This window comes from Eutrigla gurnardus (genome assembly GCF_963514095.1).
Source record: "Eutrigla gurnardus genome assembly, chromosome: 8".
NCBI lineage: Eukaryota > Metazoa > Chordata > Actinopteri > Perciformes > Triglidae > Eutrigla > Eutrigla gurnardus.
This window is the reverse complement of record NC_139922.1, coordinates 8017489-8161667: the sequence shown is the minus strand read 5'-3', so window position 1 is coordinate 8161667 and position 144179 is coordinate 8017489. Positions and strand designations below refer to the sequence as shown.

At 42.8% G+C, this 144179-nt stretch overlaps 3 protein-coding genes across 6 annotated transcripts in view; 1 reads left to right on the top strand and 2 right to left on the bottom strand.

Moving 5' to 3' along the window:
• sox18 (SRY-box transcription factor 18) overlaps positions 1-6060 on the bottom strand; it is a 7570-nt gene extending 1510 nt beyond the window's left edge. The window contains exons 1-2 of the mRNA XM_084016226.1: positions 5233-6060; positions 1-2839 (exon numbers count right to left, since the gene is read on the bottom strand). The exon at positions 1-2839 is cut by the window's left edge and continues 1510 nt beyond it. Coding sequence (XP_083872352.1) covers positions 1491-2839; positions 5233-5638 — 1755 coding nt within the window. The 5' untranslated portion in view covers positions 5639-6060 and the 3' untranslated portion in view covers positions 1-1490. The remainder of the gene's footprint in view (positions 2840-5232) is intronic.
• Positions 6061-50491: 44431 nt separating this feature from the next.
• tcea2 (transcription elongation factor A (SII), 2) lies at positions 50492-63298 on the top strand. 2 transcript variants are annotated; one of them, XM_084016232.1, is made up of 9 exons: positions 50492-50694; positions 56759-56821; positions 58707-58812; positions 58944-59043; positions 60052-60203; positions 60935-60992; positions 61259-61412; positions 62729-62875; positions 62955-63298. In XM_084016232.1, exons 1-9 carry the CDS (start codon positions 50626-50628, stop codon positions 63057-63059), a joined length of 954 nt encoding a protein of 317 aa, XP_083872358.1. In that variant the 5' UTR covers positions 50492-50625; the 3' UTR covers positions 63060-63298. The 2 variants fall into 2 exon arrangements, with proteins under 2 accessions (XP_083872358.1, XP_083872357.1); XM_084016231.1 differs by having other exon boundaries at positions 60049-60203.
• A 4969-nt stretch (positions 63299-68267) lies between these two features.
• rgs19 (regulator of G protein signaling 19) lies at positions 68268-109365 on the bottom strand. 3 transcript variants are annotated; one of them, XM_084016234.1, is made up of 6 exons: positions 109140-109365; positions 95765-95875; positions 75421-75593; positions 73797-73883; positions 73197-73431; positions 68268-71331 (listed from the first exon to the last, which is right to left on the bottom strand). In XM_084016234.1, the coding sequence occupies exons 2-6, from the start codon at positions 95777-95779 to the stop codon at positions 71143-71145; spliced, it is 699 nt and encodes a 232-aa protein (XP_083872360.1). In that variant the 5' UTR covers positions 95780-95875; positions 109140-109365; the 3' UTR covers positions 68268-71142. The 3 variants fall into 3 exon arrangements, with proteins under 3 accessions (XP_083872360.1, XP_083872359.1, XP_083872361.1); XM_084016233.1 differs by lacking the exon at positions 95765-95875; XM_084016235.1 differs by lacking the exons at positions 95765-95875; positions 109140-109365 and adding an exon at positions 92968-93168.
• Between the last annotated feature and the right edge of the window lie 34814 nt (positions 109366-144179).

Below are 144179 nucleotides of genomic sequence, written 5' to 3'. Positions count from 1 at the left end.
GAACAATTTGCAATAAGAGTGGTCAAACAGCTCTATACAGATCTTTTTTTGTATGAATCGACAAACATGCAGACCTTCGACATGATGGATTTCAAAGTAGAGACTTGTTCCAATGGCCCTCAGTTTGTAGAGCCCAATCTTCTGTCATTTGTAGAACTAAATTACACTTTTTAAACTTAAAAAAAAAAGTTTTTTCTTTAAACATGTGATATGCTTCTTCTACCACAGAGGCTTACTGGTTGAAAAGAATGACCTTTGAATCATTAACATATCTGTGTTTGCCAGAAAGCAAAGTAACTTAAAACTTGCAGATTTTGGCATGGAGTTTGACATGAGACCCTGTCATGGACTGCAACATAGAGGGAACGGCATGGATCACTGTCAGACAAAAACCCGACCCGGCTTGTAAAACATCTCGATAGTTTGTGGGAGACATCAGTGGTCTGCTTCAGGTCTGTGACCAAGGCTTTCCCGACAAAACTGAGATATGGGAAGGCCTAATCCCGTCTTTTCCTATCTAACAATCAAGTTTCTCCTTCATTGTCCTTCATGTTTCCATATAACGTACAAAATGCATTTACCTAAACTTAATGAAGTTCTGTGGAGATGAATATTTGTTCCTGAGATGAAATGTCAAAAAATGAGATGAGATGAACTTGAAGTTCCGATTTGTCGTAGTTGTGGATTTTTCAGGCAGTGCAAATAAAGAAGTGATTTTGTTTGCATAATCATCATGTACTATCTCTCGGGGTTCAAGTTCATGTACAAGGTACGAGCAGGAGGCACAGCTATTGGTTAAGACTCCTGGTGTATTTGCATTTCCTAGCATCCTTGATAAGTAACACAAACACACGCAGTTTGAGTGCATAAAGTAAAAATCTTCCAACCTCTGAGCAGGGCAAGGCACTATGTTAGCATACTTTTGGTCATTTCCATTGGATCAACAGGCAATATATTGATAAAGGGCATCAAGCTTGGAGAGATGCAACAGAAATTATAGTTTTTTGTCTCATGTCAGCTAAATGACTGCTGACTTGCTTAGCAAAATCCAAAACCTTCGGCTAGAGCTTCTGCCTAAATGGTGCCATGAGCTGGTAATCCATTATGCTACAAATCCTGCAAAAAAATCCGTGGATCTAGCAAGTCTAAAGTAGCCTGTAAAGATCAAGGAAAGCTGCTAATTTCCCAAAGTTTTTTTTTCTCCAGTTAGCTTCAAAACAGTGGTTTTTGGCTCTACTCAGCTCTGGCTCCAGTAAGAGTTTGTATCATGAAAACACAAATCTGCATCACTCCTTTTGGCGTTTAGAAAAACTATACAGAAGGTTCTGGGAGATAAGCAAGGCATGACTTAGAATATGAGCCAAAACTAATCTTCCTAACATACTTCCTCCTGGTCATGTAGAAATGGCTCAAATGAACCAGACCAAACTGTGCAGCATGCATGGAGGTACATATAAGATGGGATGGATGATGGCAGTGGATGATGGTATTTATCCAGTGATACAGGAACTGTAATAGACAGCACTGCTGGCATCAGAAAGAGCCGATATAAGAGGGCTGCTTCCTTCATCACACCCACCAGCACCACTCAAAATGCTACTGACATCCCTGTTGATAATACTGCTAACACTGCTATTCATGCTACTACCTACACTACTGCTACTTCGCCCACTCAGGACTTTGGACCCACAGCCACGTCCGTAGGCTTCCTCTCGATTCCTTCCGACATTTACATACTGGTCAAATTCATGCCTGTCCACCTCGGACCAAAACTCAGCAGAAGTAGACCCCAAATGGCAGGAGGACTCAGGATTTGAAGGGTCTACGTGCAAGTGAGGAGGGAAGGTTGATGTGGGGATGGAAGAGGATGAGCAGGAAGGAGATGTCTCAGGAGGAGGTGAGAGCTGCCCCAGGTGAGAGGGCATGTAGTATGCAGCATTTGGAGCGCTGTTCCCATACATTTGGCCAAAGTAGCTGATAGAAGTGGTGGGTTGATGTGGGGTTTGGTGGGATTTTATTGGCTCGGGGAGGCTGATGGAGGGCTGGGAGTATGGAACAGGGGAGGTGGAGTCGGATAGAGGTGGTGGGCACTTTACAGGACTCCTCAAAGTAATGTGGTGACTGGAGGTGTGATTTAACCTAGAACCAATGCTAGAGGTCAGGTGAGGTGACTCAACTGAACTCATTCTAGAATCAACTCTGGAACCTCTACTTGGACTCAAACAGGTGCTTAAACTAGAACTCACACTCATTCCTGAACCCTGACTGTGTGTTGCTGCACCATTTATGGAGTTGTGGTGACTATGGTTGTTATTATAATTTGGGCTGTAATGCTGGTTATGATGGTGAAGGTGCTGGTGGTAACCACTCCAACCTCCCATCACTGCCTCCTCTTGCATATGTTGGGGGAAAAACACAGATTCCCCAGCTCCATCTTCCAGAACATCCAGAGGGGACATCTCTGGAGTGGGCAGACCATAGCTCTCCAGCTCTGCGTGTGCTGGGCCCTGGAGGTCCCTGAAGTGCCCAAGAGGGTGCAGCAGGTGGTGGGAGTGATGGTGATGGTGGGCGCCTAGATGTCCATAAGCAGAACCTCCAGAAATACTTTCTGTACCCAAAGGGCCAATACCAGGTCCTAATCCAAGGCCTGATGCCCCACCCTGGGCTAAACTGTGCAGCAAAAGCCCCGGTTCAACTCGTTTGAGTTTTTTGGTGGTCTTTTTACGACGAGGCCGGTACTTGTAGTTTGGGTGATCCTGGAGGTGCTGGACACGGAGACGTTCTGCTTCCTCCACAAAAGGGCGCTTGTCTGGAGCACTGAGGGCCTTCCATGATTGACCTGGAAGGTAGGGAAATAAAAAAAAATTACAAAATGATAAACACTACTTTCATCATGTTAACGAACTTGATGGTGATTAATCTCACTCACAATAATGATCTAAATCAAATTCATCAAAACAACATCCTCATTAGCAGGCCCTTGAGAAAGTCTGTATCGGCGAACTCTCAGGGCACCATAAATCTGTAGAGTATTTTGAATGGGTTTTTGGTTAAATGTCTGAAAAAGGGTCTGTGGTTAACACATGCTTTAGATAGTTTGACCCTTTGTTCTACATTATAAAATCAACCATCTCACGAGTGTCTTAAAAAAAAATGCAAAACAAGCCTTTCTTACACCAATCTAGGGCATCCTAATAAGGGAAGAAGAAAAAAAACTTTTTTTACCAATACCAATAGTACTTATTGCTAAAATGTCCACATGGGCATCACTACGTTTGCCCCCACTTCAGACATAAGTAATATTTACTAATTTAATGAATGGCTAGATTTAACATAATTCATTCATTATGGAAAGTTTGAAAGTGAGCAGCAAAAAATATTCACAAGAATCTCAAAGACATGATGCTAAGATGTGTGTATCAACACAAAGCTTGGTGTGGGATTTGCTGTGATGCAAGTTACATCAGTTAAAATATTGTTATTAGAGTACCAAATCAGTCATTGTATGGCTCTGTTCATCAGACAGTAGATTCAGAGACTAAAAGTAAAGATTATGATATTAATTAATTTTTTTTAATTAAAAGAGTGAAACATGGCCATAAATATTTTCAAAAGAACGTGCTGACACATTCAAACTGCTTGTTATGTTCAACAAACCAAGGGGCATTCAGTTCACCATCATAGAAGCCAAAACCCCCAGCAAATATTCATATTTGAGGAGTTGGAAACCGTGAAATGCCAACATTTTTGTGTAGAACTAACTTAAGGAGGAATTGATTATGAAAATCAGTCATCAGTTGATGTTGTTGGCATTCACACATAAATGTAACCCAAAATGTAATCGTGATACATGTGGCTCCAGGATGCCAGAGCATGCTGGTGACCCCCCTGGAAGTGTGTGGTGTCTAATTTAATCTAACAGCAGTGAGGGAAACTTATACAAATCACTCACAATGACCGCAGAATTTGTAACATTGCAGCCTAAAAGACATTCCACACATCTTCATTTTGTGGTTGTTAGTCATGTCATCTGGTCTAAAATACTTTGCTTGCACTGAAAAGTGTCAATATTTACATTTACATTTAGGTCATTTAGCAAACGCTTTTGTCCAAAGCGACTTACAATAAGTACATTTGTCAATATGAGACATTGTTTGAATTTGAAGCTATTTGCAATCTTCTTACTTTGTTGTGCTTTTTACTGACACAGACAAAATGAAGAAGTTTAGTATTATGGTACACACATTGAGTTGGAAATCATCATCTTGAATGCATTCTCAATTATACTACCTGTTTAAAATGAAGAATTAAAAAATTATATATAATAATCCACCCAAAATATTTTCATTTAAATCCCCACTCCCCTGCACTGTTAACATGTTTTTTGTAAAAAAAAAGTGTGTAGTTTCCTCAGTGGAAGAGAATAGCAGTTGTGGTCACAGTGGATTCCAGATTTTGACAAAAGTACAGAGATTAAAGCATAATGAGCACATGATGGACAGCGGAGGATTTATGCCCGAGGAGTGGTTTGAGAAGTCACCACTGACTCTTTAATGTGGACATCTAAACACAAAATCTTATAATACTCTCAGTGCAAGTTATTTTAAATGAGAACATCTGTAAATTGTTTGATACTGTACATTTGTTCTTCAGCCAGTCATGATTTATAACATTCAGTTTACTGCTTCAGTGGTGAAGAGTGAAACTGTTTACACTGGAAACCTGTCAAGCCTGAATAAACCTACAGTATATTCGTTCACAGATTGTATTCACAGATTATACATATATTACTAGCACTGGGACAACAATTGCTATTAACACTGGGACAACAATGGGTGGGGTCTGTCACACTGAGCTGTAAATATTGGGAACAGAAAATATTAACTTGCATACATGAAAGTCACTTTATAATACTTAAGTTTGCAACATTGGTTCAGGCTTTCTAAACTTTTCAGACTGTAATCTTAGAATAGGGCAAAGATCAACTTAGCCTTGTGATGCTTTTGGGAAACGTGGTTGAATTCAACCATCAACAAAGTTCAAATAAATGCTGACAAATTAAGTTAGTATGGTCTGGTGATTCTCAGAATTCTCTCTATAAAACTTTAACATTGCCACCCTAAGTGGATTTTACCAGTGTGGTTTCACTGGACAGTTTTGATGCCCTACATACAGTTTCAGCTACAGTTTTAATTTCCTGTCCCTGATGCGGGTTTGTGTTCTCTGTCTTACCAAGCATCTTGCTGAGCACAGCGTTGTGCAGGTCAGGGTTTTGCACGGCCAGCCGCTTCCTCTCATCCTTGGCCCAGACCATGAAGGCGTTCATGGGCCTGCGGATCCTCTGCTCAGCCCCCACAGCCTTCCCATCTGCCATGCCCGCCGAAACACCTCCTGCCTGGGTGAGGTCCGGACTCTGTCCCCCTGAACTGGGTGTCAGAGAAAGCCTTTGTTCTGTTCTCCTCATGTCCCCGGTTCCAAGGCCATCGGGAGAACTGCAGTCGCCGGAGAGGTTCTGCTCAAAACCCATTTCAGAATCAGAAGCAGGGCTTGGGGTCCCGGACGCCCAGGGGCCCCCGAGAGACATCCGGCTGGCATGTAGAAGAGTCTCTCTAGACAAGCTGGACTCGGTTAAATTCATTCCAGAACCGGGCTTGGATTTCACGTTTAATCCAAGTGGATGTCTGCAAACGTCTGTCTCAATATGTTGGGTTGCAAAGTTCTGGAAAAAAATTGTTCAAAATCTTTCAGATGACACAGAAACAGATCAAGAGAGTAATTTGATGGATTTTGAGCACAAATCCCAAAGCAAAGCATCGAGATCTGAGAAAAAGGGGGGATACGAGGATGAAAGAGAAAACAAACAAGTTGTGGTGCAGGATATTCCCCCAGAAAATGATCCACAATGACTCTGCCTCTCTCTTTTTTTTGTCAAAAGTCAACAGTTCTTGTTTGGCGTGTGTGGTGCAGTGGTTTGTCCAAAGCTCGATTCCCCTCTGTCACACAGGCTGTCCGACTCACTGTCTCTCTGTCTGTCTGCCCTGTTTGAAAGTTTTTAAACTTGTGGCCAGATTTAACCGACCCATGCTGAGTATATATACCCCGCCCTGACCAATCACATAAATATATAGCCGGGGGATTTAACCAATGAGACGCCAGGCAGGCGCGAGAGGAAGGGAAGAGTGTGTGTGTGTGTGTGTGTGTTTTGGAGACAGTGCAAAGGAGGCAGGTCTAAGCGTGGCCTCCCCCTCTTTCCTCCTTCACGACCGCCACCCTTTCCTCCCCCCTGAAGCTTCACACACGCACAAATACTCAGACCTCCACACACACACACACACACACACACACACACACACACACACACACACACACCCAACCACACACACACACACACCCTGTCCGCCTGTACAGGGAGATGTAATCAAAGAGATTTCATTGTTTCTGTCCAACTGAGAATGGAGCTTCTCACACACACATTCAAGGCCTACATGCATGCGAATTGTAGCACACACACACACACACACACACACACACACAAGCGCACACTCACACACACAAGCGCACACATCTAAATGAAACCAAGACGACACATTTAGAATTACAATTACAAAACATGAATACACACACAGTTAGTGCGTGTTTCTATACGTGTAAGTGAGTGAGTGTGTGTGTGTGCGCGCACGCACGTGTGTGTGTGTGTGTGTGTGTGTGTGTGTATTTGAGGGCAGGGCAGCGGTAACACGGTTGACCACAGCTCCAACCAAAGCTATTAGTGGCTGAGCTTAACAACAACTCACTGAGAAAGAGAGAGAAGCGGGGACAGACAGGGGGGGGGGGGGGGGGGGGGGTTGATGGGGTTTGGTCATATTGTATCACAACAGTAGATTCCAGGTTCGATTGATGCAGCAGAATCAATTGCCAGCACAAGATACTGAACTGCACCGTGAATCAGAACATGACATGATTCACCAATTTGTTGATGAATGTAACAAGATTACGAGTTTCCATGACTGATGCAGAGCATTCTTTGGTTTCAGTTATTGCTTTTCTTTGATTCGTATCACTGTAAAAGAATACTTTTGAGTTTTGGATTGTGGGTCGGACAAAAAAAAAGCACAAAAAGGACATTTTTTGATGCATCAGCTAGAAAACTTGCCCACTGAACTGCTATTCTGCATCACTCGTTACACACCATAACTCCAGATTCTATGAGTATGTGTGTTGCGTTTACACCAAAGGAAAAGCAAAATTTTCACATGGCGTTACAAAGTGCATACATCAATGTAAGGATGCAAATTTGCACCGGGTGTGAAGAATGATGCCAAGTGAATGTGGCAAATACGCGTAACTCAATCAGAAAATGCAAAATGTGTGTCTGCCTACAAGCTGTACGATAATACCTCATACTTGTACAAAGACTGAACAAAAATATGTGTATAAATGTATGTGCATAAACCAGTGACTGTCTATGGTTCAAACTACGTAGCCACGTTTTTAGGTGTTGATGGAGCAGCTACAATTTTAGCATGGCCTCCCTCTGATTGATCCAAACTCCATCTAGAAAACCTTTTAAAAGTGAATGTGTGGTGAATAAACAAATGATCCTGTGGTCAAACTCTGTGAAAAATTTGCATCACGTTTGGTGTGATCAAAGCATTAGAGGGCGAAGCCTGTAAGAATTACAACTTAACATTTGCCATTGCATACAAAGTCAATGAACAAGACACACATTTCTATTTACATCATATGCATAATGTAGGCTACATAACTGAACATAACAAACATGCTTATTTTACCCCAAACCTTAACAAGGTAGTTTTGTTGCCTACCTAAGTGAAGCTAGCCAAGGGTCCTGACCAAGCGTTCGTATGTGAGAATGGGTTGCATGAACTGATACAAAGTCTCTAAAAAACAAACAAGTGACTTCGCCTGCCTGAGTTGATTTTTTTTTTTTTTATCATGAGGAAAAACCATCACAGTGTCAAATATTTGTCAAAGTTCCCTTTCTTTTGGTACAAAGTAAACACAATGATACGTGAAAGCTCTCTTGTTCTGGTTTAGAGACACTGAAATCCTGCCAGCCACACAGCCACAGAACAGTGTTGCAATGTGGGAAACATGAATCTTGTAAGATGATGAAACAAACATGGGCATATTGAAAAGTTGGTGAGAAAATGAAAATTAAACATGCTGTGCTATAGAATATACGTTTTCTATCTTGTGATAATCGCATGTACTGATACAACTGCTGTCTACTAAGAGGATATGAAATGAAAAGATGTTGCTTTTATGTCACATGTTATTTTCAACTTCATCGCTGAAATAAACAACCTCTTAAGAAGAATATTGTATGTGGTGTGTTTGTCTGTCTGCCAAGGACATCCCCTCCCTCCACCACAATATAATGACCCCCTGCACACACACACACACACACACACACACACACACACACACACACACACACACACACACACACACACACACACACACACTTACTTTCCCCCCCACGCCCAGCTCCAGGGGAGACTGCTGCGGCGTCTCAGAGCCTCCTGCTTGATCAACCAGGAACTACTCCCTCTTACCATGGCTGTCTAATGTGTTTGTGTGTGTGTGTGTGTGTGTGTGTGTGTGTGTGTGTGTGTGTGTGTGTGTGTGTGTGTGAGTGTGTGTGTATCTGCTGCATCTTTATGACATTGTTTGTAAGTATCAAGGTGTGTCTATTTATACGCCTAGATACAATAAGTTCCATGTGTATGTTCATAGTTGAGCTCCTGCCTTTAGCTTAGTTTTGGACCCTATGACCCTAATCAATTAGTATGTATTATAATTAATTTTTAGACACATATCAGACGGTACTATGAGGGTTTTTTTTACCCTCTTCTGTATAGGCACCCTTTGCAGCACATAAGACAATAAAAACATATGTTATTTTCTTTTAAAATTCAAAACAAAACTTAAAAGATAAGTTGGTGAATGGATGAAATAGACAAAATGCATCAAATAAATACAACAATATGGGGTCAGAGATTGGTTAATCTTGAGGTTCTACTGCTACTTAACTAAATTCTTACTGCTGTCCATCACTAAGATGAGAAGATTTGTGAATTAAGAAGGACTTGCATGATGAAAATATATGAAAAAAGACACATTGTGCCTGCACAGAGACTAAAATCTTTGTTCCCTTTCATCCTCTGGGAACCATGCATCTCTGTATAAAACGTCACCTTCTAGAAAGTAGCAGATTCCCTTTTTGAGAAATGTATTCATGTTTGCTTTCATACAATATGATAATCTGATAATGTAATCAGAGGTGTGCTATGAAATAATGATCTCGTCCAGAGTAGATGTTTGAAGAACAAAACAAGGAGGAAAGTGCGTGTGTGTGTGCGAGAGAGAGAGAGAGAGAGAGAGAGAGAGAGAGAGAGAGCGAGAGAGAGAGAGAGAGAGAGAGAGAGACAGTGTCATGGCACCACACCTTTTGCCACAAAGGAAATTTGGCAGCAGCTCCAGACTTTGTGGCGAGAAAGAAAAGAGAGACAGAGAGAGAGAGAAAGAAGGAGGGAGAACATGGCAAGAGGGACATATTTCCTTGCAACTCCTGATAATACACACACACACACACACACACACAAACAAAACATGCACCCACAAACTGGACAAGAAGCCAGGACACAATGGCATCGTAGGGGCGTTTTCTAGTGTGTATGTGTGTGTGTGTGTGTGTATGTGTGTGTGTGCGTTAGTGCGTGCATGTGTGTGTGTGTGTGTGTTTATGTGTGGGAGAGGTCATGTTCACACACCGTTCTATTTTCGAACACGCCGAAGGAGGGAAGTGTGTGTGATGATGGATCGGAGACACACACATACACATCGTTAACAGGTCGCTACGGGAATCCCCCACCTCTATCACCCACTGACACACACACACACACACGCACACACACACACACACACACACACACACACACACACACACACACACACACACACACACAATGCACAAACTACACAACAGAAACAACAGACAAGCACATAATTTGCATGACCTTTGACCTGCATGAAATGGGACTCAACAAACCTGCATGAGCCCCATGCAGCAGGGGAAAAACTGAACTTAAGTTATCCAAACAACAACGATCTGTGTCAGTGTTTTTCAGGCCACTAAAAATACTCCATTGTGATTGGCTGGGATGGCTGAACTTTTATTAGCCAGATCCAGTAACCTGGGGCCGAAACCAGAGACCTATGACGTAGTTGGTTTGTAGTTCTAACTTAATGTGGAATGAAACTGAACATAACGACACCAACAGTAATGCTTAGCTTACAGCTATCTGTGTTACCAATACATTTAAAAGTTACAAAAATGTCTGCTAATTTAGAACAAAATACTCTTCCCTTCTCTGTCCTTTCACTTAAATATACACACGATAGGTTAATGTCAAATTACGTTGGAGTGAGTGTTAGTGATCAATATTGTTTTCGGAAAAAAATGTAATTTTGACCTGATGGCGCAAAGTTAAAGTGCATCCTCAGCTGAAAATCAGGGAACATAAACGTTTGTTGCAATCAATCCAATAGGTGTGAGACATTTTACTATAATACACAAACGTGAACCTCATGGTGGTCCCAGATGAAAAATAAGGGGCTCATTGAAGTCAGTAGAATTCATCCTCTGGGAACCATGCACATGTGCACAAAATTTCATGACAATCCATCCTGTGGATATTCAATCTTCCAGTCTGAAAACAAAGTTTTGGACCAACAGCCAGACCCACATTGGCATTTCCATCCCGAGGGCCACAGCGCTAGAATGGCTAACAAAATGGTTATATAAAAATGATATCAATAAAATGCCTGTGTTGTAGCCTACAAAAGAGATGAAAAAAGGAAATAAAACAACTTAAAAACATAGACTCAGGTGTGTTTTGTGTGTGTGTGTTGATGACAGTGCATTACCTAAAGCATACACAAAGCTGCATTAAACTACATTTATTTCTTAGAACTCTGGGGATTTTTTGTGAGAGGGGCACCCTTCTGACACTGACTTGTATTCTTATTTTGGTAATTTGGTGTTCTCTCTTTAAGCCTTTGGCGTGATTAGTAGGCTCCAAGAGGAGTTTCACGATCCCATGAAACTCATTCAGAACCCACTGTACAATTCAAAAGATGCTGTCAAATGAGAAAATAAGTCGTTTTTTCCCTCAATTTTCCTTGTGTTAGATGTCTGCATGGTTATTTATGTGCTCATGTGTAACGTTTTATGATCCAAAAATACATGGGCGTGATTGAGAAGAAGCATTTTTTTCCCCTAAATTCCCCTTGAACTGGAGGTTTATAATCCTTTACGTGCTGAGTTGGTTTCAGGGTCCTGAAGTGTACAAAAGTCAATCCAAGTCTGATTGAATAATTTCGTAAATACGAGCAAAATTGTGGGAATATGACTTTTTCCCCCGAAAACTGCTGCAAAGCATGATAAACAACTTAATACATTTTCCCCTTATGGAGCGACAGTCACAGCTGGTTTAAAGTCTCAGACTTTCCAAGGCTGTAAAAAAAACTGAGATTGGGGAAAGATTTTACATTCTTGTTTATTGGGTTTATTGATGTATTTTCATCAATGTGACTTGACATCTGAATAGTTGCTTCTTTACTTCCCTCCTGGTTAATCACACACTGTGAGTAACCCAGAGACAGTCAGCATCCGGTTGCACTGTCAGCTCTCCGTCTGTCTCTCTGTCTGTCTATTCATAGCCCCGCAGCAGAGCTTATCATTTCTTATCCTGTAATTAATGCGCCACAGTACAATATACAACCTTTCCCTACAGATCACAACGCCTCTGTTCTAAAGCCGAACACTTGTTTTCGTCTCTCACTTCTTATGTCCTCTTTTCCTCCCCATCCCTGTCATTTTCTGTCTCTCTTTTATCGAGTCTCACACTAGCACTCCCAACATGGCATCCTCAACAGTATTCAGAGCTTTTGCTTTTATTTCTTTCGTTTGTGGTTCACAAATCTCTCCTTTAGCCTATACTTCATTCCTCATCTTCTCTTGACACTCACAAATCAGCATCATTTGCTCGACTATTTCATTTTCAAGTCTCAGGAAAATCCGGACACAACTTCCTTGCCTTTTTCTCGGAATAAGATGTGCTCACGCAGACATACAGGAAGCAAGCAGCATGGGTCAGAAGATAACGCGGAGATGCATCATGGGAAAGTGACCTGTGGGCCATGTGATGTCATGATCAGGAATATATGACTGATCTTTTATGACAGGTAGATGAGTGGCTCAGTGGTCAGGGTTGGGAACTTAAAGATCCAACATTATGGGTTTCAATGTTGGGCCTGGTTCTTGTTTGCGCTAACAGGTTTATCCAGATTCTTCACATTTTAAAGGAGACAAATCTGTAAAATACTACCATTAAAATGATCACTGTAAAGTCTAAAAAAAATAAAACCGATAAAGAATCACTTTGTCATGTATTAGTCAAACCAGAAAACACAAATGTCCTACAAGTACCGTTAAAATCCCTGTTACTTACTCTATCTATTTTAATCTTGCTCCTTAACATAAAATCCATCAAATTTAGGCTGTTACTTATATATCAAAAGTAATGCAGTGTTTTCTTTTTTATACCCTGACATCAGAGCAAAGGCACATAGTTCCCTCTAAATCTATTAATCTAGAGAAAAATGTTTTCCCCCTCTTGTCATAAAATATCTTACTTAGTAAGGACAGTTACCTTTTGAAGCCACCTTAAAACAAAGTCCTGCTATAGCTTCTATAGTGTCTTGTGTGATTGTCAGGATGTGTCTCAGATCAAATTTAATAGTTTTTAAAAGGTTCCACCAATAAAGTTATGAGGGAGGTTACCTGTTGGAAGTTTTAACAAAGTTTCCAGTATGACAAAGTTAAAGGACTGTTTCTGTTTCCTTGTAACCCATTACTCAGAGAACGTCAGGCATTTTTGCATATTTCGCTGCCAACAGTCGTTGCATACCATTCCTCCTGATTACATGTGTGTGCGGTGCCAAAAATGTGGTGGCAACAGGAAAAACATAAAGCGGTAGAATTTTGGGGTTATATATAGCATATGCTGCCGACATTTTCAACATAGTGTGTACGCTTGGGAAATATAATGAGATATTATGGATGTACACAGCAATAATAGTGCCTGCTGGTGCTCTTCAATCCACCAGACACTTACAGACAGGAAGTGTTAGCTCACCAACACCTTTAATTACAAACCTCTGCTGAGCTGTTTACTTATACATAAGAACAACTTCATGGAGAGTTGTGCTGCCTGAGCGACCGCATCAGCCACAGATGCTTCAGTTCAGCCAGCTCCTGTCAAACTCTGTCACTCGGCCTAATAATGGGTTAAAGGATAATGATTTAGATCCCTGCGCTGTCTGGGAAAATCTGACTGTGTGAAGAAATAATTAACACTCTTCTTTCCTTAATGACCACAGCGGAGGCCAAAGTTGTCACAGAGAAGCGTCCCAGTGGTTTAACTGTGGTTGGACTGGCAGTCCGTTCCCAGAAGGTGTTGTCTCACTGACCTGATCTGTGTTTGATCATCCACCCATTATCTCTACGGGCTCATGCATATAGACGGAGAACCATTAACACTCACGTTCACACCTTCGGTAAAATGTATTTATTGATTCTTTCCCAAGAGGAGCACCTGAGGATATGGGAAGGCAGCAGGTTAGCAGATGGATTCCCATTTGTGAATTGAATGAACAAAAATGGCTTAAGCAGTTTCTCTACCCATTTTGAATGTTATCACTTCAATGTGCACTATCAGCAGTAATCACTACCATTAGTGGTTTTGGATAAAAAAGGTCCTAAAAAAAACACATGTCATTGACTTATTGACAAACAGTGGTCTCTTGAATGAATGTCCTGTGTTTGTTCATTCCCAATTGACACAGTTGAAGGTGGTGCAAAATTCTGCCATTATAGAAAGCCACAACACACACACACACACACACACACACACACACACACACACACACACACACACACACACACACACACACGCACGCACACATTAAAGGCATCCATAGTGTAGCAATTCATTCTCAACACAAAAGGAAGTAGTTGAAGTAGTTGTCTCTCATGCAGTCCTCATTCCTTCTTGACACAAGTTGAGATCCCAGATACGTTAACTCCTCACACACCTGGCCAACTGGTCAACGATAAGGGCCAAGTTGTCAAATTCATAAAATTACAAAAATTGCAGCGCCCTGGTTCTAATATCGGATAGCTTTGGTGGGGAAGAATGTGAGACACTGAGCAGTGGGTGGCTGCTGGAATGCCGCGGGGAGAGAAGGATGTGCAGTCCAGTCGGTTTTGGTTTCCATGCGCTAATTGACACATTCGAGTGATGCCGCCTTATATTTGACATTTGAAGTGGATCCACGGATATGCCCCATTTCAGCTGAACAATATCAGCATAGGCATACAGTTTGACGCAAACTGTTGTCAAGCAAGTTCAATGAACCCAGCGAACCGGGCAACTGGTGTTGCTGCCAAAACTTTCCAGGTGAAACTCCAGGCCCTGGAATTTCTTTTCCACAAGTAGTAGATCAATAGTCACAAAGTCACAATTAACTGCCACATCTCGCTGACCGCACACCCACCATTCTGGGACTATTTTCAAACAGACTTTGTAAAATGATGACTTTGAAACCCCACTCGGCATTGTTGTGAGCCACATGTTTCTGGCTTCCCTCACATACATTCCTTCAGACTGGTACAGTATGTGCCACTGACCTGCCAGCAGAACGCCTCTCTGATTTTCAGATTCCCATGCTGAAACTTGAGAGTAATAACTGAACATTCCCCAAAAAGTGACAGTTAATGGAAAAAATCATGTAAAATGTATGTATGGATCAACCCATATACAATGCTAGCACCTCGTAAAACATTTGAATATTTTTCTGTGGCTTACTTCTATTTTCTTGTTTTGCTGAAATTTTTTTTGTTGATTCATATTGCCCCATGCAGTTAACATCATTTATCATTCAATTACTTTTGGTTTTGAAGTTTGCATGTGCCCCGGGATTCAATCTGGCAGCTCTCGTGTCACAGAATGAGTGTCCCTGATTGATGCATGTTGCGGCCTTTTCGGTATTATTTATTACTCCCTCCACGGCCACATCAGCTCTGTGTTTGCTGTTGTGTAGATTGTTGTTGTCCTTGGAACAGCTGCAGCTTTAAAGCATAAAGAGAAAAGTGAACGGCTGCCAGTTTGAATCTGAGTCAATTTTGTTTTATTTTGCATAGTGGGAGTTGCCACTTCATTAACTGCTGCTTTGGAATTGAGCAAAGCGCTTCATCACTTTGGGAACTCTGAGTTTGTTTAAGTGGAATGTTATAAAGTTTATGATTATTATTAAAAATCTCACGCATCACCTTAAACCATGAGTTAGGCCCTCATTTGGCCTGCAAGACACCCTTTTAAAAACAAAAACAAAGGAGAAGAAAATCAGTCAGTGAGCGATAATTCACCTTTTGTTTGCCAGAAACGTCTAGAAATGCATTTCTGGAAACAAGACAGAATAAAGCAGATGCACACACATGTGGCTGCTCTTACTTACTCTCACTACATTGGACAACATGTTAGTGTCTTAGCTGTAGAACAAACTGCGTTACAACGTTGTGAAAGGGAAGCTTAGTGCTTAATTCATGTCGTGAAGTAAAACAAACACAAAACTGCTTAATTCAGTTAGTAAAAGATCCTGTTCTGGGCTCATGTATAGACGTTGGTTATGTAATTTTGCAGGTACCAGAAATTAAGTATTTCAGTTACATAACAAGAGTAAGATAAAACAAAACGTTGACTTTTGGTTTCAGGTTCGATATGAATAGTTTGACCCAATGATCCACACCGAAATCCTCCCTACGCAGACATCCTTGCTCTTGATTATAGGTCATCAGATTTCCTCCAGGCTTATCTGGAGTGCGTACTACTTCAGGAAAGCTTAAGTTATCTGACTAAATTGTTTTTAAAAACTGGTGGAAATTGTGGCTTTTTTGTCAACAAACATTTTAGTTATGCCTACTCATTTAATCTCCCGCCCGACTTTTGTGACCATTTTGTCATGTTAATCATCTGTGTAGGAAAACAAATACTGTATGACATGATAATAATGCATTTTCAGAGGCAACAGTAATATGAAGTAACCAGAAATGCTTAACCATACTGTCTGTAAGTATCACTGTCCTGCTGAGAAACAAGAAGGTCGAGAACTTTCAGCGCTGTTTTCACACGTACAAAACAGCAGCAGTGAGTCTGTGCACAATTTCACGTATTCGCCCTTTGTTTCACAAACAGACTCTGGAACTGTTTAGTCTGTACATTTCCACTTATCTTATTTTCCCCATTTTTCTCCTTTTTCTTTTACCAGGGTAACAACAGCTTTCCGTAAACTCCCCACATTTTTCTGAGTCGTGTTGATTTCCGGCAGCAACCAAATATCTTCTGCCCATCAAACATGTATTTCTGAACAAGAGAAGGAGGGAGAGCAAGACTACAATGTACATGAGAACTAAACTAAAAGGAAGGAGGGGGTGAAACAAGTGGGTCTTTGGATTGTTTGGCATAGTGAGAGGAGTTTGGGGGAGGGGGGGCGATAAAGGTTTTTTTTTTATGTGGTGTGCAAGTGAAGTCTATTTTTTCTTTTGTGGTGTGTAAAGTGTGTTTTTTTTCTTTTGTGGTGAGCTTGTGGGAACTGCTGAATGAGATGGAGTGATTCCTGAAGTCAATGCTATCAGCCTCAGACACACTCAAACACTGGCCCTGGTTCAGAGGGGAGGAGAGGGCACGATAAGGAATGGGATGGGGCCGATGGTGGCCCGAGGGTGATAAGGGATGGGATGGGGCCCGTAAGCTGCGTGGAATTTGATCTTGATACCAAACTCAACCAACACAAAAGAAAAAACACAATCAGACAAATAAATGTAGAGTTCAGTAAAGATAAGAGCAAGATCTGACCCGGGTTCAAAGCTGGAGACTGTGTGTCTCATTTTTTCTCCAACTTAAAATGACTCTCACTTCACAACTTAACGCCTGATCAGTCAGCCAGAAAAAAACAGACGACGCGCATTCAATTATTTCTGAGGTTTTATTTTCCTCTCATTAAGTCTGAGAGAGTGTTCTCTGACATCATGTTGAGTTGAACACGATAATTAGTCTGGGTGCATTTATTTATTTTTTCTCCTTTTTGGCAGCAACTTGACAGAAGAATCCTGGATTAATCATTTAAATTCACCAAAAAATTCACAAATTCACTTCTCTTGTGGCCTTAAGACACGAGACATGCTTATTGTGACAAGAGCTCAAAAAGTTTTTTGTTTGTGAGATGACAAAACTTTCCATACACAATCTCCATATTGAAGACATTAGTATGTGGTTACTAAATCTTTTAAAAGTGTACTTTAAGAGGCTCTGACGCTTTTGAAAAACTGTTTTTGATTTTGGCAGCACGGTAGCTTGTTGTTTGGTCATTATTGCTCCTTATTGATTTTGAATACTCGATATTTCCTTGCACACCACTCTTTGGAACAAATGGTTAATGGACCTGCATTTATATAGGCAGGCTGCAATCAAATGTACAGACCACATTCATGCTCCCCAGAGGATTCATCATTTGAATATTACTTTATTATGGTTTATTGTATTAGTTCCATACAACCAGTTGATATACCTATAATTGAAACTGCCTACCTGTTAAGCTACACTTTTCTCCATCTCCAAACTTCTGTCCTCTGTGGAATGAGAGGTTGTTTTAGAGACTGTGTCCTTAGAGGAAAGGTTGGCAGTTGCTAAGCTAAATCAGCCTCCAGTAAACCGCACTGAGAACAACAGAGCCAGACGAGTAGAGGGCAACACAGTGTTTAGATTTAGATTAGTGGGTATAACATTCAAGGCTGAGTTATTATTGGAGTCTGTGAGATAGTGTGTTAGGAAGGGAGGAGAGACACATTTCCCCTTCTCCAAGATATGGAGATATAAAGAAGACTTAAAGGGATAGTTCGGAATTTTGGACATAAGACCTATTTTCCAAGTGAACCAGTATGTTCGAGACTTCTGGAGACGTTTTCAAGAAATTTCATTCAGTTCTTCTAGTTGCCGAGTTCGCTTGTGCTATGGCTAGCGCAAGTCAATGGTTCTACCTAGACAGGCATTAAAAACACTCCACAGTGCACCCGAGGCAAATCAATTAAAACACTAGACTGTCGATGTACATATCTGTGTTGATAGAATAATATTTGAAACAAAACTAACCTTGCATCGCATGAATCATGCATTTTTTGAGGAACTAGTTTTTCAGCAGCAGCGGAATTTTACTTTGCTCCGTTGGACTCAAAACTCTAAGACGTGCCGCCCGAAATACTGCCCGTAAATAGGCAATCGAACCGGGCCAAACTGTCGGCACTTATACCCCAAAGGCTGTCTGAAAAGCCCTCGGAGTTCACTCAAACACCGGGCAGCCCACGGCCCCGCAAAGCCACAATTACGCACCGCGAACCCGGACCACTGCTCCGTCCGGAGAACCGTAAACCCTCGGACACGTTGCAGGGATTCCCTCCGGTAAATAGACACATGAACACCGATGAATAGTCGGGCCTCGTGCCCTCAGAGCTGGGTGAAAAGCCTGCAGACCGCAGACCAACACCGGGCAGCGGACGGCTCCGTGAATCCACACATGCGGACTCTCCGTCGGACTCAAAACTCTAAGACGCGCCGCCCGAAATACTGCCCGTAAATAGGCAATCGAACCGGGACGAATTGTCGGGACTCATGCCCTCAGACCTGGGTGAAAAGCGATGGACCTCACGCAAACACCGGGCAGGCCACGGCCACGCAAACCCACAATTAGGCACCGCGAACCCGGACCTCTGCTCCGTCCGTAGACCCGTAAACCCTCGGAATAGAACCGGTAACTTATAAGTGCTAGGTGATATCACTCCACCGCTACCATAGCCTACTAGGAAGTATGACACGCTGCTGCTGCTGCTGAGACATAAATCCTTAAAAATGCAAGGTTGGTTTTATTTCAAACATTCTATCAACACATATGTACATCGATAGTCTGCCGTTACAATGGATTTGCCTCGGGTGCACTGTGGAGTGGGCAAGACTGTTTTTAATGCCTGTCTAGCTAGAACCATTGACTTGCGCTAGCCATAGCACAAGCGAACTCGGCAACTGGAAGAACGGAATGAAATTTCTTGAAAACGTCTCCAGACGTCTCGAACACACCGGCTCACTTGGAAAATAGGTCTTATGTCCAAAATTCCGAACTATCCCTTTAACACTGAGCTGGTAGAAGAAGTCACTTCAGGCTCACAGACAATACCGAGAGACACACTAGTCCTTCATGGCAACCAGTTCTAAACCCAAAGAGGACACTACGCTGGTTTCCACTAGGGTACCAGGACCTCAGACCTGGGCGTCGTGACTCTCTAGCTTTAGATTCCAAACACCTTAGACTGACATGAGGTCAGAGGTCATTGGCAAAACCAGAGATGTAGAAGGTCACCAAACTCAAGAACCTTTTATTTATATATTTATTACCTTTTAGTATTATTGAAACAATTCAACCCAGTTGCCAGGATTTTTTTGGCATTTCACATTTCTGCCAACTACGGATATGTCACCATTTCGGTCAGAGCAAGTACAACAAACAATCTGAATTTACGCTTGATATTTGATAATGTTGTTTATTTCATAATGTTATGTAATGAAGTCTACTAAAGATGGTTATGCTAGAAACGTTACTATGGTTGTTATGTTATGTTGTTAGATCATTTGAATACAAATCACAATTTCTTGCTGAAACCCAACCAGCTGTTTCACAACATTTACCATGTGGCATTATGAGCATGCATGTCACAAAGCTGACATGAATCATATTTTTGGTTCAGAAAGGTCTACATTCAACATATCCCGTGGTTTGCAGAAACAGTCGATGCCATCGTTTCTTTCTGGTATCTGGGTCAAACAATGCAACCAGAAAGGCTGCGACGTTGCTTTTCAAAGTCTTCTGTTTTTTGGGGAGGTTTTTTTGCCCCAACAACTGTGAAGCAACAACAGGTTCACAGAATCTGGTCCTGCGAAGTGCTCAAACACAAACCAAACCTCAGTCCTAGAGCAAAACCGCTCATTTAAAACTTAAGTACCGTCTCCACTACCACTATCCACTTAGAAAGCCAGAGCTCCGGGTTGCAATTGTTTTGAGTGTCGTTGGGAGAACAGAAAATGATTAAGGTGTGAAACGACATAATTATAATGTTTGTTTGAGTCATGTGTGGTTTACCATGATCATTAATTAAAGTAGAGCCAAGTATCTATGATGATAAAAAAACATGGTACTCTGCTGCGACTTTTGCTTGTTTAGTACAACACCATCTTCATCCCACGGAGGCACTGATTAAACATGCAGCTAACCACCGTGTGTTCAGTCAATGAGCGATTTGTTAACTGGAGCTCCAGCTGTTCGACAGAACAGAGAAAAAAGTTTTAAGCAGCAATCTCACCTACAGCTTGTTTTGCTTTTTTAAATCAGTGGAAAAGCTTATTAATTTATTTCACTGATGTTTAACAGCACCAGTTCCATGTAACCAAGGGTTTGACAAAAGTCACTTGACATGCCAGCGATGAGTTTGCGTCACGTCACAGACCTGCTAACCATAAAAATAGCCCAACCATAGTTTAATTGCGGTATTTCCCTAACCTTAACTATACCACATAAATCCCATGTTGAGATACTGTGGAAAACGAGAATTTTTAAACATTGGCATTTCATGTCACCCTGAGTTTAATTCCATGTGACCATAAAAAAAGAAAAAATCTTAAATTTTGTAAATTTACAAGAAGAAACTCACACATTGACGTAAAAAAAATGTATATTCTCAGAGATCATGAAGTAAAAAAAAACAAACATTGACAGAGTTTTGAACAATTTCTGACATTTATGGCTTTATAAAGTTGTTTCTCTGTAATTAATGGCTTTAATCATGTCAAGAAATATCTTTGAATATTACCCTCTTTCCCCTGCTCTGAAAATATGATTCTCTTTTTTTTTAATTACATCATCCTAATTTCATATGCTGTGTAAAGTAAATTGTGATAGCACAATATTAATCGCAATGACATCCAAAGTTTAACAGAAAGGTTTTTCTTTTTAAAGATGCGTAAATATACCGAATGCTGGAATCACAACAGGTTCTGTTTCCTCAATTGTTAGAATCTACATCCATCCATCAGTAGATCGTGCACGCTCCATTGCCAGACAACTGTAGATGTTTAAAATGTCTATGAGAATTTAGAGCTGTTTAAGCTTCAGGCTTGTCTTTGGACACAGCAGTCAAAAAATGATCTCCCCTCCATTTTGTCAGCATATATTTATATAGTTTATAGTTAACAATTTGTCATTGAGCTTTTCACTTCACAGCTTGTACCACAGTCTGTTTCTCCGCCAGTGCTTCAACTGTGTGTCTGAGTGGACAGACCATGATTTAGCTATAAAGTGGGATAATGAGAATGATCTTTCTTGTATGTTTAGTATGTATTTATCATATTGCTTTCACATCATAATTATTGAAAACAGGTCAGCATAAACAGCGACGTCGCCTTTGCCCAAAGACAAGTTTATGGAAGCCTGAGTGTTTGTGTGTGAAAACATCACAAACCACTAATTTCAAACATAAATGCTATCCATTTTCATGGCCAGTGTTCTCGGCTTCACTTGTTTTGAAAGAGAGAGTGATTTAGATGTGAAGTGGGATAACGAGGGTGTTCACTCTAGCTTTTTATTCCTACAACACTTGCACTACGCCCCAGTTTTATTCTATATCTAATTCTTAGCAGAGTTACAGAAATTAGGAAAATTCAAAGATCAATACGCAGACTAGAAACTACTTTGAGTTGTTCTCACAATGCAATGTATAACAGAAATGAAAGAAATGCTCACAGCTGGAAACATTTAAACAAATTGCTCACAGTCATGGAACACGACAGGGATTTTAAATCTGTGTATCTTTCTTTTTGTTCAGCTTTTATATCTGAAACTGGTGGTAGCTTCTAAATTAGCCAACGGCACTCGTCTTTTATAAGTCTGTTGATCCAAACCACTGAGGTACATTTGTTTCCTGTACACCAACTGCAAAACTAGCCCTGAACCCCTCCGTCCCACCCAAAACTGTCTGTTAAAAGAGCACAACCTCATTCCTTCAGTAAAGCCACTAATTTCAAGCCTAACTACGGTTTTACCACTTTCCAGAGGTTGCAGCTGTTTTGAATGCGGTTCAGGGTAGAGAAAGTGACTCAGAGGTCATCTGAGATAATGAGTCATTTCTGAGGCAAAATAAGCATCCTGTCTGTGATTAAAGAATGGAAGGCAGGGGGGCATTATGAATAAAGACTGACAAGAAAAATCGAATGTTAATGGAGCTACATATCAATTATTATACCATTTTTGTCATTTAAGCCAGTTTGTGCAAAAGGACAGCAACATAAAGGACAAAAATGATTCCATGTTACCGTAATAACATAATTGTAACATCAACTGTACGCAATGCTAACACTGAAGCTTACCCCTCATGCTGATGCTGACATGGCATTAACTTACATTAACATGCTAGTGTGTCCATTTTAGCATGTTACATTTTAGCTCCCCTGTGCTTTCTACATTATACACCAGCGATTGCATAAAAGTCCATCCTGATAATTACATCATCACATTTTCAGATGATTCTGCCATTCTGGGGTGGTTGCACAAAGATGGAAGTCCAGTAGCTTACCATTCTGAGATCTGTAAGTTTGTTCAGTGGTGTGACTCTAATCATCTGATGCTAATTGTAAAGAAAACCCATCGCTCAGGTCTCTTCATATAAGTACGTGGGAGTTTACATTGATGACACACTCAGCTCGAGGGCCCATGTGGAGAGTCTCTGCTCCAAACTGTAACAGAGATTGTATTTTCTGTGCAGATTGAGAGCTTTCGGTGTTGAGCAGAAGTTTATGTTGTTGTTTTATCATGCTGCACTGGAGAGTACTATAAAGTAGGGCATTACAGCCTGGTACGGCAACTTCTCTGTACAACTGAAGACACAAATTAATCGTTTGGTACAGCATGCCATGAAAATTATGGGCGTCAAAGATCATGTTTTTCTTCAAACCATTTACGAACAATCCACCTTGAGACACGCACGGAAAATTCTGTCTGATCAATCTCATATTCTCCATTCAGAGCACCAGCTGCTTCCTTCCGGGAGGAGATTTAGAGTTCCTCAGAGCAGGTTGAACCGTTACAAACATTCCTTTATCCCAACATCTGTTAATATCCTGAATGCATGTGTGTAGTTTAGTGTGTACAGTTGACAAAACACTGTGTATTGTAATGGTTTGGGCAACTGCGATTTATTGTTGCTTTGTGTGCTGTGATGGTATGGGTAACGGATCGATATGTGTTGTTTACTCTGTACTGTATCAGTACAGGTTATTAATTGACTGATTGATTGATGATTGAATGTTTGATTGATTGATTGACTGATTGATAGATTACTGATATTTTATGCTGCTGTGTACTGTAACAGTACGGGTAATTGATCGATTGACATTTATTGTTTGCTGTGTACCTTTAAAAATGCGGACCATTGGTGAGTCCACGACAAATTGCCCTAAGGGGACAATTAAAGTATATGGAATTAAATTAAATTAAATAACTGTAACCTACATTTGTTCCCCCCACTTTCAGGTGCCATGGTAGTAAAGCCATAACGATTATGATGTCAACATGTTGGACCCTTATCCAATCATAATGAACCATTGAATAGTCCATTCAAATGGAATCAAATCACAAAAATACGGTAAATTTGAAAAATTCAGCATGCCAATGTATATGTGGGCCTGTTGCAGTTTGGGGTGTGTGAAAGGTGGTTTGTGGTTCCGGTTGTGGGGTTCATTGCATAGCTTTGCCCAGACTTTGGCGCTACCTGGACATGTGAACTTCGTATTCACCCTCCCTGTACTAAGAAATTGCATCCACACCTATCTCCTATCTGGATCTGTTTTTGTTTTACTAGATCCCACCTTGTAGCTATGACGGTCCCATCTCAGTGTAATTGGAGACAATGACACCCGAAGTGTGTTCCTAATGTCCAGTCTGTTCTCATGTGACCAAGGTGGTAGAGCCACTGGCAAATAAGTCATTTTCAAGATAAAAAAGGCACCAATAGTCAACAAAGCCGAAATAAAGCAAGGTATTGATATTTTCTCTGTGTACCAACCCCCTCTCTTCACCAACTCAGAGGAGGAGGTCTCTTGTCCACCGCTTCAATATGATTTAGATGTGAAGGGGAATAATGTGATAGTATTTCGGAGGAAAGGGGAGTCACTGCTTGACTATATGTGTGCTTTTAAGAAGCTGTAATTCAGCAGAGCCTCCCATCCCTGCTAGAACGCAGCAGTGTGATGGTAGGAATGCAGAGAAGCACATTTTTCTTGGCAGATACTTTTGTTTTTTATTTAATTGTTCAAGTTATGTTTGGTGTATTAAGTGAGTCAGTGAAGTGTATCCCATAGTTTCCACAGTGTGGTAGGTTGTCTTACAGCTCCTTAAAGGATTATAGTGTCTTTCCATGTTTTACCTAATTTATTCAAAATTATGTGTTACTACTGCCCACCAATTTCCAAAGTATACAATACATTTCTATTTGGATTTCCTCCCTTCCAGGCAGCCTGTGGTTTCAGCTCATTTCTGTAAAAAATCAATTTGCAGAGGCTCAAAGGTTGCTGCGGACATCTAATCCATCACAGTCAGCATTCATTTCTATTTTTTTGTCAGTAACACTTTCTTCTGATTCTAAAAGGAATGTAAGAAATAACATGTAGACATAGACATGTTGTAAATGCAAATTATTTGTGACAGCCAACTTTCATAACCTCAGTTGTTAGTGTTTCCGAGGCTCCTTCATAACTGTATATAGTCACAGCCCAGCTTGGAGACTCATGGATCTTCCAAAGGATCAGCTGCTGTTCTGGCTTTTATGAGGCACACCAGGACCAGGTGTGACTCATACCATTGATTAACCTCCAACAGGTCTGCAGCCCTGAAGGCAGCAGACAGCAACAGCAGAGCAAACCAAGCATCACAATCCATCATTAATACAAAGATTCATTCATGTACTGATTAATTCATTTCAAACTGTTTTATCACTTTTGTGAAGATCAGGAAAATTATACAACAATTTCATACAAACTGAATAAAACGGTAAAGTAGTTGTAAAGATAAATAGACACGTAGTGAAGAGAAGACGAGAAGAAGAAGAGAATGTTGGAGAGAAAAAAACAACAAAACAGGGTTTTGAAGGCAAAAAGCAAGAAATTTAAAGCGAAACAAGAAAAGCGATGGAGGAAAGTAAGAAAGAGGAGTCGACTTGGGACAGAGGGAGAGAAAAAGGAAGGGATGAGATGGAGGAGTGATAGTGAGCGAACGCAGAGACTCCAGTTTAGTCGGCCGCAGAAGTTGGGAAAGTATTCTGTGGTCGCTGCAACTATTCAGAAAATGTTAAAGACTGAGGGAGGGGATCACTGACTGCAGAGGGAATGAAGTGTGTGTGTGTGTGTGTGTGTGTGTGTGTGTAGGCGTGTTTTACCAGTCATGTGGGGACATATGTCTGATAACACACTCACATTGTGACTCACCCTTTTTTTGGACAATTGCACATAACGTAAATCATTTTAGGATGAAGACTTGGTTTAAGGTTAGAGTAAGGGTCAGGAATATAGCTGGTAGTGGTTCTGTTTAAGTCTCCAGGAAATTAATCGATGTCCGAAAAAGTCATAAAAACATGACTATGTGTGTGTGTGTTTGCACATTTAGATGATGTGTACTCATGTGTGGCTCATAAAGAGATTGTAGTGGTCATGTGGCATTCTGTGTGTTTACTGAATGTGTGTCTGTGTGTAAAACACTCAAGAAACACCCGAGATCGGTGCTCACATGCAGCTCTGTGTGGCATTCAATGGAAAGTAGCTGAAGCCTGCCCAACATGTGCTACGTAAGTATCATAATTTGCTATTTTAAACATGTGTAATGAATGAACAAAAATTACATTTTCATTCTGCATTTACAATGGGTTCACAAGCAAGCAAAAGACAGCAAACGTCCTGCTGCGCAGCAGCATGGAACCAAATGGATCCATGCAGAACTCACAGATAAGACCAAGAGCTATATATCTACATATTTAGATTTATTGTAATATTCTCTAAACATAAGTATTGGTTGAAAAGCCTTTGATGTCATGGTGTTTACAGCTACTGAAACTCCCATCAGAGACAGAACCACCTGTCGCTTCGTTGATATTTGCACTACAGTAAGCAACAGGGGAAATCGCTGCAGCGGCGGAATTCAATGAAGATCTTTAATGGAGTTTCCTCAGGATCAAGGGTCTTCCTTTATTCAGTTTTGTATCAGTTTTACAAGCGATCACAAAAAGAGTCAGAGGTTAAAGATTCTTGGCTTTTTTGACTTGTTGGTAAAGCAACACATCTACAATAAGATATTTGGGATTGGTTTTCAAAAGGTGTTGATATGCTCAGTATTGTTGACATGGTCATGCACTAGGCCCTGTCACTCTCTCACACACACACACACACACACACACACACACACACACACACACACACACACACACTATATAAGGTCAAATGCTCATCAGCACAATGCTCAACAGCTGATGGTGCATTCTGGGTGCAGAGGAAAACAAACACAGAGACAAACAAAAGACACAGGTTTACAGAAAAAACAAACATACCTCCCCCCCTCTCTCTCTCTCTCTCTCTCTCTCTGTGTGTGTGTGTGTGTGTGTGTGTGTGTGTGTGCGTGTGTGTGGTCATCAACAAAGTCACACACAGAGCCGTGTCATATCCACTGCGTCCCACCATTGTCCTGTTGCACTTAGTTCGTGCACAATGTAAACACGTTGACACACGTGTAAAACGTGCTGCGCTCACTTATACGCACACACACACAACAGATAGGAATCTATAGTGTGTGTGTTTGTGTATGCGTGTGTGTGTGTTTGTGTATGCATGTGTGCGTGTGTGTTCTGGATGGAGGGCAGTTTCTGGGAATTGTGCTGCTGCCACAGTGGGGAGATGCTGAGAGCAGCAGGAGGGTGGAAAGTGTGTGTCTGTATGCGTTCATTGTTTTCGCTTGTTATATGGATAAAGATTAGAGTGCCTTTTCAACACTCCAAATCGCACACACACAGACACAAAGCCATGCATACACCCTGGTCTGACCTATATCCAACTTTGCATGCAAACACACACAAACTCCGAATAATGAGGGCAGGCATGCTGAAAGCAGAACAAAGCCTGTTACTTCATGACTGTGTTGATGGAAAGTGACAGACTCTCATTGACCTGCTAGACATCAACCTGTTGCATTGTATGTTGAATTTGACCATAGGAGAAGTGTATGCAGACTATGGAACTTGGGATTGAAAGTTCATTATTGACCTTGGACTATCTACCAAAAACTGTGCTGAGATTGATTTGATCATCAGTTCTCTATATATTTATATATCTTCAATATACTTTCCGAGGTAACAGTTGAGCTCTTTTTCTACAAGTTTGATGAATGAGCAATAAAGGATTATTACTGACTGCAGTAGCTAATATGGATGAACTGTTTTTCATGGCAGACATGGCAAACATCTTGTGGAATCTGGAAAAGGACAGATGGAATTAATAGTAATGATGACCGCAATACTGCTGTGACAATTTAAGGGCTCTGCTATTGTGTGTGCACTCCCTGACTGTGTTTACATGCGCAAAATATCATACATGTTTTACTACTAAAGTGTTTACATGGCTAATGAAAAGGATTATTACACTCACATTCCTGCTCGTTTAGCAATCTGTGTTCATGGTATTCTTTTTATGAATAGCACAGAAGCACCAAGTTGCTATTTGATTGGCAGCACAGTTACAGGGTGCATTCCAACATTTGTGGATGCTTTGAGAATTGTCTTTTTTGTCTTTATACAGCTATACATGACACAGACACCATAAACAGGCAAGAGGGAAACAATTGTGACCCGCCACGGCAAAACCACTTTTTTTTTTCAAAATGAGTGATTTTCGTTTTTTTTGCAGAATATGCTAGTTGAGATCGTGAAGAAGCTACTCCTGGTTTCATATAACAGTAGCCTATTGGTTGCCTTAAAAGTATACATTTTGTATTTGTAGTTTTGGAAAAAATCTCCCGTTGTCTCTGTCTTTGCTGGGGCGTGTACGGCGATGCAGGTCATTTCCATACTGATCACCATTGGCCATTCAATCTCTGTTGTTATTTTTTCAGCAAATCAGCTGCACGTTAGAAGCGAAACACATGGCTACTTATTCAGCGCCCATGTCCCTCGCAGCAGAGGAGTTGGAGCAGAAGATATCAGATGTTATATCTACGGTTACATTTCAACGGGATAAAGACAGCAAAATGGAGGAAATACGTAACTTTGACTGCAAATGCTACGGAAGAAGAAAGGAGAACTCTCTCCTTGGAAGACATTCATGGAGCAACAAACTTTCTCAAGAGCTTATGTACAGCATACGGATGGATTATTTAGCTGCCGAAAGAGAGCAAACGGACATACAGTAGTTATGTCGGAGATGACTGCATCCACCAAAAAGCCGCAGACGAAAAGAAAGTCCGCCCGGACCTCTTATTTCATCGGAGCCAACAAAGTCTGCAGGAATACTTTTCAGGAATACTTTTCAGTTTCTTATGGGGTGAGTTTCCGTTAGCATCCAAGTGTTGGGACCTCGCCATTAGGACTACACAATGTGGCCTACAAAAGCCTCCACATGCGGTCAGGACAAAGGAACAAAGGAGATAAAAACTACAACTGACATTTTAGTTTCACTTCTCACCTGGGTGTGAAGTGCAACGTCACACAACTGGTGCCCTATTGGCTGACAACCGCAGGTACCCCAGGGGGTCCCTGGGAGCAGCCATGAGCTATATAAACCGGCGCCAGCTTCCAGCTCTCTCCACCATAACACGCGTTACAACAGGAGGCGGCTCCTCCACCACAGCACACCGCTGCAACAGGAGGCCAGCGCTTCCAACGCGCTTCCATCGCAACACCACGTTGCAACAGGAGGCGACCCCTCCACCGCAGCACACCGCTGCAACAGGAGGCCAAGGCTCTTCCATCACAACACCACGTTGCAACAGGAGGTGGACTTGTCCACCGCAGCACACCGCTGCAACAGGAGACCAAACCGGTTCCTGGATTCCAGCTACCAGACCCTGTCTGAAGTCAGCTGACCAAATCACCAAGCCGCGATTGTCGCCCGCGGAAGGAAGAAACACAAACTGTTTTCTTTATTCGCTCTCCGCTCCACTCTCGTCTGGACTTAGCCGACTCATCACGACCCCCCGCTGCCGCCGGGACTCCCGAACTACCGCCGCCACGTTAATGAACGCCGTCATCGCCAGGACGGACTCGCAGCTGACGCAACGACACCAGTAAGAGGCTATCAGTCTGGGCAGAGACATAAGTTTGATAGTGTAGGATGTGCTTGTAATTCTTGTTAATGTGTTTTAAGTTTTGATCACGGACCGCTGAGTCCGTTGCTTTCTGTGTTGTTGTATTTGAATGCTGATGGTGTACCCACGCCGCTGGGTTGATTTCTGTAACGGTGTTTTGACTAACCTCAGCCATATTCACGAGCTCAGTAAGCGTCTACTATCAGTTAAAAGGCCGGGGTCCCGCTAAACGAACGCCAGTTCATTCACGAGCTCCCGTGTGATAGTAACGCGCCTCCTGAGCCTTAGAATATTGCACGCACATTCTCTCCCTCTCTCTCTACCCGGCCATCTCTCTCTCTCTCTCTCTCTCTCTCTCTCTCTCTCGCGATCCTATCGGACGTCAGTGGCTCCGCCCCTGAACGCTGTGAGGAATAGCTCCATCTGGTGGCTGCACCCGGCCATCTCTCCAGTTGGTTGTGAAGGCTAGTGCTTGAATTTCACGCCTTTTTAATTGTTCGATTGTTTTATACTTCTATGCCAATGATCACGATGGTTGGCATGTGAGTATAAAACCTTTGTATTGGGACTGAATACAGTTATATTTTCTCTGATCCCAGGGTGGTGCCCCGTTTATTCATGATTATATCATGATATCATATTAAATATAATTATTAATATCGATAATCATATTGACATTAATAATTAGCTGATGATAACCAAATCTGCTCCTGCTACTACCCCAACACAAGTTATCTACTTTGCTTAGCTGGCTAAGTTAGCTCAGTACTGTCGTTTTAAAATTGTATGCACATCAAAACTAAGCTGTAATGGGAGGTTTTTGTTTAGTAATGTGGGCATCTGATTTAACAGTAAGGTGCCAAGGGGCCTGTTGGCATTGCTTGAATTGACTGTGATGCTAATGGGATAGCAACTAGCATACCTGAGGACAATAGGCTAGTTGCTAAATCGTTAGCACTAGCTACTGAGACAGTGCCTGCAGGCTAACAGATACCAGATATCACTGAAAATGAAGGGGGGGCATTACATTTTTTAAGGGGGGCAAACTTTTCAACATACATTTTATTTGCTTCAGGCTGAACAAAGGCTCTGTGACCACTCCTACAGTGCGGAGAAATAATTTTCCTCTTACTAAAAAGGGGCAGTTCATCCCAAAATCTAAAAAACAAACAAACAAAATAGTGTAGTGCTGTGTCCATTTATTCAACTCAAGCATTTATTCAAGAAGACCAGTAACAAGGGTTGTGGCATGCAGATAGCACCATACAGCTTCACTTCTACTGGAAACAGAAGCACAGATGTCAACCTGAACACTGAACTCATACTAGGAGAGGTAGCTACAGCAGGGAGCTACCTCTCCGAGCAAGATTGTTTACTCCAGTGTTACTGTTGACTTCATTGCTGACGTTTCCAGTACAAGTGAATATCGCTGCTTCCTGCTCGCTCCTGTTCGCGTCGTCACTTCTTGTCCGCGTATTTTTTTGGGAAAAAAATACGGATATCCATACCGAACACCACAGCTAACTAGCGACTCTATGAGCAACTGCGACCATGGACGGCAAGTACTGACGGCGTCCCTCTCATGAGTTGACACACCTGTAATTGGTCAGCACGTTGCCTTTGTTCGTTGATTGGATTGGTTGAATTGTATGATCGACAAACCAAGATAGGATTAATATAGAGAGTTGGCCACTCCGATGTAAAAAACAAAACCCAAATAAAATAAACAGCTTCCAGCCCAGGGCGGGAACGGCTGACTCTGTGGGCGGGCACGGCCCGCCAATGCCGGCCCATGCCGCCGGGACTGTGTAGGGGGGAGGGCTAGGGAGGGGAGGGAATGAGATGCAGATGAGCACCATTGCGTTTTCTTTCTGGCCAAGTGAGGGGAGGTGAGGTGAGATTTGCAAATCTTTCAGGCCAGTTTTCTCAGTGAATGGTTTTCAGAGAAGCATACATTCAAATGGCCACAACTTCGTCTAATATTATCAGATTTCCATGCGTTAGACATTTTGCCGTGGCTGGTCACATATGAGAAGCATATCTGAATCTAATGTATGTCCAAATTTATGTCCAAAGAATTCTCTTAAAAAACAAATCATATCGACACATCCATCAAGTCATAATCGAAAAATGCTACATTTGGAATAAGGCCAAAATCAGATTGATGATGTATACACTTTCAGAATAATCAATAATCAATTCACAGCAGTTTTTGATACATTCACAAAACTGTATAAATTGTTTTGACACGAATTGTCAATTTTTTTCATTTCACTTGGCACTGGATTGATTTTTCTGTCAGCTGGGACGTAATTACGCTACAAAGTTAGGGACCTCTCACAATGAACTTGACCACACGGCTGACCCACAGCCACCATTTGTTAACCCCCCCCCCCTTAGACTTAGTGTCTGTTTATTTGTTTATTGTTAATAAACCCCATTTAAACATACTGCTGTTTTTTAATGTCGTATAAGAATGAATGATATCAACCTCTTCCCTGCAAAGAATTCACAATTCCTTCAACTGTTTGTACTCATATGCTAATAGTTATTCATTATTGGCATTTGAGTACAAATCCCTTTATATTGAGACTGAATCAAGGTTCGGTTATCTTTTCCCTGATTTCAGGGTGGTGCCCCATTTTAACCAATTCTATTAATAATCCTATTAATGCCGATAATTCTATTGATATTAATAATTATCTATTAATCACAGAATCTGCTCCTGCTAGTGCCCCAACATAATTGGTGCCCCGTGTGAGGCAGAGTTCTGTTGATATGCAGTTACAATTTATAACCCCCCTCCTTCCTCTCACAATGGAGATCTCCTGAAAAAAAATAATCTCATCCATGGCACAGAGCCTTCAGACAGGCTACTCTGAGTTTTTTCAGAAACTAAACTTCAGTGAATGCCATGAGGAGATTAATGTGTTACTGAACAGCAGATCTGATGTAGTAACATCATCCAATGGTCCATTGTAAAAATGCTTGCTACTGACATTCTACAGACAAACCTGTCTCTTGGTTCAGAGTAAAGCTGCACTAGAGGGAAGCGGAAGCACTAAAAGCTCAAAATGCCTGTCTCCTTCACGCGATGTTCAACACGAAAGCCTTGCATTATTTAGATGACCTGCACACTGCGGAGTCTAAGCTTTTTTCCTACATGAATGAGTGCTTGAAGTTTATGTGTTTATGTAACATGTATGTCTTCCCTCAACACGCTTGTCCAGCCAGTGTGATTCAGGCTTCTCCATTTCTCACTCTTCTTTTAGTGAAAAGATGACTCCCCCGCCATGCAGAAGATGGGAACAGTTACCAATGGACACAAAGTCCGATGACAAGCTCCACTAAGAGACAGCGGTAACGGCTACACAGCTTCCCATCTCTTGGACACAGATAGTGAAGACACATGCAGGATAACTTACACAAGTTTTCCTCCAATATATTCCAGTCTTTGTAACAAATCTGTACTCAACGCACCTCCCCAACCTGGCTTAGGCTAGCCTTCACCAGGAAGGACACCACAGTGCACCCACCTTGAAGAGCTTGAGCTCATAGGTAGATGTTCAACATTTTGATCCCGACAACTCAAACCATAATGTTGACAATTATTTGAGAGAGTTAGACGACCACCTGATTGACTTGCTCCATGCCAAAGGGAGTAAGCTAAACCTCTGTGGAAAACCAGCGCTAAAGCGGCCCACGAGTTTATACTTCCACAACCTCCTAGTGTCAAAGATAGTTACCAAAACCTCCGACACGCATTAGCAGGAGAATACTCTTCTACAGCAGATGAAGTCACATCCATGGTTGCTGCTATCCAAATTAAACATATGCGTTGTGAAAATACAAAAGATTGTTTTGCCTGCCCAACACGCGTACTTTGGTAGAATCGCACCAGGTTTAGAGGATTTCATGGTGGTGCCCTGTTTTTTATTAATAATCCTATTAATGTTGATCATTCTATTGTTATTAATAATTCATTATCTATTAATAACCAAATCTGCTCCTGCAACAGCTTATTCTATTGTGGACCACTTCTTCAAACACAACTCGCTGTAAAAATATAAATAAAAGGGGACGGGATTGCTGGAGTGAGCTTTGGGGATCATGGTTCGGCTTACAGCACCGCCTTGACCTGCTTGGTTCCAGTTGTGGTCATCTTGGTCTGGATTTGACCTAATTGAGCAAAGTCTCAGCACTCTCTAGGCTCCCCTGTTAACTGGCCTTCCACCCACACAAAACTCTCTCACACACACACACCCACCCCTCAGCCTCGTAACTTCCTCAGACATTAAAGCCCCTATCAAAAGTATACACACCTGTACTATACTGAACAATACTGCCCCTCTTCTGAAGGACAATACAGACTGTTCCCCTGGGCGTCCACACACACAGACACACACGCACACACACACACACACACACACACACACACACACACACACACACACACACACACACACACACACACACACACACACATCTCTGCTGTGAAATGATCATGAGTTGGGAATTTATTATTATATTATTTTAATTTACTTTACTTTATTTGACTCTGATTTGAATTTCGACCGCGTTTTGTATGTGATTTTGAATTGGGTTCTATGGAGGATTTAATGAATTTTGGTTGTGAGTGACACATTGTTTGATGATTAACTTGTTCCTCTTGAGTTGATTATTGATGCCGATTTGAGTTATTGAAAGATGAAACGATATGAAGACAAATTGATGAATCTTGTTTTTCTAATTGGTTCCCTTTGTAGCTAGGGAGCAGCTATCCGGGCTTTTTATCTGTATAATAATAATTATAATATACCTACGCTACAAACTAGAAACAGGGAAGTTGCTAGCCTGGCTCTGGAAAAAGGTAATACAGCTGTCTACCAGCACACCTGAAGCTCAGTAATTCACATGTTGTATCTGCTATCTTTGCTGTTATATGTATATGTGGTTTGACTAGCTACCTCACAATGCTAAAACTCTGATAACTACATTATGCATCATGATCTGTCCTGTCTCAAGGTCTCATTCGCAAAATATATTGCAACAACAGTATTACAGCACAATCATGGCCATAACGTTTTGAGTTTAATTTGTGCTCTTTTGCATCTGACTGCAATTATCCATGTGGCAATAGATATATGTTGCCTTTGCATCAATAATGCAGTAGGCAGAACAATGAAGAGAGAGAAAAAGACATATTAAACGTTGAGACCGTGACCTGCAGGCCCCGAGTGATGAGGTGCAGATGCACTCCTAAAAACAATCAGGGAAGGAATTTAAACATGACAGAGAAAAAAACATATTTGGGATTTTATGTCCCAGTCTGTCAGTGCTTCAGTTACCATCAACTCTCTGAATATGCTAATAGTTTCACTGTGATGGCATGTAGCGATTATCTTTGACCATCGGACTGTGTTTGCAGTGAGGCTCATTTTTGTATAAAGGGGCCAATTTTATACCCTGCATAATAGCTTATTTAAACATGTGCAAATATTACAGGAGTACTGAGACACTATCTACTTGGCAGCACAGTAAGGAGTGCATTTAACCTATGTGGGTGCTTTGAAAAATTACATTATTTATTGTTGTCTTATTTGCAAAAAAAGGAAGCATAAAAAAGGTGCAAAATCCTAAAGTGAATTTGCTTCTGAGAGTGATATTGATAATCTTATACAACTCTTGGCAAGAATGTGAATAGGAAAATTTGCAAACATGTTGAGAGAGACAGACTGACTGACTCGTGGACAGATGGGCATACATTGTAAACTCCCATGAGTCCCATTGAGAGGAAGTGGGGCTGGATGTGTGGAGGACACAGGGACAGGATGAAGAAGCAGGGAGCAAACACTTTCTCAGTTTCACACCACTGCAGAGCTGCTGCTATTCTTCTGTCTTTATTCCCTGAGGAGCAACCACACACACACACACACACACACACACACACACCGTAAAACAATACATCACACATGAAGACACACAAGAGTGACGACTAAACTAAAAAGGGCAATAAATAAATACATGTCTACTTTTACTTTTTACAAACAAAAAAGTAATGCTTCTTTTACACTAATAATAGTAAATACATATATGGTAAATCATTTTTTTTTTCATCATTTTGACAAGATTTTTCAAATTGTTGTCCCCTTAGATGTTTTTGTTATCTGTTCCACTCCTCAGATTAATGTCTATATTCAATGGATTCACGCCCTGTGTCGATTTTCAAAGCCAAAGCAGGAAATAGTCTGACGTTCGTATAGAGCAGTGAAGGACACAGGGAGGCTGCATTCTCCATGACCTTATAGTCTTCAATAAAAAATTACGCTGAAATACTTAAAGCGCAATAAAAAAAGACTAAAAATGTGTTCACATGCGTTATGTCTTTGTGAGCAGTGTTTGTGTGTGTGTGTGTGTGTGTTGGTGTGTGTGTGTCTGTGTGTACTAGATACATGAGAGGTAGGGGGTGAGAGAGGGGAAGTGTGTGGGAGTGGGGCTGCCGATGCCTTCCCACACACACACACACACACACACACACATCATAAAGCACACACATTTGCATTGTACATCTGCCGAGACGTACAGCCAGCTGCCTGCTGCCCAGCAGCAGACCAGCGGACTTCAGTCCTGCTGTGACCTGGCCAAGAGGAAATCACACATAGGCCTACTCACGCAAACACTGTACAAAGCTCTGTCTTCATTCATAAGGACAAATCATTTCACAATAAAAGAAAATTGGAAGCAGAGTGTGCGCAAGAGAGAATTAGTGAGAGAGAGAGAGAGAGAGAGAGAGAGAGAGAGAGAGAGAGAGAGAGAGAGAGAGAGAGAGAGAGAGAATACTTGACCGAAATTAGACTGTATTTGAAATGTCATGTTGACCTGAATGAACACACAAGTTTAACAATGTCACATTAAAAGCTTTAAAGTGACACACATGGGAAGCCATTTTAAAATGACAACATATGAATTCTGACTTAACACATCAGGGGCATGGATATATACTTCTGACAAAAAAAGCTGTCTCTGGTTGGTCAAATTTCAGATGTCTATGAGTTGTTAGCTGTTCCAAACATTTCAGACATTTTCACTGAAATGATCGCTTATGGTTTCATTTACATTTACTAAGAAGCTGAATGAAGTTAAAACATATGCAAAATAGCAAAGATTCTCATGACCTCTCATATTTAACTTGTGATCTAACCCCTAGGTTGAGAAAACACTGGACTAGAATACTGAAGTGTATATAAAGTATTTACAATTTGCAAGCATGCAGCTGCTTAAACATTAACACATTAGTATTAACCATAATAATAATAATAATAATTTAGTTTTTAGCAGATTTGTACTTTTCATAGAAACAATGGACATTGAACTGTTTTCAGTGATCATTTGACTAGTACAAAAGAAAATGGTGATTGTGTTAATTGCTTTGGTGACAACACACATCAGCAATGGGCTAGTTAGCTTGGTAGCTTGTCTTCAGAATGGTTGGCAGTGAGGCAAAGGTGTCTTCACACCAAACACAAAGTGAATTTTCACCTCACGTTTCTAACACAAGTTTGGCCAGAGAATCATTTGTGTTAATTTGAGCAATGATTTGGGTAAATTTGCATCACTGGCACTAGACACTTTTTAATATAAGGATAAAAATGATACTGAAGTAACGATGATGATTCATATTCTTATTAAAATGTCATGGTTTGTAAGGACTGTCTGCTTGACCGTAAGTAAACAATCTTTAAAAATGCTTGATTTCTGAATGGAGTTCAGGTTGATTGGAGGGCTATGCTAACACTGTAGCTGCTCAATCAACACTTAAAATGACATCATCTAGACATGAATCTGGTGGTACTGAAGTAAACTTAGCTGATAATACTTCTACACATCAGTAGAATTGGAAATGCTGGACTGGGCTGAGTATATGTACATTGTGGTATTTACACTTTTTCTAAAATACAAGGATCTAAATACTTTCTCATTCATAAAAGTAAAAGCAAAAATCATTGTACAGCCTTTGAAAGAATGGTTGATATGTATTGATTATTATGAATATTAATATCCTTTTTGATATACTGTATGGAGCAATGCGTCATGAGTTTTACTTGTATCCTGACTCGTTTTTTCAATAAGTGGTCCATTCTTGAAGCACCGGGCTGACATGAATTGCTACATCCTCATCTTGTCCTCTGGCTTGCCACATGTTGGCGCCCCTGCCAGGCGGAGAATGACTGGACGTGTGCCCATCCTGTGCCACACAGGACCGACAACCTCATTCTCTGACCCAGGATAATGACATCACCATCATCTTGTTCCTGACTTCCTGTCGCCTGGTGTGGACGCCTGGCTGGAATGTTGGCACCCGGCCGGGAAACAAACAAACACACACTTGTACACACACACACCCACACCCACACACACACACACACACACACACACACACACACACACACACACACACACACACACATTGATTATTAATATTGTACATACATACAAGTACAATATTAACATCAGATACATTAAAGGATAAATAGTCATTGGCTGTAATGTGTTTGACCAATGCTTAATCACAAAGAGGTAATTTCTCGGCAGCAGCACAGGAAGGCATTTTTAGTGACGACAATGAATACTTACTAAAACTGGCGAAGAAATCCAAATATAATCCCATGTTATCGAATAATATCAATAATGTGTTCTCATTTATAATATCTTTATGAACACTGGAGTCTTCCAATTCTGTTGCATTTCAAACTGTGAACCCAATGTTTATTGGTAGATGAATGTTTTGAGTAAGCAGGAACCATCATCATTAATATGTCAGATGGCCTTTCATGCTGCAGATTCATCGGTCCATTGGGTGTTTCCTCTCCCTGTTTCTGTTTCTTTCAGGCGGAAAAAAATATAACACTATTACAACATGAACTTCCGTAATATAATGACACCATTGTCCTTCTCCAATAACCCCAATGCTAGAGCTGTAGGAACCTTTTGATGAATTCATTTTTCAAAAGGTGCTAGAGATTGTAAACATTTTTTTTTTCTATTTAGGCCAAAGATTTCATATTGTCTTTGGTGGATGATGTTGCATTCGATAGGAGAAAATGTGCAACAAAGTCAGACACATACAGGGAGAGTTCATGCAATGTGACATTTGTGCACTGTGTTTTACGGCACGAGGCATGCTGACTGGGTTCGTGCAGTCAAAGGAACTGTCTATTCAATCCCCCCCTCCAAAATCACTGCCATAGGGAAAGGAATCGCACCTCAACTACCAAACCTTCTCTCTCAGACTACAAATGGGTCTAGAACATAGGGCTGCAATGTTATTCCAGCAGAAAGTTACTGTATGTTATGCAACGTTAACTTGGTCTGCAGACCTGAACATTGTTATCACAAATAAAGAGTGAAACATTTAGAATTTATCAAGAAACATAAAAATGTGATTAATCCAGTGTAAGATTGTTAAGTCCCTAATAAATCCAGGAGTGGAGGACACCAACAATTAAATAAATAAACAAATCCCGGGAGAAGCCAAGGGAAAGGCGGAAACAGTTCACAGATCAAACAAACTATTTATTGTTGACCTGACAACAAACGTAAAACAATCTTCTCAAAAACGAAGATGAGGTATGCACACACAAATAACACAATATCGCTAATACAGCTCAAGCACAACACATGTGACACACTGGCTCTCTCTCAGCTCTGGTCACCAGTTTGTCACTGGATCACACACAGCTCACACAGACAGCAGAACAGCGACCGCCGACACTGGAGCTCAGCGTCACACTCAAGGGGTGCAGTCGAATAGTCAAAAAATAAGGTCCTAACTCCTATTCCTAACTCCTATTCCTTGACCTCTGGGGAAAACGTCACAGGGTTAAGGAAAGGCGATAGGAAAACTCAAAAGGACTTAGGAATAGTCGACCGCGGTGCTCAGAGAATCCGACCGGACTTTCACTAAGCTACGTCATTATAACGCGGCCGCTGATGATTGACAGCTGATGCTCGGCACCGGCGATTGACGTGCCTCTGCGCTGGAGAAACTACAATAATGGACTACAAAAAACGCGTCGTCCACTTCTCCCCATGTTGTTGGTTTTATAAACAGCTGGTTCACTAAACAGCTTCAGGTCCAGCAGCTCCTCCTTCCTGTTTGACCGGTTGCTTTATTTACGTTTCATTTGTGGTTTTAGTTTCATTTTTGTCAAGTTTGTAACATGATTGAAATAAATAAAACTATTCCAATTACTATATGTCTGCATGAAAGTAATTGTTAAATATGTAAATAGGCATATTGTTTGTTTTCATGAACGGCCGAGGTGTGCAGCACTTTAAATGTTGCTCTCGCAAAGAATTGTGGGTCGGCGTAATCTCCTTTCCTTTCGCATAGGAAGGTCCGTTGCATCCTATGCTAAAGGAGCTCTGAAAGGAAGCATTGGAGCTCCTTTCCTTTGCATTTAGAGAATTCGAACAGCTCTTATCATGGCGGCCGCTTGTTTACTTCCGGGTCACTTCTTCAGTTAGGAACCTTCCTAAGCAAAAAAGACTATTCGACTGCACCCAAGCTCTCCTGATTACAACTGAGCAGCCTCAACTGTGGGAACGATGTCACCCACACACCTGATGCCTGTACTACGAAGCAGGATTTGGGCTTCGCGGGGTAACTTCAGACTTACGCATTCACACAGTCAGCAAGTTTTTGCCAGCTGTCCTTCCTGCATTTGGCAGATGAAATTGTTGCTTTTTGCCTGTATTATACGTTTAACTTCTTCGTATTTCTGTAAGATTATGGTTCGCTCCTCGTACTTGAAATATACCACTCGGCTGCCCGTAGACTGATCCATGTTTGTGATTGGTCAAATGCTGCAAACGCCGCCTCTTTTATGTGCACGCTCTCATAGCTGGAAAGGGAAACCCTGGGTTGACTTAACGAGTTGATAACCAGCTTCGTATGACCGCTTATCTCTGATTGCCTTTGTTAGGGTTACTTAAGTTGGAAGATACCCTGGGTATGTTGAACATGCTTCATAGTATAGGCCTCTGGAGACAATCACACAGAAAACACAAACAAAACACAAGCAAACACTACGGGACGTAAAAAAGATTCTGAATGGCTTTTATTGGATCCCTCCAGGCTGTTTAGGCTGAAGCTGAGAGATAATGCTGACTGCTGGAAGTGCTGCAGCTCAGAAGGGAATCATCTTCGATGAATGTCCCATGATTACTCCAACTATTGGCTAAAGGTTCATGATCCCATTTATTGCATTAACCAGACTAGTTTGGAATTCTGCCCAAGGCTGTTTTAATTAAATTACCCACAATTGTGGAACTGTGGGGCATCATTTCTAATTAGAAAACCAATCAGAATGAGAAACTGGAGGGTTCAGGTGAGCCCTCTTTCCAGGACTGGAAAGTTGGCAATTATGGCTTTATACGAAAACAAGGACAGGACTGAGAAATATGTGGCGAAATGGGGAGAAGAGAGAATACTTGCAATACTTTGCTACTGTGGACAGATCTTGAAGTAAAGTACATGCCATGTCCAAAAGCCACATAATCAATTGGCTCTTACTGGCCAACAAGATGAGATTGTGGTGATTATTATTGTTAGACTGTTCATTTGATCCATGTGTTGTTTTTTCTAACTTAATTGTCTGTTTTCTATTGTTGTTTGCTTTGGTTTAATTGATTTATTCTTATTATGACTGAGTAAACAATATGTGTACAGAAGTAATTTGAATGGTTGACTAGAAGTAAACAATGTTGTACAAAAACTCAATAAAATACTAATTACAAAAAAAATGAAATGTCAACTGGACCAGTAAGCACGTCGTTGGACTTAGGTTGGGTCAAGTTTATGCTCATCAGTGTTCCATGTTCACAGCACCACACTGGTGCATGCAGAGAGAAATGCTCCCTCGTGAACTCATTTTAATCTGTGGGAACTGAACATTGAGCTGTACAAGAGTGTATATAAAAAAGTGTACACATAGTCAGCATGAAGTCAACCAGTGGTTTGTGGATCTCTGGCTATCCAGTTAGTCATCATTATATAATTACCAAATCCCATTAACAACAAAACAGCCGCCATTCTGACGAAGGTTCAGCAGACTCATTTACCATCAGAGGGGAAGAAGGAGCCAAGTCCACACAATACTTGGCCTGCTTTCTGAAGGAAATGAGAATAGTTCCATCCATCCAACAGAGAGGACACTTCCTGTCTGAGGTCATAACTAGCAGTGACTCCATAGATCCAGTGTAAGTAGAAAGGACACTTCCTGGTGCCGAGGGTCGAAATGAACAGCTACAGATCAAGGGGAGTGGGCACTTCCTGCTTGAGATGGCCAATAACTGAGACTCCAATGTCTCGCACTTCCTGGCGTCAGAGGTGACTTTGAATGAGTCCATAGATCTCCCAAAGAGGGTACTTCCTGAATTCAGCCGCTGATAGCAGGTTTCATTGATCTCATACACACACAGAGACAGGACAAACACTTCCCGGACATGGATCTACTCCAGGTAGAACAAACAGTTCCTGCTCTCAAAGTAAATGCAAAATACTGCTTGAACCAAGGTCTGAGGCCACTTCCTTATTACAGTCATCTTAAAAGAGATTTACCAAGAATTAATACACTAGAGTTTCTATCACAAAAACGAATAAGCTTAGCATTATTATAACAGACAGAGTGTACTTTGAGTCAAGGCTCCGAATTAGTGGTGCTGTTGTATTGGTGTTGCACAAGTGAATGTGAGGCAATGAGGGAAAGACCCAAATGCAGATAAGGAGGCCAACAGCATCCATCTAGGGGTCTATTGCTAAGGTCGAAAACGCACACGCTTCCAGGGGATAGCAGCAATGGAGCAGGAAAAGACGGATAGGCACAGTTAGATGCTTGAAAGTAATGACACAAAACAACATCGTAAAACTGGTAACTGATGGGGGAAAGGGGGCTGCTATTTGTACTGCATGGCTGGTAAGGAAAATGGACAGAGGTGAGCAGGTGGGCGGGGAAAGTGGTGATGGGAATGGCTGAAATGGGTTACTGCAGGCATTGGCTGGATGTCAGCTGACTGGGAGGGATGAGAAAGTCAAGGCATCCGATGGTTAAGTAGATGACAATGGTGACAAATATGACAATGAAATTGGGCTAACAAGAGGAACAGAATGTGACAGTTGGAATTAGGGGTGGGCGATCTATCAAATACTCAATGTATTGCAGCTGGTTCTAAACAGAATGTAGTAAATTACTATATCGCAAACATCGAGAGGTCTACAAATACTATTTGTCATGTCATTTTTTTAAGCATGTTGGCAAAAGACTTGCTTCGTTCACAGCTCTCTCCCTCTCCTGGGCGAGGGTGTGTGGCGTACGGATGTGCATGAGGCGGATGTTTTTATTTATCTGGATGGAAGCTGCGAATAGGGAAAGAACTTGGAGAGAGCGAAATAAATCAAGCACAAAAGCTACTTTATATGTGTTGGTTTGGAAAGCCAGCGTCCACTTTGAAAAAGACGGTCAAACCCAGGTTGTTTTGGCTACGTGTATATATCAGGCACTAAGAACGTGTAAGTGTGTATAAGGATTTCAAAATGAAAGTGACAGTCACATTCACTCAATAAATATGTTTATGCTAATAAAAATAATTAAATACATATTAAATTAGATTAATGTTAATTTAAGAAGAAAAAAAAACTGCACCCACACCCCAAACACCCACCTGTAAACTATAATTCAGACAAAATTTGAATTTCAATTCAGTCAAACTTAAAGGTTACTTTTACTTTCTGTTATATTACTTGAAATCCTTGTAACATACCAATAGCAATGAATAAATTAAATGCTCTAACGTAAAAAAAAATATTAAATGTCATCTGTGGCCGTGGCAGGACTGTAAACACCCTGTCCAATCAAAAAAGTTGGGTTGGAATTTCGTCATTTTTAGGGGCAAGGCCATTTGGCCTTCACTATATGTCCATCCATCCATCCATCCATCCATCCATCCATCCATCCATCCATCCATCCATTTTCTACCGCTTATCCTGTATTCAGGGTCGCGGGGGGGGGGGCTGGAGCCGATCCCTTCTGTCATTGGGCGAAGGCAGGGTACACCCTGGACAGGTAACCAGATGTTGATACTTCACCTGCGCGGCGCGCGAAGTTGCGCAAGTTGTATTTTGTAATAATTGTTACAAAATACGGAACGAGCCTGCTGCGGCACGGGACGAGCCTGCTGTGCGCACTAGGGGGCCTGTAAGTCCATAAAAGCTCACCACGCCGTGCACTTGCGCGGTTTACACTAGGACTTTGACAGGGCTACCCTGGCCATAAACTGAACATTTTTCACAGGGCATTAAGGCCAAAGTGCGGGGCAACGACGGTCATGGCAGTCATGGCCATTGTGAAATTCCCACCCTGCTGCCTGCTTACTTCTTGATTGCACGCATTGGGGCGTTATGGGGGAGCGGCTTTAACCAGAGGTCTGAACGAAGGGGGGTGGGACTTTTTGGTTCGGTGATGCGTTCAAAGTCAAAGCCTCTGGTTTTTCCAAACAACCTGCCCTGCCAGGGCTGCACGGTGGTGTAGTGGGTAGCACTGTCACCTCACAGCGAGAGGGTCTCCATTCCCGGGTCGCCCCGGGTTCCTTCTGTGTGGAGTTTGCATGTTCTCTCCGAGTTCTCCGGCTTCCTCCCACAGTCCAAAGACATGCAGGATGGGGATATATAAATATATATAACATAGCCTGAAAATAAAGGATATATTTAAACCCAGATGAGCCAGACCTGATTGGAATTCATTACGTTGTAAGTGTAATGGCATGTTACAGTGGTTGTGAGGACGCTTGGGTTGTCCCAAGTCATATGACCAATCAAGCCGAGCCATTCTGGTATGACAGATTTCCTACCAGACCCCTGGAAAAACGCTTTGTGGTATTTCTATCTAACATGTGATCCACCAACACAATTTAAAACTTATAATATAATTACCAGTATTGACAAAAAGGAACCTGCTGTATTTGTCTGGGTTTGCATATTACCCAATTATTTCTTGAACTGAATGTTACATTTTTCATTGTTTCTGGGAAGTTGAGTTCAGGATATTGAGTTTCAGGAAGCTGCCTAGCAGAATGTTTCTCAGGCTATTATTGTGAAATCACCAACGCAAAGAAAGCATTACTCATTTGTTTGTATTCTCTCTTTTTTTCATTATCACTTATCACCTCACAGATCACCTTCCTGCGGTTTTGATCCCTGCAGTTTCAGGAATTCAAATGAGACAAACAAAAGAAAGGAAACAGTGATGTTGAGAGGGCAGGAGGAAGAGGACGTAGAGAAGAGATGAAGATGGCAAAGATGGGAAAAAATACAAGTGGAGGGGACGAAGGGGCTGAAGGTAAGGATAGATGAAAGAAAGGAGGAGAGGAATAGAAGGTAAGATGAGAGAGCAGCAAAGGGACTAAAGGAAGAGAAATGGAGAGATGTAAAAGAGGATAGGAGAGAGAATGGAGGATAGATCATGTCTAGGATGAAAAAGAAGGAAAGAACAGTTGGAGAAAGCAATGGGGAGAAATGTGGGGGAAGAAGGGCTGGAAGGAGGGATGAAAACAATGAAGAGTAAGATGGAAAAATATATATAAAAGAATTAAGTATATATATATATATGTTATATAAATATATATAAATATAAGAAGCAGAGAACATAAGGGGCCCTAGTTTCGTGGTGGCGGAGCCGGCGCAATGCAAGTTTCGACCAGCGCAGCCTTGCGCACGGTCAGTTTGGCAGTTTGGTGGATCGCCTGCGCCGAGATGGGTGTGGCGGCGCAGCAGGGGGATGCGTCACAGAGTCAGCTTGGCGCTGTGGAAGTTTCGTGCCAAAAAGGCGCGCTGAGACTGCGCCGAAAGCCCGGTAGCTCCAACCTGGTCTACTCTTGGCGCAAGGTGAATTACAGCTGGCGGAGTGGCCATTTGGCTCACCGGCGCGCAGAGCACACACGTCACCAAGACCTCACAGGCAGGTTTCCACAGTTCCAGGCACATTTAAATGTAATAAATAATCATAACAAACACTATTTAATACAACTGATTGAATCATCACGTGAATTTATATCTATATAGATTGTCCCGTCACATCTGATGTCAGATCAAAGGCGGATGGCACGCGTAACGGAAACTCAGCCTGACTGAATTAACACAGCTAAAACTGTAATGCAAACTAACGGGTTCACATCTCTTTCAGCCATCTGGCACTGCTGCTGCTGCTGCTGTCATCTGTCATTGGGTTATCAAGTGACGAAACTTGCACTGCACATTAGATTGGTGAAGATCTGAATTGGCTGTGTTAATCCCACTCCACGCCTTGTCTCCTCCTCGTCTCCCACTCATGCCTTCTCTCCCTCTTTCCCACTTGCGGGGGTAGGAGTGACGGGAGGAGTGCCTGTGCTAGAATGCGCCGTGCATGAAACTTGCAAAGTCCAGGCGGACACACCACGTCGGCGTGGCGCAGGTGCGCTGAGCCCCGACTGCACCTGGTGTACGAAACTAGGGCCCAAGATGTGAGAAGAGGAGGAGGAGAAGGGGAAAGGAAGAGAGAAGATAATGAAAAAGGGAGGGAAGGAAAAAGGAGAAACAGGAAAAAAGAGGGATGCTAGAACGAGGAGGGGAGGGACTGACGAAAGGAAGATGGGAGATGAAAACAGAGGATGAAGTAAGAAATGGAAAGATCAGAAACTAGGTGAGGAGAAAAAAGGTATGATATACGAGAAGGAAATAGAAGAGAACACGATAAGGAGACGAAATGAGAAGGTGAAGGGGAGAGAATGAAAAAAGAGAATGAGAGAAGGCCTCGTTGAACAGCAGATGAGCAGGATAAAGAGAAAAGAGGAGTAAAGAATTAGAAGAAGAGGCTTTTGTTTCCTTTTCATCCGCTCTTGGATGACTTTCTCTCCTCTGCATCTTTTTTCTGCCTCACTGCAGACCTCTGAGCTCTGTCGTGTCCTCACACACACACACACACACACACACACACACACACACACACACACACACACAGGCTGCTATCTCACCCAGCAGCTGTTGATGTCGCTGCCAGCACTGCACTGTTGCTCCTCAGCTAGAGAGGCTCCTTGGCTGCAAACATCAAGCAGCAAGAATGAATGAGAAATAAAAAAAAGTTGCTCTGAGAAAAATGTACTCATCTGGAACTTAGAAAGGAGAGTTTGATTATAAACTGATTAAGAATGAGAGAGAGACAGGACCGCTATCTGTTGAGTTGTAACTGGCAGGCACCGTTGAGAATGTTGGTTAAGAATATCATCAGATCTAGAATCTAGAATTAGTATCCATCATGTAATCATGGACTCTATATGACACAACAAATATGGTTCCCTTGGCTGCATCCTATTGGCCAAAGGTTCTCTGATTGGACCAGCAAACGTTGAGATAAACAAGCTTGTGTTTTATGTTGGTTTAGGATTCGCAATTTGAGGTAGAGAAGAAGATACTGGTCAGACAACAACTTCCCAACATGTCCCAGTAGGAATATGAGAAAGACTTACTGGGAGAAGTTGATTCATTTATGGTGACTGTTGAGTTTATCAGTATGAGCCAAGACCCAAGGTCTAACTTTCAGCCAGAGGTGACAAGTAATGAAGTACAAATACTTTGTTACTGTACTTAAGTAGATTTTTCAGGTATCTGTACTTTACTTGTTTATTTTACTTTTACTCCCTACATTTATACACAAAATATGTACTTTCTACTCCTTACATCGTAAAAACAGGCTCGTTACTTAAAAAAAAAAAAACCTCCACAGATGGCGACAATACGTAAAAGTATACGTAAAAGACGTGACGAACTTGAGAGGGAAAGAGGGAGAAGAAGAGGGGGGGGGGGGCAGGTTACCCCAGGAAGAAGTCGAATGAGTGAGGGGACGGTAGAGACGATAGAGAACTTGCACTGTAGCAGCGACATGGAGGAAGGAAGCGAAGTGGGGTCCGGGAGTATTGCCGACGGCGACGCTTCAGAAGATTCAGAGAAGCAAGACATTCCCCATCCATGGCCCTATTTAAAAGAGTTATTCGTTGTTGTCGGCTCCAAAAAGGACTCATGGCGTATGGTATGCGCTGTGTCCTGTGTCAACCGAAAAGCCACGAGCTGCTGGCGTTCAAAAATTCATTTTTACTTTTACTTTGAAAGTACATTTCAGAGACTGTACTTTCTTACTTTTACTTGAGTAAAGGAGTTGAATCAGTACTTGTACTTTTACCAGAGTATTTTTTTACACATGTATCTGTACTTCTACTTAAGTACAGAATATGAGTACTTTCGCCACCTCTGCTTTCAGCCAATCGTTGACCTTCTCTATAGCCTACTTTGGTTCCGCCCTCTGAGCTGTCAATCACAACAGAGCCAAGACAGCTGTTCAGCCTAATGTTATTACGTCTGGAAAATGTGTTTCTTAGAGAGAGAGCTAAAAGGAATGAAGGATTGTTTGCCCCTTCCAGAAAATCGTATTGTATTTAGTCAACTGATAATTTTGCTTTCATTGCCAGCACTTTAGGTCACATCACCTGTCACTACTCCACATAAATTCTGTTTGTAGCATAATGGCAGCTTTTGTACTGTCTGCAGAAAGGGGTCCGTCAGCCAAAGATTGTTTATGAGTCAGGATATGCTTCACGCTGTAAATCTGTGAGTGTTTTTGTAGTCCTATAAGAACTCTAGCAGAGTGATAATCTTGATCTCTTGATGCCAATTTGACATGATCAAGTTCAAGAAAATGGTGGTTTTTGGCATTTCTCATGCCTGTGGTGCATCATGGGAGCATCGCATAGTGTGTAGTGCATGTGAGTGTGCACCCCAACCATCTCATGGCCGCTGCTCTGCACTGCTCTCATGTGGCAGTTAGTGCTGATAACTTTGTCCTGACCAGGCGGCAACCTCCGGTTCTGAAAAGTGAAGCCAGTGCAGAAGTGCCTCAACACTGTCGGCTCAGCCATCACTATGCTGAGAGCTGTGTGGAGGCTCTGAGATTCCCGTTTAGCACTTTTAATTATAGTTATAGTTTTTTTATGCTTTTTTTTCATTACCTCCACTGATTTTAACTGCTATATTAAAAGAAATCTACTTGATTATATTATGTACTGGAATTCTAAATTTCTTGATTTTAAGTTACTTCCTACTGTGAAGCACTTTAAAATTGGGTTTGATAAAGGCTCAATAAATAAAAATACTTGTTAACATATTTTACAGTTCAAGAAGCCAAAAATCAACTATAGGAGGACAAACATCTACAATATCCACTGATAAAGCCCCCATAAGATCCAACGAAGACCTGATCATTACATTCTAGCACAGGACATGAGAGCCTTCCTCTCAATAACTGAGTGAAACTGCAGTTAAATCAACTTGTAGACAGCAAATAGTCCAATAGTTTCCAAATAAATGGTGCGTTTACAGAAAGGTATCCTATAAAAACACACCAAGTAGAAAATAACTTAACACTGACATCTACAGGACATGGTGAGTACATGCAGGATATTAATTGAGTTGCTTCCAGAGTGAATCTCCCTCCGGAGGAACTGCAGTGAAAAGCAAACAAAAGATTAGCAAACACAATACATTATTCAAGTATTACTTAAATAGCTCTGAAATCATTACTTTGTGATAAGTATAGATTTATAGAAGTGTAGAACTATAGGCTATATTTTGGTTGTGCTTAACAAAGCTTGTCCAGTGTGAAATGAGGATAACCATCTCATTACTGTCATCCCGACCATGTTAGGAGGACACAGTTTAAGACCATTGTTTAATTTCCCAAAATTCGAAAGGATTTACAGAAGTGGACAGGATGATTTTTTTTACCAGTATGATACACATTTGAAAACAGATTTCATTATGAGCTGGTATTAATCTATCAGAGGCATGTCGACATGTTCTCCCTCTCTGCACATGTTCAACCTGAGGCCCATGAATCTGCCAAAATACATTTATAATAGTACAAACCTCACATGGCCATGAGACTCAGCTGCTCCTGAGGAAAGTCCACAATGGAGAGATGAGGTGTGGTGGAAATAAATGCATCCCCCCCTGAGAAGTGCACAAATAAAGATAACTAATCGTCTTTGTGTATTTATTACAGAAATAAGTGAGTGAATTTCAGCTGAAAGGACAGAGCTGTATTATGAGAAACTGACTGAGAACAGGATAAGAGCTGCATACTTAATCATGCAAGATTGTCAGGGAGGAAAACGTCAGCTAGCATTTGGCTTCACTTCTGTTTGTCTCAAGGTTAAAGTGAACAGTTCTCTTTCTCAGCACGTTCTGTTCTCTGAAAAACAAGTTCACAAAACACAATGGAAAAATACCTGGCAGAATAGAAACAACATTTAATACCAAAAGGTTCACAGGAGGACAATCATCATCCTCAAACATATTTCTGACTTTATTATTACTAAAGTTGCTGAAGCAACACATCAGGTATAGACCCATTTAGTCACCTGACGTTGCTGCCTATGCGAGCAGTGCATACATTGCAGATGGTTTCCTAAAATATTCTGTATAGTGTACATTAGTAATTTGTAAGATGCTTTTATTAATTGGCAAACTTACAAATGCCTTATACATTAAGGGAAGCACATTGCATTGAAAAAATATTCAGATTTTTGCACATGCCTAAGGTTCATGATGCAGCAACCATCATTATTTACTCCCCAAATTCCAGCCAACAATTAAGTTATAGGCCTGTTTATTTTCCATCATGGATTCAATGATGAAGGATGGGTCCACGTGGGGGAATCAGATGCCCGTCCTGCCTGCCCACCTGGCCAGGCTGAAGTTGTCAAAAGTAAACTCCAACTCCCAGCATCCCACAGAGACACACAACAACAAACGAGAGGGAGGCAGCAGCTGGGAGAAAAAAGGACACAGACACTCACTGCGTAAAGAGGAGGAAAGAGAGCGACAGAGAGACTGGGAGAGTTTCCTTTCATCAATGGGGCTTTTCGCCGCGGCAGAGGAGCACTAGTGACGGAGCAGTCCGCTCAAACATGGCGAAAAATCAGGAAGTGGAGCGCATCGCCAAAAATCTGGATAAAATGGTGCACAAGAAGAACACGGTGAGTGCAAAATAACAGTTGCTGCATCCGCGGAAACCGCGCGGTCAGGTGATGAGCGCTACCTTTACCCGTGGAGAGGCGGAACATTCTGGAAGCACGTTGTGTTGGAGCCTCCACACCTCCGCGCGCTCACTATCTCACACATGACAATGGCTGCGTGCTTCTGGGGAAAAGTCTGGCAACAAATCACCACAGCTTCAGTCAATTATCTGGCAAACTAACCGCCGACTTTATACTATGGAACATTCATGTGGTCTTTGTGTTGGAGTGTTGACCTAACGCAGGTGTGAAGGATGTAAAATGTATAAATTATTATTCTCATGATGTTGTTTTTTTAATTAACATGTCATTAAATACTAGCCAATTGGAGCACAGGATATTTGAACATGTGCCCAGGAAGATTCTGTAGAATTTTTACTAACAAAAGGTCATGAAATGAAAAGGGGAGCCGTTCTGTTCATATAAGATCAATGCCACATTAATCCATGTTGAATTAAATAATTTCCAGCAAGAATGTGAGAAGATCCACCCAGGCGGATAGAGACGTATCAAAAGTCTGCAAAAGTTGTGGACACAAGATGTCTTCCTGATGAGTAGGCTACATGTGCACTGTATGTGCATTTTTATTTGTAGCTCTTGTTATTTAAATCATAAATTACTCTTGACTAACTGTCAACACATTATAAAGACTTTTTGAACAAAACATACAGGCAAAACAACTGAAAAAACAAAACTTGATCCAACCCAAAACACACACACAGGACTTTGACCCAGTAGACTGCTGTTTGTGTACCATGTGAACCAAGTACTGTTGTTGTCTAAACATCACCAAGTTTGATTTAGTTTCAATTACCTTGTCATTACAAACTAAACCATGTTATTTTACTACTGGCAAAGTGTACTGGCAAAGTTGTATTGTGTGTGTGTGTTAATGTTAAGGGGTGTCCACACCAGAAGAACTGCCCGACTCGCGTCGGTAAATGAAGTCGGGCTACTTAATATGGCTGACTCGAACAACGACATGGGCGGTTCACACCTACGGACTTACAGCCGACGCCATACGTTCCGCGCTTGCGCAAGATGTAATGTCTCCAAAACAACAGGCGGCGCTAATCTGTATTGTGGGCCAAAAAACGCGAAAACCGGAAGTAGCCGGTCCTCTCTAGACCATAAACACAGAGCACGCTGTCCTCACCAGTCACTGTTGTCAGCAGAGTGAGGTTGTAGACTGTAGTTGTGATTACTCTCTGAACGGAAAAATCTCAAATGTAAAATGTAACCCGATTCCACTGTTTATCTGGTATGTTTACCATCGTCACTTCCGGGCTTCACTGATTCGCTAGTCAAGCTGCTAGCCTCCACCAATCAGAATGGTAAAAGAATGACCGACTCAAAGACGCCGATTTTCGGTCCGGTGTGGACTCGCCTTTAAAGGCAGAGTAGGTAATTTGGAAAAACCACAGAGACTTTGTCTTTGAACGCATCACTGAATGGAAAAGTACTGCCCCCTTCCCTCAGAACTCTGTTCAAAGCTGCTCCCCGAGAACTCCCCACGAGTGCTCGAGATCGGCAGAGTGCGAAAGTGCAAGCAATCAGGAAGTAAGCAATGACAGACAGGCATGGCATCCAATTATTTTCTACAGCCCAACTATTTTGATTGGACAGGGTTTTTACAGTCCTGCCACGGCCACACTTTTTTAAAGTGTAGGTCCGGAGTGAAATGGACCCTAGGTAATTTCCACCAAGACCTCCAGCCAAACACCCCCTCGGAAGCATTTTTAGCGATGGTCAGCAGTGGTCAAGATAGGGCGATCAGCCGAACGGCTTCGTAATAGCGCTATGGTACTTACAGTATATCTCGTAAATTTCCCCACTAATAATGCATGGAATGTTACCAAACTTCTGCAGTAGTACACATAGGGTCTCTACTCACAAAACGAGGCATTTTAAAGTTTGTAAGTACATCAGGAGTTTATTTAAAAAGAACACTTGCCTGATAGCTTCTACTGCTAAAGCTACGCTGTTTGCGTAGACGGCACCGTGTTTACACAGCTTCTTCTTTGTTGGTGTTTAATGGCAGTCGGCGTATACCTGGCTGTTTCCGTGACGCGAGTTTCACGCCAGCGTATGAAAAAGTTTAGCCGATTTTTTTTATAAATGCTTGTATTATCATGTCAACACTTGTCGACCTGATAATATAAGCATTTATGAAAAAAAAAATTAAGCGAAACCTTTTTATACTCTCGCGTGAAACTCGCGTCACGGAAACAGCCAGGTATACAGGTATATTACCTAGGGTCCATTTCACTCCGGACCTACACTTTAATGTCGGTGCATTTCATTTATTCATTGCTATCAAAATTTTACGAGGATTTAATATAATATTACAGAAAGTGTTCTGAATAGAATCACCTATTCAACCTTTTAACTATGTGTTTCAAACTTTAAAAGTAATCCGCCGTAATCCAGGAGAAAACACGTCGCCTTGAAACATAATTAAGGGCGCAGTTTGTTGAATGAGACCTGTGGGTCGGACAGGACTTTATAGAGCTCACATTAATGACTCTAATGACCACTATTAATATCAATCAATATAATTTTGATAAATCAATCCCATTTCCTCAGATCATAAGCCCTTGAAATAGGGATTTTTGCGCTCTACACAGAGCGCAAAAACAATAGCGGTTATAATATAATGGTATTTATTGACTAACTAAGGATTAAACAAAGTGAATAAAAGCATAACGGATGTACAGAAGCACAAATACAACACAAGAAATATAACTGGGAAAATGGTAACCAACACATCTAGAATGTTTGGCGATAAAGGCAAGTGCAAATTTGGACTTTATTAGTAAGATAGAATAATGAAATGGCCTCACAGATATCAGATATTAACAGACGCTAATACTTATGTTCACCCTGCAACTCGGTCATTACTGTTAATTACGGTTTCGGTCTTACTTTATGACGAGTGGTCTCAGCTTAATCGAAAGTCCAAGCCGTCGCTCTTTCGTCTGTAACGTAGATACGAAGGAATTCTCCGTGCCGTGGGCTTAGGGTTGGATCGGAACCGTTAGTGCCAATCTGCGGTAGCTTTGTAGCTGATGTTGTCTCTCGCCGAAAGCCGTCTCGGTTGGTTCGCTGTCGTCTTAGCGAGCTTGGCCGTGGTTGGATGAATGCTCGGATGACTAGTTTAATAGTATCTGTCAATATGCTAAATCTTGCGGCCGCCGGTTGAGTTAAACAAAAAGTTTCTTGCATGAAAAGTGTAAAAGACTAAAAATGCAAAAGATGGAGAATCTAACGGCGAACAAAACTAGCTAATAAAAAGGAGTAAAGTTTTGAAAAGAAGAAGCTTTTTACTTCAAAAGAAAAGAAAATTAGAAAAATAAGTGAGTAATGGAACGAAAGAAGAAAAAAGCATAAGTAGAAGTGAAGTGAACGACTGTAGACACGCAGCTTCATGCTGACCGAAAGGGGTGTGTCCAGGACGGGCCAACTCGGGTTGCACTCCGAAGGCTAAATGATTAAACTATTGTAAATGCGATCCTATAACTATTATACACTCGAACACGCATAATCTTGCCGTTATGGTCAAAACTCGTTCCTTGAGTCACATTGCAAATAACAGATTGATGTGTCAAAATAAATTAAACATTAAACATTTCTTTGTATAACCATTTTGAATGAACCAGTCTTGATAGAGTTGAAAGGAAGTTGGTTTCAACATAACAATGTATCAAACTAGTCTCACGTAAATTGGTTACACACGTCTTTGTATATCGATATGTATATGTCTGACCCGATATCTGTTTCCTTTATGATATATCGAGATGACTGAGAGATGATCCATTTCACCTCTGGCCACTTGAGGGCAGTAGAGATCTATGTAACTTTTGTGGACGAATACCATTTTCTTAACTTCGTACTTCTGGGTCGCAGAAGCACATGATTTAAACAATGTCATATCATGTATTAAGTAATAATAACATATCTAGACTATATTTTGAAGCATAAATGATCATTATCTTAGCTTTGCTCCAAACTGGTCTTGACTGGCTTTAGGTATTTTTGCAGTTAACTAAAAAGAATAACATCTGGCCTCCTTATCTGCACGTGTGATTTAGGAGACGGGGTCATTTGAAACATAGGAGACACTCCAATACGCATCTTAAAACGAGTTATACCCTTGGGAAAGGTCCAGAGAGGAAGAAGGAGGGCGTAATCTTCAACCCGATCAGGGTTCTCTGTGAAAAGAAGGTGTTAATCAGGCCAAAGCCGTGTTCGTGATGCTTTCAAGTCTAGTGTTTCTGAAGGTCTGTGTCACACTTGGAGATGCGTGGAGATGTTGCTGAGGCTCCGATTTAGAAGTTCATGAATCTCCTAAGAGGCCTTTCACATTCCTTTCGGATCAGTCCAGTGATCTGGACTTTAGTTTTATTTCACCTGGAGTGCCGGAGACTCTGGCCTGTGCCTCTTCTCCTTGTTGTCCAGTTCTGGATAGTTCATCCTCTGTTTATTAATCAAATTAACATCTGAGTGTGAAAGAATCATGAAGCTGTTGTTCCTACACAGAGCAGCAAACAGAGGTGAAAACAGGCAAGCCGGCCTCTTTGTGAACGGGGAGAAACCGGAACAAACATTGATGTTTTGACGATGTGTTAAACCGAAGTTATGCTTCCGCGTTGACACAACGCAAGGGGGCTTGCGGACCCCTTACGTCCTTGCGGACCCCCCTTACGTCTAACGCAAGGCGTCCGCTAACTACATCCACTGGAGACCGCTATTCCGGTTTCCACTCATAAACACCGCCATTTAAACTTTTAATAGGCTACTTTTATTGTTTGCACCTTGTCGCTTTTGCACAAAGAAATAAAACACCAAGTTCTGAAAAATAGTGGATGTTTAAAGCCGGAAGGTAAACAAATAGGCTATAACGAGGCTAACGACAATGTACGTCAAGAGTCTCGGTCGGTCAGTCAGTCTTTACAAAAAATATAGCGCCCTTTACCGGTGTGGCATTGAATTGCATTTCGACACGTAAACCCAACGCAGAACCATCACGGTCTCCCAGCAACTGCGTGGCCATTGCGTGATCACTACGCGGAAGCATAACCGAGCCTTTACGTGTGCGATGCGCCACTGGGTGATTTAACAAAGCCAATAGCTTGCAGAAGGCCGTCATTGTATGCAGGCAGCAACATGTATATGATGCACAGCAACTTCGCTTGCACTTGAAGAGTCGTGTAAATGTGTACGATAAGCAAAAGTTCACCTTCCATTGTTGTTTTGGTGAGCTTATCGTATTAACGATGCTTATTTAATACGTCACACTACCGCTGAGGCCGATGTGTTACATGTAATGGCCTCTCTGGTTCCATAAAGCTGGGATTCTTTTTTAAAGAGACACCAATGTGGCATTACACCATCGTGATCGCGGCATCTCTGTGTGAAAATGCCTAGTGTTAACCAAAGGGTGGGCGTAAGGTTATTGGCTAGCCGGTGGAGCACACAAATACAGAGCTTCGGTTCATGTGATGGGTATTGAATGAGGTCGAAAAAATGGAATTGGTATCGGTATCATTTTAATCACTGGTATTATAATTTTCTAAGAGATATCTTGCCCTTGAGGTCTAAGTGTACCTTGTTCACAGCCAGCCAAAACCTCTGCCATCAGTGTATGAATGTGTGAGAATGGGTGCATGTCATGCAAGTCCTTTTACAAAGAAAAGCTCCACTCACTAAAATTCAATCTTGTGGTTTCATTATTCTCTTGGTAACCTTTTAGTAGACACTGAATAATTGTGGCTGAAAGCTGTTCAGCTGTGGGTGGGAAGAACCAAGACTCTTAACAAGCAATAAATACAGCCACCTCGACTTTATTGGTTAATGAATGTGGTAACCTGAAACAAATCTGAGCATTTCTTTTCATTACATGGACACAAATTTAACAGATGCCCGCCGTTGCCAGGATCCTTCTCCAGGTGTTCTCTCACTGAGCTGTAAATGTGAGTCCACCTCACCACGGTGATGTGGCGGTTTCTGTTTGTTCTGTCTCCAGGACGGAGCTCTCGACCTGCTGAGGGAACTGAAAAACATCAAGATGTCTCTGGAGACGCTGCAGGTAATTAACTCCACCTCTCTTCCATGTCACCGCCAAGTATATTTATGATTACAGCATGTACTGACTACATGCAGTGAAAAATCATATTAGTCTGAAAACTAAATGTCCAGTGTTTAAATGTGGACAATACATCTGCAGTGTTTATTTTGGTAATTAAATCTCAGTCAGACTAAGATGAGACGATATAGCAGCAATGTCATTATGATCAACTGTGACTGTATCAATACTCAATATTGTTGATGGGGGAAAAAAGGCTGAAATGTAGTTACTAACATGGACATTTGACACTGGACTGAGACTAGGGATGGGTAAAAATATCGATTCAGCAATGCATTGCGATTCTTTTCCCCGCAATTCAATATCGATTCAGCCATCTTCTGAATCGATTCAAGCCCCTGGCCAGTGGGGGCGCTGTGACCGACACCCTTGTGTGATTCACGCTGTACGGACGGGGGCCGCACTAGACCAAACCATTACAATATGGCGACCGGAGTGAGTACAGCGTTCACACCGGCCGCAAAAGCGACGCAAATAGGCGCGTAGCGGAGCCCGCTTCCTTTCGGCGCCCTTGTTAAGCGATAGTGCAGTTCACACCAGACGCGGAGCGCCGCGAATAGGCGTGGCCGTCCCGCCCCGTGAAGCGATCGTTTCGGCGTCTGCTCTACTTTTTGCGCGTGCCGCGAGCGAACGCGTCAATTCTGGCAGGAAATCACACAAAGAAACACGAGACAATCCGGTCAATTTTCAAAATAAAATACCACGATTGACAAATACGATCATATTTGTGTATCTCAACTCGCACTGGGAAACAGGAAGAGAAAATACATTTAATAAATGTGAAGAGTAGATAAACAAATATGTGCATTTCAACAGTATATCTGCACTACTACTGTCTACTACCATAAATTGTGAATATATATGGTAACAAAATGACCAGCCAGATTTGGGCCAAAATGATGCCAAAAGGTTTTTGCTATCTGGGTAGCTTCCGCAGCCGGTGTGAACCCGTTACATGCACTGTAGTTCAGTGTTTAAGCGGTGTGCTGTTTTATCATGCTATGAGTTATACCACGGCTGTTCATAAGGCATGAAACTAAATAAATTATTTGAAAAAATGATCTGGTACTCTTACTTGTGTATTTCTACTTGATACTGAATCGATATCGAAGCATTTCAATCAATATCGAATCGAATCGATATTGAATCGAATCGTGACCCAACGAATCGAAATCGAATCGTGAGATTCGAAACAATACCCAGCCCTAACTAAGACAAAAAAAAACGAAAACAAATTGTTGACAACTAACCCCAGATACTTGTAAACATCTACAGGTTTAGCCTTGTTCCTAACTCGTCTTTTAGATCCCATGTTTATGCATCTTTGTATGTACATGTCTTTGCACAAGGCCTGCAATATCATGCGGTCTGTGCACAGCTGCACTGAAGCATCTACGTTGTGACACCTGCTATTTTAACAGGAAATATGCCCGGGGTTCACCTACAGAGCATTTGCATTATATGTAAAGACTTAAAGAGGTTTAAGTCAAACTGAAACTTGATTTCAACTTCAATGATACTGTAGCTATTGTGCCTAACTTTCCTCAGAGGATGATACAACCATTGTCAATATCAGGTGTGTGCAACAGACTGAAGAGCGTTGTAGTGCTGTGCAGCCGAAAGATGCTGATGCAAGATGGTTTTCTCCCTTTTTATCAATCCCACATAGTGCTGGTTACTGTTGGGGATTTAAGACCTCTGTCCTTTTATACATGGGAGGACCCGTCCTGCTGTTTGTGTTTGAGTCTTGAAGTAGGAACTAGATCCCCCATCGGTGATGATCAATGATTTTTGAAGCATGAATACAATCCCCTCCATCTTCCTCTAGTCCACCAGAGTTGGGATGTCTGTGAATGCGGTGAGGAAACACAGTTCAGAGGACGAAGTTCAGACTCTGGCCAAATCCCTCATCAAGTCCTGGAAGAAGCTGTTGGGTAAGTGCTGTTCTGTCTTTTACGAGTCCCTGTTAGCAATTCAGCCTGCAAGAGGACAAGCTGTGGGTGGAGGTGGTTATTATTATGTCACAAACAAGTACAGATGTCCTTGTTTGTTTCTCTTCCTGCAGATGGTTCAGAGGGGAAGTTGGAAGAGAAGGAGAAGAAGAAAGAAGGCTCTCCTTTGAGGACATCCTCCACCTCCAAGGACTCTGGCAGCTCTGAGAAAAGGTCTGTCGCCCAGTAATGACGTCACATTTGGTTACACCTAGTGATGGATGAGGATCACTGTTAAAGAAAGCAGTGAAAGTACATTTTCCATTTCACAGTGTCTTTAAAGGTCCCATATTATACTGTTTTTCATCAATTCCACACAGCTGTCAGAGGTGTACACTGTATTCAATATGCATTGCCCCAAACCCATCCATGGTCCTGAATTTCAGCTAAAAGTTGCTCAAATGAGCTCTCCTGAGAACAGGCTGTTTCTGTGCCTGCACCTTTAAATGCTAATGAGCTCCGTCTGTCATCGCCTACTTGGAGAGAGACAGAGAGCGGTAGCATGCGCCAATGTTTACGGTGGATGTATCACTATGGCTCGCCTATGTGGTTCAGGTGAAGTTACTGGGTCCCGTATGGTTGGGACAGATCCTTTTATGAGGGTCAGTGACGAGGCAAAGCCAGCTTTGTACTGACCCTCGTTACTGAAGCAGTCCGATGTGAAGCGGTTAGCACACACATACAAGCTAACACGAACCGTAGCCGGCACATTGTCGTTAAAAATTAGACCAGACCCGGACCGTTGTGCACGACGCTCTGTCGGACACGCACCCCGGGTGGCAACAGTGAAGACACACCAGAGTGCGCTCTCCCCTCTGTGTTGCGGAACGCCCCCTCTCAGATATCTCCTATCATCGCGCAGAGGAGTTCGGCCTATGCAAATGACTCCATTTATTATGTAACGACGGGAGCTGAATCCGAACAGCCCGTAGGAGAAACCGTTGTACCAGTGGGTGGGCTGCAGAGACCATGCAGGAGTCGGTTGTTTTCCTCATTCTGGGAGTTGACAGGCTCAGGGAGGACCAGTTTATAGGTGTAGAGACCTGTTATAATACGGGACCTTTAAAGACTGAAGAGGATTTCTCATGGAGTTGTCCTTTAACCGGAGTTATGTCCTGTTTCTCTCACTCCAAACTCTCCCACATCTCCTTTTTCATAATTTCTCCTCCTCTTTCTTAGCAGTAAGACGTCAGGGGATTCTCCCACCACACCCACCTCCCCTACTACCGTGAACATCCCCCCTCCGATCACCTCATTCCCCCCTGCCCCCGTCACCACCGACAGCGTGCGGAACAAGTGTCGAGAGCTGCTGGTGGCGGCGCTGCAGACCGATGGTGAGAAGATACTTAAGGTTTATAAAAGACTACAAGGCTGACATGCAGCTTTTTGTAATGTTTTTTTATTTATTAGTTGTTCTGGAGCTTTCATATCACGTGGTCTTCAAGAGTCTTTCTCCAAGTCTTTACATGCTTGTGAAAATAATAACATTTACTTCATGATCTGACAAAGATCATGTGATCTGATCAAAAGCTGCAGAGCTGTTATTAAATGGACCTTGAGGTGAGATCTGTTTGTCAACTGTTTCCAAGGTCAAGAAGTAACTTTGATATCCAACTAGTGCAGAATTTATCATCCACTTTTCTCAAGTCAAGGTTCACTTACTCAAGTATTCTGTGGCCTTCTTCAGCAAGTAGAACTTACTCTGGTGGCATGATGTGCCCAAGTATAGAACTTGGGTCACGTGTTGTGTCAAGGAGTGGTCTGATTTAATAAGCAGCACATTTTTCCTGAAGAATGCCATGGGAAAGGTTTGAAAGGTCTGGGGGGGAAAAGGTAGTAAGGGACCCTTGAGTTAAGAATATCATCAAGAATGAATCTCCATGCTCTGCTGAGGTATTTATAAACTCCATGTCAGTCAAATTAATTAATTAATGTAAACCATCAAACTCTCTTTCCTCATCATGATGCTCTTCATCTCATTTATATTTCATAATGCATGAGTCAATTCCTTTGTATTCAGCTGTTAATGTCTAATTAGCGAAGTGTGTGTACGTCTGTCTTCCAGATGACCACAAGACCATTGGCGTTCACTGTGAGCACCTTGCAGCACAAATTGAAGAGGATATCCTTTCATGTCATCACCTACTTAACGACATAAAGATACACTTGCATGAACGATTGCAATCTGAGTCCGACTGAGTGTCTCGGTGTGTTTCACTTTGTTGGGTAAACGCTCAAACTGCGTAATGTGTGTGTGCATACGTATTGTAATACAGTCACATGGCACAGCAAACTACAAAACCATCACGCAGTTGAACATGTTTTGGATTATCGCCCTCCCCCGATGTTATTAGTGTGTTTTAGTCCTTGACTGCTCATCGTGCCCACAGATCTTCCAGGAGTTCAAGTCGACAGATATAAAATATAAAACTCGTCTACGAAGCCGCATCTCCAACCTCAAGGACCAGAAGAATCCCGAGCTGCGCCGCAGCGTTCTGTGTGGAACCATCCCGGCTCAACGCATCGCCTCCATGACTGCTGAGGTGAGTCGTGCAGACATTGGGTCTTCTGTTTGAGTGTTAAAACGGTGCGTTCACACCAAACCTGACTGCGAATTGTTCACGCATCTCTTTTTTGTACAAAGTTACTACAAAGACATGAATAGGCAAATTCCCCGCAAATGACTTGATGCAAATGAAGCAAATCTTTTATCCATGTGAAGCGAAAGCCTATGAGCGTTGAGATTCTCCCAATGTCGTCACTGAATCATAAATGGAGAGAAAACATTGTAGCGATCTGTGGTCTGCCAGAGCTCTACGATAGAACCTCATAGGACAGAGACCGAACCAAACTATATGGAGAAACCATAGACCTTTTATGGTACAGACAACAAGGTCGCTTATGCCTGGATGACATTATTTTATGTGTAGATGGAGCAGCTACAGTGTTACCATAGCCTACCTCCCCTCTATCCGAACTCCATTCAGAAAACAAACACATTTTTAAAGTACTTTTATTATTGTCTTGAAGATATACTTAACAAACCATGACTTAGCATAATGATGCCAATTTGTAAAAAGTCCAGTTACTTCGGCCCCCTTTTATCATTTTACTGCAATCAAATCACACACAAAAAATGTTTTTTGGTTTATACTGCTGTAAACCAGCCAATGTGTGTCTTCACAGTGAATATACAGTATGCAACAGAAGTGAGTACACCCTTGTGCAAAATCACTTACATGTGAAATCATTCATAATTGCATCACATTACACTAATCACATTACTTCCGATTTGATCGGTAGGATATTAACTCTTATGTAAAATTAAAAATGAACAGTTTTAGATGTACTATGTCAAAAATACAGCCCCAGAACTCAATGCAGTCGGTACACCTTTCATTACTGAGATTCAAATCTTTTCACATTGACTGTCGGGACTATTCACTGTGGTAGTCCTGGCCAGGTTCATGCCCAACAAATGTATCTTGGTCTCATCTGACCAAAGAATGTGCTCCCAATATTTATCAGGTTTCTTTAGCAAAGTTTAATCTTGCAGTTTTGTGCCGAAGAGCAAGCATGGGTTGCTGGTAGTGTGAACTCAGACACAACATGTACAAAGCAGCAATAATGGTCCAACCATGCTTGATGAAACATTGTCAGTGTCTATATTTATTTAAGCCCCGCCTCCTCCCCTTCACGTCTCGTGTGAGTGGTCTTGTGGTCAAACTTGCGCAAGTAAAGGTATAAACATACCTTAAGGACTTGTTTTAGGGTTTTGGTTTGGATTAAGTTCAAATTTGTTTAGGGCGAGGGTTTAGAGAAGGCCAGTATGGTACAAACATGTGGACTGTGTGTGCAGGAGATGGCAAGTGCAGAACTGAAGAAGATGAGGGAAGCTCTGACCAAAGAGTCCATCAGAGAGCATCAGCTGTCAAAGGTCGGAGGAACTGAGACGGACATGTTCATCTGCAACAAGTGTCACGGAAAGAGCTGCTCGTACACGCAGGTATGCACACACACACACACACACGTACAGAATTGTGTCAATGAAAATATTTCAATGTGATGTTTTATGTGTGTTATAGGTGCAGATCCGCAGTGCTGATGAGCCGATGACCACATTTGTGGTGTGTAACAGCTGTGGCAACCGATGGAAGGTAAAAAAAAAACCAAACAAATGTGATAAATAGATGTATGTCATAATATTAACAAGCTAAAATCCTTCCATATCTATGAGGGATTGCCTCCACGCGTCTCAAACTGGCAACAGCTGAGCTGGCAAGAATGCTGTGGTTACAACACACTCGGGTAGAGTAAATTCATTCTCTGCTCAGGTTGACGTCACTCCAGAATATCTTCTATGAGATATATCTGTTTGCTGCTATTTTTATGCTCATGCAGAATATAACAGCTGAACAACAAAAGCGTGTCAGTGTACCATCCTCCCACAACTGCCGGTTGGAAAACAAGAAAAAAAAAATTAAACATTTAATGATTTAAAACCTACAAAAATATATGAAACTGCAAATAATAAACACTATCAATATATACAAGGTGTAGTGGTTGCTTTCCAAAGTAAACATCTTAATGAAATAGTGGACTTTCTTATCAAATGTTAAACACTTTGGTGTTGAAAGGCACTCTGGGTTTAATAGTAAATGATTTACTGAATCAGGCAGGTGAAGTTAAGTACCTTCGCTAAATAGAAACCCATCTGTAACTGTGATAAAGGTTGCAAGGTTGGCCTGACTGCCAGTAACAGCCTCTCACCACAAGATGGCAGCAGAGACCAGCCTGCTTATCTTTCTTTCTCTAACTATTCACCTTCGGTGCTGCCAACTTTTTGATGTCCTCCTTAGTCTCCCTTCCACCTGTTTCTCTTCTCTCCCAACTTTTGGACTTGACATTCATTTATCTTAGTTTACATCTTTATCTCGCTTCTTTCGTTCGCTTTCTTTTTCACTTTCCTGAGGTTGGTCCTCGCCCTCCCTCCCCCTCATGTTTACATCTCATACCTTCTACCTCCTCCCATGATCTCCTCCCTCTTCTTTCCTCTCCAGGTTTCCTCCTTCCTCCCTCTGCATGTCATTTTCCTGGCACCTCCTTCCCTCCCCTATTTAGCTCCTGGCTCTAGGTCAAGGTGAAGCCACTAATTTGATACGCTGATGGTTTGTGGGAAGTGTGTGTTGTCTGTTTCAGCACGTTGCGAATATAAAAAAAAAGTGGGAGGTTCTGACATTTTAAGTCAGTTTATTGTAGCTAAATTTAGCTGTGACCTCGCCTAACTGCGTCTTTGTAAACAAGCGGTTAAAAGTGTTTAATGTTCCAAAGATAGCAAAAACATTTTTTTAGGCAATTCTTACAAAATCATACACAGAACATTTACACATATTCAAAGTAGTTTGTTTCTGGAGACACACAGGAGCCTAGCATCTCCCCGCTGCTTTCAAGCCTTTAGACACAAAAGAGCAGGATCAGTTCTGAACAATTACAGAAGTCATTGTGTAGGAAAGCAGATCCTCCTCGGGGATCACCTCTTTGTCACCGGTGATGTGTGTACATGCCTGAATAAAATGTGGTCTATTCTTAAGCAGAGTTTCTGATCAAATGTCAAATAAATAATTAAAATGAAATGTACAAGGGGCGCTATGGAGCAATATTTTTACCCACTTGTGAACAAACACTATTGGTTTTAATGCTATTTGGATAAAGTCAGGGTGTGCAAATGTTTTGAGGAAGGAAATGCATTCAACACTTTGGATACACACCGCAAATATGCACACAATGTGTTTACTGAATGTAATCACAGCTGTCGGTTTACAACTTCAGGGTTAAAAATCCTCCAACCTGCTCTTATTGTAATAGAGACGTGATGAACATTGAAAGAACTAATCACAATCTTTCTGTCTTTCTTACAGTTCTGTTGAGGTGTGTGTGTGTGTGTGTGTGTGGTGTGTGTGTGTGTGTGTGTGTGTGTGTGTGTGTGTGTGTGTGTGTGTGTGTGTGTGTGTGTGTGTGTGTGTGTGTGTGTGTGTGTGTGTGTGTGTGTGTGTGTGTGTGTGTGTGTGTGTGTGTGTGGCCACTGACTAATGTGAATTGAATTGAAAAATGAGTTTAGTTTTTTGTTTTATTTTGTAGAATTTCTTTTTTATATATAAAAGTAAAAGCTGTAATATATTTAGAGAAGAATACAAGTTCATGTTGTCTATTTGTTTTTGTATGGAGCACTTTGAATTAATTTAATGCTTGATGAAGCTTTAACACAGATTGATATCACATTTAGGCCTTGTGGAAACAGCGGATGTGCCTTTCTTTGCCATATTGTGCTGCCACAATATTTTGCCGTTGACATTTCTATTAAATTTGCTCTTGGATTAAGAACATATTGCTGCACTTTCTTCTTTCCTTTCTGGCTTTTTTTCTTGTATTTAAAAGTGAACGAAATATCTCAAATGCTTTTACACCGATTGTGAATTAAATTTAGTTGTTAACATGTTTTGGTCATAATTATTTCACAATCGTAGATAAGGGATCATAATTATTATTTTTGATTTTAAAATAAAAACAAAATCAGCTGATGTCATTATTGCATTTATTAAATTAACATTTGCATCAAAGATTTGGATCCAGATCCAGATTTTCACCTTGGTCACACACAATTTCTAGGTGATGTTTATGATACAGTAACAAGTTCTGAAATGGTCTCGATGTAATACTGCTGCCTCTACATGACCTCCATAAGTAAACGACCCTGTCGGCAGTAAAAGTAAAATGACAGGTTTTCTAAAGGGGCCAGTGCTTGGAAACACTCCCACTTTTGTCCACAGAGGCGACCAAAATCTAAACAAAATGAAGTTCCTCGGAGTAGCTTTATGTCCTACTGCAACAAGTGTACCCTGTGAAAGGATTTTTTCAAAAGCAGGGGAAGTGTTATCCAAAAAAAGAAACTGACTCAGCTCAAAAAGAGCTGAACAAATATTATTTTTGAATACAAATCTTTGATTATTGTATTGCATATAACAATGTGTAATTTATTTATTTTTAATAATGTTTCTTTAATTCAACCTGTATTCTACTTAAATTGAGGAAACCTAAGACCGGCTCATTTCATAGTGGCACATAATTAGGAGTTTTTTTTGGCCAGAGCATGTAGTTCACATAAGTGGCCACTAGATGCCACTGTAGAGTCAGGTTTCATATTCGTTTCAAGGCTTCAACACATACTGAAACATCTCTTCGAACTGTTTCGAAGCTTCCCTTTGCCCATCACTAGTCACAGAGCACACCAGCAGGCTGACCAAGAGTAATCACAGCTGGCCCTGAGTGACAATTACCCATGCTATTTATAAGCAGGTGAGCTTGATTGCTCCCTCGGGATTGGAGCTGCTGCTGGGTGCCGCTCCAATCAGGATCCGTGGAGATCCGAACAGGAAGTGGGAGGGACCGGGCCCACTGAACCAATCGCCGACTGGAGACCACACGTCCTACTTTCCATATCATCAAAACAGTCACAAAATAGGTAAACCTGGGGACAGGCGATGACAGCAGCCTGAACGCCCCTCCCCTTAAGACACAAACCGATAGGTATTGTAACCTAACAGTCATATCACAATACATTTTAGGCTAACACGTTTTCGGAAGCGTTTCATGGCGAATTTCCAAGTTGTAGTGCTGCACTGTCAGGGCCCACCACAAGAGGGTTATGGTCAGTGAAGGTCACAAGGGGATGGACCCAACATAAACTTCAAAATGTTGGAGTGCCAACAACAAAGCAAGGGTTTCTTTTTCAATTGTTGAATATCTGACTTGGTGCTTGTTAAACTTATGTGAGAAGTAGCATACAGGGTGATGGACACCAGCACGATCCAAAAACATACCTAAAATGAATCTCAACCCAACTAACCATATAAATGATGAAGTGACGACAGCCTATAAACGTGGAGCTGAGGTGGGCCTGGGTGACAGCAGAGGAGACGGCCTGGTTCAGCACCCACCTGTCACACAAAGCAGCCATGCCCTCAATTCTGCCTTACCATTAATATGATTTTAACGGGTAAGTTACATAAACATGGATCCCAGTACAGTTGCCATGAATGGGGAAATTAGTAAAAAAAGGTTGTACCTGGCTGTAGAGTTGGGTATTTTTACATGGGGGTCATGGCGATGGGGCGAGCCTCAAGTGGCCATTGGAAAGTGTACACCACTTCCACATTTTTTCACTTGAGGTTGCCGCTTGACAAACCTGTTGACAGGAGTGATGAAGAGCGGTGAGAAAGCAGAGCAGAGAAAGCTCCGGTGGTGTTTGTTGTGGAAACACTACTAAACTCTTTCCATACATGAGCATGGGAGGGAGAGAGAGAGAGAGAGAGAGAGCCCGGAGATGGAGAGACACCAGGTTCTGTCAGGCGTCTTCGTCCTGGATGAAAAACAGACTGAAGTCATGTGGTTTGGACAGAACGCAGAGCACAGAAGTGCTTACTCAAACAGGTAACAACGTTACTAACCATGTCAGGGTGGGAAATCATGAGACACGGCCGTTTGGACTATGAATCACAGAAAAATGTAGGTTTAATATTAAGGAGGTAAGTGTCTGACAACATTATAGAACCAAACAGAAAAATAAAACATTTTGCTTTTCCTTCATTGCCAGAAGGAAGAAGAGCCACCTGCTCAGCTACACAGCTCCGAAAGTGATGAGCAGACATGAATATTATCAGTGTTCAACAACAGAAGACGAGAGTGGAATGTTGGGAAAGAAACATGGATGGACAGATACAGAATTGCTAGTGAATGTGTGTATGTGTGTCTATATCCTGTATGTATGTAGGTGTGTGTGTGAGCGTGTCACAGAGAATTCTCCCAAACACAAACATATCAAGTTACACTGAACTATGGAAAAAGACCAGACACGCACCTTCACACACCTGCACACACACACACACACACACCTGCACACACACACACACACACACACACACACACAACAAATCGACTGTTTCATAGGTTGTGTGTGTTGGTTTCCTTTAGGAACTGAGTGTTGAGAGTATCAACACGGAGAGTCAACTGCAACAGCTCCGTCTCTCTCAGTTCATGTTCACTTTCAGTTCCAACCATCAAGTCAAACGGCATTTTGACATCAGAGAAGTGGAGGTTCAGATTGCTGCCTTTCTATTTGATTGTTTATGCTGTGCTTTTGTGTTATCGGCAGATACATTATTACATTTTTATTTTTGTGACAAAATTGTTATTCCTCTCATGTCATACTGAGCTGGGAAAAGTACACTTTTTTCATAATAATGCTAAATTATTTCTAGCATATCAAAGCATGGAGGCAAGGACTCATTAGTACTGATGAGACTCATTCACACAAAAACTGAAAAAACGAAGACGCTTCTCAATGGATGTTCAAGGGTTTCCGTTTATATATGTACAATTAAAATCACAGTTTTAACAAAATAGAAAATAAATAACATTAACAATACTAAGATAAATGCATTCTGAGTGACCAGTCTGGTTCAGATCCAGGCATCTCCTTTTTCAAAACCTGTTGTTTCTGCCTCTGCAGACTACAAACATTTGTTTTCCTCAAACTACCTTTCCCATGAAGCACCGGGTGTAAGCATCCCATCTCACATAACATATTTTTTCTCATCACATATATATATATATATATATATATATATATATGTATTTTTTTCATTATTATTTGTTGATTTTCATTAATATATCTATATATATATATAAGTATTTTTTTTGCACCTGGGATTTCCTCCCACCCCCCTCCCCCCTTCCTGAATTGACCAACCACAGTTCAGCCCTGAAGACTCCTGCAGCCAATCAGGAGCAGGCGTCCGAGTGGGCGACAGACAGTGGTGAGGTCAAAGGTGAGAGGTCACAGAGGCAGAGGTCAGCAGCAGCAGTGCCCAGGTAGGCCACCCTGGTATGTGTGTGTGTGTGTGTGTGTGTGTGTGTAGAGAGTGTAGAGTGTATTTGTATTACTATACTAATTACAATTTTGACTTCTAGGTTTACATTTTACCTTCCATGGTCCTTTTAGACCATGAATAAAACTGCAGTTGTCAATTTTGCACCTCAAGCCGACTGCTTCACTGCACTTCTCTATGGAATAGCCAAAAGAGATACTTTCACATTTTGTCTATCGCACCAAATATATCCAAATTCAAATATAAAATACCAAAAAACAGCCAATTTTCACATTTGAGATGTTTCGATAAGCAATTCAATGGATAAAAAAAAATGTTTTTTTGTTTTTGTTTCAGCTTCTACTATGATTCCAAATCTCAAAACAAATGATCAAATTAAACATTTAAAAAGACCTCTGGGAAGTATATTTAAAGGGTGTGTTGCCCTCAATATGAATAAACTATGACTAGTTTTCAACAACACACCCTTTGGGGTGTCCGACTGCATGGGTCGGAATGGATTATCGCTTCATTAATGACTGGGTGTTACCAATGACCCAGAGGTCACATGAGGGATAATAATTTGGACGCTAAGGAAGGAAAGATGCCCTGAAGTATTGTAACACAAATGTGTATAAGTGGCATGTGTATGTGTTTCTCCAGTGTTTATTGCACCTGTCTGTGGTGTTGCGTCGGGTGGGGATCAGTACAGTCTCCGAGGAATCTTCCTCTTCTTGCAAAAAAAAGAGAAACCAAATAAACGAAATAAACGAAAAAAAAAAACATAATTAAAATGTTCCATATAGTTTTCTGTTAAAAAATAGACGTCTTGTCTGTTTGTAAATCAGTAGTTGGAAGGAAGTGACATCCATCCATTCGTCCGTTTGTTTAGCACAGGAGTGAAATGATTCATCCAGCATACAAAAGCGGATTAATAGAGAACAAAAGTAATACAACCTTTTTTGTGATTTGGGGGGGGGGGGGGGGGGGCACCCTGTGTTTTCCAGTTCAAAGAGAGAAAAGAGAGAGTGGGAAAGAAGGAATAAGACAGCATCCATCATTTTTTCCTTTTGCCTTTCCATCAGTCTCAAAGAAGAGAACTGCAGGATGAAAAACAAGGCGATGAGGCGGGTGGAGGTCAGGGACAGCCACCATTTCATTGGCTCTTAAAGGTTATTGGACATTTATGAGGGGAGGGGCAAATAGGTCAAAGAAAATCCACCAAGACTCCATGGCAGAGGTGTATATTTCGCCCATTGAAATGCATTAATATCTCAAATAATTACTTCAACATACAGATGGCTTCCTTCTCTGTTTAGGAGTTTTTGACAAACAGGGAAAAGGTTTGGTGATGAGGGAAGAGACGACGTTCAAAGGTAGGCAATTGGTTTAAAGGATCAATAGGAGGACAGAGGTGAAGTGTTTAGGAGTCGAGACAGGAGAGGATGGATCTAAAATCAAACTGAATTTAGCAAATTCATTCATTTTAACTTTTAAATATCAATATGCTTACCAGAGACAGAAATCCTGTCTTGATCAAGCTGTAATCTTCCTCAAGGTCCACTGAGCATTTGCCACATCTTTGGACCACATCCCTCCAGACACTTTTTGTTCAGAACTTTCAAACTGTGCAAACTCCATCCACTGAGAAAGACTGTGAGATGAGGTTGAAAGCTCCACAAAAAACTAGTAAGTGGACCTTCACTTCACTTTCAAAATGTGTGAAGCTTATGTTAAAAACATATTGGCCCACATTTTTTTTAAATTTTTGGAGTCAATCAATTAAATTGAATTTAAATAAATAAAATGTCATGTTCTATGATGGCCTCACTACTGTTTCAGAATATCTTCAGAATATGTTCAGTTTTTAAGTATACAATGGCTAAGCTACTGTTCAAATTCTTTGTTTTCTGATTGAATGAAACATAAATAATATTGTTTTGTATGTTCTGTTGTGAATTATTTTAAGTGAAAAAGAATGGAATAAAAATGGAGAAAAGATCAGAGCAGACAAACAAAAGAAGAGGAAAAAGCAAGACAAAATAAGAATTAATGATGACAACAAGACAGTAGAAGGAATAAAGAAGAGAGGAGTTGACTGGAGCGAAGAGTCGAAAGGAGGTCTTGGCAACAGCACTAAAAGTTGAGGTTATGGAGGAGAAATTAAAAAAAGAACAAATGAGAAGAAAGTCTTGGCACTACTCTGTGAGATTTGGGATTTGGAGAAGTGAACTGAGGAGGCGTCTGATCGTTTTTGGGAAGTTTTGTGCTAAAGAAGCGATGAAATGATCTGGCATTGACCTGTAAGTGCAGGATCAGAAGAGGAGGTGGAGTTGGAGACGGTGAGGGACTAGGACTCGGAGGAGGTACGTGAGCCACCGTGAAGGAGCGTCTTGTAGATGCTGGAGGAGAGGAATCGTGGGTACGAGTCCCTGTGCATCAGCGTGTAGATCTGTAGCTGGGCATCTTCGAACGCGTGAGGCGTCGGGTCCTGCATCTTCCTGTTGATCACCTCTCGAACCCGGGCATCCAGACTCACCTGGAGTTGGGGAGAAAGTGAGTATGAAAAAGTGCTTGTGAATCACTGAAACAGCACAGGAAAAAAGCTGTACGTTGTTTTTTTCTCTTTAGTTTTGTTCATTATCTTGCTTCGAGGTCTGAATACATACAGTTACCAACACACACACACACACTCGAAGTGGCCCCCACAGCCACGGCACCAACAGATATTTATAGAACGACAATCTTTCTCCTATGTTGTTTTCCCACTGTTCTTCTGTATGAATGACACACACACACACACACACACACACACACACACACACACACACACACACACACACACACACACACACACACACACACAGATAGGCATCCAACCAAGGTCAGACATGCAGACAGACAACCAGGCATGCATATTCTCTGCCAGGCTCACACGTCTGGATAGCTCTGTATTTTAATGTGTGTGTCTATAAAAAGCCTCTACTGCCAGAAGCTGATGAGAGCAGCAGTTTATAGCTTCCTGTAAACACACATGCAGAAAACTGTACATACAAATGTACAAATACACACATGTACAGACTGGAGATGGAGCCTGACAAGCAGAGCCTCCAGCACTACTAATACAGCAACCACTGTTAAAATGCACACACACACACACACACACACACACACACACACACACACACACACACATACACACACAGTCAGTTAAAAATAGCAGGCCGACAGTGCTTCCCCCATTCTCACCCAAAATAACACTTCTAACACATTCATCATGTGTGTCTGTACTACAGTGTGTAGTGTAGGTGTAATGACTTGGTCAATCAGCAGGGCTCAGTCATCAGTTATTAAAAAACGAGGCTGGACCGCGTGTGGTCAATGTGCTTAATTGCAGATCACATTACGTGGTTAAGCTACTTTTTAGTAAAATGTTACAAATACAAGACTAAATCTTTTTACTTATACATCTTATTATGAAGCAAATGACACTCGTAATATGGTTTATTAATTAGTCAGTATTTCATACAGTTTATATAAAGTCATAGATATGAGCCCATTCAGTTGAAAGCATTCCCCGTTTTTCTGGTACCCAACACTACCTTTTTTCGGTAACAAAACATGTACTTTCTTTTGAAAAATAAATGTTGATGACGTGGTTGAAGCACACATGATTTACTTTCCTGTTTTGTTATGGCTGCGTTAGCACGGCTGCGTTAGCACGGCTGCATTAGCACCCATCACGCACGCATCTTCTCGACTGACCAATGGTGCAACTCATCACTGACTTACTTACTTAGTCAGCCAGAGGGCCACTGATCGGTCTGGCCCTCTATGGCCGGCGACAGTGACTCATTACCACCTCGCTAGGAAGAGGCTGCAGTGTTCTTATTTAGATTCAAGGCCTTCCTGAGATATATTGTGTTTAAGAAAAGAAAATGGACAGACTACCTGAAAATCGAATTCCTTTGGCCACTCGCCTGATGGTTCAACATCCGGAATGATTAAATTATAAGATATTATTGCGAGTTAAACAATGACATCAGCCTTAAATCTGCATCAGTCCAGGGAATCCTCACCACAAACAGAAGAGAAGAGCATAAAGCCCCTGTTACGTATTCACTAGGATTTAATGGGGAAAAGCAAAGTGATTCGGCAGAGGTAGGCAAAGGCCCGCTGCTGCATTCAGGAGATTTAAAGGACATGCAAGATTTAGAGATGCCAGAGTCCATTGCATTTGTGAGCTACATCAGGAAATCAGATGAAAAAAGGTCAGGAATGTTCTGGATGCTCATAACGTTCAGGTTAAAGGATGTCAGAGTGACTACAATGTCAAAACCAGCAGGATGCTCCTTTAAGCTGATTGGTGGTGGTGTAACCGCAGCAACCCAACAGCACTCCTACCTCTTTTGGTGACAATATGGAAATGTAGTCCTCATAGATGGAGCGTGCTTTCTCCTCAATGGCACTCTTGTTGCTCTCCTGTTTGAGGTCTTCGCAGGCCAACCAGAACAGCATGTTCTCCTCGCTGTACTCCGTCCGCAGGAACTCGCGGAAAACATTCCGACCCGCCGGGTTCCTCATCAGCTTGTCAAAAGACTGAGACCACAGCCGGATCTCTTCTGCTGAGGGTTTGGTGCTAAGGATGGAAGAGTGGAAAGATGGTTCAGTCTTTTCTTTATTTGTTGGTTCAAGGCTGTCCCTGCCCAGGGACACCTGACTTTTGTCATGGTCTCCAGAGGAGGAATCCTAATGACTTCTGATCTACCAAAAACAACAGGGTTAAAGGTAGTAAAGCTCCGACTAATATTACTGTAATCTAACTGACTCGGACACTTTACTGAGACAGGCGGGACAAGGATGGGAGAGAGAAGACTCATACTGTTGTATAAAACTAAAAACTAATCATTGTTCTTTATGGCCTAACGTACAAGACGTCAATCAAATTCTTTTAACAAACTTTAAACCAAAGGAAGGAAGCCTGTGTTCATGCTGCAGACTCACCAAGCTTCACAGTTTGGTATGGTTTCCATCTTGGTGTCCTGCGATATTCTCTTCCTCCTCCTCCGCCTCCGTCTCTCCTCTTCATTCCTGATGGTGAGACAGACATGATAAAACTGCTCTCAGGCAGGACACACACACACACACACACACACACTAAACCACAACTGATAGAAGAGTTATAGCTCTCAGAACTATAAATACATGTACAATCACAGACAATGATGTTATTACCCCATTTAATGACGACACTAACAGTTATGTTAACAGTAGGGTAATGCTGCAGCTATAGGTGCTCTGTGTGTGTTGGTGTGTGTGTGTGTGTGAGTGAGAGAGAGTGAGAGAGAGTGTGAGAGAGAGGGAGAGAGAGAGACAGAGAGAGAGAGAGAGAGAGAGAGAGAGAGAGAGAGAGAGAGAGAGAGAGAGAGAGAGAGAGAGAGAGAGAGAGAGAGAGCTATAAATAACAAATTCCCCTGTGGGAACTATAGAGACCTAATCACTGCACAGCCACTGTCTTGACTAATGTCTGGAGACTCGGTGTGGGTGGTGAGCAGGTCTGTCTGATGTATTCCTGTGTGTTCATATCCACACTGGAATGAAAAAAAAGGAGTTCTATGCAGGCTTTGGCGGAGGCCTTGCTCTAATGTGGATACATTCAAAACTTATTTTACGTTGAAAGACAACCAAAAGTCGTCTGGTAATCAAGATTATGTTTCATTGATAAGAATGCAAAACTAAAACCTGTGCAGCATACCAACACCTTAAGCTCTAGCAGAGCTGCCCTGTACCTATGAAATAAGTCTAAGTATGTTCTCAATGCTTTGGTGGCTGATTGAAAGCTGAACTGTGATGTGTTAACTTGGACTACTTGTGTACTTGTTGCAAGTGACCCACACTATTCAATAGAGATAAGGCAGACAATGCCTCACTAACCCAAAGCTCATTTGTGCAATGGATGCATCTACAGCAGGACAGCTGTAACACTGAACCACAGAACCAGAAACGGACTTCATTTCATTGTTGTTCCTCAATAAATGAATAAACAATATCTCAGCGACACTCGGGAAGCAGACACAGAGTGCTGAAGTTTTACAGACAGAATTGTGTTTGCTAGAATCTTTGCTTTGTTTGCGTAGCCGGCGTGCAATCCGGTTCATGTGTGAGACCCACTGGCCATGCTGCATTACACTCATATGGCGTGAACAGTTAATAGCACTATCCTGACAAACAGCTTTGTCGCGGAGGTTTAACACCCAGCGTCTGGTTCCCCCTCAGGTAAATACTCTTAGCTCTGCTAGCACTGTTGCTGTCGAGAGCTGTGTGGAGTCAATCCCTCAATCATAGATGTGCACCCAGTTTGGCACTAATCAAAAAGAGACTAACTCACTCAATCCGATGATCAGTTCCTTGAGGACTTTGTTTGGGGACTTTTTTGTTTTTAGGGTGGCGACAGCTTCAAATACAACATCCATTGGAGCCTTCATTCAAAAACCTCAATAGAAGCTTTGAATGCAAAACATGACATCCGGTACAGCTCTACATGACCACAGACCTTCCGCAAGTGTGTTTGCTTACATAAGAGGTGTACATGTGTGCCAGGTTTGTGTGTGTGTGTTTTGTCTCCTACCATGAGCAGCTGCAACAGCAGCACCAGCAGAAGCAGCAGGCGTTGGGCCTTTGGGAATTCTGTGTAGTGGTCATACCCTGCCCCCCTCCCGGCCCGCTCAGCGCCGAGGTCTCGCTGCGACCTCTCCCCATGGCCACCTCGCCCCCTCGCTCGGCCGGGATCGGACCTGTGTACTGCAGAGACACAGAGAGAGCGACAGACATTGTCATTTATAGTAGTGGAATAAGTTTTCTGCTTTAATTACTGATGTAAAAGTGCCAATACCACAATCTAAAAAATACTAAATTCAATTCACGTAAAATCAATTAAGTATTATCAACAAAATGTACTTCTTGTATCAAAAGTATATTACTTATAATTAAGTTGTTAGGACTGTCCCGTCACAGCAAGACATTCGAGAGTTTGAGGTTCACACACATTTGTATTTGTATCCAAACTTTTAACTGGTTATGAAACCGTCTCAATCTAATACTGCCGTTGTGTGACCTACATAAGTAAACAAGACCAGAGATCAGCGAGAAGATTGGCAGCTATTCTTAATGGTTGGGTTCTCTGGGAGCAACAGTGACATGCTGCTGGAGGCCCAGACGTAATGCTGCGGCTGCCCGAGGGGGGACAAGGACGGGAGAAGCAGAACCAGGACAGCACAGGGCAGACTGTCACACTCTGCTCAAGTGATTGGGAAGCACATGCTAAATCTTGAATAATAGATTTTATGATTGTATCATATGCATTTTTATGTAGGATCTTTATCTGAAAATTAACAAGTAAATATAGTTTAATATTTAGTACATTATAAAATGGTAACACTCAAGAAAAGCATCTTATTAATTATGTGTTGTACTTGAGTATGTATACCACTGATACTTCAGGGTTAGGGTTAGGGTGTGACATGTAGCATTTCAATCTACACTCGTTCGAAACACGTGAGACATCCCAAAGATCCCAGTAGGCCTCCTGCTGCATTTTTGGATTTGTCAAGCTGAGACCAGTAAGCTTTTGCTAACATTTGGATGGTTGTCAGGTCAATCATGGTGCAACACAGACATATCTAGTGGGAAAGTGAAAGGCTCATATTCCAACATATAGATGTTAGTCTACAGATAATGAACACCAATAAGAGCCCTAACAACAACAACCCTCATGGTAGACGGAGGCTAAAAATGGTCTTCACGTGATCATCTTTGTTGACAGTAATCACACCATACAGTCAATATATGTGTCCGTGTTTTCAAATGCTACACATGGCATGTTTGCCGCTAGAGATGACTGCTGATGAGGAGTTCACAGCGAAGGATCTGAAATCAAATAATAACCTGAATAAACTGCTGTCGGTTGGTTTTTGGGATTATAAAATCATCCTTGATTAAGTTAGTCTCTATCCTGCCAGACAGTCTCGACCACACTGCTGTCCCTGTGAAATAGACATGCTAATAATAGCAATCATGTATTTGTAAGTTGAGCTTGGAGGGAGAGAACAGCAGAGAATTGGAGAAGAAAGAGAGATTTGTCAGTTAGATAACAAAGCACATTTGGGTGACTTGAAGGCATGAGCACTTCTTTGCAGTGTAACCTACTTTGAGGCTTAAAAAAAAACCATAATTCTGCTGATTTAGATTAAGATGAACAAAAAAAGGACTGTTGGCAAAAAAATAATGATCCAGTCTTCGACCACATTCTAGTCAGCACACACTCTCACTCGTCAACAGTGAATGAGCTTGGGGGCGGCGTGGTTATCTGATGTGAGACAGCGAGATGTGGGGAATAAAGAAATGGATTGGCAGATACAGAGAGAAATAAAAAAGATAGGTGAGAGATGTCAAAAGATGATAAGAATGAGATGATAGAGTACAAAGCCAGGAAGAGGGACACAAGAGATTTAGACATTTAGAGAGGGCATGGAAGAAGAGAGACACAGTTGGAGAGAGAGAGAGAGAGAGAGAGAGAGAGAGATAAAGAGAGGGAGGGAGGGAGAGACACATCATGTAGAATAGAGGAAGTGAAAGAGAGCGGATGTGGAGACAGACCGGGCAATGTGATGCATCATGTGATTGAGCTGTGATCACACACACACACACACACACACACACAGACAGACAAAGAAGATCACACAAACATAGGTTTCTTCAACTTTCTTCTCTCAACTATGTATTTGTTATAAACATTTTACACACAGTTCCTATTTGCATCTATCTTATTTAAATCACACTTTTACTGATTTCATTTTTTTAATATATCTTGGCTATGAATGTATTTCGTTGCCTCTGTCAAGCATTTTCAATTGCCTTGTGCATGAATGGTGCAATTCAAATAAACTTGCCTTAAGGCATCCTCCATCCTCTTGGAAACAGAATTCAAATAATGTTACAGTACTCCAAGCTCAGATTCAATTCGTAATCTTTGGGACGTGTTGGCCAGAAAGAGTCACGAAACACGGCCATATGGGCAAAAACTGTCCAGCCCACACAGTCAACATGCGTATGAGCACACAGTGTACATCATGTGCTCGCACACGCTCACAAAAAGACAGTATACACACACATACTGTACATAAAGACACGGCACACAAAGAGACATTCATACACACACATAAAGGTGGATTCAGATGCACAACGAAAAGTAAGCCAATACACACACACACAAAAAAAAGACACACTGAAAGTGTGTGTATATAATTCCACGATGATGCTATCATCATCAGATTGCGTACATTATTTTTCCATTTCTCTAAAATGGTGAAACTACAGCTTTGCTAACATCAGCCCCCAGCTGTCGACTCTGTGTGTGTGTGTGTGTCTGCCAGCAAAGGGGCAGAAGTCGGCAGCTGATCTCTGTGTGTGTTTGATGCCAACACTCGGGCAAGTGGGTGAATGTGGCAGAATGGTCAGTACTGCTGGTCACACTGTGGATTAGTGAATGAAAGCAGTAACCTGCCGTGATTTGTATGTTCTGCTTCCTGCAGTGGCTGACTGATAAAAACACAGCCATGATTCAGGAAAAGGCAGCACATGGACCGAAATAGTGTTGCACACTTGCGTGTCTTTGTAGTCTACTGCCGTAACCATTGACTCCATATAAGACGTGGACGTAGTTACTGTGATGCCATCAATCGGTTTGTGGACTACATTTGTGACCCACCACGGCAAAACCAGCAACAAGTCGGATGGGACGAATTCGCGTAAAAGACGAAATAAGCTTTTTTTTTCAAAATCAGTGATATTCGTTTTTTTTTTTTTGCAGAATATGCAGGTTGAGATCATGAAGAAGCCACTCCATGTTTCAGATAACAGTATTGGTTGCCGTTAAAGTATACATTTTGTATTTGTAGTTTCGGAAAAAATCAGCCGTTGTCTGTCTCTGCAGGGCCATGTACGGCGATGCAGTTCATTTCCATACTGATCACCGTTGGCCATTCACGCGCTGTTGTTATTTTTCCGGCAAATCAGCTGCACGTTAGAAGCGAAACACATGGCTACTTATTCAGCGCCCGTGTCCCTCACAGCAGAGGAGTAGGAGCAGAAGATATCAGACGCTATATCTACGGTTACATTTCAACGGGCTAAAGACAGCGAAATGGAGGAAATACGTAACTTTGACTGCAAATGCTACAGAAGAAGAAAGGAGAACTCTCTGCTTGGAAGACAATTATGCAGCGACAAACTTTCTCAAGAGCTTACATACAGCATACGGATGGATTCTTTAGCTGCCGAAAGAGAGCAAAGGGACATACAGTAGTTACGTCGGAGACATACACCAAAAAGCCGCAGACAAAAAGAAAGTCCGCCCGGACCTCTTATTCATCGGAGCCAATGAAGTCTGCAGGAATACTTTTCAAGAATACTTTTCAGTTTCTTATGGGGTGAGTTTCCGTTAACATCCAAGTTATCAACTTTGCTTAGCTAGCTAAGCTAGCTCAGTACTCTTGTTTTACAATTATATGCACATCAAAACTAAGCTGTAATGGGAGGTTTTTGTTTAGTAATGTGGGCATCTGATTTAACAGTAAGGTGCCAAGGGGCCTGTTGGCATTGCTTGAATTGACTGTGATGCTAATTGGTTAGCAACTAGCCTACCTAAGGACAATAGGCTAGTTGCTAAATCATTAGCACTAGCTACGAAAATCGGTGTCTTTGAGAGAGTCGGCGTCCGTGACATGAGTCTCCTTGGTGTGGTCGATTGAATCGGCCCACGTCGGCGTTCATTTCAGCCGATTCAAATGTGTAATCCGCCATTCGAGTCGGCCATATTAAGTAGCCCGACTTCATTTACCGACGCGAGTCGGGCAGTCGGTGCGGTGTGGACCCGCCTTAACAGATACCAGATATCACTGAGTGACATCTGTAGGGGGGAGGGTTTATCTGAATGAGATGCAAATGAGCACCATTGTGTTTCCTTGCTCGCCAGGTGAGGTGAGGTGAGGTGAGGTGAGATTTGCAAATATTTCAGGCCAGCTTTCTCAGTGAACGGTTTTCAGAGAAGCATGCATTCAAATGGCCACAACTTCTTCAAATATCAATTTCCATGTGTTAGACATCATTGGAAAGCTTAGAAACTACACTTTCAGAATCTGTGAATAACTCAAAATGCCCCGAGGTCGACTTGGTCCTGGTTTTGCCATGGCTGGTCACATTTTTGAAGCCTCAAATCACCATTTAGTTTATTTTGTTTTTTTTTTGCGAGAAGGCAAAGCACAATTAAATGCTGAATAAGACATGTTTTACCACATTGTTACGATTAACTTTCATGAACTGAAAGCACAAAGAGTAAAAGGGTTAAAGTTCTCAACATGGACAACTCACAAACGGGACACTGAGGAAGTGGCCTGTCAATGACAAAGTGACCACGCCCTCTTACTCTAAATGGGACCATAATTTACAAAATAAACATGATGCTGTGTTGAAGAAGACTAGAGGTTGAGAGCATACACGTTTATAATGTTTGCTGAGGTGATAAATCAATTGAGGAGTAGGGCCATTTTCTCATAGACTTTGTGCCCTGATCAGAATGCAGGTTTAAGCCACTTCCACATTGGAGCCTGGCTGTAACACAAACTGTCAGAAGCACTTCACCAGAAGCATGTGCACAAGTTCGAAAAATGCAAAGGACCCCGATTCCTTTCATAAAGAATTGTATGTAAATTAAGCAGCATTATTGGCAACAGGACACTTCAATTCAAATGGATGTTGTCATGTTTCTCTCGTTTTGAGTCAGTTTGAGGTTTGCTGGCACAGCTTCAATTATGTCATTGTGCCCTCAACTCCTATACTATAGTCACATAAAGGTAGTGGATGGAAAGGCTTATTTAAATGATTTTTTTTTTTTCGGAACCTAGTTTGAAAAAAAAAAATAGCGGATTGTCTGTATAGTGACAGTAATGCTGCTAACAAGAGAAGAAACCTGACTGAAAAAATGTCAACTGATGTTTTTCTCTGCTCGTGTTTGAAATAAACCGCCAGCTGTGGAGCTGCTGACAAGTGTACACTGTGTGAACACGCTCACTGCTGATATCTTCAGATACACACAAACACACACACACACACACTGCACTGATGTCAGTTTACCTGCACTATCAGAGCAAAGACAGGAACACACCATCCCTCTCTTTCATCACTCACCTCATCTTTTATAACACACTGCTATCACGTTCCTGCCTTTGCGTAGGTGTTTGTGTGTGAACAGGCAAGTGTGTGTAAATGACTGTTTCATCGAGGCGATGACTGAAGATGAGAAGGTTCATTACCAGCTTAGAAAGAAAGAAAGCAACGGCAAAGAAAAAGACATGAAGACAGAAAGAAAGAAGCTACTATGTACAGTTCCTTTTGAGCCGATGTCTCACTTCCTCTTGTTCCACGTGAATTTCAGTGAGTGTGTGTGTGTGTGTTTATTTGGGTGTGTGGTTTCTAGGCCTTCTAATGTCAACTAGTTTAATCAGATTAACACTCCGACCCAGAATTCTATTAAACACACACACACACACACACACACACACACACACACACACACACACACACACACACACACACACACACACACACACACACACACATTCAGTTCACTTCCTTCTCATCTGAACTCCATCTCTGTAAATATTTTTGTTAATCTTTATTTATCCTGGTAAGGTTGACAGAGCACAAATGCTGTTTTCCTGCAACACCCTGCTACACAACACATCCTGGCCAATAAAACATTAAAATGGACCAGTCAGGAGTATAAATGCCTTGCTTAAGGGCACACAAAAAACCGACAGTTTATGTAATTTCCTTCGTCACATTGTCCTATGAAGTTCAAACTAGAAACATTAACAAAGGGACTGCACAATTTATCTGATCTAAAATGTGATCACGATTTTGACTTACCACATGATTAACTGCTCTATTGACATCTAAAACTCCTCTGCATATCAAACCTTTCCTAAGCTAACAGCCCGCCACCAGTGGGTGATCAAGGTGTTTTGGGAGCCTGTGAGAACATTTACGGATGCGGCTGTAGTAAGTAATCATGAAATGTAAATAACAAGGTAAGAGCATTGCTTCCATCAGTTGGAGGAGAACAAACGCCATATCGTAAAGTTATGTGCATATGTAAGAGCTCCACAATCAAGACGCTTTGCAAATGGTCACGTGAAAATTCATACGTAAAAGTTCAACCAATTAGAACTGAGCAAGAATCCACAGCACAACTTTACTGATTCCTCTCAAATAAGATGGTACTGTTAGCATGAATAACGGAACAAAGGACATCTGTTTTTTTTATTTTGCAAAAGGTCCATAGCCTTAAGCCCTAATTATGCTTCCGCGTAGTGATAACGCAACGGCTTGCTTGGAGACCATGATGGTTCTGCGTTGGGTTTACGTGTCGAAAATGCAATTCAATGCCACACCGGTAAAGGGCGCTATGTTTTTTGTAAAGACTGACCGACCGACCGAGACTCTTGGCGTATATCGTCGTTAGCCTCGTTATAGCGTATTTGTTTACCTTCCGGCTTTAAACGTCCACAATTTTTCAGAACTTGGTGTTTTATTTCTTTGTGCAAAAGCGAGAAGGTGCAAACAATAAAACGAGGTGCAAACAATAAAAGTAGCCTTTTAAAAGTTTAAATGGCGGTGTTTATGAGTGTAAACCGGATAGCGGTCTCCAGCGGATGTAGTTAGCGGACCAATCACAGCCAATGCCGCTGCGTTGGTGTTGCGTTGGCGTTGCGTCGCCTCGACGCGCGTCTAGGATTTTTGGGAGGTGCACGTCAGGCCCTTGCGTTGGACGTAAGGGGGGTCCGCAAGGACGTAAGGGGTCCGCAAGCCCCCTTGCGTTGTGTCGACGCGGAAGCATAACTTGGGCTTTAGTGTGTACAGGGCATCCAAACACCATGGACACGCTGTAGCATTGGTTCTGTCACCAACATCATTTGTTCCTCCAACTTGTATCATGAGAAATAAGGAGTTTCTGTCCATATTGACTGGAGTGGAGTGGATAGGAGGATGGAACTTGATCATCTCACTCTTTTAACTGAGATTTTACAGTCACGTTCACACCAGCCATGTGTAGTCCGGTGGAACCAAACAGCCTGGTGTTCAGCTCATTTTGCAGCCAGTGAAGCTTAAAAGCATGGTGGAAATAGCAAGCTAGCTAGCCAACTAGCCAGCAGCTAAATGAGTAACATTTAACAACATTACACATCATGTGAGTCAAGGAAATTGTTGAATGGTAGAAGAAGCCAACTGTCTAACCGAAAATGTAACCACATTTCCCGCACATTACTTTTGTTTACAATTTTTTTAACATTAGTTTTGCCTTTTTGAACACAAACCGATCAAGTTGATTCAGGAACAAGACCTTAAAAGGTCCCATATTATGAAAAACTGGTTTTCTCTGGTCTCTACACCTATAAATTGGTCCTCCCTGAGCCTGTCAACTCTCAGAATGAGGAAAACAAGCGACTCCTGCATGGTCTCTGCAGCCCCCCCTCTGGTACAACGGCACTCCTACAGGTTGTTCAGATTCAGCTCCCGTCGTTACGCAACGAAGGGAGTCATTTCCATAGGCCGAACTCCTCTGCACGATGATAGGAGATATCTGAGAGAGGGCGTTCATCACCGAGGTGAAGTTCGGTGTGTCCTGCAGTGAAATAGCAGTGAGATAGCGGTGTTTCACAATGTCGTTGCTCAGAGCTACACACGCAAATTGTTCTGTTGTTGGTTGTACAAATCAACATAAGTGCTTATATTCGGTCCCAGCTACAGAAGAACAGAAGAGACGGTGGTTGCGTTTCATTTTTAATGACAATGTGCCGGCTACGGTCCGTGTTAGCTTGTATGTGTGTGCTATCCACTTCACATCGGACTGCTTCAGTAACGAGGGTCAGTACAAAGCTGGCTTTGCCTCGACACTGACCCTCGTAAAAGGATCTGTCCCAACCATACGGGACCCAGCAACTTCACCTGAGCCACATAGGCGAGCCATAGCGATACATCCACCGTAAACATTGGCGCATAAGCGGCATCATCTCCGTGGCTCTCCAAGTAGGCGATGACAGACGGAGCTCATTAGCATTTAAAGGTGCAGGCACAGAAACAGCCTGTTCTCAGCAGAGCTCATTTGAGCAACTTTTAGAAAGCTGAAATTCAGGCCCATGGATTGGTTTGGGGCAATGCATATCGAATCCAGTGTTGTTGGACCTTTTACAGGGACCTTTAAGGTGTGAACCAATACCCTTACCGATATCAGATATCGGGCTGATACTGGCCCAAAAAGCTGCATCAGGTATCGTGACAATGGGGGCAATCTATTTTTAATTCATTAATATATATATATATATATATATGCATATTTGTTGTACAAAGTTAGGGAGCAATGTTCAAGTCAAGATGATGCTTCCTTACCCATAAAAAAATGATCCCAGTCATGGCCACAGTGATTCATTCACAATTAGCATTTCAGTCAGATCAGTGCATTTCCAGTGTGAATTATTCTGGCCACTGACACATTGCCAAAACCTCTGCAAGAGCTATTCCAAATATAAAACCTGCATTAAGATCGTAGTTGCATAAAAAGGGTTTGCCTTCATTGTCTTTACCTAGTCTTGACTGACAACATGTTGAAATTAATGTAATTTCATGCATGCTTCCTGACATTAACCTATTAGTGAACAATCACATGTATACTGTATATGTAAAAGGTAAATGCATGCAGTTGTAGGTAAATGCATGCAGTTGTGTGCACGGTCATGCAAAATCTTATCGGTCAGCTGTGCTGTGATCACCGTCTTTGTACGGCACTCGTTTGTTCTCGGCATGCTTTGGCAGCACAAATGGACTCACATACCATGCCAATAAAGCAACATTAAATTATAATTCAGAGAGAGGCACTGCTGGTTTTGTGCACTGTATGTCATCTACACACACACACACACACACACACACACAGCTGCAGGGCTTAAGTAATTAAGCACTCATTTTAAGTATTAATCTGAGAGATTAGCGCTGTGTAATTTTACCACCTGATCGCCCTGTGACTTGTGTGTGTGGTACTAAGATGGGCCCACAATGACCAAGATAAAGAAAGATGAAATGAAAAAGAGAGATTATTATGAATGTATGTATAAAACAACAAACACATCAGACGGAACAAAAAAGTATTTTTTTTGCAGTGGGAAGGAGAGAAAGGTAGAGCAATAAGGAGGGATAGGAGACAAAGAGAGATCCACATAGATTGATTGGGGATGTCACACTACCAGAGATTTAGTAGTCAATACCAATTCCATAATTCTCGATATCACGGTAGAAAACGCAAAGTTAAACAATAGCATGCACTCCTTTATTACCCTTCACATACTGGTTAAAGGAAGTCAAACAACAGTTTATAATTCTGTCTCTATTATCTTTTTCATATTGCTTTGAAAACATATTTTTTTAAGTTGCCAAAAACTTGCCTTAACATCACCCAATACTCACTTTTACTGAAGAGATCCGGACCCATTGTGGTGCCATTGATTTACATCATAATGCAAATCAGCCATTAGCTCTGTGCAAAAATGTTCTGCCCACTGGCTGCTAACAGCTAATGATAGCTAGCGATGTTTCTGCCGATTTTAACACAGATATGTTGTACACAATGAAACATTGTCATGGAATTAAATGGAGGTTCTCGTGACAACTCCAACGTAGACACACTTGGTAACCTTTAGAGTCCTGAAGTCAGGAGGTTTAAACATCCAAAAGGTAATGAAACTATTGTATTTTTGTGATTTCATGAAAAGACCGATGGTCGCCATCATAAATCAGTTGTCTTCCTTCAGAGCCAGTTTTAAAAAACACTAAACTGACTATTGAGTGATGAGAATATAACCCGTTCTCTAGTGCCTCAATCAGATCTAAACTTTCACTATGAATTACAAATATAAAATCAAACTGTTTTGGAAACACCATTCATTGAATGAACAAACTCATTTGCGTTCAGCACCAAATGTGTCGGATGAACCGAGAGCAGCAGCAGTTTGATGTGAAGCTGCAGGTAATGTCACAAACGTGTTGAAGGTACAAAACCCAGAGAAAGTGATGCAGGGCCGATGGAAGCTGCAGGAAAGGGGAGAGCTAGAACACATGGGGTGCAGTCGAATAGTCTTTTTTGCTTAGGAAGGTTCCTAACTGAAGAAGTGACCCGGAAGTAAACAAGTGGCCGCCATGATAAGAGCTGTTCGAATTCTCTAAATGCATAGGAAAGGAGCTCCAATGCTTCCTTTCAGAGCTCCTTTAGCATAGGATGCAACGGACCTTCCTATGCGAAAGGAAAGGAGATTACACCGACCCACAATTCTTTGCGAGAGCAACATTTAAAGTGACGCACACCTCGGCCGTTCATGAAAACAAACGTGCATTTACATATTTAACAATGACTTTCATGCAGACATATAGTAATTGGAATAGTGATGATAAATGTGTATGAACAGTGATACTAATTGACTGGTATTTTTTTATTTATTTCAATCATGTTACAAACTTTACAAAAACGAAACTAAAACCACAAATGAAATGTAAATACAGCAAACGGTCAAACAGGAAGGAGGAGCTGCTGGACCTGAAGCCGGTCAGTGAACCAGCTGCTTATAAAACCAACATGGGGAGAAGTGGACGATGCGCTTTTTGTAGTCCATTATTGTAGTTTCTCCAGCGCAGACGTACGTCAATCGCAGGTGCCGATCATCAGCTGTCAATCATCAGCGGCCGCGTTATAATGACGTAGCTTAGAGAAAGTACAGTCGGATTCTCTGAGCACCGCGGTCGACTATTCCTAAGTCCTTTTGTGTTCTCCTATCGCCTTTCCTTAACCCTGTGACGTTTTCCCCAGAGGTCAAGGAATAGGAGTTAGGAATAGGAGTTAGGACCTTATTTTTTGACTATTCGACTGCACCCATGGCCCAGCTTTACAGCCTGAGGACCCAGGTGAGCCTGATCAGCTGATGGCCCTCCCTTGTCAGCCAGTGGGATGGGCGTCACAATATCCAGGTGATGGAAGTAAAAGTGTCTGCAGTTTAGATACATGTGCTGACTTCAGGTAACCAGTGCTGAACCAGCCTGCTCATATGCATACATCTGCATGTAGAGCCTGACTATCGGTGCACACATGCAACTAGGGCTGCAGCTATTGAATCTTTTTGTTATCGAGTAATCTACCGATTATTCCATCGATTAATCGAGTAATCGGATAAAAAATTAACATTGTATGTAGTTCCCATACACTGTTCATTTCTTAACACATTTGGTCAATGACTATAAACAGGAATAAAGAAGGAAAAAGAAAGGAAAAAGACTACAATTTTTTTCTCTCTCTCTCAATACAAACAAGAAATCAAAATAACCTAAATTGTTTAAAAATAACTTAAAATTATATTTTAAACAATGTTAAATGTTATTATCATGTCTGACTCCTCACTGCTCCGGTTTGTGGCTGCCTGATGCTGCGGGGAGGGGGGGCTGCTCGGACCACCACGCTCCTGTCCCGGTACCGGTTGTGTTTCTGGTGCTTTTTTTTAACGATTCGGAACGACGACGCTCCGACAGTAAAGGCAGCGTTCCCAGTCTGGCTCTGGCCGCACTGTATAATGTTGCCAGCCTGCGGCGAACCGGAGACGGATCAAACGATCGGTTCTTAAAACTACGCACAACCGGACCGCCCGGTTCACGACACCGTCACGGACGGAGACCCGTGAGACAGGACCGGTATCTTAAGGTGCGAGGGGAGACAGTGAGACATGACCGGTATCTTACGGTGCGAGGGGAGACAGTGAGACATGACCGGTATCTTACGGTGCGAGGGGAGACAGTGAGACATGACCGGTATCTTACGGTGCGAGGGGAGACAGTAAGACAGGGTTTGGGTGAGGCAGAGTTTTTGCCTCAAGCATTTTTTTTGTAATCGAGTTACTCAAATAAGTAAGTAATAGTTTCAGCCCTACATGCAACAACCAGACATCTTGATGCTGGTAACGGTTTTAATTCATTGTTTAAAGCTTTCTAACTTGCTATAACAACTCTGTGGTGGCACTAAAAGCCCCCCTGGTGTCAAGACGTACACTTGTCAAAACACCAGGATCTAGATTCCCTCCTACTGAACACTGAATTATGGATAAAGATCTTTTCTGAAACCCCCTGGCTTCACTTGACTTCTGCAACACTGCTTTGAAATTTTCACAGGCAACATCCAACACTATATATCACACTCGCTCACACATTTAGGCATTATACCCTCACAGCTGGAAGCGAGCGGCACGTTTTTAACCAACTCTGTCAACCAACATTTTAAACTTCTCTCATGCTTTATATTTTCTATTGTCGGAATCACTGCAGTGAAGTAACAGGAATTGTAAAAGCCATCAGGTGAGGAAACAACTGTGAATCTCCACTAAAAGAGCCTCAATGTTGTTGTTGTGCTGAAACTCATACATTTAAGGTTAACTTAAAATAAACTAATAAAAACAGTTCACAGCTGTAAATCATTTTAGCTATGAATCCGTTGTTATGTGCTAGATTAGTCAATTCCAAGTTCTGTAAATAGAAGGCGACATCTTCAAATATTGTTCGGAACCAGACATTCCACATTGCTGTTAAAGGGTAACAATCACACAAGTCGCATTTAATGAGTTTCTCTTTGGTTTCAGTACGATCCACAACACAACACACCCACACACACACACACACACACACACACACATACACACACACACACACACACACACACACACACCTCACAGACTGTGTTGTATGGAAGTGTATCACCTTTGCATAGCTTATATCTTATTTTCAGCACTAGATGAGTAAAATGTCCCAGATCAGGAAATTCCCAGCTGTAGTTCCTTAATTTATTCCATTTTCCCTCAGTTATAAAGTAAGTTTTCTCAAATGGACCGAAGTTCCAGTGTGTTCCTATTTTGGTCAGCGTTAACCTGCTCTCTATAACCTCTTACAATCCTTGCGGACGCCGGCGTCCTCCACTGACTTTACTGTCTTTCAGAGGCTTCAGCAGGCTCAGTATTAGAGCTAGAGTGAAGGCACTGGTATCATGTGAAACTGGAACCTTTCCGTCTATTCAAGATGGTTTCTGCATACCAGCGTCCCTAAACAATCTTGGAATGACATACATTGAGTATAACTGGAAAGCTGAGACTCTTGTGGATCAAATGAAGCCACTTGTAGTAGGGCTGTTGGAATGAACTTCGGGAATTGAGTATAATTTTTTTTTAGAAACGTGTTTTCTAACGTTAGCAAATCTCACCCTCCTCGCCTTGGCCTATCCGCATAAACTGATGCTTTTGACACGTGAAGTCTGATGAACAATAAAGTTTTCTGAATCACAGTCTCAATCAGAAATAGCCGACAGCGGTGCACGGGGAGATAGCCGCTGGCAGCACTCGGTGAAATGAAACAAAGATATCGACGAACCTCTAGAAGCGTTGACGTCATAACAAAGATGCATTCATGCTGCTTACTGCTAGCTAGATTGACCCACGTATCCATCGGCTTACTCATCTGGAACGAGACCAGCAGCAGGATGTACGTGAGGAAGTGAAAGTAGAGCTGACGGTGAGACGAGGAGGGCGTAGCCATGGCAACGGGGACAGTGTCCCAAGGAGAACAGTAATGTGATTGTTTTACTTTTTAATTATTACTTATCTAGGAAGCTGTCACCTGTTGGTAAGTCAACATATGTATTGGTTATGTTTTGGAACGCCCTCTAGTGGACAAGAAGTAAAACAACCACATTGTTGATAATGGCATAGGCAACGTATAAGCCTGTGTAGTGTAGTTAATATTAATAATAGGCTGAATTCGAGCATTAAATATTTGAATATAATTTCCATCCATCCATCCATTGTCTACCGCTTATCCTGTATTCAGGGTCACGGGGGGCTGGAGCCGATCCCAGCTATCATTGGGCGAAGGTAGGGTACACCCTAGACAGGTCGCCAGTCTATCACAGGGCCAACATGTAGAGACAGACAACCATTCACACTCACATTCACACCTACGGGCAATTTAGAGTCATCAATTAACTTATCCCCATGCATGTCTTTGGACTGTGGGAGGAAGCCGGAGAACCCGGAGAGAACCCACGCTTACATGGGGAGAACATGCAGACTCCACACAGAAGGAACCCGGGCCGACCCGGGAATCGAACCCGGGTAGCACTCTTGCTGTGAGGCAAGAGTGCTACCCACTACACCACCGTGCAACCTGAATATAATTTGAATATTGAAAACAATATTAAATGAAATTTGAATAGTATTAAAGAGGAATATTGACAGCTCTAACATGTGATGTGTTATTCCCCATAGTAGCCATTTTATTGTAGTTCTTGAAACTTGACTTCACTGTATAAAATTACCTGCAGTGACCTCTAGGATAATGACACCTCCATGACTCTTTACAACCACTAACTACAGGTTGAGGGCTTACAGAGGAAGCATGGCTTCTCTAGGTATGTTGACAATAAGGGGATGTCGGATCAGTTTCCACAACAGAACAGCCTGCTAACCAATTGTCGAAAAGTGCAATTCTTGCAGAAAATCTCAGAATGTCAAAATCTTACTACATCAAATCACAGCATGGATTGTTCTATGGTGTTCCACAATGTGTTGGTGTCTTAATGTGGTATTTTGGAGGTCAGGTCAATTTTAGTGAGTCATGCCCCGGATCCGGTGCAGAAAGAAAGAAAAATGTTTTAAGACGAGCTTCTCCAAGCTCCTGCCCGGACATGTTTCAGCACTGCTAAAGCTTCTCTACTGCACTGTTTAACTAACACACACACACACACACACACACACACACACACACACACACACACACACACACACACACACACACACACATGATTTGTACAATGTGCTCTCTGCTCTTGCTCTTGATCTGTCTCTTTTCATTTGCTCTCTTTGAAAATGTCACATACTCTCCCTCGCTTTCACACTACTCTCTCTTACTTTAACAACAGCCGCACGCACGCGCGCACACACACACACACACACACACACACAGTAAGTAGGGCTATAAACCCACCCTAACAGTGCTCTGTGGTGACAGATTCAAGGTTTTTCACCAGAGGGACGCACTGTCAAGCTCCCAAATGCATCTCCCCTCCTCACCTTATATGGACAAGCCTGGCTAAACACACAGAAGCACACACACCGACTGGAAACACACAAACAAGCTACAACTGCTTGCACGTGCATTCAAAGTTATAGTACACACTGGGATGCTCAACATACGCGTTGACCACAACCACACACACACACACACACACACACACACACACACACACAGACACACAGACACACACATGCGCACACACACACACACACACACACACACACACACACACACACACACACACTACTACTACAAGCATACAAGCTACATCGCGCCATTTTCAAGAGGAGTTCCCCAACCACAACAAGAGGATGTTTACATCCCACTGAAAAACATTAAACACTTATTCGGCATACATGTGAACCGCAAATGAATTACACATTTTAATAATATTATCAAATTAAGTTTTACTGACGATTGTTGTCGGCCAATATTCAGTATGTGCTTTCACCGTCAATCCCTGATTATGTTGTATTATAAAGAACAATCAACATCCATGTTGAAATTGAAAGCTAGTAACGTTGGCAGCACCGGAGCTAACAGCTAACATGCAGACCTTCTAGAGTTACACTATGATGCATTCATGCTCCAAATAAAAAATTAGTATTGGTTAAAGGTAAATTAAATGGCTCCATGTGTAAAATGTGGCAAATTCAATTTTTGGCAACAAACTTGAATAAATACAGTTGTTTGAAGGAGATTTGTTTCACAGCAATATAAAACAGAGAAAGCAAATTATGGCCTGTTTAATTCATGGCTAAGCAGCTTACAATACGCAACTAAAACTACTAACGCTTAGGAAATCAGAATGTTTTGTCCTACAATATAGAATCCTTCAGTAAATACATTTTTATGTAACTTAAAAAGATGGTTTAGTGAGACTACAAAACATTCTCACACCATCTTACCTGCCTTGACAGCCTCGTTATGTAAACCTATGCTCCTGTGCTTGTTGTACCCCTACTGGACTTTAGCTGAAGGTTTATGAGCAGATGCCAAACACCAAATTACAGTAGATTATTCCACTGCCATTCCTCCAACACATTCATTATCCTGAAGCAACACTTCAAAATAGATCCCCCATACATTTCCCAGTCCCAGCAATTGCCTCGCCAATAACAGTTAAATTCCACGATTTCCGATGCCCAGTTAGCGGTGAGAAACTTCTTCATTTCCATTTATATACTGGTTTTGGTTCTGCATTTGGCCACATCATGAAAACATTTAAGTTTACTTTTGCCCATTACTAATTTTTATGGAAAAGATCTTGAACACAGCAGAATGTAACTCAATGCAATTTCCATTAACGTTAGCCTTTCGCTCCATTATTTAGCCAAGCAGGACTGTGCTGCCCACCGGCGGCAAACAGCTAATGCTACTAGCTCACCTGCTGTCTATTTAAACGCAGAAATCTTGTTCATCGCTAGAAACAATCAACTAAATAGATACAATGCCTGCATGGAAGCAATACATTTCACCTGAAACTTTCTGATTTGGAACATGTGCATTTACCAGCCAATATGTGCAAAACTGCATATCCCCAAGATGTCCACTTTTCAGGAACTGAGACAAACAGTCTTGTTTTAAGCTTGATGACGAAGCATTTTCAGCAAGTTCATCTAACATGGTGTTGAAAGATTTTCATCAGGGAGACAACAACGAATGTCCTCAATAACCCACAGAGGCATTATTAAATCACATACATTTGAGCCACGAAGCCGCATTCAGTGAGGAAGACACTCGTAATCCACTGCATGGACAGACAGAGAGCAAATAAAACTGCTAACCCCGGTACTGCCTGTCTCTTGAGCTATTAAGTCACAACTTTTAAGAGCGTACGAGATAACACAACCCTGTTTAATAACTGGCATATTAAACAGGCAGCACACAGACACCATTCAGCAGCAGAGCTCACCAGGGACGAGTCGATTCAATGGTGGATGAGTGACGGATGACTGAATGAAAGAACAAATGGGTCCTTCTTTTTATTTTCTCCCGCTTGTTCGCTAATAGCTACAAAGTTTCAATCAATCAACACGGCTTCACTCCAGTAAAGGAAGAAGAGAGACGAAAAGAACCCGATGCAACAGGAAAAGATGGGGAGAGAGAGAGTGAGAGAGAGAGGCAGGAAACGGAGTCAGTGGTATTGTGACAAATAGGGCTTCTTGGTTTCTTTCTGAAACTTGATGAATCAGACCTGGTGTCTGCACACACATGCACACACACACACACACACACCCACACACCCACACACACACAAAACAACCCAACCCTAGCTGTCATGACTGCATGGGCCCATTCATGCCGTGATGGCTTAAAGGGGAAAAGCTGCTAAAACCCAACATTTACATTCCTTTTTCCTCTAGACTTGGACACCCTTAGAGTCCAGTCTAGACTTGTCAACGTCTCTCTCTTTCACAAGAATACCAAACTTTACAAATCTGACTATGTATCCCTGAAGCTACATCAATGATCCAGCCAACCATGAGATAGGAATGTCCCTCCACAGCTCTGCCTTGTCTTAATCCTTATTCTTCTTTGCAAAATGTAATACTTTAGCAAACCTTGTAACGCTGCCATCATATGAATAAGGGGAATACTGGAACTTTTATTTTGTTTTTCCACTCCTGGCACTGGGGAGATGCATATTGAACCAACATATAAGTAAATATCCGACTGGACTAAAATTGGCTTAAAAAAAAACCTTGTTCAGGTCATACTAGCTCAATAAATATGCAAGGATGCAAGTTTGATGTTGAGTTCTGAGACGATCCAATATCAATTTCTCCCTTCCGACACCGATTCAGATACCTGAACTTTCCAAAGTGTAGTCATTTATTCAAGTTTCATACATTTGAACACGTTAACATTTAATCATTTACCTTTTTACTGAATAGACCAATGAACAATTCATAATGTAAGTTCCATGTTAGCTGTTAGCTTGTTTATGTAGCCAAGGCAATTTCTTCAAAAGATAGCATCCTCAGGGAAAGAAATATGGTGCACAAGTGTTCAACCACAGGTGTGTAGTACTAGTTTGCACATGTGCAGTTCCAAACGGGTAGGATGTACGGATCAGGTGGCGAGTGACATGTGTTGTTGCTCCTGTGTGGTGTAAATGAGCTGATAAATCCTATCGCATGATATTGGATCGGTGCATAGACTTTCACACTTGCTGACACCCAGTCTAACATTTTAGGATGTAATGGAGGCAACTCTAGCTGAGAATGGCCTGATATTTCTATTATCAACATTAGCCAGTTCCCTTGCTAAGAGATAGGCGACATTTCCCAGTGAAACAAAGAAATTAGGGATGCAAACAATTAATCGATTATCGATTAATTGTCGATAAGAAATTACTCGATTAAAATAAATGAATTGCAATTAATTGCGTTTTGAACCCGTAATTCCCCGCCAGTCCACGTGAGGGCGCGCTTGACGCCAAACGTACTTGACGCACATTCGCGAACACAAGCGAAGCAGGGCTCTGACGACAACAACAAGACAAAACGAGAAGTGGGAGCAGTGTTTCCCACACGACGAGACTATGGCGCACTGCCGTAGTCTAATTTCGGCCGCCATAGTCTCGGTGTTCGCCCAAAATTATTTTATCAAGGCAAATGGACTTAACTAGCGGCTCTAATAATAGGCCTAAACAGCAGGCCAGCAGTGCTTATTATAAGGGGAAATCCTCGCGGCTGGTTTGGCTCATCAACGTTCTGTTTTCCCCCGTTGCCATGGCAAGGCGTCCCCCGCGCCGACCCCCCCTCAGCTGGCGAGTTTGACGGCGCGTATAGCCCCGTTCACATACGTCGCTACTCGCCCGTCACTCGCTTTCTCGCTGAATTCTACTCGCTGGCAAAAAAAACTCACTGCCGCCGACGGCTAGTTTCAAGCGGCAACTCTCTGTGGAACTCTCTGTTGACGGCAACTGTCAATCATCTCTATTCTACCTTGTGATTGGTACGCGCTTGGTACTCACTTCACTCGCATCGCAGAAAGTTACATTATTTTCTCTCCGTCCCCGCCCACATCGCATCGCCTGTCCTGGCCACATTCCGCTAGAACACATTCACATTCATTGACAGTTGTCGCTCAGAGATGGGCGAGTGGTGACGTATTTGAACGGGGCTTTAGTCAAAACCAAAACACCAAGGAAGGCTGAGGAATAGTCACCCACTTATATTAATAATAATAATAATAATAATAATAATAATAGTCATAATAAACGAATAGTTTAAAGGCTCAGCACTGTGTTTTAGTCATTTATGTTTTCATCTTTTCTTGAATGCTTGAAAACTTGAAAACTCCTCAACCCCATTTAGTATGTCAACATTTGGATCGGAACCAGCCGTTTGTAAGAAGGAAACGATATGTCATATTTTGGTCTCAAAATTCCCCTAATTGATGCATTAAAATGAAATTATTCAAAATATGATTTGCATTTTTCTTTATATCATAAGGAAGATAGAATTTGATGTTACGTATGCAGTAGATAGAACCTATTCTGAGGGAAATTCAGCTTCTCAGAAGAATTGCCACTTATCAATTAATCGATCATCGATCGATAAGATGAAACAACTATCGATTAATGAATTACTCAATAATTTGCATCCCTAAAAGAAATCAATCGAAACATAAAGAGATAATAGAGAAATATGCAAGAAAAGGAATCTAGAAGACAGAGAGAGGAAAAGTTGCAGTTGGTTTACCAGTATGTCCGTCATGTCGGGAGGGCGGCCAGTTGGTTAGTGTACGAGTCGTCAGCGATGTTAGCAGGCCGGACACATACATGTCATCCCCCCTTCTGCCTCGGACCTCTCCTTTATGAACAAACACATGCACATACACACACACACACACACACACGCATGCATCCATGCGAATGAGCCCAAAACAAGCATCCACAAGCACAATACAATTCAACACAAAAACATAAACAGTCATCCGTGAATATGTGTGAAATTGTACGACAACATGAAGCCATGAACCAAAAACACAATTTACACGCATGTAAAAGCACACCCGGGATTTAATAACCACAAAATGCACCAAAAATCCAGAGGTAGGTGCATTAATCCATAAAAACATAGATGTATACAAGCGATATCGCACACATACGCACACACACACAAACACACACAGGAGAGAGGGGGGGAAAAGCCATAGTAAGTGTGTGTTCTAATTCAAACATTTTTTTAAATCTGAACCAAGTTTTAATTCCCGAAAAGCTCAGTGATAGAAAAAGTGAATCAGTGTGTGTTTCCGTGAACTTCTCTTATGCAAACATTCTGGGGAGGTTTTAACAAGATGATGGAATCAAGACAGAAAGTCTTCTGTTGGCACATCATGGTTGGCCACTGCTACTTCCCTTAAAAGATGGCGTGTCACATTCACATATGAAAAATCCTTTAACCAAATCATTAACATTAACATTGAATATGGTGCATCCCTTTAATAGCATCAGTGTTGATACTGACTTTATTCGGTAGTGTGGGTACCACCCATGATGTCATTATGAATGTCTGTATTTGAATTTCATTAACTCACTTTTAGCTGTCAACTCAGTTTCTCATCCTTGGCCTTGTGTTGCTTCATGTTACAATGATTCCAATGAGTTCTACGTAGTGAGGTATACAGAGTGTGTGGGATGGGGGCACTTGTATCTGGTCAGTACTGGGGAGTTGAGTAGGGATGCTCAGATCAGCATTTTTGGGGGCCGACCCGATCATCGATCACAGGAATCATAAATCTGCAGATACCGATACCGATCAGAGATCACAGAATGGATGGGAGAATAATAATACTAATTCTCAATGTCCTGTATTTATAATCAAGTTCACTTTAATCGATAGGCAGTCCCTCTCATTATCGCTCAGTGTTCAACGCGGTTCTCCCCCGCTATCGAGCCGTTTTATGACTGAAAATACTGTTGATGACTGTGTAGGACACAGGGTCGGGCTTGGGCTTTTCTGATCTGCACTTTGAGGGCCCACCGATCAACCTGTTTAGGGTCCATATCGGCCGATAACGATCGGCGGCCGATCGATCGGAGCATCCCTAGAGTTGAGGTATCATATCTGGAGAAGAAAAGTTGCATCAATGCATCCCTTACAACACCAACAACTGCTGAACCAACATAGAGCTTAGCACCACTGAATATTAGGGGTTGTGACTAACAACTGTTTTGATGGTTGTATCATTGAAAAGAATAATCGACTACCACGATTATTAATTGTACTAGGTAGGCTAATTTAGCTTCTTTTTTTTTCTGACCGACTCTCGATAACTGGTGATTAACCATCAACCGACAAGATTAGTGTTTTGCATGCTGGGGTGCTGTGCTTTAAAGGGACAGTTCGGAATTTTGGACATAAGACCTATTTTCCAACTCAGCCGGTACGAGACGTCTGGAGACGTTTTCAAGACATTTCATTCAGTTTCATTCAGCGCAAGTCAATGGTTCTAGTTAGCATGGCATTAAAAACAGTCTTGCCCACGCCACAGTGCACCCGAGGCAATTAAAACACTAGACTGTCGATGTACATATAAATGGTAAATGGCCTCATTTATATAGCGCTTTTGTCCAAAGCGCTTTACAGTAATGACTGACATTCACCCATTCATACACACATTCACACACCGACGGCGGAGTCAACCACGCAGGGCCAGCTCGTCAGGAGCAATTGGGGTGAGGTGTCTTGCTCAGGGACACCAGGCACTCAGCTAGGAGGAGCCGGGAATCGAACCGGCAATCTTGCGGTTACCAGCCAACCCGCTCTACCTCCTGAGCTAAACCTCCCACATACATATCTGTATCTACATATCTGTGTTGATAGAATAATATTTGAAACAAAACTAACCTTGCATCGCAAGTTAGTTGTGAAGTAACCACAACACTGCAACAGAGAAGCGCGTGACAGAAGCCCGGTGGGACACAGTAGCCTTTAGTCGGCCCTTATGCCCCCAAGGCTGTCTGAAAAGCGCTTGGACCTCACGCAAACACGGGGCAGCACACGGCCCGCAAACCCACAATTACGCACCGCGAACCCGCAGTTCCGCTCCGTCCGTAGAACCGTAAACCCTCGGACACGTTGCGGGGGATTCCCTCCTGGCATCACCAGTCTCCGTTTGTTCGGTCCCGGTTCTCAGCTCCAGCGGGGGCTATCTCAGTCTCCACAGACGCTCGTTCACGTTCTGCCCTTCCCTCTCGCGCAATTCTTCCTCTGTATATTCAGGCTCGTACAGGTACGGTTGGGTTTGGGTGGAAAAAAACTCATCAGAGATTTCAAAAGTTTCAGTATATTCTCCAAAAGTGGCCATTTCCTTGAGATTGAAGAAACTAGCACTGCAGGTTACTCTGCGTCTGTAGCAATGACAGCAGGTAAACAAACTATTATAGAACCGGTAACTTATAAGTGCTAGGTGATATCAGTCCGCCGCTGCCATAGCCTACTAGGAAGTATGACACGCTGCTGCTGCTGCTGCTGAGACATAAATCCTTAAAAATGCAAGGTTGGTTTTATTTCAAACATTCTATCAACACAGATGTACATCGATAGTCTGCCGTTACAATTGATTTGCCTCGGGTGCACTGAGGAGTCGGTATGAGTGTTTTTAATGCCATGCTAACTAGAACCATTGACTTGCGCTAGCCATAGCACAAGCAAACTCGGCAACTAGCAGAACTGAATGAAATGTCTTGAAAACGTCTCCAGACGTCTCGAACACACCGGCTGAGTTGGAAAATAGGTCTTATGTCCAAAATTCCAAACTATCCCTTTAAGTGCCATAACAACCTGTCCGAGCAAACTAGGGACACAACTTTTTCAGTCCTGAGTCACTGGCAATGAATTTGATCATCAATTTTTGTTGACTACGTTCATTATTTGTTGCACCGCCTAATGGATAATGGACAAAAGCAGGGTTTAACCATCAACGAATATTGCAAAAACGTAGGGTAAAATACTACTGAAGACTGGATCAAACCAGGACTAAATAACCACAAAATATTACACCAGGTCAGGGCTTAAACACCAGAGAAAACTGGACCAAACCAAGAACCATTTGGTTCGGTATATGAACTCAGGGCCATTTGTGAAGTGAGTGTGGTTCATTTGGGCTGGTGTGAAAGCTGTCAATCAAACCTGTGGGCAGACCAGATAAGCAAACCCAGACCGCCTGAAGAAGGCTTTCAAGCTGACTTTGGTGTGGTTTGCTTATGGTGGGAAAGCAAACGAGCAGGAAACCACAGGATTTTATGGTAACAGATATGTAGCATGATTTCAAAAGTTAAAATACTAAGCAAGCATTCTTGATATTTATTTAAGTGTGGGTGATTTTCCCCTAACATGCTGTAGATTTGTAGTTGAATAATCAGTATTAATACTTTGAATCAAAGAACATAGTCTACATCAAAAGCATTGCTATACAAACTAATTCCATTCACCAGTATTTTACTTCCTGATTTGTGTCCTGATAACCCAGGTTGACAATGTCCAATCAACAAATTACATGTCAGTCTTCATAACTTCATGATAACTCCTCGTGGTTAATTTGTAAAAAGTCAGTGTGAACTAAAAATGTTCAATGAAAAAAACTATGTTAAACTAAAGTATAGTTGTGAAAACACCCTAAAACAAATTTTCAAACAAAACAGGGCTTTACATTATAAAATAATGGACACATTCAAGGCTAGTTAGCAACTTGAATCCCAGATTGAAAGTATAAGGCAGGAGCAGTGTTTTTTTCAATCACAATTAGTTTCAATGAGGAAAGCTGATGCTGAGAATCAATTTTGGAGAAACAGGAATGACTAATTTAGTTTGGCCTCCAACCTCATAACTACGGCAGTCAAACAACACTTCAAAAGCCGAGATGAACTGTTACTGTTAAAAATATACACAAGTTCAGATTACTATCCCTATAAACAAAGTAAGACTGCAAAGTAAGACTGAGCTTATAACTAGTGGACACTTATGTCATGGCGCCATATGTTATTTATTTTCTCCTCATCTCTCTTCACTCTACTCTGGTGACCAACTGGAAACCCTGAATACGCTGAATGTGAATTTTAAAGACTTCATCCAGAAATCCTCATGCCTAAGACCACATTGGCACTCCCCAGTAGAAGTGAAACTTTTTTTTAAGAGAGAGAGAGAGAGAGAGAGAGAGAGAGAGAGAGGGAGGCGTGACATACCACAGAAGTCCCTGATTGGAATCGAACCAGGAACATTAAATTACCAAGATTTTGAGGCAGTGACTACATGACATCAGGATAACGTATTAAATGCAATACTTGAACGGATGATCAACGATTGTTTTATTTCAACACTGTTATTGGGGCAATTTTAATAACTTACTATCAGAAGTTAGATATTATGAGGATAACCTTATATCATGCCCGCCCGCTGAGCCACAGCACAAATTAATTTAGAATCCTTAATTACATGGATGTGACACCCTGCATCTATGCTCTCTAAATGCTTGCTCAATGAAACTATGCTCTGCGCTCCATAAGATTGTGTGCTAGGGCTGAACGATATATCGTTATCATATCGTTATCTAGATAAGAACATTCAAGATATTAATATCGAAAAAGCAACGATATAAACGATATAGATTTCCCCCGCGCTCGCCCTGCATGTAAAGCTCTGGCAGTCACAATAAAATTAATTTTTACGATTGCCCTTGAATGCACCGCTATGGCCAGCCAACCACAAACCTTATTTCATGCTTGCTGTGGATCGACGAAGCCAACCAATGACGAACATACGAGGGCGGGACTCCCGCCTTAGGGTGGGGCAGACGGAGATAAGACGCAGACGCAACATACACAGTGGGGAAATCCAAAAGAAAGTTGACAAGTGAGACGAGTGCGGAAGATAATGCGGCCAGTAGCGGTGCCGAATCTGATTTGGTGCCAAAACATTAATCATCCTCCATTATTTGGAGGTATTTTGGATTTCATAAGATGAACCAGAGCGGGGTGTTGTGCAGGTCGTGTTTGGCGAAAATTGCACCGAGTGTATTGCAATGCGTTCAGTAGCGTTACACCGTATGAGTCGGCGTCGACCAGACATAAAGACATTACATACGCTATAACATACCACATTGCAAAAGACATGGTACCCGTGTACACAGTCTAAAATGTTTGATTTTTTTATTTATTTGATTGGTGACTTTATGTTAATGTTGATGACTGGCAGTGAGTTATCATCAATAAAACTGCAGTTTCCACATTCTTTTGTATTATGATGTTTTTATTTTTCTGAAAAATATTTGGTTTTCACCGAACCCGTAGTCATATCGTATCATATCGATATCGATATCTCTGGCATGAATATCGAGATATGAAATTTTGTCCATATCGTTCAGCCCTATTGTGTGCACATTATGGATGGGGCTGTATCAAATGGTATGTCACTGTGCTTGTGTTACTCATGGTGCTATTTGATTGCTGCAACACCACCTCAGTCAATACAAATTCACGCCTCTGTTTGTGATTTTTTGACCGCAGTGAAAATGTTGTTTTTGAAAGGCTAAACGTCAATAAATATGAATCGAATTGAAGCAGAATAATTTGTTAGATAACCTTTTGTGGATTTTGGAAATGTTTTAATAGAAGAGATTTTGCTATTAAATAGATTTAAATATCATCATTATTTTTAATACAATGTTCACACTCGCTTAACATTAAAAAAACATTTAAAAAAATATGAAAGGTTCTATTATTTAAAAGCCGCTGTCCCCTGGCAATTGGGTCGATCCTGCCGAAGGGAATTTTATAGGCCAATTCATAAAGAAACTAATAAGCACATGAATCGTTATTGAAACTAGTTTGAGCCATACATTCCTGCAGCTTGCTTTTCAAGTGGTCTACAGGAACTCAGGAACTGCGTCACTTCTTCTAACTATGTCGACTGTGGTGACTTTTTGTTGAGTGACGAGTGATTAATAGAATGACAAGGTCCATCATGGGCTGAAAAAACTCTCTGACCTCTTGATGCAATCCTTTCAAAATCAAACTAAAAATAAGGAGCCTGGACAAACAAAAGGGTTTCATCTGACATCAGTGATGACATGGGAATGCTATTTTTGTGTGGATTTTATTGACTCGAAACATCAAACCAACAACACCGAGTGACCGCCTGATGATGAAGACATACAAATCGGTAAATGGCAACCTCAGACACACACACACACACACACACACCATTCAATGTAGACAGAAAGACAGAAACAAACAAAGAGAGACAAACTGAAAAGTGGGAGACAGAAATAGTGAAACAGCGAGAGAGGGAGAGAGAGAGAGAGACGCAGGAAGAGAAGGCGATGACCAACTTAAAAAAGAGGAAGTAAGCAACAGACACAATGAAGAAAGACTGAGGAAGAGGAAGCGTGTACCAACTGGCAACAAGAAGAAGGAAAAACTGTGAGACTCCTGATGGGGTTTAAGTCAGCATAGAGGTGGTGCGTTTCTTAATCTCATGGTTGGGACTCTCTACCCCAAATTTGGTAGAGATTTCTATTTCTGAGAGAGGATACTGTTGATCCTGTTTTCCATGGTAAGGCAACATACAACTCCTGCTGTTGGAAAATGCCCACCAAAAATGGGATCATATAGTGGAGGAATGTGGATGCCTCTGATTTTTAGATCTTTTCACACTAAATGTGTTTAAAGCTGTTTAATCAAACTTCAGCTGGGTTTGTTCAGTCACGCAGGAAATCGAACCTTAACGAAGCACCTACAAACAATTCTCACTTCTCTTTCAAGAGGATTTTTTTGTGTGTAATTCGAAACTGACTGGAGAAAGGACCTCTAAACACAAAGATTTGTGAGGATAAAAGGAGATTGGGGTTTGATAGCCAGCACCAAATAGAAAACAGAGGAGAGATCCTGCTTACAAAAACTGTCTGATACATCCTTCTACCTTTATTTTTTTACTTTAAAAGCACCTTCCTGTGCAAGACTTTCACCCTACGCTGTCCAGTATGATTGAAAAGACATTTACGAAACAGTGACGAGACCGAAAGGAAGGACTAGCTGTAAAATACCATTTCTGCTCAATTTTAGTAAACATTAACGCAACACACTAATTTCTGCTTTTGTGTCTCTTCCTCCTAAATATGCTTAATCAGAAGTGACACATTAAATGGTCATGAATAAGAAACTTTTATTAGGCCCCAAAAAAATATTAAACGTTCTAGTTAGGGATGCAAATTATCGAGTAATTCATTAATCGATAGTTGTTTCATCTTATCGATCGATGATCGATTAATTGATAAGCGGCAATTCTTCTGAGAAGCTGAATTTCCCTCTGAATAGGTTCTATCTACTGTATACGTAACATAAAATGCTATCTTCCTTATGATATAAAGAAAAATGCTAATTATATTTTGAATAATTTCATTTTAATGCATCAATTTGGTGAATTTTGAGAACCAAAATATGACATATCAATTACTGACCAATTTCTTCCAAACTGCTGGTACTGATACAAATGTTGACATACTAAATGGGGTTGAGGAGTTTAAGCATTCAAGAAAAGATGAAAACAAAAATGACTAAAACACAGTGCTGAGCCTTTAAACTATTAGTTTATTATGACTATTATTATTATTATTATTATTATTATTAATATAAGTGGGTGAATATTCCTCAGCCTTCCTTGGTGTTTTGGTTTTGACCCCGTTTACATACGTCGCCACTCGCCCATCTCTGAGCGACAGCTGTCAATGAATGTGAATGTGTTCTAGCGGAATGTGGTCAGGACAGGCGATGCGATGTGGGCGGGGACGGAGAGAAAATAATGTAACTTTCTGCGATGCGAGTGAAGCGAGTACCAATCGAGATGTAGAATAGAGATGATTGACAGTTGACGTCAACAGAGGAGTTCCACAGAGTTGCCGCTGGAACTCGCCGTTGGCGGCAGTGATTTTTTTTTGCCAGCGAGTAGAATTCAGCGAGAAAGCGAGTGACGGGCGAGTAGCGACGTATGTGAACGGGGCTATATGCGCTGTCAAACTCGCACATGTGAGGGAGGGTAGGCGCGGGAGATGCCTTGCCATGGCGACGGGGGAAAACAGAACGTTGATGAGCCAAACCAGCCGCGAGGAATTCCCATTATAATAAGCGCTGCTGCCCTCCTGTTTAGGCCCATCATTAGAGCCGGTGCGCCATAGTCTCGTCAATGTGTGGGAAACACTGCTGTCAGGGTCCCGCTTCTCGGTTGTCTTGTTGTTGTTGTCGTCAGAGCCCTGCTTTGCTTGTGTTCGCGCATGTGCGTCAAGTACGTCTGGCGTCAAGCGTGCTCTCACGTGGACAGGCGGGGAATTACTGGTTCAAACGCAATTAATTGCAATTAATTTATTTTAATCGAGTAATTTGTTATCGACAATTAATCGATAATCGATGTTTGCATCCCTAGTTCTAGTGTACACTGTGCTAAACAAGATAACGTATAGACTGTAACTGGACTGCCCTAGGAATAGCATGTAGGAACCTCATAGCGTCAGTTTATACATAAACATACCATCAAGTACAACAAGGTCACTATGAGCTCACAAACCGCAAAGACACTGTAGGGAGATTAAAGAACTCTCACAGTGATATCTTTGTCTTAACTGGTCCAAAAGTCAGCTGGTGGAGCTTTTTAAATGTGTCATTGAATCTGCCCGGAACAAACTAGGGCCTGGGTTGAATTGTCTGTGTAATATGGTTAGAGCAAGGCTATAACCCTGTCAGAGTTTATGGTTTTGTTACAAAGTAAAAAATGTATGCAAACAGCATCTACTGTAAAATGTCACTATTTATTTGAAAATAGCCTGTGGCATTGCTATAGAGCTCAATGTATTTTCTAAGATTCCCAAAGGGGTTTCATGTGTCAAAATCGCATCCAATGTCAAGTCTATCTAAATATTAGGGCTGGGTATTGTTTAGAATCTCACGATTCGATTTGATTTCGATTCGTTGGGTCACGATTCGATTCAATATCAATTCAATTTGATATTGATTGAAATGCTTCGATATCGATTCAGTATCAAGTAGAAATACACAAGTAAGAGTACCAGATCATTTTTTTGAAATAATTTATTTAGTTTCATGCCTTATGAACAGCCGTGGTATAACTCATGGCATGATAAAACAGAACATTGCTTAAACACTGAACTACAGTGCATGTAACGGGTTCACACCGGCCGCGGAAGCTATGGTAGTAGACAGTAGTAGTGCAGATATACCGTTGAAATGCACATATTTGTTTATCTACTCTTCACATTTATTAAATGTATTTTCTCTTCCTGTTTCCCAGTGCGAGTTGAGATACACAAATATGATCGCATTTGTCAATCGCGGTATTTTATTTTGAAAATTGCTTTTATTTAGAAAATTGACCGGATTGTCTCGTGTCTCTTTGTGTGATTTCCTGCCAGAACTGACGCGTTCGCTCGCGGCACGCGCAAAAAATAGAGCAGACACCGAAATGCTTCACGGCGCGGCCTATTCGCGGCACTCCGTGTCTGGTGTGAACTACACTATCGCTTAACAAGGGCGCCGAAAGGAAGCGGGCTACCCTCCGCGCCTATTCGCGGCGCTTCCGTGGCCGGTGTGAACGCTGTACTCACTCCGGTCGCCATATTGTAATAGTTTGGTCTAGTGCGGCCCCCGTCCGTACAGCGCAAATCACACGAGGGTGTCGGTCACAGCGCCCCCACTGGCCAGGGGCTTGAATCGATTCAGAAAATGGCTGAATCGATATTGAATTGCGGGGAAAAGAATCGCAATGCATTGCTGAATCGATATTTTTACCCATCCCTACTAAATATGCTGGATAAAAAATCTGCTGCAGATAATAAAATAAAAATATCAATGGTTCAGCACTTGGTGACTAACAATTTGTCACCGGTAGCCAATACAAAAAAATTCTAGAGCTGAAACGATTGTATATTTGTTACCAAACTGTCATGGTAAGCTGGTCATTGTTCGTTGCAAGGAGCTGAACGCAGAATGCACAGTCTGACCTTTGACGCAAGTAATCAACAACCACAGATCACAAGCACCCAGACACAATTAGCCGTACGCCATTTGCAATATATGTATGCTGAGGTGAGGGCAACAACTGAACTGATGTATGATTGATGGATCATAATTGGCTATCAGTAGAGAAAAGGGTTAGTGATTGTTATATCCCATTTTAGGGACCTACTGAATAGGGCTATTAACAAATATTCAACAATATTATACAATATTCAAATATCGAATGAATCGATTGTGGGGTACCAAGTGCCCCGCATGACTTGAAATGTAACGTTGGGGAAAGCAGAACAATGGTGAAACGGGCGACAGACTAAAGTTCCGCTCACGCTGTTTGTTTAACTCCTTTCTGTGAACTATGAATTTCATTTTTATCTAGAGCATTTGCTACAGAAACTTAGCCTTCGCCATACTCCTAACTAGGGTTGGGCATCGAGATCCGGTTCCAAATAGGAACCGGATCCTAACCTCCGGTTCCGGAACCGTTAAGAAGCTGTTGGAATTGCGATTCTTTTTTTTTTTGGTTCTTAAACGTCCGCACTAGTTTGTTTGTTTTACTCCGCTCGCACTAGTTTGTTTGTATTACTCCGCCCGGCGTGCGGAGACTCCGCGATAGAACGATCAGTAACGAGTAGTCTAACGCGCTACTATTGCCAAACCAGTAGTCAGATTAAAGTTACTTATCCAAATACACGGCGCGTTACTATTTTTGTCAGTAAAAAAAAAGATCTGCTTTCTTCGTGCGTCTCGGTGGTGACGTATGTTAGCCGACCCCTTCACGGACGGTCGCGTGTAGTCGGCTTTACCGGCAGAAACGTAAACAATGGAGGGGGAGAGATACGCATTTTCCACCTGGAAATACAAGCATTATTTCGACTTCATCTCAGCAAAAGATGGCAACATAAAGGTTTGTTGTACACTCTGTGTTAACAACAAAGTGTTGTCTACTTTCAAGAATACAACGTCAAACTTGAAAAAACATTTAGAGTCACAGCATGGCACAACCACATTAAAAGAGCCGGTCCCGCCCGGTGACGGTGAAAAGGCGCAGCGTGTGAATAAACAAGACGAGTTCTCGATTTCACGGAGCTCCTGCTAACTCAGTCTGTGCTGAAATGCGAACGGAGTCTCTCTTGAGTGTTTAGTGGAGAAATGTCTCGCTGCTTGCTGGCCCCGCCCCCTCCCTTCATCATCACGCCGCTCATACTTGAGGACTGTGTTCATCCTTTCCATAAAAAACACTCCTTGCTGCTCTAATGCTGGTTCAATATTCATAAAATGTTCATTCATGATGTTACTGCCATTACAATATGCAAACAATTATTTAAGTTAAGTGAAGTCAAGAGTACTACTTTTCAAAGTAACTGTGGCAACACTGGACCTGTTGACCTGCACCTCAAAGAATCGGAATCGAGAATCGTTTAGAACAGGAATCGAAACAGAGGATCGGAATCGGGATCGGAATCGGTAAAATCCAAACGATGCCCAACCCTACTCCTAACTGCTGCTCCGGCGATACGGTCTATCTCATATGGTAATTAGTCTCGAACCTTTTCGGTACAGAGAGTTCGGTTCGGTTTCAAAATCCCAAACAGCTGTTTGTGTCCGCTAATTGCGCACATGGAACAGAAACTCTGGAGCGCGAGTTTTACCCGGAAAGTTCTGGCAATGCACCAGTGGTAACAATAAAAACATAACCCGATGACACCGTTTATAAAGTTTTTGCGTTGCTCCAAAACACCGCAACAGTGTCTCTTTTTACAAAGCGACCCGGCTTTGCGGAACCAGAGAGGCCGTTACACTGGCTTTGTCTTGCATATTTACATGACACTTCAACCGCAAGCAAAGGTGGTGTGCATCATATACATGTTGATCCATACAATGGTGGCCTCGTTCAAGCAACTACCAGCTTTTTATCTTCTTTGGATGAAGGCTTCTCAGCTTGTTAAATGCTCCAGTGGCGCGTCGCCTAGTAACATGTCTTCAAAACGTCATTACTAATGCAATACAAGTTGGATTTAGTGTTGTGACGCTGTCGGCGCATGCTGCTGATGTTTTTAATATTCCAGAACATGCCATACAAACAAATGCCAGTTCAACCGGTTTGCATAAATCAAACCAGCTTTGCCCCGTACACCGAACCGGATCGGTGAAACCGGACAACTCCAGTCTCCGCTACAATTTTAATTTTACCAGAGAAGAATTGTATCAAACTGAATTAGCTAAAAAAAATCAAGCTGGAATAGCTCCCTTCCATTTTTGAATGTAGGCCTACAGGTTTAAGCCCAGTCTAGTCAAAGTGTGCAGACAATTTACGGAAACAAAAAATGTTGCAAATGTTTTACTAAGATTTAACTTCAATGAATGAAGTTTGATACAAAATTGAAGTGTCGTGCATGCTTGTTTGCATTGCTGACCTGTGTTACGACTGAACCCGTTCTTCCCTACGAACCATGCCTCGGAGGCTTCACAGTTACGAACATTAAGCTAACAGTCAGTTCTCTGTTGATTTTCTCCTCAAACTCACCTACAGGACTTGAAGAATGTACTTAAAGAACATACAGAAAAGAAGAAAATTAAAATAAACGAATACATACATTTGAGCCCTTTCTAAGTTTAATACTAATGAGCAGCTAGTGTTTTCTTCCTTTTTTATGTAAAACAAAAAAAAAGAAACAAACAAACAGCTAAGCTACTGAGCACGGGACTGAAACACCCCTGCTGGTGTCATTAAGAAACACGTTTAAAATAACCAGAAAAAAAACGAAAAGAAGACAAGACATGGGTTCGCTCGACTATTTCTCCTCCTCCTCCCCCCACCAAAAAAACATTGCATGTCTGCTTACAGTTCTTAAGAGAAGGTATCAAGGAGTTAAGAAAGGAAATGAGGAAGGGAGGGAAGGAATCACGGAGAACGACCTTTTCCTGAACACCGCGGAGCGAGGAAAAGCCCCACCGCTGACTGAAGACGAGGGAAGGGGGAATTGAACTGGAAGCAGCACCCCTCCCCTCCCCGCGTTCATGCTCGCCTCTGCAGCCGATCAGATACTCACAATCTTGGCATTAATAAGGTCCGGAGGGTGGTATCCGCCGCGCTTTCGGAGGCACATCCGTGTGTTTTTTCTTGCCGTTCCGCACCGGAGGGGGGTGGGGTTGGTGCGTGAATTTTTTTTAATTTATTTTCCTAAATATCTTGCCGCCGCCGCTGTATCGGAAAAAGAATAAGAAGGAGTCCGCCTCCACCCCCTTCTGCTGCTTTCCTCCTGCTCGGGTTTTTCCCAGAGAGTGATAGAGGGACTGAAAGAAAGATTGTCTGTGTGTGTGTGTGTGTGTGTGTGTGTGCGTGTGCGTGTGCGTGTGCGTGTGCGTGCGCGCTCGCTCGCGCGCGCGTGTATGTGTGTGTGTGTGTGAGAGAGAGAGAGAGAGAGAGAGAGAGAGAGAGAGAGAGAGAGAGAGAGAGAGAGAGAGAGAGAGAGAGAGAGAGATCACCGCCCTGGCGGACAGAGACGGCAGAGCGCATGCGCGCATTCACACGTCCGTCCAAGAAGCAGGAGACCCAGGAGTTTTCTGTAATAAAACTTTATATACTATAAGCTACATATTAACTATTGTGTGTTGTAAATGTTGTTACACAGCTTAAAATATCGTTAATATATATATATATATATATATATAACACAAGGTTACATACATTACGTACACTTACATACACTTGGTCAAATGTGATAATACATATAGAAAGATCTAATAACTTAAGACAACATCACAATAAACTTCTATGTGTAGTGTTTAAATTGAGTCAACATTAGACTTCATATAATAATTTACTATTTTGCAAAGTTACACCTAATTAGACAACAAATTATGTGAACAATATCTTTAGTGTATTAATTCTTTGTCCACAGTATAATAATACAGATGCAGTTTGTTGAGAGATGCTGATGATGAAATGACAAGTACAGAAATCAAGTGACCACAGATAACAGTTTTCAGAATTGTCCTGCTTTGCATGCTGACCACAGATCGACATGGAGGATATTTATGGCTACAAATTCAAACCACAGGGCCTCTGACTCCTCTCCTCCCCCCGCTGATTTTTAGAGAAAGTTTTTTTGAGGCTGTTCAAAATTCTGCTACTCACATTCACAGCTGAATCTTCTTCACAGGACTTCTAATCTGCCAATAATGGGTCAACAGGGGGGGAAGAGTGAGTGAAGAAATAACACAGTTACCTAGAAAGGAGGTGAATAACAACACCGGGGGTCCTCTGTGAACTATGGTTCCTTCTTTTTCAGGAAGCATCAAACTCATGTTGAGAATGTACTGCCAATTATGCTTCCGATTATTGTGAATGGACTAAGAGCAACAGGAGGGGGCGCCATACACCAAGCACAGAGAGGGAGGGAGGAAGAGAGAGAGAGAGAGAGAGAGAGAGAGAGAGAGAGATGATGGGGGGTTCAGAGTCAAGCAATCAAATGGTCAAAACAAAGATTTGAGAATATTTAATTGTAGGCATTTGACCATCTAAATTTAATAAAGTAACTATCAATGATGATAAATACATTACACGTTCAGTTAATCCAGCTGTTCTCATTGGTAATTAAAGTTGTCAGCGACTTCTTCTCAGTGAAGCATTATACCTGAATATACCAAAAATGTGTCTTTTAAATTCTCAAAAAATGGTTTCATTCAAACCTACAAGTGATTTCTGCCAGGTCCATTGCACCTTACTGTATACTCTTATTTTTATAAATTTTTCATTCTCTTATAATTATTATCCCTGGATTTAAGGAACGTTTCTCCTCCTTTGAGTCAGGTGACTGGCTGACTGTAATATTGATGATCAGGTTTTGAGGTTTAAAGAAATAGCTGATTTTAAACATTGAAGGTAATCTGTTTTGTTTTGTAGTTTTTTTTTTCAGTTGAGCCTCCCCCTGCTCGAACACCGTTGCTGACACTGACTGGAATTGGCTTTAGTCTCCAGCACCATATGTTATCAGAGGTTAACCTTTGATCGGTTACACAGTTGTGAATCATATCTGGTGGCACAAACCTCCTCTGATATGTGAATGGGGTGTGACGTCTTATCAAAAGCATTTCCGATGTCAGCTGCTTGCGTGACATGAAAACATTCAAGGCTTTGGTGTATCGTAAATCGTAAATGTGAATACTTTCTTGCGTGATAATGTATCTAAAATGAGCTGAGATGATGCTAAAAAAAAATATGAAATAATCTAAAGCAGACACCTGTTGAATGTGCAGTTATTTCTGTCACCACAGGGTAGCTCACGTTGCATATCACGTTGCAGCTGTTTGAGGTTATGCAGGTGGCCTGCGTTTTTGCAGAGGGAGATTGACCAGCAGATGCAGTCAGGATGCTCCCTACGCTCCAAACAGTTAACGTGTCCTCACAGAACCTGAACCGAGAGCAGCTTTAGAACTGAATGATCCAGTCTGTCTCAAAATCAACATGATTTTCTTTCACATTACTCTGCATTAACGCCTGAGTGGGTTTGCTATCTTAAACTGTTTGTTTCCATTGCAGGAATTAGGGCTTGATTGTTTGTCTCAGTCTTTTTTTTCTACTGAATACTGTGTTTCATGTAAAGTTATTTCTCATCTCAACGGAGCATACAGAGAACTGGCAAATCAATAAAACAACACAATGCAGATGATTCTCAAATTGAATCACATGGAAACACAAACTAGCCAGAGTAAATCCATCCATTATCCTGTATTCAGGGTTGCGTGGGGGGGGGGGGACCAGTGTATAGACAGGTAACAAGTCTATCAGGGCTGACATGTAGAGACAGACAGGTAACCAGTCTATCACTGGGCTGACATGAAGAGACAGACAGGTAACCAGTCTATCACTGGGCTGACATGTAGAGACAGACAGGTAACCAATCTATCACTGACATGTAGAGACAGACAGGTAACCAGTCTATCACAGGGCTGACATGTAGAGACAGACAGGTAACCAGTCTATCACAGGGCTGACATGTAGAGACAGACAGGTAACCAGTCTATCACTGGGCTGACATGAAGAGACAGACAGGTAACCAGTCTATCACTGGGCTGACATGTAGAGACAGACAGGTAACCAATCTATCACTGACATGTAGAGACAGACAGGTAACCAGTCTATCACAGGGCTGACATGTAGAGACAGACAGGTAACCAGTCTATCACTGGGCTGACATGAAGAGACAGACAGGTAACCAGTCTATCACAGGGCTGACATGAAGAGACAGACAGGTAACCAGTCTATCACTGGGCTGACATGTAGAGACAGACAGGTAACCAATCTATCACTGACATGTAGAGACAGACAGGTAACCAGTCTATCACAGGGCTGACATGTAGAGACAGACAGGTAACCAGTCTATCACAGGGCTGACATGTAGAGACAGACAGGTAACCAGTCTATCACTGGGCTGACATGAAGAGACAGACAGGTAACCAGTCTATCACTGGGCTGACATGTAGAGACAGACAGGTAACCAATCTATCACTGACATGTAGAGACAGACAGGTAACCAGTCTATCACAGGGCTGACATGTAGAGACAGACAGGTAACCAGTCTATCACTGGGCTGACATGAAGAGACAGACAGGTAACCAGTCTATCACTGGGCTGACATGTAGAGACAGACAGGTAACCAATCTATCACTGACATGTAGAGACAGACAGGTAACCAGTCTATCACAGGGCTGACATGTAGAGACAGACAGGTAACCAGTCTATCACAGGGCTGACATGTAGAGACAGACAGGTAACCAGTCTATCACTGGGCTGACATGAAGAGACAGACAGGTAACCAGTCTATCACTGGGCTGACATGTAGAGACAGACAGGTAACCAATCTATCACTGACATGTAGAGACAGACAGGTAACCAGTCTATCACAGGGCTGACATGTAGAGACAGACAGGTAACCAGTCTATCACTGGGCTGACATGTAGAGACAGACAGGTCCATCCTGCATGTCTTTGGACTGTGGGAGGAAGCTGGAGAACCCGGAGAACCCGGAGAGAACCCACGCTTACACAGGGAGAAACATGCAAACTCCACACAGAAGGAACCCAGACCGGGGCTCGAACCCAGGACCTTCTCACTGTGAGGCGACAGTGCTAGCCAGAGTAAATGTATTACGTAAATTTAAAAAATGCCTGAAACACAACAATCCAATTCTAAGATCTATTTCCAGTACAGTATTCAGTTGTTTCTGGGACAAAAACAAATCAATGGTTCGTATTGAATAGGACAATGAAAGTATTGAATTATATTTGTATGAGGTAGAAAGGTGGAGCTTGAAATCTCATGTTTCATTTCCCTTCAGTCTCTGCTGGCAAACCAATGGGAGCACATGCTCTATTACTGGCTGTATCCATACCACCTAGGTCCATCCTAACATTGTCATGGCTTGTGTCGTGTTATGTTTCTTCAGTCATGTTGCCACAGTGAGCAACTAGCATATTGACTATGAACATATAGATTTTTTTCAGTGATAAACGAATGGAGTTAAGAGAGTTAGAGACGTAGAAAAGGAGGAGGAAAGGAGATCAGAGTGACAGAGACAATTTAAAAAAACCTAAAATGATATGTTGTTTATTCAATTACATTACAATAGACGAAATGTTCTTCTTTTTGCCTTATAATCATACAGAGTATTGAATTATTATTCATATATATATATATATATATATATATATAGACTGGCGACCTGTCCAGGGTGTACCCTGCCTTCGCCCAATGACAGCTGGGATCGGCTCCAGCCCCCCTGCGACCCTGAATACAGGATAAGCGGTGGATGGATGGATTGAAGTATTATTATGGGGCTTCTCTTTTTAGGACTCTTCAGGACTAAAAATGAGTCAATATATGTTGTTATGGTTTCAGAATGATAAGTCAGTTGGCGAAGGCATTAGATAAAAAAAAAAATAGGATGTCCGTGGGATCTTTTCTTTTTCCCAAATGACGTACAGATTTTTATGCATTTTAATATCAAACGTCTTGTAAAATAGCTACTGTAAAGAGTGTACTCTTCCACTGTTTTGCCAAAAGAGACTAGTTGGGAGAGAAGACAGGCTGAGACGGCATTTCTGCTCAAAGCAAGATCTGACTTTTAGGACTTGGTTATATCCACCAGGTGGCGATAGAGAGCAACAACATATGACATAATTCTGATCCTCTGATCCAGAGGAATATAATGAGAACGGTTCTCCATTTATATTACTTATAGCATAGAGCTCTTTAGTCATACTTAAATAATGACCAATATTTATACAATATACATTGTATGCATTGTAATATTTCACTACTTCAATGTTGTGGGGAGATTTATGTTATCAAATAGTGTTTTGAAGTAAAAGTCTCCATGTTGTAGCTATATGTTACATACTGAGTATACATTGCATTATAAATGTTGTATTTCAGTGTCTTTTAATCAGAAGTACAGTTCCAGTTGTAGATGAGAGTAGACATTTAGTTGCATCATTATCCATTGATGTTTTTTTTATTAATCATATTGATTATAATACTGCCTTCAAAATAATATTATATTATAAAAGGCAAGGATATAAGTCTTATTTTCCTTGGTCTCCATTTACTCAGGAATGGTAATAGAAATGTGTATAATAGATTTATTTTCCTCCACTTCTTACTTTTCAAAGGAGACCAGCAATATGCATATACCGGTACACCTTATGGGTGAGGAGCTATTCCTGGTTAATTTGGGGTATTTATTTCTGAGGGATATGAGTCAGGTCAAGCTGTCCCATTTTTATAAATACATGAAAAATAATGACCAGGATTTATCCAGAATAAATCCCTATGTGCAGGGTTTAATTATGAAGATAGGATACAAGTGATGTAATATGTTATTTGTAACTTGTTTATATTCTACAGATGCTGTTCGGGTCGCACAGACACACACACACACACACACACACACACACACACACACACACACACGCACACACTCTCACACTTACTTTAACATTTATCTCCACATGCATGTATACTCCTTCACTCCCCTCTGCTCCTCCAGTGTTCTTAATTACCTTTCTTACCTTAAGTATAGTGTATTTCTGTTGTTCCTGTTGTGGCACAACTTTATGCTGCAATCAGCAAGTCCCCTGTTCAGCTCGGATATAGATTGGAGTAAAGTAAACTGTAGATTGCTGATAATAGTTCATACTTGAAGCAGCCAAGTACACAATCTCACAGAGAGTGCAATAACATACAGATATAATGACTTACTCAACTGCAGTCTTGTGCATCCAATCAGACCCCAGGAATCAATATTTTCAGTGACATTCATTTAAATGTCACCAGCAGGAAAGTGGTCCCTAGCTTGTAATAACACACCCACAGGTCATTATCACCACCTCTGCAGCTCTACTTGCCCTTTTAAGATCATGGTCTCATTTTATGGCCTTTTTACTGTATGGTTGAGGTCTCAGGGCTGCACGGTGGCGTAGCACTGTTGCCTCACAGCCAGAGGGTCCCAGTTTCGATCCCCGGTTTGGGTTCCTTCTGTGTGGAGTTTGCATGTTCTCCCCGTGTGAGCGTGGGTTCTCTCCGGGTTCTCTGGCTTCCTCCCACAGTCCAAAGACATGCAGGATGGACCTGTCTGTCTCTACATGTCAGCTGTGATAAACTGGTTACCTGTGTGTCTCTACATGTCAGCCCTGTGATAGACTGGTTACCTGTCTGTCTCTACAAGTCAGCCCTGTGATAGACTGGTTACCTGTCTGTCTCTTCATGTCAGCCCTGTGATAGACTGGTTACCTGTCTGTCTCTACATGTCAGCCCTGTGATAGACTGGTTACCTGTCTGTCTCTACAAGTCAGCCCTGTGATAGACTGGTCACCTGTCTGTCTCTACATGTCCTGTGATAGACTGGTCACCTGTCTGTCTCTACATGTCTTGTGATAGACTGGTTACCTGTCTGTCTCTACATGTCCTGTGATAGACTGGTTACCTGTCTGTCTCTACATGTCCTGTGATAGACTGGTTACCTGTCTGTCTCTACATGTCAGCCCTGTGATAGACTGGTTACCTGTCTGTCTCTACATGTCAGCTGTGATAAACTGGTTACCTGTCTGTCTTTACATGTCAGCCCTGTGATAGACTGGTTACCTGTCTGTCTCTACATGTCAGCCCTGTGATAGACTGGTTACCTGTCTGTCTCTTCATGTCAGCCCTGTGATAGACTGGTTGCCTGTCTGTCTCTACATGTCAGCCCTGTGATAGACTGGTTACCTGTCTGTCTCTACATGTCAGCCCTGTGATAGACTGGTTACCTGTCTGTCTCTACATGTCAGCCCTGTGATAGACTGGTTACCTGTCTGTCTCTACATGTCAGCTGTGATAAACTGGTTACCTGTCTGTCTCTACATGTCAGCCCTGTGATAGACTGGTTACCTGTCTGTCTCTACATGTCAGCCCTGTGATAGACTGGTTACCTGTCTGTCTCTACATGTCAGCCCTGTGATAGACTGGTTACCTGTCTGTCTCTACATGTAAGCCCTGATAGACTGGTTACCTGTCTGTCTCTTCATGTCAGCCCTGATAGACTGGTTACCTGTCTGTCTCTTCGTGTCAGCCCTGATAGACTGGTTACCTGTCTGTCTCTTCATGTCAGCCCTGATAGACTGGTTACCTGTCTGTCTCTACATGTCAGCCCTGTGATAGACTGGTTACCTGTCTGTCTCTACAAGTCAGCCCTGTGATAGACTGGTTACCTGTCTGTCTCTACATGTCAGCCCTGTGATAGACTGGTTACCTGTCTGTCTCTACATGTCCTGTGATAGACTGGTTACCTGTCTGTCTCTACATGTCAGCCCTGTGATAGACTGGTTACCTGTCTGTCTCTACATGTCAGCTGTGATAAACTGGTTACCTGTCTGTCTCTACATGTCAGCCCTGTGATAGACTGGTTACCTGTCTGTCTCTACATGTCAGCCCTGTGATAGACTGGTTACCTGTCTGTCTCTACATGTAAGCCCTGATAGACTGGTTACCTGTCTGTCTCTTCATGTCAGCCCTGATAGACTGGTTACCTGTCTGTCTCTTCATGTCAGCCCTGATAGACTGGTTACCTGTCTGTCTCTTCATGTCAGCCCTGATAGACTGGTTACCTGTTAGTCTCTTCATGTCAGCCCTGTGATAGACTGGCGTCCTGTCCAGGGTGTACCCTGCCTTAACCCAATGTCAGCTGGGATCGGCTCCAGACCCCCCACAACCCTGAATACAGGATAAGCGGTAGACGATGGATGGATGGTTCAGGTCTCAGCACTATCGTCATTCATCATATCTCATTTCCATCCGCAGCAGGCTACTATTTTTCCATGAACTAGCTCTGCTAAGCCCATAGTGTGCTTCCTGCCCAACACCAAACAACAGAGAAACAAAGTTAGCTCGTAGCTGGTGAAGAAAGTAAAAGTAGAAGATGTGAAGCTTTGCTGCCCCCTAGTGGCAAACATACATTAAAAACTGAACACAACGTTGCTCTTAAAACTTTGTAATAACATTCAATGGGCATTGCATGAAAAAAATCACTTTAGTGCTTGTGCACATACATTTTGGTATCAGGAGTGCCTGCCAACCCACAAACTGTGTAATAGGATAACAAAAAAATAATCTTTTCGTGGGCCTAGAGCCATTCAGATTTGGCTCCCCTTCATATGTTCCATGCAGACTCATTAGAATGCATTCAAGGAGAATATGAATATACTTTAAATGTCATCTGTGCTACCTTAATACAGTAGGGAGAGAGAGAGAGAGAGAGAGAGAGAGAGAGAGAGAGAGAGAGAGAGAGAGAGAGAGAGAGCAGATGTGAACAAGGGGTTGCTTGTGGATCAGGGGCAGATACAGCTACAGGTACAGATACAGGGACATGGACAGATACAGGGACAGCCATCCAAAAAGCATATAGGAATCATGGCTGCAATATATAGGGCCTAAAGATGATCCAGCAGAGAGCCAATGGGGACAGGTGTACAGGTGTGCAGGTGACACATTGTGACGTCATGCACACAAACATACTGTCGTCAGTTCTTGCGCAGGCATGACAATGCATGTACTGTACAAACAGTCCTCTGTATTGATATATATACAGACACAGCCATGCACAGTAGACACAGAAGGGCCCACACTCACAGATATTCATCTTAAATGCAGCTTTACATAAGTTGTCTTTTGATGAAAGAGCTGTAGAACTCTCCTCACACACGATACTCTTTGATTCTCAGTCTGAATTCATGCAAAGCCAATGTAAAGTCTGTAAAGTTTAGAGTCAATTTCACTTTAAACTGGAGCATAATACTCAATGAAGACTATGCTGTATTGAAGACATGAAACTAGATATTGAGACCATCAATTCATGTTTATGAAGTTAATAAATCACGTGAGAAATAGGCTCAGTCTCTCATCTGCATTTTTTTCGACCAGTGGAGTGGGCTGTAATAGAACACAATTTCTGTAATTGCTGTCATTGCATTATTTTTCTTGCATTATCTTTCATTTTATTATATACATCCATCCATCCATTGTCTTCCGCTTATCCGGGACCGGGTCGCGGGGGCAGCTGCCTGAGCAGGGACGCCCAGACTTCTCTCTCCCCGGACACTTCCCCTAGCTCCTCCAGGAGGACCCCAAGGCGTTCCCAGGCCAGCCGGGTGACATAGTCACTCCAGCGTGTCCTGGGTCTTCCTCGGGGTCTCCTCCCGGTGGGGCATGCCTGGAACACCTCCCGAGGGAGGCGTCCAGGGGACATCCGATACAGATGCCCAAGCCACCTCAACTGGCTCCTCTCGATGTGGAGGAGCAGCGGCTCTACTCCGAGCTCCTCCCGTGTGACGGAGCTCCTCACCCTATCTCTAAGGGAGCGCACCCCCACCCTGCGGAGGAAGCTCATTTCGGCCGCTTGTATCCGGGATCTTATTCTTTCGGTCATGACCCAAAGTTCATGACCATAGGTGAGGGTAGGAACGTAGATTGACCGGTAAATCGAGAGCTTCGCCTTTCGGCTCAGCTCTCTCTTCACCACGACGGACCGATACAACGACCGCATTACTGCAGCCGCTGCACCAATCCGCCTGTCAATCTCACGTTCCATCCTTCCCTCACTCGTGAACAAGACCCCAAGATACTTAAACTCCTCCACTTGAGGCAGGAACTCCCCCCCGACCTGGAGGGAGCAAGCCACCTTTTTCCGGTCGAGAACCATGGCCTCAGATTTGGAGGTGCTAATCCTCATCCCGGCTGCTTCACACTTGGCTGCAAACCGCCCAAGGACATGTTGGAGGTCCTGGCTCGAAGGAGCCAACAAGACCACATTGTCCGCAAAGAGCCGGTGACAAAGGGCAGCCCTGCCGGAGTCCAAACATGCACCTGGAACAGGTCTGACTTACTGCCGGCAATGCGAACCAAGCTCCTTCTCCGGTCATACAGGGACCGAACAGCCCTTAGCAGAGGGCCCCCGACCCCGTACTCCCAAAGTACCTCCCACAGAATGCCACGAGGGACACGGTCGAATGCCTTCTCCAAGTCAACAAAACACATGTGGACTGGTTGGGCAAACTCCCATGAACCCTCGAGCACCCTGCGGAGGGTATAGAGCTGGTCCAGTGTTCCACGGCCAGGACGAAAACCGCATTGTTCCTCCTGAATCCGAGGTTCGACTATCGGCCGAATTCTCCTCTCCAGTACCCTGGAATAGACTTTCCCAGGGAGGCTGAGAAGTGTGATCCCCCAATAGTTGAAACACACCCTCCGGTCCCCCTTTTTGAATAGAGGGACCACCACCCCAGTCTGCCAGTTATATACATATTCTGTGAAATATTGTGTTTCCGTGCAAATCTCATGAACTGTTCTAGCGAGACTTGAGGTAACGTGCACTGTGACTCATGGATCTCTGGTGTCAGGCTTGGACAGAGGAGAGGACAGGAACGGGTTAGACAGGCTTTTATTTTGAGAATTTCTCGAGTACTCTTCCAAATTAGTAAAAAAAACAACAACTTGGCAACAAACCTAAACAACACTATTCTGAATAAAAAAGGGGCACAAACAAAAAAGATCGCTCCACAGGGAGGAAAAATAACAAGGCTGTGAAACAATAAACTGAAAAAAAAAAAAAATACAAACATGACGGAGATTCTGTGGCAAGGCTGTGGATCGAGGCTGGAGGTTCTTGACAGGACGAAGAGACGAGACGCACTGGCACAGGACAAACGAAGACAGACTATTTAACAGAGAAGGATAATGGGAAACAGGTCGAAACAATCAGGGATCAGGGATGACGTCAGACCTGAGCCACATGAGGAAGGGCAAGTGACCTGAAAAGAGAGGGGAGTTACTTACTGCAAAATAAAACAGGAAATTCACAAGACAAATACCAAGACAACCTCACCGCGGAGTGATATCTGGGTCAATCGCCAAAAATCAAGCGTAGCGTTAGTTCTGGCAGGCCACGACGTCAAGCTCTAAATCAGCAGCAACAGCGACTCCCCGTGCTCGCTTCCTATTGGGAAATTGCATTCAGAGCGCGCTATTTAAACTGCTCTAGCCTGACCTCCCTCGTTGCTTCCTCTGCCGGCGTTTTCAACCCACCTCCACCCCAGCTCCTCCCGTCATCTGTTATGTACCTTACCATTGTTCTTGTTGGTTGCTCTGCTCTGTCTGGGGTTTTTCTTTGCTGCTACGCTCCCTGCTTATGCCGTTCATGATGGCTCATGAAGGGCAGGAAGGTGCTCTTCCTGCCTCAGGCTTTCCATGCAAGCGCGTGGAAGAGCAGGGAGTCCCAGAACAGTACCATACCGCCAAATGAAACTTGTGCAAATAAATAAAGATTCTTTTTGACAAAGTGGTCCTGACTGAACTGTAATAAACATAACAAGCCATTGTCATTTGGGGAAAATATGGATAACACTATAATTATTATTAATTGTTTTAACTCTAATTATATTAATGTTATTTGTCATTATGTGTACAAAGTAAAAAAAAGTATTTTCATTAAAATTAAATTATATTTTTTTATTATTTTATAATAAGATTCACTCAATCTGTCTACGGCTACGAGAGTATGGTCTGTTGTTGTGGCGGAGCTCTCACTGAGTGATCCATGCAGCGAGTCCTCCTTTCTTCCGGTCTGGCCGGGTGAATCAGTAGGCGCGTTTCCAATCATGCATGCGCATGCATTTGCCTCGCATAACCAGGCATTCTGGGATAAAAACGTCAGAAATGCTGGTGATAACTTCCCTTTGCGACATGTCACATGGCTTTAAAAACTTGCGGGAACTCCCGGGTACCTCCCTCCGCATGCTTTTCTGTGCAGATGGTCTCAAATAAGTGCGGACATAAGACACTCCCCTCAACGTTGCCCTAGTTGGTTAGAATTACCACGTGGGAAATTTGGACTTGACCGTTAATGAGCTGCCAATTAAGGAAGCACGAAGGATGAGAGCTGCTGTTGTGTGTATGGTTAATGTTTCACTCAGCTGCTCATCAAAGTGACTTGAAATGCATGATTTAAATGTACAGTCAAGAAGTTAAGTTTAAAGAGTGAATACGTTTTCTTCAAGGAGATTTATATATCTCCAATTTAAAGTGTAATTTTGGAAAAATAAGTTCAGGCAGTTTTCAATTTTATATTGAATGTCTAGGATTGAGTGTTAAAGATTACAGTTCTCATTATGTTATCGACTTACAAAGTAAGTCAATCTAAGGCAGTGATTTCAAATGTCAGTGTCAGATCCTATAATGAGATTGTAGCCTGTAACAGAGCCTATAACACAGGTTAGGGATAGTGAAGAAGAAGCTGAGGGTGCTGAAACTGAGCAAGAAGTGCAGCAGCCAAGACGAAGTCAAAGAAAAAGAACCCTGACAGAAAAGGGTAGAGAAATGGAAGATGGAAAAATGAAAGGGCTCCAACAAAGGTTCAACTATATCAGAAGTCTTTCTGCAGATGTGCAGCTTGTTTATGATGAACTGCGTAAGATTTCAACTCCAGATCAGGACACACGTCAAAAGGTGGATCTGTGTGTAGAGATGTCCAAGTTCATTGTATCCAGAGCTTCAAGTTGACTGGATGGGGAAAAAAACAAATGACGAAAAGCAAGATTGGCCCGAAGCAGGTTCTCTCTTTGACTCAAGTACCTACAAATCAGGTCCAGTTGCTTCTTTCTTGAAAAGCAACTCACAATATTCAAACAGGTCTTCAGTTAAAAGACATGGAGCTGTTGCTGAGCTGCTGCAAGCCAAGCTGTTCTGAGAGTGTTGCAAGAGCAAGAGATAGAACAGAGTTGCAGCGCCTTGAATCAGAAGCTAAAAGGAGGAAAACTGAGGCAGCAGCTGTGAAACGTCTATGAGAACGAGAAGAAGAAGAACTGCAGCGAAGAATGCAGAAAGAGGAAGAAGAAGCTAAAATTAAAGTTCAGCTGGAAGCAGAGCATGTAGCTCAACAAAAGGCTTTGGATTTCAAGCGGAGAAAAATACAGCATTTGGAGGCAGTGAAAGGTCTCAATGCAGCAAGAGCAAGAATGCAGGTGTATGATCAAGTGAACGTCAGAAGAGCAAAAGGACATGCTGGAACACAAGATGTTTACAGAAGGCAATGCACCAGTTCCCTTAAGTGCTCTCAACATAGACCGATGACTTCCATCCCACTACCTGTGAACACCTCCACAAGTGACACTACAGCAGAACTTGTTAAGGTGCTGGCAGGTGTTTTAAGTGCCAACAGAATTCAAGTTCCTGAGCCTTCCCTATTCAGTGGGGATCCATTGAAATACAAGCTAAATTGCCCTTTGAAACAGTAATCAACCAGAAAAACATACAAGGAGAAGATCTATTACCTGCGAAGATATGTGGGTGGAGAAGCTAAGAAGGCACTCCATGGCTATTTCCTTCTCGCATCTGAATCTGCCTATGGTGCTGCATGGGAGATTTTGGAGGAGAGATATGGAAACCCATTCACTATCGCAAAATCATACAGAGACAAGCTCCAAGCCTGGCCGAAGATTGGAACTAAGGACAGCTTTGAGCTCAGAGATTTTGTGGATAAAGTTAGTATTAATAAGTAATGCTCCTTTTTGACACTGACTGGCTCAGATTGTTATTATATGTGTCTGGGAACATTGTGGAGAGGAAGTCTCGCTCAAAGGCTCATTCTGAAATCTCATGAGGTGATGTGTTGCTGGGCCGGCCAGGCAGAGTTCGTTGTTAATCCTTTAATCCTAATTTTTCCGATGCAGAGTGGACAAGGAGAGAGAGAAAGAGGGGAAGCCAAGACCATGGCCGAGTGGCAATACACACTTTTAAAAACGTGTAGTTTGCAGACGACAGTTGTAGAGCAGTCCTGTGAATTACAGGCCTGGGCCTGGACAGCAGTGGACACATTCAATTACTTCGGGGTGAATATTCACGAGGGGCTGACATGATCTAGCCACATCCCAATTGTAATAAAAAAAAAAGTATCAGTTGCCTAAAGAAATGTGGACCCTCCCAGCAACAGCATTTCTGACAATCTTGTGAGCTATGACCAAACCATGGTGGGATTAATCACAAAGGTGTAGTTTTGTTATTTGGACATAAAAAGCAAACAAAGCAACATTAAAACGTGAAAAAATGCAAAGTAAAACAAATATTAAACTGAGAGAGTGAGAAGTTTGTCCACTATTGAGCATGATGGCCAGCTTATCACACTTCAGGCTGCGTTTTCATCACTCTGAGCAGCTTTCAACTTGGGCAGCAGCTCTTCTCACCTCAGCTGCACATCCTCTGAGAAGTCTTCATTTATTTAGATGTTTGTGTCCATTATTTTTGGCAGAAGAAAGGATACTGTTTCTCCCAATGACTTCTCGCTTGATTTATCATCACAGTAAACTCTGTAAACATAAATGTATGCTCTCTATTGCATCGTTTTGAGTCCTCAATACAACATGATGTTCATTTAGTAAATTATGATCCATTTGGGGTCAAATAAACAATAATGGCAGGTATGCTTTAGGTATGTTTTACACTGTTGGTCTGGCAAATCAGACACAAACAACCAGAGAGAGAAAAGATCAATGCAGAAATTTCATCTTCATCCACCTACAGGAGAAATCAAGTTTACACAACCAAACATCGTCACACCCGAACATGCTGACACTTAAACAACATGACAAATGGTCCACTAACCATGGGTGGCAGTAGGAGCTCAGTCTGTAGAGACTTGAGATGCTGTTTGATTCACAGCACACGGCACAGGTTTGGGGCTGAAGTGTTTTGAAGGATGAAGGTGGAAAAACACAGACATGGACGATCTGGACTGGATTAACATCACGCTTGCAAAAATGAAAGGACCTGACTCCCCAACGGACACTAATCCTGTCTGAATGGAGCTAATGATGTGGCACAAAATGACACATCAGATCACTGGCGTCGCTGCAACTTCCTCAACAGGACAGTTTATTGGTGTTATTGCTCGTTGTGGACAAAACAAACACTTAGCACGATCTGAGCAAGCTCAAATATCTGCAGCTTCCCTGTTGCCTGTGTCATGACTGGCTCGTGAAGCCATGACAAAAGATGGTGAGACGTGGAAAGTCAAGTGCACAAATTAGAATAATCAAGCCGAAGCCAAAACGACACAATGGTGCCGGAGGAAGCCAGGTCCTTGTGGTGTGAGAGAGAGCGAGAGAGACTGAGACGGCCTGCCTTTAAGACCTTCAGGAGACTGGCCAGGTGCTCCTGATTTCAAGCCCCGCCCCACTCAGATACCTGCAGACAACAGGAAGAAACAAAGCAGACCCTAGGACAGCAGAGGGCCGTCACACCCCCCTCCATAGGAAGGTGGCCCAACCTCAGGGTCACCAAGTAATGCAATACAATAACAAAACTGACACCAATTCCCCTCTTTCACCACATTAATTAGTGCCATACATTTATAAATCATAAATAATTCCATATCATACATTACCATATTGGGCTTAACCCGCTTAACCAGTGGACTATGTTTTTGTTTTACCTGCTGCTTTATATTCACCTCTGGTGCTTATCACCATCACCACACCGTCCCCTCAGCAACCTGGTACCAAGGAAGCAATTTTTAAGAGAGGAAAGGAGAGACAGGGACACAGAGAGGCAAACATGTTAAACACAAGTTAAACACTAGAAATGTTACTGACAAGGTGCTCTGGACAATGCGTCTGCAACCACATTGTCAGATCCTTTAATGTGTCGAATGTCTAACCAATATGACTGTAGCAACAAAGACCACCGGATTAATCTCTGGTTGGGACCTTTTAGAGAGTTAAGGAAGGTCAAAGGATTGTGGTCAGTGTAGACCACCACAGGCACAACACCAGAACCCACATACACATCAAAATGTGTTAAAGCCCACACCAAGGCCAGTGCTTCTTTCTCAATTGTTGAGTAATTGAGCTGGTAGGAATTGAACTTCTTAGAAAAGAAGCTCACAGGCTTTCCCACACCAAAGTCGTCCTCCTGCAGGAGGACAGCTCCCACCCCCACATGGCTGGCGTCCACCTGCAGGGAGAACGGGCGATCAAACCGAGGGGCAGCAAGAACCGGGGCATCACACATCAACATCTTCACACGTTCAAAAGCCTGCTGACACACAGGGGACCAGACAAAGGTTACTTTTGCTTTCAACAAATCAGTAAGGGGTGCAACTACTTCAGAGAAATTCCTACAAAAGCTCCTATAGTAGCCCACTAAACCAAGAAAACGCATCAACTCTTTCTTTGTAACCGGGACAGGATAACATGCGACTGCCTGGACTTTTTCCTTTACAGGACGGACGGTACCCTGCCCAACCACCCGACCTAGATACGTCACAGTCGCCCTTGCGAACTCACACTTGGCAAGGTTGACGGTGAGTCGCGCTTCAGCCAAACGGCTGAACAGGGCCCTGATGCGCTCCAGATGTTGAGACCAGGTGTCAGAGAACACAACCACGTCATCTAAATATACAGCACACCCTTCCAGGTCACCCAGAACTTTAGTCATCAATCGTTGAAACGTTGCGGGAGCATTCCGCAGCCCAAAAGGCATGACTTTATAGGAAAAAAGACCGTTTGGTGTTATGAACGCGGAGATGTCACGTGCGCGCTGGGATAACGGAACCTGCCAATAACCTTTTAATAAATCAAACTTACTGACAAAGGCTGCCTGTCCTACCAGATCAATGCAGTCTTCCATTCGCGGAAGCGGAAAGGAATCTGGCCGGGTGACAGCATTAACTTTTCGAAAGTCGGTGCAGAACCTGAAGGTGTTATCGGGCTTGGGCACCAGGATACAAGGCGAAGCCCAACTTGATGACGAGGGTTCAGCAATATCATTATCTACCATGTACTGTATTTCCGAAGCCTCAGCGAGATGAGAGTCAGGGGAAACACGATCATAATACGGCTTCAACAGATTCACATGACACATCTGAGTCTTTTTCCTGCGTTCAGGGGTGGAAATTATGTAGTTCAGTTCAGACACCTGCTTCACTACCTCATAGGGACCCGAGAACTTAGCTTGCAAAGGAGAAGTGACTATCGGCAGCAAAGCTAAAACCCGGTCCCCCACACTGAACACCCGACGCTCAGCACGCCGGTCAAACATTTTCTTCATTTTGCACTGTGCAGACGACAATTTCTGATTGGCCAGCACGCCAGCTGCATACAGTCTGTGACGAAAACCGTTCACATAATCGATCAAGTTTTTGGGAATCTCTGTTTCTTTCCACTGATCACAAAGCAGAGCTAGCGGCCCTCGCACTGTGTGACCAAACACTAAATCATTCGGGCTGAAACCAGTACTTTCCTGCGTAACCCCCCGAGCAGCCAACAACAGCCAGGGCAGACCCTCTTCCCAATCTCCCTCCATCTGAATGCAGTATGAGCGCAGCAGTGATTTCGAGGGCCCCCTGGCTCTGCGCATGGTACGCAGACGCTTTGTTGTGTTTGACGTGCAACTGCTTTAAGACTTGGGAGAACAAATGGGACGAAAAGTTCGACCCCTGATCAGACTGTATAATTTTCGGAATGCCAAAAACCGAAATGAACTGGCTGAGTGCGCGCACAACAGAAAGCGCCGTTATCGTGCGTAATGGGAATGCAGCGGGATAACGTGTAGTCTGACACATTACAGTTAGGAGGTACACAGCACCAGACCTAGAAGGAGGTAACGGCCCTACACAATCGATGATCAAGTGTTCGAAAGGCTGACTGACAGCTGGAATAGGGAACAAGGGCGCGGGCGCTATTCCTTGGTTGGGTTTACCTGTGAGTTGGCACGTATGACAGGTCTTGATGTACGCAGCAACATCCCGCTTCAGACGCGGCCAAAAGAAATGTCGCAAGACCTGGTCATAGGTTTTCCTGACCCCCCAATGGCCAGCATCGTCATGTGCCAATCTCAGCACCGCATCCCGAAACTTAAATGGCACCACAACCTGGAAGACCGGGTCGGCGACAAAATCGTCACCGTGGTGAACCCATTTTCTCAAAAGAATGTCATTATCAACAACATAACCCCGAGGGCTCTCACACACATGTTCTGGCGGAAGCACCTGCTCATAAAGAGCCGCTAAAGAAGGGTCAGCTCGCTGTTCAGTCTTCAGGTCATCCAAAGAAACTGAAAGAGGAATATTTGACATAGAAAATGCAACCAACTCCGACGCGTCGTGCCTCACACCTTTCGACTCACGGTCGTGAACAACAGCATCAGCATGCGCCATGGCGCGCGTCACCGCACAGGCTGTGAAGACCTTGGGAAATTTTTCTGCACATTCATCTGGACGTGTACTGACTAAAGGGACAGAGGAAACAACAAGAGGTGGTGGTGAACCATCCGCCCAAACACGGGACCCAGCCACACCATTCCCCAAAATGAGCGTAATGCCCTCAATCGGCAGTGCTGGACGCAAGCCAACCATGGCCTGACCCTGAACGAGGTCAGAGAACAACTGGATGTTATGCAGCGGAACCTGCAAAACCCGCATGCCTACCCCCAGCACAGGAACAGTGAGCCCAGTATCACTATTCTCTGAAAAAGGCAGCACTGAAGCCTGGATAAAAGAGTCAAATGCAGCCGTGTCACGCAGGATTTTAACTGGTACCTTTTCCTCACTTCCCACCAAAGAAACAAATCCATTAGACACAAAAGGTAAGAAAGCATCAAGTTCACCAGCTGCAACATCTCGCTGTAACACTCCATTACTCAAATGAACCCCAGGCACCTCGGGCGCCGACACTGCTAAACACGCACCCTTCACGTGCGTCATGGGCTGCTTAGCCTTAGCTTTCCAAACATAACAATCAGCTTTCCAGTGACCTTTTTTATTGCAGAAGTTACAAACCTTCTCGACACCTCTCGTGCCACGAACCCTCACATCAGCTCTATTCGGATAAACAGGAGGATACACATCACACACGCCGGCACTCAACAAAATTAGAGCCGCGCGCGCCCCTCTCCAAAAGCACGCCTGTGCGTCAGGACATAATCATCTGCCAGTGCAGCCGCTTCCATGGCAGTTTTTACCTTTTGATCGCCGATGTGTGTCGCAATATTCTCAGGGACAGAGTTCTTAAATTGCTCCAACACTATCAGATCACACAAATCTTCAAAACACTCCACCTCCAGCGCAGCGCGCCAGCGCGTAAAATTAACCGACAGGTCGCGGGCAAACTCTTGGTGCGTCTGCTTCTCACTTTTCCGCCACGTCCGAAATCGTTGACGGTAAGCTTCGGGGACCAGCTCATAAACCTTGAGAACAGCAGACTTTACCACCGCATAACTCTGGCTGTCAACAAAGGACAGGGACGAATAGGCCTCTTGAGCTCTCCCAGTCAAAACACATTGCAACATTAACGTGCGCGCAGACTCCGGCCACTTTCTTGATGCAGCCACACGTTCAAATAGAGAAAAAAACGTCTCTGGATCCCTCTCATTGAACTTCGGAAGTAACCGCAAATTGCCAAGCACATCAAAGCACTCACCTCCGCCCCCGGGAAGAACTGAGGAACTCTCCTGCTCTCCCGAAGTTCCAGCAACCGAGCACCCAGCCCTCAGCAACTCAAGCCGGGAGCACCCAGCCCTCAGCAACTCAAGCCGGGACTGCTCCAAAGACAGCTTAGTTTGCTCCGTCTGGTAGTGGAGTTTTTCCACTGCCATCTGCTTGTCCATCTCAGCCATCTTTATCATTTTATCATGCTCCAACTGCAACAACAGCAATTCCCTCTGTTGCTCAATCATTTTATCATGCTCCAACTGCAACAACAGCAATTCCCTCTGTTGCTCAAATGTGAAATTACTAGGCCCACCAACCGTAACCACCGGTGGAGCCAAACTCTCCACCTTGGCCGGGCCAGGTTGCGCACTGCCTGTGAACACACCCAAGTCGCCTCGTCAGCTCCAGCAAACGACGCTATCTTGGCAGCGCTGTCGTCCATTCAGTCGTCCCTTTCCAGCATGAATTCAAGGATCCAGACCCTAGAAGCCGCCGCCGTTCCATCCTCCAGCTCTGCGTTCCAGACCGCCGTGTTTACATCCCGGGAACCTGCTGCCTCTTCCTCGATGCTGGCCAGTGACGTCACTCCGGCGCCCGCCGACGGCATCTCTATCCCGCGCAGGATTCTGGGTAGTGCAGTCCCAATCTCCACCGGTGTGCCTTTCTATCCTCCTGCTGCTGCTATTTCCTACAATTTGAGAAGCCAGATCCTCGCAGGTAACGATGTCAATTTAGTGAAAATCCTGCTGTGCTCGGATGTTAGTGATAAGCGTGTGGTAGATTGTGGTGATGTGTCTGTGATATTGAAGGATAGTGACCCTAGACTTTCAAAAACTCTGACTCTAGCAGAATTTACCGTTGCTTTTGGTGTGTTCCGAGATGTAATCTGTGAAGTCTATCCATCTCGTCGAGCAGAATTGGACACCTATCTGGCCATCATCGCAGATCTCGCCATGACATACGGTGGAACTCTGTTTTATGAATATCATAAGTCATTCTCTGCCAAGGCTGCCATGTTCATTCAGAGGTTTAACCAAAGACTGGACTGGGCTGTAGTCGACTTAGCTTTAATCAGCAGGCATTGCACTGGCCGCCAAGCTCTTTCCTGCTCCATTTGCGGCTCTTTCTCACACTCTTCCAATATGTGTCCCAAATCTGTGGCTGTAGTCCATCCGCCGGCAGGTCAAAAAACCGATGAGTCTAAGGTGACACCCTTTTGGACTCCCATGTGCCATAATTTCAATGAGAACGTGTGCAGATTTGTAAATTGTAAATATGTTCATGCTTGCAGCTTTTGCGGGGACGGTCATCCAAAGTCTGTGTGCCCCAGACGAACCCGCCTTGTGAGGAAGGGAAAGTAAAAATAAAACCTTCAACCCCAATCAACGTGGCTGAGCTGGGGAAGGCTTTAAAGAAGCATCCAAACCGCTGCTTTGTGAATTATCTGTTAACTGGACTGGTTCAAGGATTTATGGCCGGTTTATTGTGGTTGCCTAAAATGTCCCATTCATGTAGTAATCTGCAGTCTGCTTTGAAAGAGCCGGAAATTGTTGACACGCTGTTGGAAAAAGAAGTCAGGAAAGGTTTCATGATTGGACCTCTGGATAAATCCCCTTTCCCCGTATCACGCATCAACCCCATAGGGGATAAATAAGATTGCTGATGCTCCGTCTCGATTTGAATTTCAGAAATTCCACAGTCTGTGTCCGGAAGCGGCGCCATCCAGCCTGCCTTGCCCCCCTTTCCACCATACGGTGCTAGATTAGACACCACCTTGGAAAAATACATGCTGTCAGCTGCTCGCTATATGCGTTCTGGTTTAGCGAAGTCTACATTAAATAATAATAATAATAATAATACATTTTATTTGTATAGCGCTTTACAAGGGATCTCAAAGACACTTTACATATACAGTTAAAAATCAATACATTTAAACAAGTACTATTAAACACAGGGAGGCTACAAGTGAGTGCATTAAAACAAGCAGGTTATTCTTAAGTAGATAAGTTAAAAAGATGTGCTGTGAAGTTATAAAACGGTTAAAAACAAGTAATATAAAGTTATAAAACGGTTGAAGAGCAGGCACATTTAAGAACAAGTTAGTGATGCAGTACAGATGAGGTAGTGGGTTATTGGGGGTTGAAGGCGATTCTGAAGAGGTGGGTTTTGATGAGTGATTTGAAGGTGCTCTGGTCCGTGCAGGCTCGGATGTGTGGGGGTAGTGAGTTCCAGAGGGAGGGGGCAGCAATTGAGAAGGCTCTGTCGTCCCAGGTACGGTGTTTGGTCCTGACAGGTGGGGAGAGGAGGTTTGTGTCGGAGGAGCGAAGGTTACGGGGGGGAGAGTGGTGGTGGAGCAGGTCGGTGAGGTAGGAAGGGGCCTGGTTGTGGAGGGCTTTGTGGGTGAGGAGGAGTACTTTGTATTCAATGCGTTGGGGAACAGGGAGCCAGTGGAGATTTTGCAGAACAGGGGTGATGTGGTCACGGGAGCGGGTGTGGGTGAGGAGGCGGGCAGCAGAGTTTTGTATGTATTGCAGTTTGTTGAGGATTTTGGCAGGTGAACCGTAGAGGATGCTATTGCAGTAGTCTATTCTGGATGTGATGAATGCATGAATCAAAGTTTCGGCAGCAGAGAAGGTGAGTGATGGGCGGAGACGGGCAATGTTCTTGAGGTGAAAAAAGGCAGTCCTGGTGGTGTGATTGATGTGTTGTTGAAATGTGAGGTTGCTGTCGAAAATGACTCCAAGGTTGCGCATGTGTAGGGACGGGGACAGAGTGGAGTTGTCGACGGAGAGAGTGAAGTTGTGGGTGTTTTTGATGAGGGATTTGGGGCCGATGATCATCATGTCTGTTTTGTCACAGTTGAGTTGAAGGAAGTTGTTTTGCATCCAGGTTTTTAATTCAGTGAGGCAGGTGGTCAGAGTGGAGCAGGTGGCTGTGGTGATGGATTTGGTGGAGATGTAGATCTGGACGTCGTCAGCGTAGCAGTGGAAGTGGAGACCATGTTTTCGAATAATGTTGCCAAGGGGGAGGATGTAGAGGATGAAGAGAAGAGGACCAAGCACCGAACCTTGGGGGACGCCTTGGGACAGGGGAACAGTGGAGGAAGTGCAGTTATTAATGCTGATGAATTGCTGTCTGTTGGTAAGGTAGGAGCGGAGCCAGGAGAGTGCAGTGCCAGTGATGTTGTAGTAGTTTTCCAGACGGGACAGGAGAATGGAGTGGTTGATGGTGTCGAAGGCTGCAGTGAGGTCAAGCATGATGAGGATGGTGAGGCGGCCGGAGTCAGAGGAGAGGAGGAGGTCGTTGGTGACTTTTAGGAGGGCTGTTTCGGTGCTGTGTTGTGGGCGGAATCCAGATTGAAATGGTTCATACAGGTGATTAGAGGAGAGGTGGGTTTTGAGTTGAGCAGCGACGACACGTTCCAGGATTTTTGACAGAAAGGGAAGATTGGAGATGGGCCGGAAGTTGGACATGATGTCGGGGCTGAGACCTGGTTTCTTGAGGATGGGGGTGACAGCAGCAAGTTTGAGTGGAGTGGGGACAGAACCAGAGATGAGGGAGGAATTTATGATTTTGACGAGGAGTGGGGTGACGGATGGAAGACAGGTTTTGATGAGAGCTGATGGGATGGGATCTAGGGTGCAGGTGGAGGTTTTCATGCCGTTGGTGAGTTGAGGTAGGTCCATGGGAGACAGCAGGGAGAACTGTGACAGGCACTGAGAGAGTGAAGGGGTGGGATCCAGTGGTGGGGTTGATGGAGCCGGGGAGGTGGTCAGGTTGCTGTAGATGTTGTTGATTTTATTTTGGAAAAATGACAGAAAGGAGTTACATGTTTCCACTGTGAAAGCTGTAGAGATGTTATCGGGGGGGTTGAGAAGTTTGTTGATTGTGGAAAAAAAGAGTCTTGGGGTTGTTGGAGCCAGAGTGTATGAGGTGTGAGTGGTAAGTGGACCGGGCTGTGTTGAGAGCAGTTTTGTATATATGGAGAAAGTCTGTGTAAGCGTGGAGGTGAACTGTTAGGCCGGTTTTATTGTAGAGTCTTTCCAGTTGTCGTTTGCGGGATTTCATTTGATGGAGTTCAGGGGTGTACCGGGGAGCTGAGCGGGTGAAGGTGACTGTTTTGGTTTTAGTGGGAGCCAGTAGATTGAGACAGGAGGAAAGAGTGTTGTTGTAGTAGTCCACAAGGTTGTTGGGATCATCAGACAGGGGGGGAGGAGAGATGGATAATGCACCGGTGAGAGAGGCTGAGAGGGCTGAGGGGTTGATGGACTTGATATTTCTGAATGAGATTTTGCGTTTATCTTTTGGGATAGGGATGGGGATGTTGAGGTCGATGATGATGGCGAGATGGTCGGAGATGTGGAGGTTGATGCTGGAGAGATGGTTTAGTGTGAGTCCAGTGGAGCAGACCAGATCGAGGATGTGACCATGGGAGTGGGTGGGGAAGTTGATATGCTGTGCGAAGTTGAAGCAGTGTAACAGTTCCAGGAATTCAGTGGCAGGTTTGCAGTTGGCGTCGTTGATGTGAAGATTAAAATCTCCGAGGAGGAGGACAGAGGGTGAGATGGCGCAGAGCTGGGTGAGAAAAACCGTGAAGTCTGAGAGAAAGGTGGGATTTGGTTTGGGAGGGCGGTAAATGATGGCAATGACAAGTGGAGTAGGACCAGGGAGTTTGAGGGCAAGATGTTCAAAGGATGGGGCGGCTGGGGTGGAGATGGTGGTGATTTTGATGTCTTTTCTGTGGATGGCAGCAATACCGCCACCCCGTCCTTCAAGGCGGGGTTTGTCCGTGTATGTGAATCCTGTGGGTGTGATCTGGTTAAGTGAAAAATAGTCCAGGGGTTTTTGCCAGGTTTCAGTGATGCAGAAGAAGTCCAGTTTATTGTCAGTGATGAATTCATTCAGAATGAGAGTTTTATTGCTGAGTGAACGTGTGTTGAGCAGAGCCATTTTTTCAGGTGTTCTTCCTATTCTTCCTAAGTATTCCCATTGTATGTGCTTTTCTGGTTCACTGTTTCGAGTCCCGAAAAATGCAGCTGTCCTCCATCAAAGGCCTCCTCGCAGGTGTCTCACCTGCGTTGCCTGGACCCATCCACCAACAGCTTACTAGAGAATCCATCCATTAAGCTTCTGCTAAACGGCTTTAAAAGAGAGAAACCTCAAGGCAATGACATTCGTCTTCCTTTCACTCCTCCACTTCTGCATAAATTAATCTCTCACTTAAGGAACGGGTGCTTTGATTCATATACAGACTCACTATTAGAAACTGTCTTCCTCACAGCCTTTTATGGGTTCTTAAGGTGCGGAGAATTCACTACACGCTCACGATCTTTCGATCCTTCTCAAGACCTCACCATAGGCGATGTATCAGTCCACAGTCATTACTTTTGTGTCCTCTTAAAACATTCCAAAACTGATAGAGAGAGAAGGGGAACAGCAGTCATCATATCTCAAACTAACTCAGATTTTTGTCCTTTGTCTTCCATGGTCCACTATCTGAGAGGCCGCGCCCAAGCCAGCCCACAGGAGCCGCTGTTCATCACGGAGAGAGGGGAACCCCTGTCACGAGCCTGGTTCACCTCTCACCTCCGCCTCCTTTGCCAACTTTGCGGTCTCCCTCCGGAACGCTACACGCCCCATTCGTTCCGCATAGGAGCAGCAACAATAGCAGCATTGGTCGCTCCTGTGTCCACCCTTAAAGCTATGGGCAGATGGTCTTCTTCCGCTTTCGAACGTTACGTGCGCCCTGGCAACAGAGCTATTCTAGATGCTCAAATAGCCATGAGCCTCTCACTGTAAATATTGATGTAATAAATATTCATAGGCATTATTGGTTACATCTATATTATTATTATATATTTTATTATATTATAGTGATTATTAAGAGGTAGCGTGTGGTTTATTCCCTATTAAAATTTATAGGGAAAATATCTCCATCCTAGATAGCTTCCTGGCATCTCCTGTAGCAGGTTCCAGGATTGGCGGTATGGTTGTTTTGGGGATTTTTATTTATTTATTTATTTATTTTCGCTGTGCGCCCCCTGCTTATTCCGTTCATGATGGCTCATGATGGGCAGGAAGGTGCTCTTCCTGCCTCAGGCTTTCCACGCAAGCGCGTGGAAGAGCAGGGGGTCCCAGAACAATGTTGTTTTGGGGGGCCTTCTTTGCTACACGCGCTCCCCGCTTATGCCGTTCATGATGGCTCATGAAGGACAGGAAGGTGCTCTTCCTGCCTCAGGCTTTCCACGCAAGCGCGTGGAAGAGCAGGGAGTCCCAGAACAGTACCATACCGCCAAATAAAACTGTGCAAGAAATAAAGATTATTTTTGACAAAGTGGCCCTGACTGAAATCAAGCGTAGCGTTAGTTCCGGCAGGCCACGACGTCAAGCTCTAACAGCTTAGCTGTCAGTACAGATCAGCTGATGGCTCAGCTGACTCTGCGTGTCCGCTCCCTATTGGTAAATTGCATTCAGAGCGGGGTATTTAAACTGCTCCTGCCCGACCCTCCGTCCTGCTTCCTCTGATGGCACTTCGCAACCCACCTCCACCCCAGCTCCTCCTGTCATTGTATTCATGTTGGCTGCTCTGCTGTGGGTTTTCTTTGCTGCTGCGCTCCCTGCTTATGCCGTTCATGATGGCTCATGAAGGGCAGGAAGGTGCTCTTCCTGCCTCAGGCTTTCCACGCAAGCGCGTGGAAGAGCAGGGAGTCCCAGAACAGTACCATACCGCCAAATAAAACTGTGCAAGAAATAAAGATTATTTTTGACAAAGTGGTCCTGACTGAACTACATAAACTGACTCACACCTAGTCTTCATGCGGCTTTGCGGCGGGTATTTATGCACTGGAGACCGCTGGCCTGGGAAAGCGACCAGTTTCTGGCAACAAACCGAGAACTACGGCCATGCTCCCGAGACAAGCTCTAACCACTAACACCGCAGCACTAGAAAAAACAAACAAACCCAGCGAAGCCCAAAGGAGCAACGCTGCTACAACCTACCAGGGGAAAATGGCTCCGTAAGGATGTGAACACTAGCCGACACTCACCTTACCTTTAGTTTCACTGATAACCTCACCAGCAACTTAACACAAACAACTTACCACCCCTCTCACCTGATGAAACAGTTTTCAAACAACGCTACTTAAAGCGCAGGCAACTCATAAACAAAAGCCGTACTACAAACGCTGACGTCACTCACAGCGGCAGCCGACGAGTCCATTCCTAAATTCACCGCTCGCAGTAGCCACAAAGCACGAACGAACATGAATGAAAACACGAGATAACAAGCGGACGAGCCCCCACTTTGTCATGACTGGCTCGTGAAGTCATGACAAAAGATGGTGAGACGTGGATAAATGTAAGGAATAACAATATTTATTAAAGTCAAGTGCACAAATTAGAATAATCAAGCCGAAGCCAAAACGACACAACGGTGCCGGAGGAAGCCAGGTCCTTCTGGTGTGAGAGAGAGCGAGAGAGACTGAGACGGCCTGCCTTTAAGACCTTCAGGAGACTGGCCAGGTGCTCCTGATTTCAAGCCCCGCCCCACTCAGATACCTGCAGACAACAGGAAGAAACAAAGCAGGCCCTAGGACAGCAGAGGGCCGTCACACCTGCAAGCAAATGTCAGCTCAAAGTTATTTAAATGACAGAACACAAAACAACCACAACTTGGTTCTCTTGCAGTTTTTGTGGCAAGAAATAGTGCAACACTAACTTCTTGAGTTGCCCAACAAAAACGTGTCACCCCTGCAACACTACACTGTTGCCTTTTAGCTATAGTACACTTAAATACTGTTTTTCTGACTAATGTCATCTAATTCCTACAGTGATGAAAGCGGCTGAAATACAATCTCATCGTTAACGACAGAAGGCCAACCAGCTATTCTTGAGGGACTTTTGGTGATCGAAAAGTTGTGAAACACATTCAGAAATGGCAAACATGCACATGTGATATGGGTCTTGCACATGTCCATGGCAAATTGGCTCACGAGCACCCCCTATAGAGTAGTAATACGATCTTGACTTGACTTGACCTTTGCAATTAAACGTTATCAATAGTTTAGTATTCAAGGAAGTTGTTGAAACTGTAGGGTACTCTCCAATCTGTGCCACATTTCTCAAGCATGATGAGGTTCCAGGCCTGAGGACGTTCAGACTCCTAGCCCCGCCCCTTACACTTTAGCCCCACCTCTTTCAGAACTCATGAACTGTTTGTTGTAGACTGCTGTGGGATGCCTCATTGCACTCAGCCAGTTTACTGTGATTACTTTGACCGGTGTCCTGCCAGTACTGCAGTTTGGACGTTACTTGAAGGCCACTATAGATCTCTGACACGCTGGGTGCAAAACCCAGCCGGCGTCTCACTGCTCCTAAAGTCGGCTAGTGTTATTATAGTAAGGCGGCATTTGAGAGAGGTGAACAGAGTCATGACAGTTTTGCACTCGGCGGCTCAAGTTACTGCAGAGAAAGGGAAGAGCATAGTCCCCACAGCGCTAGATGCCACCAAATCCTGCACACTGTCCCCTGAAAAGAAAAGGAACAGTCCTGCTTTCACATTTATGAACATGAATTATTAACTTGATATTGGAGGGGATTCATGAGACAGTTGGTTGTAAAATTTCTCACCAAAAAAAGAGGAGAATGTAAACCACGGATATCACTGAATGCTCGACCACAGCAACATGAGCTGAATGTTCGGCATTCAATGGCTCAATATGTGCAGGATGAATCTGACACAACTGTCAAACCTGAACACAGTACCGCAGTCACAACAACAGTACCGCGGAGACGAATGCTAAGCTAAGTGCTATCGCCGTGAATCACTCAGACCAAATCACAGTGAGTGCTTGTGTGCTCGCGCATGTTCATCATCAGGTCAGCTCTAAATTGATGTCAGTTTTTTGTGTCCTCCATCCTCCATTATCTCCTCCAGGTCCTGTCGAGAGAGAGAGAGAGAGAGAGGCAGGGGGTGTATGAGGGTGAGAGTGCTAGAGAGGTAGAGTTAGAGAGGGACTAGAGACAGGAGGGAGTTAATTACTGTAGCAAATTGGATTGACAGACATTGCAGTCGGGTGCCAGAAGTAGAACTTAATGGACGTCTAGATAAAGTCTCAGTGTCTGATAACTCCCAAAGATCAGATTTGGGAGAACTAGTGATGTTTAGTGATTGTTAACTTTTGATTTAGTTGTAACACTGCTTCTGTCAAATTTGAATGCTACAAGCCAGATTGATATTATTTATATAGACTGAAATAAAAAATGTGACTCCCTCCTCCCTTAGACCTTTGATCTGGGGGCTTGTGGCTCTGACCAGTGACCACCAGACTGATGAGGTTGTGATCTTTTTAACTAAATGAACAGGATACTGGTACATTCAGGATTTCCCATTAGTATGGGGTTATGGGCAATCCTGATGAATATTGTGGATCTTTTTTCCAGTGAGGTTAGTTATCTGTGGATGGCTGTGGCCAAAGTAAGGTTAACCAACTGTAAAAGTACATACAAACAGAGCTGGCTTTAATTGGTTTGATTTTTTTTTTCAAAAGTGGCCATGGTTTAATTAAAGGCAGGATGTTTATTTGTCAGTTACAGTTTGTAACCACAACAAGTTGGCCCCTCTTCATGAGCTCAGCATCACCAGAAAAGCACGGCCCCTGGCCACAGTTAGAGTCAGGGTGCTTGGCATTTCTCCTCAATATATTTGTCTCCCAGAAATGTTCAAAACCATAAACTAAGAAAATACGGCCTCAACAAGTCCTTTCTATGTGTTTGTTCCTCCTGTTTTTTTTTTAAATTGACTTAATTTGACTTGACTATGCATTCCGATTTCATATCCACCACTCCATTAACAAACTACACTCTGCACCAAAACCTGGAATATGGAATATAACCGGCTACTCATCTCATCTGCCCCCAACAATCCAATTTATGACCTTCATAGCAGCTGTCAAGTCCCTTTGGTACAACTCCTGTTTTTCAATGTGATACACATATAAAGTTGTATATCAAACAAGAACAAAGTCAAATTCACCGCTTAATTTTTTCCTTGAAGCCTTGAATCCAACGACTCAGTGAATTAATCCGGTTCAATGAACCGGCTCTTCGACAGACCGTCATCTCTAGCTTCTGGTATGGTTTCAAATGTTTGATGACAATTTCTGTTCATTTGCGTGACTGCCTACGACAACAGCTCTGTGTGTCATATAGTGCAGCCTGAACACTTGATTGACATGAATTCAACAACTGACAGCCTGGTTGATGGATTCTGTCAGCACATGTTCATCACACCATCATCATCGTCCTGTTACACTGTCAGTCTGTCTCAGCAGGAAGCTCGCTCTTATTCACACTCAGACACTTGTGACATGATAATGATATCTCACTGCCAACTCGTCAAATTCTTTCATTTTGTTTATTAACCACAACTGTATAGGAACGGGTGCTGTAATATTTACCCAATGTTATAATATGTACTGATAAAATGTTCAATCAATCAAATAATCAACTCCCATAGGTACGTATATATATTTTTCATCGTGTTGTATAAACTCAGGTCAAAGGTCAATTTGCCACTTAACCAAATCAAGTCTCAAATAAACTTTCCAAAGTTCCAAAAATGTTTTAGAATTAATTACAATCAGAGAATGTCTAACTTGTCAACTTGGTCAGTGCCTCTCGGCATCTGATAGTTCAAATGCTTTTCCTTAGTAATTTTGTTGAAGACGGACATTTATTTTAAAAACATACAAGCTAGCCAGAAGAGGGCGCTCACATGCACTAAAAGGACACGTGGCCAGCATACAGCTAGCTATTGTTACGGACTAGTCGGGTCTATGGAGATTCAAACAGAAGTAACATGATGCTAGTCCTAACCTGGAGTGCGTGAGAAGGAGAAAGACCTTGGGAAAGAAGCAGAGCGGAGATGGACTGGTTTTCACCTAGAGAGGAGTGTGGAGGTGGGTCGGCCTACCGGAGATAGCTGGTCTTCCAGGACGACACCACCGCCGGCTCAGACCTGTGCTCTCTCAGGAGCAGCGAGCTTCGTCTTTGGTTTTCAGTTCAGAGTTTTTAAAAGAATGATGGTGGATGGGTCTTCGTGCACCAGACTGGTTCTCAAGAGGCTCAGGTGCGTCTCGTCTTCAGACTCTCGTCCCCTGCTGCGTGGCGCTCACTCAAGCCACCACTCAGCCCCCCCGCACACACAGGTGAGTCTCCTTTTCTTGATTCCAGGGGAGGAGACCACACCCCTCTCCAAGTGAGGTTATCTCAACCTCAGCACCGCTTAACCACACCTCTTAGATCTGTCATGAAAACCAGTCCATTAATTTGTGAAAACAGAGGGAAAAGAAAAGAAAGAAAAGGAGGAGCTACAATCCCTCTACTCCTAACATTCCTCCCCCCCTGCAACAAAAATAAAACCAACCCAGATCCACCCTATTTGTTTTTTTTTCCTATTATTATTCTGTTTATCCATTTTTATAATAATTTTCTTTGCTTTCTTAAAACCTCAATATAGCCATCACATTAATACAGCACACAGGGATTGCGACTATCCATTTGAAAGGTGACGCAAACGTCTCATAAGTCTGTTAACCCAAATACCTTAAGTGCCAGCAATGATGCACTATTGCACTCCAAAACTTTTCACATACACAACTAATACGCTCACCCCCTTGACAAGGCATCTGCAATGACATTCTCTTTTCCTGGCAAATGCACCACGGTCAAGTTATATGGTTGCAAAAACAAGCTCCAACGGAACACTCTCTGACTAGATGTTTTGAACTTTGCCAGGAATGTTAGTGGGTTATGGTCAGTGAAGACCACCAGATCACCTCCAGCACTAGAGACATAAACTTCGAAGTGTTGAACTGCTAGAACAAGTGCCAGGGCCTCCTTCTCAATGGTGGAATATCGCTTCTGATGGCGATTCAGTTTCTTAGAGAAGTATGCCACGGGCCTGTCTATACCCGACACATCAGTCTGCAGTAGTACTGCCCCCACTCCAACATCACAAGCATCCACTGCCAGCTTGAATGGGGCAGAAAAGTCCGGAGCAACCAGTACTGGTTCACTAGCTAAGATAGCCTTAACCATCTCAAGAGCTTTCTGACAATCTACTGACCAGCTGAACTTGACTCCCTTTTTCAGTAGGTTTGTTAGTGGTGATGTCACAGCTGCAAAATTTGGAACAAAACGTCTATAGAAGCCACACATTCCTAACAGGCGCATTAGCTGCCGCTTCGTTTTTGGCACAGGCAGATCTAAAATGGCCTGCACTTTGGCAGTCCTAGGTCTAACAGAGCCTTGACCCACCTGGTGCCCCAAATATGTGACCTGCCCTTTTCCAATCTCACACTTAGGCAAGTTGACTACCAGCCCCGCTTGTTAAAGACGGTTAAACAGCTGTTCAATATGTTCCATATGGTCAGACCATGAAGCACCGTAACAAACCACATCGTCCAAATATGTCACTGTGTTCTGTAATCCAGAGTTGACCAAATTCATTAACCTCTGAAAGGTTGCTGGGGCATTTTTCATGCCAAATGGGAGGACTTTACAGCGGTACAAACATTCAGGGGTAACAAATGCAGATACATCTTTGGCCCTTTCTGTCAAGGGCACTTGCCAGTAGCCCTTTAATAAGTCAAATTTAGACACGTATTGTGCATTGCCAATCTTATCTATGCAATCCTCCAATCTGGGTACAGGATATGCATCAATTTTAGTTACGTTGTTTAACTTTCGGGCACAGTTAAATCAGGCTTGGGAACAAGGACTAAAGGAGAACTCCACTCACTCGAGCCCTGCTCAACCACCCCAATTTCCTCCATGTACAGCAACTCTGATTTCACCTGAGCCCATTTCTGTGGGTTCATCCTGTAAGGATGCTGCTTAATGGGTGTTGCCTCACCAATGTCCACATCATGAGTTTTGTCAAACCAGGTGTATCGCTGAACAGAGGCCTAAACTGCTCCACTAGCTGTACGACATCCTCCTTCTGCTCTGTGGTGAGATGACTGAGTGACTCTCTGAGATTAGCCAGGGCGCTGGAGTTCCTAAGCCTAGCTGTAACTGCCTCACCTGAACCAACCCCATCATCCTCACTCTCCCCATCCTCCACAGCAACCTGAGATGTTATACAGACTACGGATGAGTCACGAGCATAATAAGGTTTCAGAAGGTTGATGTGACAAAGCCGTGATTTTTGTCTCCAATCAGGGGTTTCAATAACATAATTACAATCACTGACCTTCCGGACAACCTTATACGGACCATAGAACTTCACCCCCAGCTTGTGTCCACCCATGGGTAACAACACCAAAACCTGGTCTCCTATGTTAAAAGTCCGCTTCACTGCTTTTCTGTCATATTGGATTTTCATCTTTCCCTTAGCTGCTTCCAAATTCCTCCTGGCCAGGTCACAAGCTGCATGCAGCAGGTCCTTGAAGGATGCTACATACTGCAGGACACCACCCCGAGCATCTGTCTGGGAAGCTGACTGCAACAGCTGCTCTTTCACCATCCTCAGTGGTCCCCTTACTTGGTGGCCATAAACGAGCTCAAAAGGGCTAAAACCAGTAGCCTCATTCACAGAATCTCTGATAGCAAACAAAAATGGTATTGCTACATCCCAGTCAGTTGCGTAACTAACACCGTAGGTTTTAATCATAGATTTTAAAGTCTGATGGTACCTCTCGATTGCACCCTGGGACTGGGGATGATAAGCAGATGACATGATTTGTTTGACTCCAAGCTCATGCATCACTTCCTGAAATACACCAGAAGTAAAGTTGGACCCACGATCATGTTGGACCTCTAATGGTAAACCTACTCTAGAAAAGAAATGCAGCAGAGCTTCCACTATGACCTTGGTCTTGATTGATCTCAACGGCACAGCCTCCGGAAATCTGGTTGAAACATCCATAATGATAAGAAGATACTCATCCCCTTTCTTAGTTTTCGGCAAAGGGCCGACACAATCAATCAGAACCCGAGAGAAAGGCTCCTCCATGACAGGCAGAGGGCAGAGAGGAGCAACTGGGATTGTCTGGTTGGGCTTGCCCACAACCTGGCAAGCATGACAGCTACGACAGTACGACACCACATCTTTATGCATCTTAGGCCAGTAAAAATGTCTACTGACTTTCTCTTGAGTTTTACGGATGCCCAAATGACCAGCCATGGATACCTCGTGAGCCAAACGAAGGACTTCCCTTCTGAAACTCTCAGGTAACACAATTTGAGTCATCACAGTCCACAGCTCATCAGCAGGACGATCACGAGGTCGCCATTTTCTCAACAAGACGCCATTTGGAGAAAGTAACCTTCAGCTACATCCTTCATATCCTCAGCACTAGCAGCTGTCTGTCTTAAAGGAGCTACAGAGGGATCCTTTTCCTGCTCTGATATAAGCACTTCCCGAGAAAACTCGGAGCAAGGAGACACCTCTGCCAGCCTAGCAAAGAAAGTATCAGCTAAACCACCAGATACTTCATCTTGCTCATTAGCATTCCCCTGTATAGCAGTACGAGCCTGAGAACGAGTCACCACACACGCTGTAAACACCTCAGGATGCTCTCTCTCCAAAGCTACGGTCTCAGGGGCCTCACAAGGTTCCTCACTCACAACAGGTGTTACACAAACTTGAGTACCAGCTAAATCATTGCCTAATACAAAGGACATGCCTTCAATTGGCAAGGAGGGGACGACACCCACCACTACTGGCCCATTCACAATATTAGATGTTAGAAATATTTTGTGCAGACGAAAACTCACAAAACCACCGCCAACTCCCTTCACAGGTGTGGAAGCTTTTAAAGAGGAAGCAGACGGTAGGTCTATGACACCTTGAACCATTAAGGACTGCGTAGCTCCTGTGTCCCTCAGGATGGATATTGGGACCATTTCACCATGGGGTGCACCCGAAACCGCTCCTTTTGACACAAAACCTTCAAACCCTTTTGCTACCTGGCAAGATGGCAGATTCTGGCTGTCCACTTCACAGGGACTGATCTGAGTCTGAGCACTAATCAAGCCCACAATTTTCCCTCCTCCACTATTCCTCTTGAGATT

What these genes read in the sequence shown, in the direction of transcription:
- rgs19 (XM_084016233.1), bottom strand. Translation starts at nt 109,196, where the DNA reads ATGTGCCTCCGAAAGCGCGGCGGATACCACCCTCCGGACCTTATTAAT. An exon ending in TGCTGTTGCAGCTGCTCATG is followed by an intron (nt 73,884 to 75,420) that starts GTAGGAGACAAA and finishes TCTCACCATCAG; the next exon opens with GAATGAAGAGGAGAGACGGA. An exon ending in CCATATTGTCACCAAAAGAG is followed by an intron (nt 71,332 to 73,196) that starts GTAGGAGTGCTG and finishes CCCCAACTCCAG; the next exon opens with GTGAGTCTGGATGCCCGGGT.
- tcea2 (XM_084016231.1), top strand. Translation starts at nt 50,626, where the DNA reads ATGGCGAAAAATCAGGAAGTGGAGCGCATCGCCAAAAATCTGGATAAA. An exon ending in TGTCTCTGGAGACGCTGCAG is followed by an intron (nt 56,822 to 58,706) that starts GTAATTAACTCC and finishes ATCTTCCTCTAG; the next exon opens with TCCACCAGAGTTGGGATGTC. An exon ending in AGAGCTGCTCGTACACGCAG is followed by an intron (nt 62,876 to 62,954) that starts GTATGCACACAC and finishes TGTGTGTTATAG; the next exon opens with GTGCAGATCCGCAGTGCTGA.